General features: G+C 38.8%; 5 protein-coding genes across 7 annotated transcripts; 3 read left to right on the plus strand and 2 right to left on the minus strand.

The window, feature by feature from the left end:
• The first annotated feature begins 28703 nt into the window (after positions 1-28703).
• On the plus strand, positions 28704-44494 carry LOC135615250 (uncharacterized). 2 transcript variants are annotated; one of them, XM_065113495.1, is made up of 3 exons: positions 28704-28826; positions 29201-29382; positions 43978-44494. In XM_065113495.1, exons 2-3 carry the CDS (start codon positions 29201-29203, stop codon positions 44162-44164), a joined length of 369 nt encoding a protein of 122 aa, XP_064969567.1. In that variant the 5' UTR covers positions 28704-28826; the 3' UTR covers positions 44165-44494. The 2 variants fall into 2 exon arrangements, with proteins under 2 accessions (XP_064969567.1, XP_064969569.1); XM_065113497.1 differs by having other exon boundaries at positions 28712-28826; positions 29198-29382.
• A 1231-nt stretch (positions 44495-45725) lies between these two features.
• On the plus strand, positions 45726-50817 carry LOC135615252 (E3 ubiquitin-protein ligase SINAT5). 2 transcript variants are annotated; one of them, XM_065113500.1, is made up of 4 exons: positions 47623-48558; positions 48632-48713; positions 49452-49838; positions 50194-50817. In XM_065113500.1, exons 2-4 carry the CDS (start codon positions 48678-48680, stop codon positions 50548-50550), a joined length of 780 nt encoding a protein of 259 aa, XP_064969572.1. In that variant the 5' UTR covers positions 47623-48558; positions 48632-48677; the 3' UTR covers positions 50551-50817. The 2 variants fall into 2 exon arrangements, with proteins under 2 accessions (XP_064969571.1, XP_064969572.1); XM_065113499.1 differs by lacking the exons at positions 47623-48558; positions 48632-48713 and adding an exon at positions 45726-46086.
• Positions 50818-52641: 1824 nt separating this feature from the next.
• On the plus strand, positions 52642-55681 carry LOC135615251 (phosphatidylinositol 4-kinase gamma 4-like). The gene is made up of 3 exons (XM_065113498.1): positions 52642-53025; positions 53468-54780; positions 54958-55681. Exons 2-3 carry the CDS (start codon positions 53476-53478, stop codon positions 55333-55335), a joined length of 1683 nt encoding a protein of 560 aa, XP_064969570.1. The 5' UTR covers positions 52642-53025; positions 53468-53475; the 3' UTR covers positions 55336-55681.
• A 1121-nt stretch (positions 55682-56802) lies between these two features.
• On the minus strand, positions 56803-64963 carry LOC135615253 (UDP-glucose 4-epimerase 1-like). Its single transcript, XM_065113501.1, has 9 exons — positions 64628-64963; positions 63575-63624; positions 61974-62109; positions 60583-60684; positions 60259-60486; positions 59733-59814; positions 57846-57928; positions 57462-57553; positions 56803-57260 (listed from the first exon to the last, which is right to left on the minus strand). Exons 1-9 carry the CDS (start codon positions 64808-64810, stop codon positions 57167-57169), a joined length of 1050 nt encoding a protein of 349 aa, XP_064969573.1. The 5' UTR covers positions 64811-64963; the 3' UTR covers positions 56803-57166.
• Positions 64964-66690: 1727 nt separating this feature from the next.
• On the minus strand, positions 66691-73446 carry LOC103988809 (uncharacterized). The gene is made up of 7 exons (XM_009407450.3): positions 73245-73446; positions 69841-69907; positions 69690-69751; positions 69524-69613; positions 69326-69447; positions 67644-67698; positions 66691-67097 (listed from the first exon to the last, which is right to left on the minus strand). The coding sequence occupies exons 2-7, from the start codon at positions 69905-69907 to the stop codon at positions 66891-66893; spliced, it is 603 nt and encodes a 200-aa protein (XP_009405725.1). The 5' UTR covers positions 73245-73446; the 3' UTR covers positions 66691-66890.
• Between the last annotated feature and the right edge of the window lie 70733 nt (positions 73447-144179).

Raw genomic sequence — 144179 nt, forward strand, 5'->3', positions numbered from 1 at the left:
TTTTGTGTGCAGGATTAACTACGATAACGACGAAGACATAAAGCGAAACAAAGTGTCGGAGTCAAGCGCAAAGGATTTGTTACGAGTTCGAGAGTTCGATGGAAGTCCGAATGTTCGTCGGGAATGCTGCCGGAACTAGCCGAGAATGAGTAGGGAGCTTGCCGAAGGGTTTTTCGGAAGCTCGCCGGAAGGTTCGTTGGAAGTTCGCGAAGCTCGCCGAGAAAGATCAGAGCTTGCCGAAGAAGCTCATCGGAACTCGCCAAGATCAAATCGTGAAGTCTAGGAGCTTGCCGGGAGTCCGCAGAATAGTTTCCGAGAGTTTATCGGAAGACCACCGGAAGTTCGCCGGAAGCACGCCGGAAGAAGTCTTGACTTACGGACTTTGTAATAGCTTAGAAAATGTCTTTAAATTCGTAGTTAGCATATTAATTAGGGTTAGGATTATGTGTTAATCCTATAACCCAAGTAGGGGCCAATTGGGCCCAAGTTCGAACTGGTTTGGGCCAAGTTTGGAGCCCAACCAATGAGCTGAATTGGCCTAGGCGGTGGCACCGCCTAGACTGGGTAGTGGCACCGCTTGACTGGGCGGTGGCACCGCCAGTCCACTGTCAGTGTCAGACACTGATAGGCGGTGGCACCGCCACTGACAGGCGGTGGCACCGCCAGCCTCGGAAACCCAAGAGAATTCAAATTTTGGAGCCCAAATTTGAATCCTCTTGGGGCCTATAAATACCCCTCAATTCTCAGCAGAGGATACAACCTTTTGAGAAGCTAGAAGTTGAGAAAAGCTTTAGGAAATGTCTTGTTTTCAATAGCTTGAGTGTTCACCTCCTTTCTTTTTATTGAAATCTTTGTAAAAGGGTGAACTACTTGTAAGAGGTTGTAAGAGGGGTGTAAGAAGGAGGTTGATCTTCGCCTAGTAAAGGAAGATCATTAGTGGATGCCGGTGGCCTCGACGGAAGAGGAATCGAAGGAGTGGATGTAGGTCACGATTGACCGAACCACTATAAACTTCCGTCTTCTCTGGTTTACATTTTATTCTTGCCATTTACATACTGCAAATTACTTTACTTAGTCACTACGCTTCCATACGCTTCTAAGTTATTAAGCTTTTCAAGTTCGATTTTTTATCGTACGAAAGATTTTTCCAAAACTGAAGTTTTAATCCGCTGCACTAATTCACGCCCCCCTCTTAGTGCCGCTCCGATCCTAACAATTGGTATCAGAGCCCGGTATTTCTCATTTCGGATTTACACCCGAGAGAAATGGTTCTTCATGGCTTTCAAGAGGGCTTATCAGTTGTTCGTCCACCGTTGTTTAACGGATTGGACTACACTTATTGGAAAACTCGAATGAGAGTTTTCTTGATTTCTATGAATTTAGATTTATGGAATATTGTTGAAAATGGTTTTCAACTTTCCTCTAAACCGATGAATGAATGGTCGGATTTGGAGAAGAAGTATTTTTCTTTAAATGCAAAGGCTATGAATGTCTTATTTTGCGCTTTGGACAAAAATGAGTTCAATCGAATTTCAACGTGCGAAACGACTTTCGATATTTGGCGAACACTTGAAATCACGCACGAGGGAACTAGTAGAGTCAAAGACTCGAAAGTTAACATTTTATTGCATGATTTTGAGCTTTTTCAAATGCAACCAAGCGAGACTATAGACGACATGTATACCCGTTTCACGGATGTCGTCAATGGTTTACAAGCTCTTGGCAAATGTTTCTCGAATTTTGAACTTGTTAGTAAAGTTTTACGATCACTTTCTAAAGCTTGGGAATCAAAATTAACGGCAATATAAGAAACAAAAGATTTAAATATTTTTCCACTTGAAGAACTTATCGGAACATTAATGACATATGAAATGGTGCGCAATGCACATGATGAACAATGAACACTTGAATCACCTTCCAAAGAACAGGAAGGATTTGGAACTCCGGACAAATGAATACCACTTGAGCGATGACTCAAGTGATGAGGACAATGATTAACTTGAACTTCGAACACTAAATCTTAATAAGTTTATTAAACAAAAATATAAAATAAGCAATGAACTTGAACGGAGGAAGAGGCCAAAGGTGAGGAAGGCAACCAAGGATGAATCAAAAACTTCCAAAGGTGAAACGATGAATTAGGCTTTGACGAGCTTCGACTACAAGGTAAGTAACTCAACTCGAATTATTTTGAAATTACATAATACTTTTCATGAGTTATTTTTAATTTAGTTTAGGATTAATTACATGAAAATAAAAAATTAGAAATCATGCTTATCGTTCTAGTAATTTTAAAAATAATCATGAAAATTATATGTTTATGATAAACAAAATGATTTTGATAAAAAAAAATGCCTTATGAAATATGATATCATGCCTAATAAATTTATTTTTTGAAGCTATGCATGATGATGATGAGTTTTGGGAAATTTATAGTTTATTGATGATTTCCATAATGATTTTTTATGATTTATGGATTATCGATTTATACCATGATGAAAGTTGCTTTAGAAAATGATGCATGACTTTTGTATGCAAACTAAGCATGAAAAGATAGATTCACCTAAAAAGAAAAATGCATGACTACAATAAATAACTAATGATTTTGGTTGAAAATACTTTATACTCAATGAAACCATCATTGATGAATATGCTTTATGTTTAAAAGTTTCTTTGGCTTATATGCTCTATCATGATAAATATTTTGAAAATAAACATCATGTTTGATTTGAAGTAATACATAATGATCATGCTTAATGATGTATTTTTTGATTTGACATAAAAGTGGCTTTAAAAAAATGATGTATGTTTTGATTTGACATAAATAAAATAGGCATGAAATAGTGAAGTGTCATGCTTGATAATTGTATACTTAATGATGCATAAAGTTGTAATGAAAATATTAATATTTTAATACTATGAATTGATGACTTTATGCATGACATTGTAAAGTTATATATAATGATGCATAATGATGAAATTGTGTAATAAAAATATTAAACAGTTTGAAACCATGTTTTAGTGTCATGCATATTGATCATGCTTAATAAATCTCGAAATTATGCATGATGAATCTTACGATTTATGAATTATTGATTTTTACCATAATGAAAGTACCTTATTGATCTTTGTTGAAATAAAACTCTTTCGGTTTTAAACATGATACATGTTTTTATTTAGCATAAATGAAACAAAATCATATGTTTTGAAACAATCTAAAAGAGGAAAACATTCTTGAAAATTATTTTGCTCAATCTTATTGATTTTGATGAATCTATTTGTATCATCTTTATGAATCTCTTGGATTTTGATAATGATTTTGATGATTTAAATTTGAATAAATTTTTATCGAAATCACGATCTTGATCTCTTGAAATTTATAACATAAAATCCTTTATGAATCAAGATTGTTTTCTATTTAAAAGGAGATTTGTCGAAATGCTTCATAGTCTTTTAGTATTCATGATCTTGATAATTATGTTTAGAAACTTTATGTAAACCAAGAATGTTCATCATGATTCTCTCTTTGAATATTTAAAGAGGAGAATTTTCTAGATGAATCATGATTTTGATGATTGAATATTTGATGTGCATGAATTGAGATCTTGCTCTCGTTGTATTCTTTTTGCTATTCACCAAAAGGAAGACTAATTCTAATAAACCATGATATGCTATATGAATTTTATTGTATATATGAAGTAATATCTCATCATTAATTTTTGGTTATATTCCTTCATGTGATGATATGAATGTATGAAACACTTATAATATGATTTTTTATACAATTCCATGTATTCGTGAAATATTTATCTCATCACCCAATTAATTCCTCTTGATACTCCTAATGTGATGAAGTGAAATTATGTATGAAATACAAATGGGGAGAAGTTTCGACCATGGTAGGATATAATTTGACAAATTGATACCATCATGATATGAAACATTTATGATTTGCAATGATGTATGCAATACTTGTACCTTTTAATTATGATGTGATGTATTACATATGATGTAAATCATGATTTAAAATGCTACGATTTGTTGCTAAAATGATGCATGCAATACTTATGCTTTTTATGTGATGTATTACATATGATGTGAATCATGATTAATATTGCCTTAATTTGAATTCAATGTTTATCTCAATTATGAAATTTTTAAATAAGAATGATTACTCACCTTTGTCATGATTTAGAAATTGACATAAAGAGTCTTCCCTTCCTTAAAAAGGGTCTTCCCTTCTTTTTGACAATGACTAAGGGGGAGATAGCCAGTTTGCACAATTCAAGAAGAAAGCAAAAATTGCACTTCTCAAAAGAGAAGAAATTGCTATCTTGAACATCACCGAGAATTGCTAGCTTGAAACATCAAGAAAATACAAAAATGTGCTATCGTGCTTATCTCAAGAAAAGCAAATATGTCAACTTGCATATATTTGAAATTGCTAGCTTATAAAACTTGCATTCTTCAAAAACCAAGAGTTGCTTTCTTGAATATCTCTAAATTGCTAGCTTGCAAGTTCTAAAATATTGTAAAATTACTAGATTGCATGATAATAAAAATTTAATATTATGTTTTTCATGCAATGAGTTGAAACCATATAACAAACACTTGATTGTGGTACTTCTCCTTTTTGTTGATGACAAAGGGGGAGAAGTATGTTGATGACATGACATGTGATGCATAAGTTTTATGTATATGTTCATGATGATGTGTTGCAAGTATTCATGATGAATATTGCAATGACTTGAATTCAGTTTGAATTCAAGGTTCTATCAATATGGCATATTGATAGGGGGAGTTTGTTTAAACTCCGGGAGTTAAGGTTAACTCTGTCATCAAGTAGTTGTCATCATAAAAAAGGGGGAGATTGTTGAATCTCGTATTTTGATGATGAAACCACTTAATATGTGTTTATAATTTAAACTGTATTTTGAGTGATGCAGGTCTACTCGATCAGGATTAGACAGTTAACGCAAGAGGAATTGACGTTGCGCCGGAGGAGATCACGTTAGGATATTGGATGGTAGAAGACTTCGGACGTCAGGCATCGGGCCAAGAGCGGAATTGCGCCAAGGATATCGGGGTTGCGGAGGTCAACCGTTGATTGGGCAACAAGCCACAAGAGAGGACGATGCGTTGAAGAATCGGACGAAGCGCTAACCAATAACGTGCCGGGCAACAGAATGTCAATTCGCATTATAATAATTGTCTAGATCGGAGTAGAGTTTTGGCTTATTTGTGCAGGATTAACTACGATAACGACGAAGACATAAAGCGAAACAAAGTGTCGGATTCAAGCGCAAATGATTTGTTGCGAGTTCGAGAGTTCGACGGAAGTCCGAAGGTTCATCGGGAATGCTACCGGAACTAGCCGAGAATGAGTAGGGAGCTTGCCGAAGGGTTTTTCGGAAGCTTGCCGGAAGGTTCGTTGGAAGTTCGCGGAGCTTACCGAGAAAGATCAGAGCTTGCCGAAGAAGCTCATCGGAACTCGCCAAGATCAAATCGTGAAGTCTAGGAGCTTGCCGGGAGTCCGCAGAATGGTTTCCGAGAGTTTATCGGAAGACCACCAGAAGTTTGCCGGAAGCACGCCGGAAGAAGCCTTGACTTACGGACTTTGTAATAGCTTAAAAAATATCTTTAAATTAGTAGTTAGCACGTTAATTAGGGTTAGGATTAGGTGTTAATCCTATAACCCAAGTAGGGGCCAATTGGGCCCAAGTTCGGACTGGTTTGGGCCAAGTTTGGAGCCCAACCAGTGAGCTGAATTGGCTTAGGCGGTGGCACCACCTAGACTGGACGGTGGCACCGCCCAGCACCCGAGAGCTGGGCGGTGGCACCGCTTGACTGGGCGGTGGCACCGCCAGTCCACTGTCAGTGTCAGACACTGATAGGCGGTGGCACCGCCATTGACAGGCGGTGGCACCGCCAGCCTCGGAAACCCAAGAGAATTCAAATTTTGGAGCCTAAATTTGAATTCTCTTAGGGCCTATAAATACCCCTCAATTCTCAGCAGAGGATACAACCTTTTGAGAAGCTAGAAGTTGAGAAAAGCTTTAGGAAAAGTCTTGTTTTCAATAGCTTGAGTGTTCACCTCCTTTCTTTTCATTGAAATCTTTGTAAAAGGGTGAACCACTTGTAAGAGGTTTTAAGAGGAGTGTAAGAAGGAGGTTGATCTTCGCCTAGTAAAGGAAGATCATTAGTGGATGTCGGTGGCCTCGACGAAAGAGGAATCGGAGGAGTGGATGTAGGTCACGATTGACCGAACCACTATAAACTACAATCTTCTCTGGTTTGCATTTTATTCTTACCATTTACATACTGCAAACTACTTTACTTAGTCACTACGCTTCCATACGTTTCTAAGTTATTAAGCTTTTCAAGTTCGATTTTTTATCGTACGAAAGATTTTTCCAAAACCGAAGTTTTAATCCGATGTACTAATTCACCCCCCCTCTTAGTGCCGCTCCGATCCTAACAGGCCCAAATCCAAGCCCAATTATGTGCTGACTACAAAATCCTAAGACATTTGCTAAGCAAAACAAGTCCCTATATCTATTCTTCCGGTGAGCTTCTAGTGAACTCCTGGACTTCACGACGGTCTCCTTGGCGAGTTCCGATGAGCTTCTCTGGCAAGCTTCGAGACTTCTCGGCTGATTCCTCTAGAACTTTCGATGAACGTCCGGACTTCCGACGAACTCTCGAACTCTCAACGAAGTCACGTCTTTGACTCCAGGACTTCATTTTGCTTCATGCCCTGCTATCTAGTTAATCCTGCATATGTAAAAACACACTTAGATCTAGACAATTAATACTAAGCATTAATCAAGTTGTTCGGCATGTCATTGGTCCCTTGACGCTTCGTCTGATTCTTCGGCGCATCGTCCTCTGTTGTGGCCTATTTCCCAATCGGTCAGTTGACTCCGCAACTTCGATATCCTTAGCGCAATATTCGCTCTTCTTGGCCCGATGATCGAATCCATGGCCCGAAGCCTTTTGTCGATACGTTAACCGATCCACCAACCTGACGTCCAATCTTCTGACATGTTCCTCCGGCCCAACATGATTTTTTCTACTTTAATTGTCTCATCTTGATCGAAGCATCCCGCGTCACTCAAAACATAGATTAAAACATAAACACATATAAATTGATTTCATCAACAAAATACAAGATTCAACAATCTCCCCCTTGTTTATGATGACAACCAATCGATGATGAAGTTAACCTTAACTCCTGGAGTTTAAACAAACTCCCCCTATCAATATGTTGTATTAATAGAAACTCTTGGATTCAAAAATCCAAGCAACATATCATGATCAAATCATGCATGACATCAACATACTTCTCCCCCTTTGTCATCAACAAAAAGGAGAAGTTTCACTTTCTACGTGTTTGACATAACAGTTTCAAATCGTTGCATAATTAATCTTCAAGTCCTACCATCATGCAATTTTGCTATCATCATAGATATGCAAGATAGTAAGATAGCAATTTCTACAACATACAAGTTAGTAAATTTTATAACATTTTAGAACATGTAAGCTAGCAGTTTTGAGATATTCAAGAAAGTAACACTTGCTTCTTGAAATATGCAAGTTGCAAGCTAGCAATTTTTTTGCTTCCTTTGCAATATTTGAGCTAGCAATTTTGCTTCCATTGCAAAGTGCAGGTTAGCATGTTTTGCATCTTGAGATAGGCAAGATAGCACTTTTGGTATGCAAATTTATAGTATGCAAGCTATCAAATTTTACACATAAAAAAGTTAGCAAAATTTTACATCTTTGAGATGTGCAAGATGGACTATTTTGCCTCTTTTTGAAATGTGTAACTTGGCAAACATTGCTTCTCTCGAGATTTGCAAGATAACACTTCTTGCTTCCTTTTTTAGATTAGCAAGCTAGCAAGTTTACCTCTTTTCGAATTGTGCAAGCTAGCAATTTGCTTTCTAGCAAGTTTTGCTCCCCCTTTGTCATTGTCAAAAAGAAGGGAAGACCCTTTACATCAATTTTTAAATTATGACAAAGGTAAGATAACAAAGATGAAAAATCAAGTCGTGAATATCAAAATAATTTTTTATCATGAATATTTTATCATTGCATGCATCAAAATAATATCATGAGTGTTTCATGCATTCATATCATCACATGAAGAATATCAAAAAAAACTAAGGTGATGAGATATACTTCATAAATTCAAAGAATTTTACATAATAAAATTGAGGCCATAAACCTTAAGAGATGTCATGAGAGAACACATAAACAATCTTGATTCATGTATAATATCTCTTAATTCATATGAATCATAAAAATTATAATTCCAAAAAATAAAGAGAAACCGTGATTTATTTTAACAAATCTCCTCTTAAATAAAAAACATAAAGAATTCTTAGGAGATCATGAAAAATCTTGATTCATATAAAAGATTTCATGAGAGATCATGATTTCGATAAAACTCATTCAAATTCATCAAATCATTTTTATAGTCCAAGAGATTCACAAAAGCATAATATACATGGATTCATTAATCTTTTATCGAAAAATCAATAAGATAGAGATGTTTCATTAAGTTATTGGTTTCATACAAGTATGCATTTATCTTTTTATTGTAAATAAAAACATGCTTCAACTTTTAGGATCAAAAAATGAATTTCGTCATAAAAACCATCAAGACCAATAAATCACAAAAATCATCATGTATAACTTTAAAATCTCATGCATAAAGTCATCAATCATGGTATCAAAACATTTAATATTTTTATTACAACATTATGCATTACTTCAAATGATTTCATTTAATCAAAATTGAGAAATAACAATGAAAATCAACATGATACATATTATTACTTTTTAAAAAAACAATCATAGGATCATCATTAGATTTAAATCTAACATTTTATTCCATTAACATAAAACATGTAATTTTCATTATCATTTTTAAAATTACTAGCATGATCATAATTTTTACATTTTTATTTTTAAACATACAATTTTTAAGAAAAAATTAATTCTAAACTAAATTAAAAATAACTCATGAAAAAATATCATGTAATTTCGAAATAAATCAAAGGTATTTTGATTACCTCATCGTCAAATACTGTTAAGGCATAGTTTGCCACCTCGCCTTTGTTGATTTTCTCCTCGTCTTCGGAGGAGCTCGCTTCATCCCAATTTGTGTTCTTCTTCTTGCGTTCAAAGTAAGTAGTTGCGTTCTTTTTGTTCTTTAATTTTTTTTCATGAACTTTTTAAATTTATTAGTGAGGAGTTCATGTTCACCATCACTTGATCTTATGCTCGAGTGGTCTTCAAATGTTCTAAGTTCGAAACCCTTCTTGTTCTTTGGAAGGTGGTTCTCGAGTTCTTCACGTGCATTGTATGTCATTTCATAGGTCATCAAAAACTCTATTAGTTCTTCGAGAGGGAAATAATTCAAATCTTTTGATTCTTGTATTGCCATTACTTTCGTATTCTAATTTTTAGATAGAGATCTTAAAATCTTGTTAACGAGTTCAAAATTTGAAAAACTTTTACCAAGTACTTTTAAACTATTGACGATATCCATAAAATGGGTGTACATGTCTCCAATAGTCTCTCTTGGTTCCATACAAAACATCTCAAAATCATGCATCAAAAAATTTACTTTAGAATCTTTTATACTACTTGTGCCTTCATGTGTGATTTCGAGAATATGCCAAATATCGAAGACCGTTTCGCACAAAGAAAACCCGATTAAACTTTGTTTTATCTAAGGTGCAAAATAGAGCATTCATAGCCTTTGCATTTAGAGAAAAAATCTTCTTCTCCAAATCATTCCAATCTTTCATTGGAAGAGAAGACCTTTTAAAACCAAATTCGATTATCTGCCATAAATCGAGATTCAATGAAAGCAAGAAAACTCTCATTCGAGTTTTCCAATAAGTGTAGTCCGTTCTATTGAAAAAGGGAGGACGAATGAGAGAGTAACCCTCTTGAAAGCCGAAATGAGCCATTTCTCTTGGGTGTTAATCAAAATGAGAAATCATGAGGCTCTAATACCAATTGTTAGGATCAAGAGTCGGCACTAAGAGGGGGGGGGTGAATTAGTGTAGTGGTAAAAATCACGTCTTCGAAAACTTCATTACGATAAAACTAGTTTACGTTGAAAACTGTTTCGTAAAGATCTTAACTTCGAAAGCATAGGGAAACGTAGTGAAGGAGGAATTCAGTTTGTAGTAAGGTAAATAACAAGAATAAAACACAAACCAGAGAGCACGCCAATTTTATAGTGGTTTGGTCGTCGTGACCTACATCCACTCCGTCGATTGCTCTTCCGTTGAGGCCATCGACATCCACTAATGATCTTCCTTTGATAAGCAAAGATCAAACTCCTTCTTACACCCTTCTTCTCCTTTTATCGGGTTTATGAGACAACCCTTACAAGCACTCACACTCCTTTTATAGAATTCTAACACTTAGAACTTGAGGAGAATTCTCACAAGAGATTTCTACAGTGTTTCTTTACTTTTAAACTCTCTGTGCTTGTGTGCTTTAATTAGGGATGAGAGGGGTATTTATAGGCTTCAAGTTGATTCAAACTTAGAGCCTAAAACTTTCCCATCTCAGGTTCCCCGGGCACGGGTTGTACCACCGCCTAGTGTTAGTCGACATTGACACTGTCTTGGGCGATACCACTTACTGGGGGGTAGTCCTGGGCGGTACCACCGCCTGGCACTGTAACATCCCTCATTTCTGAATTTTCGTATAAGTTTCTAATTGTAATGTAAGTATCTATTTTAAGTTTGATAAAATTTCAAAGTATGAATCTGAGAACTTATTCATAAGAGTTGGAGGATTTGTTAAAGAAAAATCTGAGGACCTATATGTAAACCCTGAGGACCTAATCGAAAATATAATAAATACAAGGACTAAATTACAAAATGTACAAAATGACAAATCCCACCGTTTAAGCCTCTCTGCCTTCGTTCTTAAGGAAGCAGAGAAGGCAGCTGCGTGGATGATCAGGGAAAGAAAGAAAGAAGAAGAAGAAGAAGAAGAAGAAGAAGAAGAAGAAGAAAAGAAAAAGAAGAAAAAATTGGGGCTTTAAGGGTTCTTGCTCAAATCTTCTCATTTAGGGCTATAATTCTCAAAGGCAAGTGTTCTAACCCCATCTTACAGAATTATTAGCCTTTGATCTCATATTTGTTCTGAATTATTCGAAAGATTTTAGCCTAGAACCGGATATTTTTCTTGTTGGATACAAAAGTCATGGATCTGAAATTTTTCGGTAAACTGACCCCTATACGTTATTCCAGCCATAGTTTTCAGTATCGAACATGGATTTAGGCAGGACTTTGTTTATTTGAAAGTAGACTCTTATACCTTCCTTTTGACACTGATTTTGAAAAATTTGGACTCCGAATACTTACCCAAATGTCTGTTTCAAATGAGCCTATGGATGCTGTAAAACAGGGATCAAGATTTCTAACCTTTCGATACTAAAATGCCTATAACTCCCTGTTGGAAATTCTGATTTGTGCCAAACTAATTTTATTTAAAACTAGACTTGAAAATCTTTCTTTTGATATATAGATTGAAAAATTTGGAATTCAAAAGCCTATCCTTCTATCCGTTGATTCCGCCCTATAGATTCTGCAAAACAGTGATTTAGTCTTTGACTTTTGGTCACTAAATCCATGGTAACTCCTTGTTGGAAACCTTGATTCGTATGAAACTTATTTCATCAGAAAACAGATTGATATATCTTTCAACAGTAGTTTTCTTATGGGTATTGGAGCATAATTGATATTCTGAAGTATTTGTTCTATGTGCCACTTGAATTCTGTCAGAATTCGAGCTTTGGTCGATTTCGCGTATTCTGTTCCATTCCTTTGGATATTGAATTCATCTAACCTTCTTATTTGAATTGAGCTAAATATGATTGCTTGGAATCCCTGTATACCCTTGCTTTCATTTCATTCCAAATCTGAATACATTTGTGAGAGATTTGTTCCTTGTATCGTATTGTCTCGAAAAGGCACATGTACGTTTTGTTGTTCCGCGTGTGCTTCCGATATATGCTACTTATTGTTAAAACTACCCTCTTGTACTCTGGTGTTTGTGGGATTGTCTGGACCTTTGCCAGAAATGGTAAAGGGTATGTGTTTAGAGCCTGCGATGCTCTGCCGGCCCCCTCTGGCTTCACCTAGACGTGGGTGGATGGAGCTCCCAGACGTGGGAGACTTCTGTTTGGTGGTCATTCAGAAATGGATGAATCACGTTCTGTCTGAGGTCCCACTACACCTTCTGTATGTTTGATATGATATCCAGAGCTTTGGTTATATGTTTTGGTACATGCTTTGGATAAGAATGATATGATTGCAACGTCAAAGACGATGTTTGAGCTTCTGTACGGTATTTGTTATTGATATGCTCTGAAAAGTTTCATTCACTGTTGATATGCTTCGAAATGTTCCATATGCCATTGATATGCTCCGGAACATTTCATATGCCATTGATAAGCTCCGATATGTTTCATTTGTTATTGATATGCTCCAAAACGTTTCATTCGTTGCTGTTATGCTCCAATTACTCTATGCCCCATCTGTTATGAACCAATTATGTATGATTGAAATGACAATTGTGATTCTACACCTAATGATATTACGTCTATGAATTCGTATATTCTGCCTTGCATTTTGAAACTTTATCTTTTTGGAAATTGCCCTATTTTGATATGGATATGTTAGTCACTTGCTGAGCTCTATATGCTCACCCCGTTTGTTGATAAATTTTTCAGGATAGCGTATCGTTTGCTTAAATGTTAAGATTGGGCTGAGACAGTGGAAAGTTAGAAGGTTTTGGGCAGATCTTTATTAGCATATATGTATTTGTTGTATAAGCCACTCTGTATCTAATAAAATGTTGACGATGAATCTAAACCTGTGGATTTTATGTAAGTTAAAGGATCCCTCATGTTTAGGATTTTGGAATGTTAAGTTAAATTCATATAATGATATGAACTTATGGTAATCGTTGGTTTGATGACTGCATAGACTTTTCCATTTGTGAATTTATGTTGTGGTTATTATTTTGATGGTTTGAGTTCAGATTGTATGAATTATCGAGTGATGTGTGGTATGTTTATGAACTGCACAGGGTTATAAATTTGTAGACTATAGAGGTGAAATTTTGATCTGAATGTTTTCTTAGTGACCTTAATTGTGTGTTTGGATCTTGGATTAGTTGTGATGAAAATTTTAATATTGTCGATATTTTGAGGTGCGTGACAGGCACCCTTCCAGAGGTGGTACAACCACCCAGACTGGTGGTACAACCACTCATACTAGCGGTACAACCGCCTAGACTGGCAGTACCACCGCCTGACATAGTTTCGAAGATTATGCCACATCGATGAGACTTCTTGGGGTATTGTTTGGGCCTCTTATTAGGCCTAACACAGTCCTTACATGGGCCTAGCTGGCCCTTAATTGGGTTAGTCCAAATCCAAGTCAAATTACGTGCTAACTACGAAATCCTAAGACATTTGCTAAGCAAAACAAGTCCCTATGTCTATTCTTCCGGCGAACTTCCGACGAACTCCTGAACTTCACGACGATCTTCTTGGCGAGTTTTGACAAGCTTCTCTGGCAAGCTTTGAGACTTCTCGGCTGGTTCCTCTAAAACTTCTCACGAACGTCTGGACTTCCGACGAACTCTCGAACTCCCAACGAAGTCACGTCCTTGACTCCGGGACTTCATTTTGCTTCATGCCTTGCTATCGTAGTTAATCTTGTATATGTAAAAACACACTTCGATCTAGACAATTAATACTAAGGATTAATCAAGTTGTCTAGCATGTCATTGGTCCCTCGACGCTTCGTCTAATTGTTCGGTGCATCGTCCTCTCTTGTGGTCTATTGCCCAATCGGCCAATTGACTCTGCAACTCCGATATCCTTGACGCAATATCTGCTCTTCTTGGTCCGATGCCCGAATCCATAGCCCGAAGCCTTCTATCGATACGTCGACCGATCCACTGGCTCGACGTCCAATCTTCTAACATGTTCCTCCAGCCCAACATGATTTTTTCTGCTTTAATTGTCTCATCCTGATTGAAGTATCATGCGTCACTCAAAATGCAGATTAAAACATAAACACATATCAATTGATTTCATCATCAAAATACGAGATTCAACACTGGGATCCGAAAGTAATCATAATACAAGAGGCAAAAGATCTTAATAATTTTTCACTTGAAAAACTTTTTGATTCATTAATGATATACGGAATGATGCACAATACACAAAACGAACTTAAGAACATCCTTCCAAAGAACAGGAAGGATTTCGAACTTAGAACAATCGAAGACCACTTGAGCATAAGCTCCAGTGATGGTGAACTTGAACTCCTCACTATGAAATTTAAAAAGTTCATGAAACAAAAATTAAAGAACAAAAATAAACTTAAAAAGAACGCAACTGGTTGCTATGAATGCAAGAAGAATGAAGCAATCTTGGACGAAACAAGATCATCCGAAGATGAAGGACAATCCAACAAAGGTGAGGTAACAAACTACGCCTTAATGGTTTTCGATGAGGTAAAATACTCAAACAAAACCTCCTTAGTTTATCTCGAAATAACATGATGCTTTGCATGAGTTATTTTTAATTTAGCTTCGAAAATTATTTTTCTTAAAAATTGCATGTTTAATAATGTAGTGAATAATGTTAAAAATAAAAATTTTAGGAATCATGCATATCCTTCTAGTAATGATCATGAAAATTGCATGTTTAATAATATAATGAATAATGCTAAAAATAAAAATTTTAGGAATCATGCTTATCCTTCTGGTAATGATCATGAAAATTATATGTTTTATAAATAAAATATTAGATTTAAATCTAAGGATAATCCTATGTATGTTTTTCAAGAAGAAATAATGTGTATCTTGATGATTTTCGATTTTGATTGAAACCATGCTTGATGTCTTAATAAAAATATTAAGAGGTTTGATATCATGCTTAATATGAATCTATGCATGATGATTTTTGGGTAATTTATGGATTATTGATCTTGATAGTTTTTATAATAAATTTTATTTTTTGATCCTAAACGATTGATGCATGTTCTTATTTGGCATAAAAAGACATGCATACTTGTATAAAACTAACAACTTAAAATGAAACATCTCTATCTTATTGAGTTTTGAATAAGAGATTGAAATATATATTTATATTATTTTGAATCTCTTGAACTATGAAAGTGATTTTGATGATTTGATGATTTAAATTAGAATAATTTTTTTTTATCCAAATCATGATCTTGATTCCTTGATATTTACAAATTAAGATTTATTATGAATCAAGATTTTTTTTAATCATTCTTCTTCGATTCTACTTGGTATTTTCTTAAGAGAAGATTTTCTAAATGAATCATGATTTTTCAAAATTATAATTTTTATGATTTATAATGAATCGAGAGATATTATACATGAATCAAGATCATTTATGTGTTCTCTCATGACATCTTTTTGCTATACGAATATCTTCATCTATATCATGATCTTGAATTCTCAATATTGATACTTGAAATTTTTCTATGAATCAAGATCTTATTTTTGTACTCCTATGTTTCTTTTTGTTATTTACTAAAAATGAGATTTGTCAAAGTGAATCATATCTATTGATTTGCATGAATTGAGATCTTGTTCTCCTACTATTCTTTTTTCTATTCACCAAAAAGAAGACTTATTCTAATAAATCATGATATGCTACTTACATCTTTTAAGGTTTATGACTTGAATTTTATTATGTAAAATTCCTTGTATTCATGAAGTATATCTCATCACCAAGTTCTTCTTCATATTCTTCGATATGAATACATGTAATACTATAATTTTGACATTCATGACTTGATTTTTTGATGATTGAAATAATGATTAGAATATTGATGTAATTATGAATGGTGATTTGGTATTATGCATGCAATACTTCAAACTTATGATATTGATACATGCAATGATGAAATATTCATGATAAAAAAATTATTTTGACATTCATGACTTGATTTTTTATCTTCGTTATTTACCTTTGTCATGATTTGAAAATTATTATAAAAGAAAAAAATTACAAAATTATTTTCTTCCCTTCTTTTTGGATAATGACAAAAGGGGAGAAATTTTGCTAGCTTGCTAGCTAGCTTGCATACTTCAAGAAGAAGCAAAAAGCTAGATTATCCCAAAAGATGTAAAAAATTTTTGCCAACTTTTATGTGTAAAATTTGCTAGCACACAAATTGCAAGGAGAAAAATTTTCTAGGAAGCAAAGTTGCTAGCTTATTCTAAAATGATGCATGCAATACTTATGATTTTATTATGATGATGTATTTGATGTATTGCATATCATGTATCATGTATGGGAATCATGATTAAAATTGCATTGACTTGAATTAAATTTAAGATTTAAGATTTATCTCAATTATGACATATTGAAATAAGAATGACACTTTATTTTTGTCATAATTTAAGAATTGATGAATTACACTATTATTTTGTTATTCCCCTCTTTTTGCCGATGACAAAGGGAGAGAAAGACTTTTCGTGCACATCATGAAAAGAGGCAAACTTGTTAGCTGCATAAGTCAAGAAGATGCAAAAACATGTTAGCTTGCTCATCTTAAAAAAGAAGCAAAGATTGCTAACTTACATATTTCAAGAAGCAAAAGTTGCCTTCTTAAACATCTTAAATATTGCTAGCTTACATGATGTAAAACTCAAAATTTTTGCTAACTTGCAATGATGATAAAACTTAAGATTTATTATGCAATGATTTGAACTTGATATCTAAAAACACTTGCTAGTTGTACTTCTCCTTTTTGTTGATGACAAAGGGGGAGAAGTATGATGTTATGCATAAGTTTATGATAATATATTGCTTAAATTTTTGAATCCAAGAGTCTCTATCAATATGACATATCGATAGGGGGAGTTTGTTTAAACTCCGTCATTAATTGGTTGTCATCATAAAAAAGGGAGAGATTGTTGAATCTCGGATTTTGATGATGAAACCAATTGGTAAGTGTTTATGAATTGATCTGTGTTTTGAGGGATGCAAGATGCTTCGATCAGGATAAGACAATTAAAGCAGGAAGAATCATGTTGGGCCGGTGGAACATGTCAAAAGATTGAAAGTCTAACCGGAGGATCGGATGACATATCGATAGAAGGCTTCGGGCCATGGATTCGGGCATCGGGCTAAGAAGAGCGGAAATTGCACCAAGGATATCGGAGTTGCGGAGGTCAACTTGCCAATTGGACAATACACCGCAAGAGAGGACAATGCGTCGAAGAATCGGACGAAGCGTCGATGGACCAATGACATGCCGGACAACATGATTCATGCTTAGTAATAATTGTCTAGATCAAAGTGTGTTTTTACATGTGCAGGATTAACTACGATGGCAAGGCATAAAGCAAAATGAAGTCTCAAAGTCAAGAACGTGATTTCGTTGGGAGTTCGAGAGTTCGTCGGAAATCCGGATGTTCATCAAAAGTGTTGGGAAATCATGGGGGGTGACATCATATGCGCAGCGGAAGAACAAGAAAACAAAAATCCCCGATTCCCAAAAAGATGTTCGTCGTCGTGCGAAGATTGGTGCGCAAAATCCGCAAAACACAAAACTGCGTATAGAGATTGTGTTACCTAGGGAGATCGTATATCCCTGTTTCCTTGCAGATCCTCAGGAGAGGGTGAAGGAGGTCAAGCGTCCTCCTCTCTAGCGGTGATCCACACAGCAGGGTTGCGACGACGCTCCTCAAAACTCCAGGCCTACTCTGAGGTGGAGAGGGAGAGGAGAATAGGAAGGGCAAGCAAAGACTCTAGCCTATGAGGCTGTGAATCCCTCCTATTTATAGAGATCCCGTGTCAAAACCCTAATGGGTCCTTTCCCTAGTGGGTATTGGATCTGCATCCAATAAGACAAGGGCTCCGTCGGATATCTCATATCCGAACCTCTACTCATCGCAATGCCTACCATATGTGTGTGACCCTCTAGGCCCAATATCGAGCTGGCCGTGAGTCATACCTGTCAGAACTCCTTCTAACTAAGTGAATTATTATCTCTGTAATAATTCACTCGACTCATCGACTACGGAAGTACTAGGCCACTACGCCGTAGTCCCCAGACGATACAGGGGAATCCAATCCATTGGACCTGTCTGTCCTCAGTTACCATGTACCTATAGTCCCTCATCCATCTAATATCCCAGAGACCGTATATCGAGCATGGTGCTGTCAGACCCATACGGTTTCTACTCGAGTCTCGCTCTAATCGGATTCTCCCGGAGAACTCTTTCTCTCTCAACCCGAATGACCCTGGCCAGGGATTTGTCTGAGCAAGAACACATGGGATATTCCTCTCATGACGCCGAGAGTGGATGATCCTCTATTGACACTCAATAGCCCTCGTAAGGTCGACTACCACTCCCAATGATCAGCTGTACTAGATCTGGGAACAGCCAAACCTATAAGTCTGGTATCAAAGAGTAGAGCACTCATACAGGACATCCTTGGTGTCTCAAGTCTAAGGACCAGATACACCACTAGGACTACGGAATCACTGTCTGACAATAAGGCATCATCAACCATCCAGCATTCCGTAAGCGGATCAATCAGTGAACTCATTCTCCAATGAGCACCTGTACTGTATCCCTAGTGTCCCTACACGAGCAGCTATGAGACCAGCTGCATCCATCATATGGACGGGTATACAGCACACCAGTCTATCCGGTTATCACGATGTCCCTCTCGAGTAACCTATGACCGGGATTATTTAGGATATGTGTTTAAAGGTGAATCGATCTCATTATTGTGATCTCATCACGATCCGATTCCCATTGCACAAATCCAAGGACATCACAATATATATATGCATTTATGCAATAGTTATAAAGTGATATACGCCAAAATATAATAAGCAAAAAGATTCTGTATCAAGTCACACGTGCCATCACTCACGTGATTGGCTTGTTGGGCACCTATGACTAGCAATCTCCCACTTGACCTAAAGCCAATCACCTATGTGTCTGATCCCCATCAGACTCCTGTGACGCTCAAAGACAAAATGAGACAACGGCTTTGTCAGTGGATCTGCAATGTTATCTTCGGATGGAACTCTTTCCACTACTACATCTCCTCGGGTTACGATCTCTCTTATAAGCTGGAACCTCCTCAGAACACTTCTGATGAGACCCGGGTTCCCTTATTTGAGTAATCACCCCATAGTTGTCGCAATATAAGGAAGTCGACTTGTCGCTATCTGTATCGACTCCCAAATCTGTGATGAACTTCTTCACCCAGACTCCCTCCTTTGCTGCATCTAATGCGGCAATGTACTCCGCCTCTGTGGTCGAGTCAGCAGTGGTATCTTGCTTGGAACTCTTCCAGCACACTGCTCCTCCATTCAAGGTGTACACATACCCTGAATTCGACTTGTTATCATCGACATCAGACTAAAAACTTGAGTCAGTGTAGCCTTCAACCTTAAGGCTATTACCTCCATATACTAGTAAAAGATCCTAAGTGCTTCTCAAGTACTTAAGGATACACTTTACTGCTTTCCAGTGCTCCAAGCCTGGATCCGCCTGATACCTGCTCATGACACTCAGAGCATGCGCTATATCAGGTCTTGTACATAGTATGGCATACATGATAGACCCTATTGCTGAGGCATAAGGTATCATATTCATGTTTGCCCTTTGGAATTTTCCATGCCAAACCTTTTGACAATGGTTTCTATGTACCTGGACTGGGACAAGCCAAGCATCCTCTTGGATCTATCTCTATAGATTCTAATCCCCAAGATATAGGATGCTTCCCCTAAGTCCTTTATGGAGAAGTGTCTAGATAACCAAGTCTTTACTGTGGATACCATTCCTACGTCATTCCCAATGATGAGGATGTCATCCACATATAACACCAAAAAGGTGATAGCTCTCCCACTTACCTTTCTGTATACACAAGGCTCATCTTCGTTCTTAACGAAGTCATAAGATCTGATTGACTCATCAAATCTTATGTTCCAACTTCGGGAAGCTTGCTTTAGTCCATAAATGGATTTAAGCAACCTACACACTTTATCTGGGCAGTTCTTGGACACGAATCCCTCAGGTTGCATCATATACACCTCCTCCTCGAGGTTCCCATTGAGGAATGCGGTTTTCACATCCATCTGCCAGATCTCATAATCATAGTGTACTGCAATAGCCAATAGAATTCTGATGGATTTTAGCATTGCTACGGGTGAGAAGGTTTCGTCGTAGTCAACACCTTGCCTTTGACGATACCCTTTAGCCACTAGCCTTGCTTTATAGGTCTCTACCTTTCCATCTACTCCGATCTTTTTTCTTAAAGATCCACTTGCAACCGATGGGTACAATACCTTCGGGCGCATCAACTAGGTTCCAAACCTTATTGGAGTACATAGAATCCATCTCAGAATTCATGGCTTCTTGCCACTTCCCGGAGTCTATACTCATAATAGCCTCCTCGTAGGTCTGAGGATCAATATCCTCTACATCCTCTGCTCTAATATGTCCCACATATCTCTCAGGAGGATGGGATACTCTATCAGACCTGCGTAAAGTTGAAACTTGTGTATTAGATACCTGAACAGACTCGGGCTGTAGAGTGGTGCTTGAGCTTGGTTCTCCAACCTCGCTCAACTCTATCATTCTCCCACTGTCTCCGCCAAGAACATGTTCCTTCTCAAGGAACACTGCTCTCTTAGCTACAAAGACCTTTTGGTCCTCGAGATGATAGAAGTAATACCCACAAGTTTCCTTGGGGTATCCCACAAATATGCATCGCTCTGTCCTTGATTCTAACTTATCGGGGTTGTGTCTTTTAACGTGGGCAGGGCAGCCCCAATCTTAACAACCTTAAGATCAGGCTTCTTCCCTTTCCATATCTCATATGGTGTAGACACTACCAACTTAGTTGGAACTCTGTTCAGAAGGTAAGCTGCGGTTTCTTGGGCATATCCCCAGAATGAGATGGGTAGGTCAGCGAAACTCATCATGGACCGTACCATATCTAATAACGTACGATTTCTCCTTTCAGAGACACCATTAAGCTGAGGTGTGTAAGGAGGTGTCCATTGGGATAATATCCCATGGTCCTTGAGGAACTGAGTAAACTCTGTACTTAAGTACTCACCTCCTCGATCTGATCGAAGAGTTTTGATACTCTTTCCAGTCTGGTTCTCCACCTCATTCTTATACTCTCTGAATTTCTCAAAGGCCTCGGACTTATACTTCATTAAGTACACATATCCATACCTTGAGAAATCATCAGTAAATGTAATGAAGTAAGAGTAACCTCCAATGGCATGAGTTGACATGGGTCCACATACATCACTATGTATGAGTTCCAACAACTCAGTGGCTCTCTCTCCAATTCCACTAAATGGAGAGTTGGTCAATTTTCCACGAATGCAAGGCTCACAAGTTGCATAAGACATATAGTCGAATGGATCTAGATATCCATCATTTAACAACTTTTGAATCCTTCTTTCATGGATGTGACCTAGCCTACAATGCCACGGGTATGCACTGTTCACCTCATCTCGTTTCCTCTTAGACACTTACATTCATGATATGTGGAGTAGTGTCTAACATAAATAAACCATTATGCAATGTTCCTTTCGTGATGATCTTATCATCTAATAATATTGAACAACCATTGTTCTCAAAAACAAATTTATATCCACTAACTATTAAACATGAAATGGAGATAATGTTTTTGATAATAGAAGGAACAAAATAACATGCATCTAATGCAATAAAAGCTCCACTAGGCAGATGTAGGGCGACCTCGCCAACAACTAATACAGCAACTTTTGCTCCATTACCCATCTTGAGGTCCATCTCGCCTCTCTCTAGTCTCCTAGGCCTTGCCAGAACCTGCAACGAATTGCATATATGATAAGCACTACCGGTATCCAATACCCATGTGTTATCATAAGAGTCTGACAAATGGAGACTGATCATGAATGTACCTGAAGCTTCATCAAGCTTTTGTTTCGCCCTTTCTGCAAGGTACTCTTTGCAGTTTCTCTTCCAGTGCCCATCTTTACCATAGTGGAAGCACTGGCCTTTGTCCTTTGTTGGGTCTTTCTTAGCAACCTTTGCTTTACCTTGTTTGCCCTTGCCCTTTCCCTTCTTAAGGGACCTTTCTGCTTTCCTTTTCTTTCTGGTCTCACCAGTGTAGAGAACTGGCTTCTCTTTCTTAATAGTACTCTCTGCCTCCCTCAACATATTGAGGAGTTCTGGGAGAGTCACCTCAAGCTTATTCATATTAAAGTTCATTATGAACTGTGAAAAGGAATCTGGTAGGGACTGAAGCACAATGTCCACACACAAGTTATCCTCTAGGACCATTCCTAGACCTGTGAGTTTCTCTATCCACTCAATCATCTTTAGGACATGGTTCTGAACCGGTGTCCCCTTAGTCATCCTAGCGCGGAAAAGGCTCTTGGATATCTCATATCGTTGAGTCCTTCCCTGTTCCTCAAACAATTTACGGACATGTAGGAGAATGGATCTGGCATCCATCTTTTCATGTTGTCTCTGTAACTCTGGAGTCATAGAGCCCAACATATAGCACTGAGCAAGAGTGGAGTCATCAATGTACTTCACGTAGCGAGCGATCTCATCCTCGCTTGCCCCTTCTTCGGGCGTAGGCATCACTGTATCAAGGACGTACACGATTTTCTCCGCTGTGAGAACAATTCTCAAGTTACGGAGCCAATCCGTATAATTTGGACCAGTGAGGCGGTTGACATCAAGTATGCCACGTAAGGGATTTGAAAGCGACATTTTCTGAAAATAAAGATGTAGCAAAAATGAATAACATGCAGATTTTGCAAGAAATAAACTATCAAGATATGGACTTCTATCTTAATATGCTCCCACTATTTTACTAACGAGTCACGCGACACCCTCAGCACGTGAAACGGAAGTCTCCGGCAGACTTCTAGTGGGGATCAGGATCCAATCAGCGTCTTAGTGTAACCTCGAGGGACTCGACCAATCACACTAAGCCTAAAAGGTAGACAACTCTTGCCGATCACAACTCCTTGTGATTCCCGTCCTGTTCGGCCTCCGAATCACCATGGCCTCGAGGGACTCGACCAACCATGATGCTCGGTTAAGTCAACACCTTCGTTACAAGATGAGTCTGATTTGATGATATACCCTCGAGGGACTCGACCAAGCATATCATGCCCTCAGGTCACCGGTGACATCTCTATGTCGTAAGCAAGATAGCGAATCGCGATATAGGTGAGTCTCGAGGGACTCGACCAACTCAACCTACACCGGGATTCGGTTCCTACTCATAACGATGGAAGGCCACGTGGGTCAATCTAATTGCCTCACATTTACCGACTTAATATTATCGAGAGATGTTTCTATGATTTGGTCTCCTAATATGACATGTCACACATATACATATTTAATATATATCTACATCGCATGCAAATATATATACATATCTAGTATGTGTATAAGCAATCACACCAGATGATCATGGACCACAACCTAATATGATTATGCCCGAGCCAGTAGGCCTAATCACTTACATCAAGATCTATGTGTGCAACGGTGCATCTCCATGCCCTGTGATCGTCCATCTCGTCCTCGTCGGTTTCGTCGACATCTTGATGCATCTCCATGCATCACGATCGTCCGTCTCGTGGATCCCGCTATCGCATCCACGCTCCCGGTGCACCTCCTCATATGATTACAACTTAATCATAGGCACGCAGGCCCGACAATAAACGAGAAATATAATGGAGGTTCGCAGACCTCAATAATAATAATCACAAGTACACACATCACACGGTCCATGATCATCCGTCCACACATCATACATCACATGTATAAATAATCATCATCATGTAAGACTACTAGATAATAATAAAAATAATAATCAACTAAACCTTTTAATTAATTAATATTTTTCTGAAATCAGGGACATGTAGGGAATTTCTCAATTCCTAAGGGTATTTTCGTAATTTGGACAAAAGACAGAAACTGGAATTTCTCAAATTCCGAGGGGCAAAATTGTCTTTTTCCCAAAAAACCCTAATGCCCTTTCCCCTTTTCGCTGCTGCCGTCGCCGCCACCCTGCCGGCGGCGGCCTGTGTGGCGGGGCGAGGGCACTGCCCTCGCCTGCAGGCAGCACGCTCGCTGGCGGCGCTGCCGCTGCAGGTGGGCTCCCCCTTCGGGCGTCGCTGCCTCCGCAGGCGGTGCTGTCCCGCCGGGCGGCCGCCCCTGTGGGGGGGGGTTTCGCCCGCGGGAGCAGCGGCGGCAGGCGTCGCGCGTCGCTGCCCTGCGGCGGCAGGCGCCGTTGCCCTGCGGCGCCTCTGCCCGTGGGTTGCCAGCCCCGCCAGCAGCAAGCCTGCTGCAAGCAGACCGCCGGCCGGCTGCTGCAGGCACAGCGCTTGCGCATGCGCCGGCTGCTGCAGGCACAGCGCTTGCGCATGCGCCGGCGCTGTGCTGCCTGGCTGCGGCTGCCGCTGCCGCTGCAGGTGGCTGCAGGCATGCAGATCGAGGGCAGCAACTGTTGCTGCCCTTCCTCGCTTTTGCGTCAACGATTTTGACGTCAATATTCTTCCTAAACACAACACACGCAGTTCAAAACCAATCATTCGCACGAACAACCTGGCTCTGATACCACTGTTGGGAAATCATGGGGGGCGACATCATATGCGCAGCGGAAGAACAAGAAAACAAAAATCCCCGATTCCCAAAAAGATGTTCGTCGTCGTGCGAAGATTGGTGCGCAAAATCCGCAAAACACAAAACTGCGTATAGAGATTGTGTTACCTAGGGAGATCGTATATCCCTGTTTCCTTGCAGATCCTCAGGAGAGGGTGAAGGAGGTCAAGCGTCCTCCTCTCTAGCGGTGATCCACACAGCAGGGTTGCGACGACGCTCCTCAAAACTCCAGGCCTACTCTGAGGTGGAGAGGGAGAGGAGAATAGGAAGGGCAAGCAAAGACTCTAGCCTATGAGGCTGTGAATCCCTCCTATTTATAGAGATCCCGTGTCAAAACCCTAATGGGTCCTTTCCCTAGTGGGTATTGGATCTGCATCCAATAAGACAAGGGCTCCGTCGGATATCTCATATCCGAACCTCTACTCATCGCAATGCCTACCATATGTGTGTGACCCTCTAGGCCCAATATCGAGCTGGCCGTGAGTCATACCTGTCAGAACTCCTTCTAACTAAGTGAATTATTATCTCTGTAATAATTCACTCGACTCATCGACTACGGAAGTACTAGGCCACTACGCCGTAGTCCCCAGACGATACAGGGGAATCCAATCCATTGGACCTGTCTGTCCTCAGTTACCATGTACCTATAGTCCCTCATCCATCTAATATCCCAGAGACCGTATATCGAGCATGGTGCTGTCAGACCCATACGGTTTCTACTCGAGTCTCGCTCTAATCGGATTCTCCCGGAGAACTCTTTCTCTCTCAACCCGAATGACCCTGGCCAGGGATTTGTCTGAGCAAGAACACATGGGATATTCCTCTCATGACGCCGAGAGTGGATGATCCTATATTGACACTCAATAGCCCTCGTAAGGTCGACTACCACTCCCAATGACCAGCTGTACTAGATCTGGGAACAGCCAAACCTATAAGTCTGGTATCAAAGAGTGGAGCACTCATACAGGACATCCTTGGTGTCTCAAGTCTAAGGACCAGATACACCACTAGGACTACGGAATCGCTGTCTGACAATAAGGCATCATCAACCATCCAGCATTCCGTAAGCGGATCAATCAGTGAACTCATTCTCCAATGAGCACCTGTACTGTATCCCTAGTGTCCCTACACGAGCAGCTATGAGACCAGCTGCATCCATCATATGGACGGGTATACAGCACACCAGTCTATCCGGTTATCACGATGTCCCTCTCGAGTAACCTATGACCGGGATTATTTAGGATATGTGTTTAAAGGTGAATCGATCTCATTATTGTGATCTCATCACGATCCGATTCCCATTGCACAAATCCAAGGACATCACAATATATATATGCATTTATGCAATAGTTATAAAGTGATATACGCCAAAATATAATAAGCAAAAAGATTCTGTATCAAGTCACACGTGCCATCACTCACGTGATTGGCTTGCTGGGCACCTATGACTAGCAAAAAGTTCTATTGGAATTGATTGAGAAGTCCTGGAGCTTGCCAAAGAAGCTCGTCAAACTCGCCAAGAAGATCATCGTGAAGTCCAGGAGCTTGTCGGGAGTCCGCTGGAACATTACCGAGAGATCGTCGGAAGTTCATTGGAAGATCGCCGGAAGCTCACCGGAAGAAACTTAGACTTACGAACTTTATTTAGCTTAGTAAATGTATTAAAATTTATAGTTAGCACATAATAGGGATTAGAATTAGGCCAACCCAATTAGAGGACAGTTGGGCCAAGTTTGGGCTGTGTTGGGTCACGAGAAAGGCCCAAATAGTGACCAAACATGTGAAACCATCATGGCATAGTCTCCGAGACTGTGTCAAGCGGTGGTACCACCAGTTTGGGCAATGGTACCGCCTAGACTCAGTCTTCGAGACTGTCTAGGTAGTGGTACCACCTAGTGTCAGGCTGCAGGCGGTGGTACCGCCCGTACCCTAAAATTTCGGGGGTTTGAATTTTGGGCTTTAAATTTGAATCCATTTGGGGCTTATAAATACCCCAGCTATTTCTGCATAGATAAGCAAGAAATATTGAGCAAAACTCTGTGATTCTAAAGTTATAAATTTTAGAAAGCTTAGTTACCTCCTCCCAAAACTTAAAGATAGTTCTAAGGGAGGTGCGAGAGGGATACCTTGTAAAAGAGGATTGTAAAAGGTTGTCTCTTAAACCTATGAAAAGAAGAAGATGAGTGTAAAAAGTGGTTGATCTTCGCCTATTGAAGGAAGACCGATAGTGGATGCCAATGGCCTCGAAAGAAAAGGAATCAATGGAGTGGATGTAGGTCACGATGACCGAACTACTATAAAAATTTGGTTTGTATTTCTCTTGAGCAATTTACTTTAACTGCAAATCACTTTACTAGCTTTACATCCACTACGCTCTTCTGTACACTTTCAAAGTTATTACCTTTACGAAACGGTTTTTCGTTGGAAACATATTTAATTACAACGAAATTTTGAATCGACGTAATTTTTATCACTACACTAATTCACCCCTCTCTTAGTGCCGACTCTTTTCCTAACAACATCAACCGATCCTTCGGCTCGACGTCCAATCTTCTAAAATATTTCACTTTGACCCAACATTGATTCTTCTTGCTTAAATCAAATTATCTCTTCATGATCGAAGCTAGTCCTACTTAACTCAAAATACATATTAGATTACAAACTCATCAATTGGTTTCATCGTCAAAATCCGAGATTGAACGATTATTATTAAACTTAAATTTGGTTAATTAAGTTTTTGAACTTGGTCAATGTTTCAATTAAATCCTGCATTTTTATTTTTTATTAAAAATAATTTAATTCCATGGTATGAGTTAATTGCTAGCATAATATAACACAATATTTTAGCTGCAAAGTCATACATCATATACTCAAAATTAATATTTAGAACATATCAAACTTTACTTGGCTTGTTTTATTGATCAATATGAGTGCATGTAGCGACAATTTTGCTTGATATTCATATCAAATTGGTCAATTGATCAAAAATGAACATTTGAAATCCAATTAAAATATATAAAATTTAAGAACTAATGAATGATACAATTTCTCCAATTATAAATATAATATAATTAAAATCAGTATATATATATATATATATATATTACATGATTAATATAATGAGGTTGACGGAAAAGCCTTATTACTTGCTGTCCCTTTTTTTACTATTACTTTATTATTAAATTTATTTTTAAAAATAATAAATTATTATTTTACTATTTATAGTCCTAATGTTATCAATATCTTTTTTTAATCCCCATGACCTCTTATTTTTTATCCTCATTGCTAATGTCATTTCCATCGTCATTTGTCAATGTTGCTCATCATCAATATCGCTTGCTGTCAATGTTGTCGAGAGGAAAGAAGATGAGAAGAAAAAAAAAATGTTTATGTATATTTATAAAAGTTAATTTAAAATTTAAAAAATTATAAATAGAATTATAAATAACAAAATTGAACCTTAAACAATAATCTTCTTAAAAAATTTAAAAATTACTATTTAAAACCCTTTCTTAATAATCACACTCCATACTATTTATAATCTCTTAAAAATAATAAAAAATAATTTATTATTTATAACCCCTCAAATTTACCTTTATCCTTCTTTCTTAATTTTTTATTTCTTTTCGTGCTCGGCTACACACTAGATAGTCACACAAAAGTGACCATGGCCATGTCCTCATCGTTCGTTGTCATCAATTACTAATCTCAATTTATTCACCTTATCACTAATCTTCGTTGACACCGTTGTAATCGATTTTGTGTAGTTGTTATCGTCGTCGAATATGTAGAAGAGAAAAAGGAAGAGAAGAAAAAGTAGAAGTCTAAGAGGAGAGGGAGGAAGAAAAAATAGAGGAATATTTTGATACATTTATAAAAAAGATAATTTAGATATATTAAAAATTATTAAAATAAGGTTGTAGACGGAAAATTTGCCAAAATGATGAAATGACCGATATCTCCTCCTCCGTCACCTGTAAAATCACGATATTACCCCTTCCATCGAGCAAAGAGGACTCATCGCGACTCGCCGATCCCCATTTCTCCCGTCTCCTTCAGAGTTCGATTCCGAGGTACTTCTCTTCCGCCTTACTGAGTTGTTGATCGAAATTTCTGTGAATCCCAGTTCTCGTTTCCATATCTTCCATGCTTCTAAAGGTTTTTTGGGTCTCCGATCACAGCGATCTAATCTTTCTCTGCTGGGAATCGTATGGATCTTCGTTGATCTTTAATTTCTTTCTTATGTTATTCTGCTTGCCCTTGTATGATTTGGTTTCACCTAATTCCATAAATTAAGGAGTTTTTCCCTCTGTCCTACTCTCTTATTAGGGGTTTTTTGATATTTCGGTGATTGCTTGGACCAGATTTGTGTTGATTGTGACGCTAGATATAGTCTTAGTTCTTAGCGCTACCAATGAGAACGGCGTGCTGATTGTTTGCGCAGCAGATGGCGTCGAAGTTGCACCAGCTTCGGTCGAAGGCTGTTCAAGCCTCGGAGTTCATTGCCAAGCATGGAAGCACTTACTACAAGGAACTGTTGGAGAAGAACAAGCAGTACATTGTTCAACCGCCAACCATCGAGACGTGCCAAGATCTGTCGAAGAAGCTCTTCTATACACGTCTTTCAAGGTCAGTCTTCATGTCGATGTGATTTCATTTTGGTCAGTTGCTTTATAGGGCATATAGACCACTGAAGATTGGGGTTTTGATGGGTGGGATTGGTTGGAAAGCATTTGAAATATTGAGTGATTTGAGGTCAAATATCAACTCAAGTTTAAAATTGAGTAGCTATACTGTGAATATGAGCGATAGCTAAAGGACACCAGTGATTAACAGGTCGCTTTATTTTCCTTCATTATCTGTGATTTGTGAAGAAAATATCTGCACTTTTCGCGCTGAACATGGCATGGCATACATGTAAAGTGTTATTCTGAATGTAATCTGGAGTTCTTTCTATCATTTGGATGTTTGTTGATCACTTTTGAATTAGAATCTTATTTCCTTATTCAGTCCTAGCAAACATTTATTTTTTCTTTTGTATGTTTAGAAATCATATAAAAACACTAACTAGAGGATGCCTGACTTACACTGTGGCATTGGTCACATGATGATTGGTGACATAGCAAATCTCTTTATGCCTCTTGTAAAGTTCTATAGCAATTGCGTTGTTTGGACCAGCAAAAGAGATGTCACTTAGTTTTCTTGTGATGGATTGATGCACCTAATTGTTAATGGTTTTTTCCTTTTTTTTCTAAATCAAGATCTCAGTTAAGTCAGAATGATCCAGTAAATCACTTGAGAGAAATGGATCCTAGAGTTGATTCTTAAATTGATTTCACTTGGACTCGAAATGACTTAGTATACGAGTTGGAATCTGATCAAATTTAGGAGTCCTTACCTGTAATGTTCACTGGCTTTGGGTGCTTCACATGGCATCAAATGTATAACTGAAGGTGCCTAACACAGTATAGACACATTGTGATAAGACCATAAGTTTGCTGTCAAGTAAGATGCACGGACTCACATCTATGGAGAGTTGGTACCAGCTTTTTCTTTAAGCTAATTATGTTTTGTTCAGTTTATTTAATTTTTGTTTAAGCTGATGTCCTAGTGAGTCTCGGAAGAACATCTGATTGAGAAAATGCGTAAAAGATCTATCAGACTATCAAATCAGTCTCAAAGGGGAACTATGAGTCACCCTTACGAGAGAGAGTTTTTTGGAGGCCATATTTATAATTTTATCCTTTATTTTTTTCCTTCGAAGTTTCTCTATTTTTTTTCTGTTGGTTTGTACGTGAACTGTTCTCTAAGGTCATCTAACTCTCTGGTTATTCATCAATTAAAAAAATATTTTTCATGTTATCTTCCTGCTAACATCACAAAACTTGAGATTTCAAATGGATCATTGGTTTACTGAATTTGATTTAACTAGAAATATTATCTTGTGCAGAGCTCAATGACAGGATAAAGTTTATGTAACCAACCCGAAATAGTTGGAAAATTATGGCTTCTTCTTCTTCTTTTTCTTGTTGTTGTTAGGATCGGAGCAGCACTAAGAGGGGGGGGTGAATTAGTGCAGCGGATTAAAACTTCGATTTTAGAAAATCTTTCGTACGATAAAAGCAACGTTTTCGTTTGAAACCGTTTCAATTGCGTTGAAAGCGTACGTAATAAGATGAGGGCAGTGAACTTAGCAAAGTAAAGGTTTGCAGAAAGATAAATGCATAAACATAAACGCAAACCGGAGATTACGCCGATTTTAAAGTGGTTCGGTCAAATGACCTACATCCACTTGCGAGGCCCCTCTTCGATGAGGCTCCCACCTTCCACTAGCAAATCTCTTGAAAGGGAAGGGTAAATACCCCTCTTACAACTCTTTACAAGCGGTTCACTCTCTTACAAATTTTCAGCAAGAAAGAAGGAGGTGAAAACTAGCAAAATGAAAACAAGATTAGCTAGGACTTTTCTAAGACCTTTCTCTCAAACACTTGCTGCTCAAAAAGTTGTCTTCTCAGCTGAGACTTGAGGGGTATTTATAGGCCTCAAGAGGATTCAAATTTGGGCTCCAAAAATTTGAATTCTCTTATGTTCCCGATGCTGGCGGTGCCACCGCCCAGCTAAGCGGTGCCACCGCCTAGCGCTCGGGTGCTGGGCGGTGCAACCGCCCAGCCTAGGCCAATTCAGCTCACTGGTTGGGCTCCAAACTTGGCCCAAACTAGTCCGAACTCGGGCCCAATTGGCCCCTACTTGGGTTATAGGATTAATACCTAATCCTAACCCTAATTAACGTGCTAACTACGAATTTAAAGATATTTTCTAAGCTATTACAAAGTCCGTAAGTCAAGACTTCTTCCGGCGAGCTTCCGGCGAACTTCCGACGATCTTCCGATAAACTCTCGGAAACCATTCTGCGGACTCCCGGCAAACTCCTAGACTTCACGATTTGATCTTGGCGAGTTCCAACGAGCTTCTTCGGTAAGCTTCGATCTTTCTCGGTGAGCTCCGCGAACTTCCAACGAACCTTCCGGCGAGCTTCCGAAAAACCCTTCGGCAAGCTCCCTACTCATTCTTGGCTAGTCCCGGCAGCATTCCCGACGAACCTTCGGACTTCCGTCGAACTCTCGAACTCCCAACGAATCCTTCGCGCTTGACTCCAGCACTTTGTTTCGCTTTATGTCTTCATCGTTATCGTAGTTAATCCTGCACACACAAACCAAAACTCAACTCCGATCTAGACAATTATTATAACGCGAATTGACATTTTGTTGCTCTGCACGTCATTGGTTGGCGCTTTGTCCGATTCTTCGGCGCATCGTCCTCTCATGCGGCTTGTTGCCCAATCGGCGGTTGACCTCCGCAACGCCGATATTCTTGGCGCAATTCTGCTCTTGGCCCGATGCCCGACGTCCGAAGCCTTCTGCCATCCAATATCCTAACGTGATCTCCTTCGGCTCAACGTCAATTCCTCCTGCCTTAATTGTCTAATCCTGATCGAGTAGACTTGCATCACTCAAAATGCAGTTAAACATAAACATAATTATCAATTGGTTTCATCATCAAAATACGAGATTCAATAATCTCCCCCTTTTTGATGATGACAACCAATTGATGACGGAGTTAAACTTGACTCCCGGAGTTTAAACAAACTCTCCCTATCAATATGTCATATTGATAGAACCTTGAATTCAAACTGAATTCAAGTCATTGCAATATTCATCATGAATACTTGCAACACGTCATTATGAACTCATGCATAGACTTATGCATATCATGTCATCAACATACTTCTCCCCCTTTGTCATCAACAAAAAGGAGAAGTACAACTATTCTTTGTGTTTGTAATATAAGTTCAACTCATTGCATGAAAAACATAATATTAAGTTTTATCATCATGCAGTTTTGAAGCTAGAAAATTTAGTAAGTAATGCATCATGCTTAGGACATTCAAGCTATCAAGTTTTAGATATGCAAGTTTTATAGCATACAAGATAGCACTTTTGGTAATGTTCAAGATAGCAAGTTCTACATCATGCAAGCTAGCAATATTGAGATGTTCAAGAAAGCAACTCTTGCTTCTTGAAATATGCAAATTTGTCAAGTTTTGCTAGATGTGCAAGTTAGCATTTTTGCCTCTTAAGATAGGCAAGATAGCACATTTGCTTCTTTTGAGATAGCAACTTTTTGCTTCTCTTTAGACTACAAGCTAGCAATTTTTATGATATGTAAGTTTCACAATATACAAGCTAGCGAAAATTTCGAAAGCAAATGCAAGATAGCTTTCTTGTGTAAGCTCATAATTCTTGCTTCCTATTGCAATGTGCAAGTTGCAAGTTTTGCTTCTTGAGATAGGCAAGATAGCACTTTTGCAATTTTTGTTTCTTAAGATAGGCAAGCTTGTGATGTTCAAAATAACAAGCTCTTTCTTCTAGAAGTGTCATTTTTGCTTTCTTTGCATAGTGTAAGCTAGCAAAATGTTTGAAAAAGTGATCAAGTTTTGCAATATATAAGCTAGCAAAAATGCCAAACTAGCAAGAGATAATGTTTTACATGAGGCAAGCAAACAATTTGGCAAATGTTACATTTGCATCTTCTCTTTTGAGAAGTGCAATTTTTGCTTTCATCTTGAATTTGTGCAAGCTAGTTAGTTTGCCTTTTTTCATAATGTCCACGCTAGAAATTCTTGCTCCCCCTTTGTCATTGTCAAAAAGAAGGGAAGACCCTTATATCAATTTTCATATTATGACAAAGGTAAGTATCATTCTTATTTGTGCATCATTATATATTCAAATTAAAACATACACAATTTCAATAACCTTATTTTTCATGCACGATACCAAAAAATAAATCAATCATCATTAATAAGCATATCATACATGATACTCAAACATTAAAATTTTCAAGCATTTATCAACATGTTGATCATGATACCAAACATTCATCATTTAAAGCATTTCAATCATTGTTTCAATCATCACTATAACTCATCATGCACAAAATGTAAAATCATCTAACATGATACAAACATTTATTTTCAAAATGTTTATCACTATTTTCATGTATGATAATAAAGTATTCATGATGCATATATCATCACAATACAAAGCAATTGCATGCATAATTTCAAATTATAAATATTTCAAATCATGAAGATATTAACTTGTCAAATTTCATCCGATCATTCATGATTATAACTTTTCATTTGTATACATCAAAATAATATCAAGAGTATTTCATGCATAATTTTAATCACCACATAAGGAATATCAAGAAGAAGGTAATTGGGTGATGCGATAAACATTTCATGAATACAAGGAATTGTATAAAAATCATATCATGAAAGATTAGAACATATGAATACCAAAAGGCATGATTTCTTTTTGAAAAACCTACTCATAAATAATCAAAAGAAAATCTTAGGAGATCGATTAATGAAAAAATCTTGATTCATAATAAATCTTAATTTGTAAATATCATGGAATCAAGATCATGATTTTGAATAAAACTCATTCAAATTCAAATCATCCAAATCATCAAAATCTCAACATTTCTTTCGAGAGATTCAAAATGGCATAGATAGTTTTATTGGTCTCTTAGGTAGAAATCAATAAGATAAAGGATTACATTTCATTTTTATAAATTTCTATTCATGTGATTTGCTTCTTATGAGCATGCCTTAGTCTTTATATGCCAAATCAATAAAAGCATTAAAGTTCAAGATGTAAAGGCAAAATCTTATAAGACAACTCATTTATAAAATATTCATCATGTTTATTTTCATGAGATTCATAAGATTGGTAAAATAAATTTATTAATCTCAATAGAATAGAAAATTCATTTCCATTTCATACAATTGATTTCATGTGAGAGTGTTCAAGTCTTTTTGTGAAAACATTGTATCATCATTTAAAGTCAAAACATAAGTTTCGTCATAAAGCCGTCAAGACCAAACACATCAAAAATAAAACATCATGATATCACATCTATCATCAAAAGACTATCAAGAAATTTATACATAGATGTACATGCACTATGTCATCTTAATATGTCATGAAAATGTCATCTTAATTCATCATAAAAATGATTAAACCAAAAACATGTTAATCCAAAATGAGAGTATCAAATCAACATTTACTTCAAAAACTCATGCATGACATAAAATCATCAAAATACATATGCATGGATTAATCCTAAGCATTATCACATATCATATAACTATAATCCATAATGTTGCATACATCATTCAACATTTCAAAACATAACATGCATGAAACCTTAGCAATATACTTTTCATTGATCAAATTTTTAATTTTTTCAAAGATGCTAAAAAAGAAAAACATGATATAATTTTTGAAAAATAATTTTTTTATTTCCTATTCCTACTATCTAAATTAAGAACTCATGAAAAACTTCAAGTAATTTCAAAATAATTCAAGAGAGTTGAGTTACTTACCTTGTAGTCGAAGCCCGTCAAAGCCCAATTCGCCGTTTCACCTTTGGAAGTTCTTGATTCATCCTTGGGTGCCTTCCTTTTCTTTGGCCTCTTCCTCCATTCAAGTTCATTGTTTATTTTAGATTTTTGTTTAATGAACTTATTAAGAGTTGGTGTTCGAAGTTTAAGTTCATCATTGTCCTCATCACTTGAGTCATCGCTCAAATGGTATTCATTTGTCCGAGGTTCCAAATCCTTCCTGTTCTTTGGAAGGTGGTTCAAGTGTTCATTGTGTTCATCATGTGCATTGTGCACCATTTCTATTGTCATTAATGAGCCGATAAGTTCTTCAAGTGGAAAAATATTTAAATCTTTTGTTTCTTGTATTGCCGTTACTTTTGATTCCTAAGCTTTAGAAAGTGATCGTAAAACTTTACTAACAAGTTCAAAATTCGAGAAACATTTGCCAAGAGCTTGTAAACCATTGACGACATCCGTGAAACGGGTGTACATGTCAACAATGGTTTCGCTCGGCTTCATTTGAAAAAGCTCGAAATCATGCACTAAAATATTGATTTTCGAATCTTTAACTCTAGAAGTGCCTTCGTGTGTGATTTCAAGAGTGTGTCATATGTCGAAAGTCGTTTCGTATAAAGAAACCTGATTGAACTCATTTTTGTCCAAAACGCAAAATAAGACATTCATAGCCTTTGCGTTTAAAGAAAACATCTTCTTCTCCAAATCATTCCATTGGTTCATTGGAAGAGAAGACATTTCAAATCCATTTTCAACTATGTGCCATAAATTCAAATCCAAAAAAAGTAAGAAAACTCTCATTCGAGTTTTCCAATAAGTGTAATCCATCCCATTGAAAAAGAGAGGACAAATGAGAGAGTGACCCTCTTGAAAGCCGTAAAGAGCCATTTCTATTTGGGTGTTAAACCAAGGTAGAAAAACGTGGCTCTGATACCAATTGTTAGGATCGGAGTAGCACTAAGAGGGGGGGGGGTGAATTAGTGCAGCGGATTAAAACTTCGGTTTTAGAAAATCTTTCGTACGATAAAAGCAACGTTTTCGTTTGAAACCGTTTCAATTGCGTTGAAAGCGTACGTAATAAGATGAGGGCAGTGAACTTAGCAAAGTAAAGGTTTGCAGAAAGATAAATGCATAAACATAAACGCAAACCGGAGATTACGCCGATTTTAAAGTGGTTCGGTCAAATGACCTACATCCACTTGCGAGGCCCCTCTTCGATGAGGCTCCCACCTTCCACTAGCAAATCTCTTGAAAGGGAAGGGTAAATACCCCTCTTACAACTCTTTACAAGCGGTTCACTCTCTTACAAATTTTCAGCAAGAAAGAAGGAGGTGAACACTAGCAAAATGAAAACAAGATTAGCTAGGACTTTTCTAAGACCTTTCTCTCAAACACTTGCTGCTCAAAAAGTTGTCTTCTCAGCTGAGACTTGAGGGGTATTTATAGGCCTCAAGAGGATTCAAATTTGGGCTCCAAAAATTTGAATTCTCTTATGTTCCCGATGCTGGCGGTGCCACCGCCCAGCCAAGCGGTGCCACCGCCCAGCGCTCGGGTGCTGGGCGGTGCAACCGCCCAGCCCAGGAGGTGTCACCGCCCAGCTCTCGGGTGCTGGGCGGTGCCACCGCCTAGGCCAATTCAGCTCACTGGTTGGGCTCCAAACTTGGCCCAAACCAGTCCGAACTCGGGCCCAATTGGCCCCTACTTGGGTTATAGGATTAATACCTAATCCTAACCCTAATTAACGTGCTAACTACGAATTTAAAGATATTTTCTAAGCTATTACAAAGTCCGTAAGTCAAGACTTCTTCCGGCGAGCTTCCGGCGAACTTCCGACGATCTTCTGATAAACTCTCGGAAACCATTCTGCGGACTCCCGGCAAACTCCTAGACTTCATGATTTGATCTTGGCGAGTTCCAACGAGCTTCTTCGGTAAGCTTCGATCTTTCTCGGTGAGCTCCGCGAACTTCCAACGAACCTTCCGGCGAGCTTCCGAAAAACCCTTCGGCAAGCTCCCTACTCATTCTTGGCTAGTTCCGGCAGCATTCCCGACGAACCTTCGGACTTCCGTCGAACTCTCGAACTCCCAACGAATCCTTCGCGCTTGACTCCAGCACTTTGTTTCGCTTTATGTCTTCATCGTTATCGTAGTTAATCCTGCACACACAAACCAAAACTCAACTCCGATCTAGACAATTATTACAACGCGAATTGACATTCTGTTGCTCTGCACGTCATTGGTTGGCGCTTCGTCCGATTCTTCGGCGCATCGTCCTCTCTTACGGCTTGTTGCCCAATCGGCGGTTGACCTCCGCAACGCCGAAATCCTTCGCGCAATTCTGCTCTTGGCCCGATGCCCGACGTCCGAAGCCTTCTGCCATCCAATATCCTAACGTGATCTCCTTCGGCTCAACGTCAATTCCTCTTGCCTTAATTGTCTAATCCTGATCGAGTAGACTTGCATCACTCAAAATGCAATTAAACATAAACATAATTATCAATTGGTTTCATCATCAAAATACGAGATTCAACAGTTGTTGTATCTACTCTCGATTACATATCAGTGGCTATTTGTTTACTGTTCTCTGTGCAAATAGTTTTAGAGACTGTTTAAAATTGAAACCTAAACCTCAATTTTCTCTTCCTATTGCTTTGAGGCTATATCATAGACTTGGTTGTTCCTTCCTGTCTCATAGTTTAAAATAGTGACTAATATAAAGTTTGTCTTAGCTGCTCCATGATGCTACTGATATGGTGGAATGTCTTGAAGCTTTTTTCCTTTGTATTTTTCCTGTGTTGGTACGACTAATGGGGTATGTGTTGTGCTGCTACTAAACAAAATAAAGTTCCCATATTGTCACGGACTTAGCTGGAATTGCCTAAGTCGTGAGGCACCCTTGTGGCCAAGACGCGAACTTAGCTTGCATTGCCTAAGTCGCGAAGCATTCTTGCGCCAACTTCTCGAACTTAGCTGGGATTGCCCAAGTCTTGACGTGCCCTTGCGATATGCGTCCGCAAAGGTCAGCCAATTTGCAACCTCACTCAGGTCCCGAAGGACCTGTAAAAAAGAAAGTTGATTAGTTCGAAGAACGAGCGACGAACAAGTCCCGACGTTTCGCGAAGAGGGAAGCTTTACAAGCAATTCAGCGAGCACCTTGCGCACATGAGAGAAAACAAAGAAAGGAGGAAAACAAGGACTTTAGAAGGTTGAATGAACAGCTGCAAGTCCACAAACAACTGCTCACCGGGTGCCGGGTGCGAAGACAAGTTCCTGTCAAGAAAATGTGCGAACTTGTGAAGATTGTTCAACGCCCGATAATATACCGAAGCCTCATCCAGCCCTGTGCCACTCGGGGGGTTCCAGGGTGCTAAGATGGCTGACATTTCGTGCGCTACAGCGGGCTGCAGAAAATAGCCCGCGACACGCGAAAATGGAGTCATTTTGGGGTTTTTTGGCCCGGCGCGGTGAGCGGTGGCACTGTGCACTGCAACCTGTTCGAACATGTATTTTTACAAGCAAAAACACACAAAACCAAGGCAAAACAGGTTGTCATATCTTTGTTCAAGCATGCAAAAGCGTCAAACGGCTCGTTGAACGAAGTTGTTGCGAGTGCGCGACAATCGCTTGTGACATTCTCCCCCACTTAAACTGTCGACGCCCTCGTTGACGCTTGTTGGTAGTTATTGATGATTGCTTCTTCATGTCGTAGGGCATCTTCGGGCTCCCAACTGGCTTCAGTTCAGGGAAGTTTTTGTCATTTCACCAAGTACTCGGTCTGCTTAGCTCCATTGGGTAGCTTTATCTTGCGATCCGCCAGAATGATTTCAACTTGCTTCTCGTAGGAGGCTCTGGTGAGGGGGGGGGGGGGGGTGGGGGGGTAGCCGAGTTGCAACACTTCGGGAAGCATCTTGCGGATCTGAGTGGTAGGCTTTCAAGTTGCTGGCGTGAAAAACATTGTGAATTTTGAGCCACGCCGGCAGCTGCAACCTGTAGGAAACGTTGCCCACCCTATTGATAATTGGGAAGGACCCTTCGTACTTGCACACCAATACTTTGCGTACTTTGTTCCTAAAGAATTGGAGTGATGTTGGTTGGAGCTTCACTAACACCAAATCACCGACTTTGAACTCTTGTGGTTGCCTTCTCAAGTCGGCCCACTTCTTCATCTTTTTGGTCGTCTTCTCCAAGTAAGCCCGCATAATATCTGCATTTCGGTACCATTCTTTGACAAAGTGATATGCTGACGAACTACTCCTAGTGTATCCGATAGCCAGGGTGTGAGGAGTCGACGGTTGTTGTCCTGTAATGATCTCGAAAGGGCTCTTGTTGGACGTAGAGCTCCTCCACATCAGTCCCCATCTTCGGCTAGTAGAAGGCCCTCTCCACGAGAGCTAAGGTTCTGTGAATGCCCGGATGTCCAACCCAAAGGGAATCGTGACACTCTCTTAAGAGTTCACGTCTAAAATTATCCACTCGAGGAACATAAACCCTATTCCCTTTTGTGTAAACGAGTCCCTCCTAGACCTAAAATCGTCGTATCTTGCCTTCTTTGATGAGCTGTATTAGGGTTACTACCTAGGGATCACTATACAGTCCATCCCTGATCCTGGAAAGGAAGTTGGAGTGCAACTGATTTGCTTGGCCTCTGCCCTCCAACTACATGGCGTTCACTCGCTCCACCTTCCGGCTCAATACATCGGCCACGACATGTGCTTTTCTGGGCTTGTACTCCATTGCTATATCAAACTCAGCCAGGAAGTCCTGCCATCGTTCTTGCTTTGGGCAAAGTTTCTTTTGAGTTTGGAAATAGCTCAAAGCGATATTGTCTGTCCTCAACACAAATCGCGATCCAAGAAGGTAGTGCCGCCAAACTCGTAGACAGTGGACCACCGCTGTCATCTCCTTCTCGTGCACCGGATACCGCCGCTCGGTCTCGTTGAGCTTGCGGCTCTTGTAGGCCACTAGATAACCCTCCTGCATGAGTACTTCCCCAATAGCGAAGTCTGAAGCATCTGTATGGACTTCGAAAGGCTCCCTATAGTCTGGCAATTTGAGCACCGGTTCTTCCAACACAACTCCAAGATTGCTCCTTCTAGGAATGCAGTTTCACATTTGTCAGACGCCACCTCCAAGACTGCTCCTTCTTTAGTAACTCCGTCAGTGGAGTTGCACGTTTTGAATACTCTGCTATGAAGCATCGATAATAGTTGACAAAATCAAGGAAGGATCTCAACTCTGGTACCTTATTTGGAGTTTGCCATTCTGCAACAACTTACACCTTTGATTGGTCCATCCGAATGGAGCCATCCTCGATTTGATGCCCCAAAAACAAGATCTTCGTTTGAGCAAAGTAGCACTTCTCCCTCTTCACGAACAAAGTGTTCTCCCTGAGAACCTTGAAAATTGTCCGAAGGTGCTCGATATGCTCCTCGAGCATTTGGCTGTAGACGACGATATCGTCCAAGTAGACGACCACAAACTTTATCCAAATCCTTTTTGAATAATTGGTTCATAAGAGTGCAGAACGTGGCCGGAGCGTTGGTTAAACCGAAAGGCATCACCAAGAACTCAAACACTCCATACCTGGTCACACAGATAGTCTTCGCTTCGTCACCTTCAGCAATGCGCACCTGCTAGTATCCCGACCGGGGGTCGAGTTTGGAGACATACTTGGCCTCTTGCCCAATTGGTCGAACAAGTCCGCAATGAGTGGAATTGGATACTTGTTCTTCACCGTCACTTTATTGAGGGCTCGATAATCGGCGCATAGTCGGAGGCTTCCATCTTATTTCTTTTGGAAGAGAATTGAAGCTCTGAATGGTGCTTTAGAACTACGGATGAGACCATCGCTTAGCAGTTCATCTAACTACTTTCTGAGCTCTGCCAACTCTGGAGGGGGCATGCGGTAGGGTGGTCTCGCTGGAGGCTTCACTCCTGGCTCCAGCTCGATGTGATGATCCACGCCTCTGCGTGGCGGTAGAGTCTTCGGCTACTCGGGTGGCATAACATCTGTGAACTCCTTCAAGACGTTCACCACCACAGTAGGTTCATGAATGACCTTCTCGTCGAGTGGCTCTAGCTTCATAGCAGCCACGAATGTTAATTCGCCTTTTCGTACCCCATTCTTCAGTTGTAATATCGATATCTGTTGGGGTTCCCTGGTTCTTCTTTGAGAGACGGGAACCACACAGGGGTCGTCACCTCCCATCATACATAGGGAGTTTAGGAACAACATTGGTTCCAACTTCGCCTTGTGCATGAATTCCATTTCAAGAATCATTTGGAAATCGTCCAGTAGCACCGCCAACCCGAAGATTCGCTTGGCCTCTGAGTTCACCGCCTTCATTCGACTTGGGTTCTTCTCCAAGATCAGCCTAAGTCGCTTTGCTTCTCGATTGGCAATAAAGTTGTGGGTAATGCCCGTGTCCACCATTGCATGGGTCGTTTGACCATTGAGCTTAATGTCTACGTACATCAGCTCGTTACTTCCTGCTTTTTACGGTCTTGTCTTCATGTTCTCCCCAACTTAACCCCGCATAGCGTTCAACAAACGCATTGCCCCCATCCGGGGTCCTTGCGACTCCACATCGTCGCTGCTGGATTCTGAACTACTCGAACTAAGAGCGACAGCCTTGCCCTTGTCCGATTTGGGAGGATGGATAGAAGCTTTTAAGGCATTGAGTGCTTGTTTCTGTGGGCACTCTCTCACTATGTGCGGCCCTCCACACAAGAAGCATCCGCCAGGTTTTGGGGCCTTGTCTTTTGAGCTTAGCCCTTTATGAGAACTCTTCTTCCTTTGTTCGCCCCCGGGCTCCTTCCCTAGAGAATATTTTGGGGAGCGATTTTCTGAAGATTGTTTCCTTTTTCTCGGGTCTTAAGAGGAAACAAAGTCGGTGAGTCTCTCTGCAGCAGCAATTGTCCCGATCACATCGGTGATATTCCTTCGATGCAGTTCTTGTTGCGCCCATGGCTTCAAACTATCGAGGAAGTTGAACAGCTTATCCTTCTCGGACATGTCCTGTATGTCCAGCATTAGTGCAGAAAATTGCTTCACGTAGTCTCAAATGGAAGTTCTTTGGCAGAGTTGTCTTAGTTTCCTCCTTGCAACGAATTTTATGTTCTCGAGTAGAAACTGAGTTCTCAACTCTTGCTTTAAGTCCTCCTATGTGTCCTCCTATGTGCCTACCGTTGATAGACTACATGTCAAAGAAGAAAGTTTAACCCTAGTCTTAATAAATTGATTATAAGATCATGTCCAGTGTTGCTTGAATTTGATTATCATGTTACTTCTTAGTCTAGCAATTTGGTGTTACTTTATAGATATATGTAATCTTTTATAGTATATGATAAGTTGCCACATGACAATAGCTTAGGTGTTCGACAGACTTTGGTTATCGTATTGAAGTTTCTTCACGGTTCCCACTGTGGGCTACTAGCATCATTTATGAGGGAGAGACAAGTATTTGTCTATATTGAATAATAGCTAATTTAGTAATGAAAGATGATTGTAGTAGCTAATTCATTATTTCCAGATTTGAATTGCGGATTGTTGTTCATTCTTGACAAAATAATAACTTCAAAATCTTTTAACAGCCTTATCCTTTTAAGGCGTTAGTGATCTGTATCGTTCACCTGTGAACGACCAAGATGCCTTGTAGATGACAGGCATCATGCCTAAAGGCTATTTATTGTTTCAAATAATAAAGGCTTTAGTTATTTTGATTTAAATATGCACGACTCATATATTCCATCCTTTTCTTTTGTTACATGTGATAACTTTTTCTACTAGTTATAACAGATTTTGTACTTTTAAAAAATATCATTATCTTAAAGATTTATGTTCTCTCTTTTATCTTCATTTCATCTCGTGTAAACAGTGGTCCTATGCTTAATTAGAAACAAACTATCATTTCAGTAGACTGGCATCTTTAGGAAAGGATGCTACCGGTCAATATGCTAGTTTTCAAATTAGAGTTGAATTCAGATAGAGAACCCCTTAAACATCATTGCTGAAACCTTTGCGTTCAATCTTCCTGCCTGAGAGTGCCAACACTCTTGAGAAACATTGTTTCTCTTTCCCCCGTTGTTGTGCCTGAACTTATTGTGTTGTGTACAAATTACACACACCCTGATATCTAATTTGTTGAAAGCTTTGTTGATGTTGGTGACAAGTACTTCACATGCTGGGTGGTTAACTTGTGGAAAAATTATCTTCCACTGTGGTCATGTGGAAAAATTATAGCTGTTTGATGTACTTACATCCTACTGCACTATTTCATTTCTGAGTTTAGCACTATTTATGCTATGCCTTATTGCAGATTCTTATGCAGCTGCCCAATATGAATTCCTTCTCCTACCCTTTTGTTTTATCCTTTCTTTCAGATTTTCTTTCCTCACTCTTTGTTCCTTTTATATATCTCAGTGACGGCAAATGATTTATGTAGCCAAGCCTAAGCAGTTGGGACCCTACTCCTGGACCCTTCCTTGTACCCCAAATAGTTGGGGACTTTGGCTTTATTGTTGTGGTCGTTGTTGTACTCCTTGACCTCTCCCTCCCACCCCCAGAATTGCAAAGTCTTAGTGTTCCCTCTCAACTTCTGAAATGGGGTTTCTCCTTGTTTGTACTAGGCAAATCAGGAGATGTCTTAGCTCGGCATGAGTCCATAACCATATATAATAGGACTCGGATGAGATTTACAATCGTATCATACTTGTCTTAAAACAAGCAATCTGCAGTACTAATGCCTTGTCTCTCTACAGCATTCCTGGTCGTTACGAGTCATTCTGGAAGGAGCTTGATGGCGTGAAGCACATCTGGAGAAACAGGCAGGATCTGAAAGTTGAGGATGTCAGCATCGCTGCCCTGTTTGGGCTCGAGTTATATGCATGGTCCTGTGTTGGCGAGATCGTGGGAAGAGGATTCACTTTCACAGGCTACTATGTCTGAATGAGTCTGACTTCTGGATCCCAATAAGTTTAATTTCTTCTTAGATGCTCAAGCTTCTGACCTCATTTTACATGCACAATTTTGTTCACCCGATACATTTTCTTAAACTGGTGGTCAGCAAAACAAGCATAGTTGCGGCAATAATCTGCTGGCTTGTACCTCTTCTGTCAGTGTTTCATGCATTGGCTATTGTCGCACACTTGCACTATCTCAACCCCCAATTCTACGGAAAGCCCCTCAATGTGAGTAGACATATGTACGTCCGGACTCGATTGCCAATCTGCAGGTATGTTCGATGATCATGTGCAATATATATTTCAAGATTATTAATCCCTTTGATTTAGGATTTTGATATTGATTTATGGTGATGCATAGAATAATCTTGTGTATATGGCGCATTGTGTTTCATAAGGGCCTAACGTTAACATGGACTAAGTTCTTTGCCAACCGTATAACACTTCCGTTAAAAGTGAGATTAGTACTTCTGTATTCAACTTAGATCGATAAACCTTTCCCATATTGCAAAAAATAAGGAAAATTTGTGTATGACCAAATTATTTTCTTGTCATTCTTAGATAATATTATCTAATTATTTTGTCAAATGAACTAAAGATTGGTTTGACTGCACGTTAAATTGATCGTGTGTAAAGGGGGTGGGATCATCCAAAACACATTTTATAAAGCCCACAAGATCACCACACAGTACTCACTGTCATTTCACACAACATAACCAACCGTGCCCTGCCCCCGCTTGCATGCCAAACGTATATTTTACCGAAACAAGTATATCCCTTTACCAAAAGAAGGCAAGAAAAAAGAGACAAACAAGGACGAGTGGTATGCAACTATCTGCCCTCTTTTGTTTCCACTCCCGTCGTTATGTATGCCTCCAAAGTCAACTATTTTCATATTTATTACTTTAGGCCCAAAAATTATACGATAAGTTTTTTAAAATATAATTTAACTTTGAAAACTTTTGATAGAGCATTCCAACTTAAAAAAATCTTTATAAGCTGCATGAAAAAATTATTGTATCTTTACCTTTGTCAAATTTATTATCGTCTCGATTGAATCTATCATCACATTCTTCCTGCATCATCGTTGTAACCCTCATGTGAGAAAGGAGGGATCGTTGAAACTGCCTCCAGTATCGCGTCTACTATTTTCAAAAATAAACATCTAAATGATTTGATTTCTATATGAGTTATAGTGTTTTTAGTACATTTTAAAAAATACTATAACTTTCGTAACAAAGTTAAATTGATTGAAAAATTAGAAAAATACTTATGATTCTCATTTCATAAAGTAAAAATTATTGTGGAGGGTTAAAAAAAGGAACGGGGAGGGGTGGGGGTGGTGCGCGGGAGGGTGGAAAAAATTAGGCAGGTGTGTGACTCTCAAATTAAAAGTATATTCAAAATTAGATGAACCAGCGAATGCTATTAAGGAAATATGAAAAAAAAAAAAACATATGGGAAAAGCCAAAAGGAGGAGGTTTTTTCTTATGGGAAATCGTTATATATATATATATATATATCTTCTCGCTCATCAGTTCCCTGTTACCCTTCTCTCTCTCTCTCTCTGTCTCTCTCTCTCTCTATCTCTCTCTCTCCACCTGTTTTCCCTGCAAAATCTCTCCTTTTTTCCCCTGGGATTCCCCTCCCGATCGAGACGGGGAGGGTCCGGCGGTGGAGAGGGGTTTTGATCTCTTGCTGTTTTGATGAATGGAGTCGGATAGCGTCGATTGTGTCTCATTGACGGATGGGCTTGATGAGGAGGAGGTCACCCAGCACCGCCACCCCTTCCCCAAACCACACGGCAGCGGCGCTCCCCCTCTCCCCGGGATCGCGCCCGCCACCAGCGTCCACGAGCTACTCGAGTGCCCCGTCTGCACCAACTCCATGTATCCCCCGATCCATCAGGTCGGTATTTCGTATTTTGGAATTTTGGGTTGTCTTCAAAGTGATGGTGATCGGGCGATTACGAGATTATGCATTCTTGACACTGGGTTTTCCCATTAGATTTTGGAATTTTATTATCAATAGTTGTGATTTTTCTGATTATTTTGTTAGATGTGATAATAAGGGCAAGTATTTGGGCTATTTCGGCCAATAATTTGTGAAAAGCTTGGTAATTGAATGGTTATCGTGGTGACTTATAGTTATTAAGATCATGCAATAATTGGAAGCTTTATGATAGTTGAAAGACTCAGATGCAGGTTGATTCGGCTTAATTGCGCGTAAGTAGAGAAATTTGACTTTTGTGGGTTCCCCGTGGCAATGTTAACATCTATTTGGTCAATCTTGTTTCACTACGTTTCTAATTTTGAACGTGGGTCGCAATGAGATCTGATACTGTATTACTAATTAAAAATAGGGGGCCATATAGATCTTGTTTCAATTGGTTGCTTGGCATGTGGATTCGAAATTTAATTAAATGATCCAGAGTAGTTGTTGATGTTAGGACATATACGATGGATTATAAAATTTAATTAAATGATCCAGAGTCGTTGTTGATCTTAGGACATACATAAATGATGAAAAAACCTTCTGATGGATCTAAATGAATTTATTGATCTGAAACGTGATATGCTTCTTTATTTGTCCTGTCATTGGTTCTTATGCTTGGTAGTTCTTGGCCTGTACAATTTAAAACTGATTCAGATTTAAATACCATAGCATATACACTGACAAAATTTTGGATCTGATTTTTATTTCACAGCTAGTTATTGCGATGTGTTGAATGCAGTTATATCATCCAGTTGAGGTTTATGTAATCCACGGTAGAAAAAGTACTGGAAAATGGGAATTTTTTTGTGGGTTATAGTTATGTTGTAGCAATGATGAGTCTGCTTTATGCTTTCCTTTCCGTTTCATTGTGTAACAGCTGAGCGAGGACCTGGTTAGATGCCTTTTCATATTTGACTTGGGAATTTTTGGGTTGTTTTTAGGCTCTTAAATGCTTTGCTGAAGGATTTGTGGTTATCTCGTTTCTTTAAATTGTTAGCAAAATATAGACAACTTTTGCGAAACTAGAGCTTATTTGCATAATCATGATCTCATGGAACCATGTATTTAGACATATTAAATCATGGTCGGATAGACTAATTCGGTTTATCGGCAAGGATAAACATGTTTGCTATTAACTGCTTATTTTGAATCTGCTTACGTCCTACTTGGTCTTATCCTGTATGGGGGAACTTCTACCACACAAAGGAAGTATAGGAATGCTGGTAAAGTTATGTTTGTACCCGGTTATATTTCTCAGAAGTTGATTGGCCTCATTGTTAGAAGTCAAACATATGCATTGTTTCTTTGATCTCCCAAGAGAGTTCTAATTTTGGCTGTTTTGATGGTTTAAGAAATTCCAGGTTGTTGCAATGGTTTCAGACAATCTGTAGCAGGGCCAATGTTTTTGATATAAAATCATTAAGAGAAGAAGCCTTTTCTGTCAGTGGGACAGAAATCTAACAGATCAGGATTGCTTCAGCAGTTTCTATGATCCGATCTGTTTTGCCACTTTGACTTGAAAGAGCTTTGATTGATTTGGACTAATCCCGAAACTGGGTTTTGGATTGGGAATTATCGACCCTAATCTATTTTCTGTTGTTTCATGTTGGGATCGGTCAAGAAAAAAAGAATGGTGATTTTAACGTGACAAAATTTGAAAGCTTCAGGTGTATGGTAGTATGATTGGAAATTATTGAAGCCTTTGGATTGCATCATTCGTGTCAGACTGCGGCATTTGTTATCTCAGTTTATTACAGAGTATTTTGTGCAAGCTTTGTTATAGTTAAGGATTGCCATGGTGCTGGCATGTTCCGTGACCACAGGATATCAGAATATGTTGGTGCCATGACCAGTTATGTGCCTGCTACAAATGTGCATACTCAGTTCTAAATGATTGGCATGGGCATGCTGCAGAACATGGCTACATGTCCAGTGGATCCTACCATATTGATCACTCTTGTGCCCATTAAGTTGATGCTTCGTTGTGGTTATTATATCTCTTTATTGTTACTAATGACATGTTTTAAGCATGACTGTATGATTTATCAGTGTTTTTAAAAGGCATTCGGGTGCTCGTCTAGGCGCTCGAGCAAGGCGAGGCCCAAGCGCCTCGCACAAGGTCTAGGTGATGTGCTTCTCTTAAGTGCCGCCCGGGCGCTCGAGCAAATCCAATGAGTCAAACCAGATTTTGGACTCTCGTTCGATTCAGCAGTGACTTAGTTGGCTCAATCAAACCAACTAAGCCCAACAGTAAAAAAATCGAAACCCACTTCCCTCCCTCGACTCGCTCGGTAAACCCTAGGATCCCTCGTTGCATTCTTTGCAGCTGACGGAAAGGTCCAATCTTCCTCTTCCACCACTAAGTCCTTTGCCGCTGACATAAAGGTTCAAATCTTGCTCCTTCACTGCTGCTTTTCTCGTGCGCAGCTCCCTCTACTGCCTAACCGTTTGTGTGCAGCTCCCTCCGTCGTCAAGGGACAGTTCCACAGCTTTCTCCGTTGTTGATGTCACCGTCCACAACTTCCTCTTGCTGTCCGAAGGTTCCTCCCCCTACTGCACACTATTATAACAACTGTTGAAAGTGGATTAACTACTATTAAAAGCGGATTGTTAATCCTTAGAACTGATAATTAAAACTATTGTTACCATATTTTATATTATATATATTTTTATATATTTTATAATTATATATTTTATATATTTTAATATTCTAGAACGCCTAGCTTCGCTTGGGTTGGCGACTAGGCGCTCAGGCATTTTGGGACCTTGGCGCGTAGTGCTTTTAAAAACACTACGACTTACAACCATTTTGATCTGATTACGTTATGCATAGGTATGAAAACAGTTCAGGTTTGACTAAGATGAACTGTTTAATGCTTTTCCAATGCTTGTAGATCTCCTCTTGCAAATTCTGAATTATGAACAATTTAATCAGTCATTGACCAGCAAGTATGATGATCATGTATCTTCAGAAAACATCAGATAATGTGTAAGTTTCCTTTCGACTGTTTTGTAATTCCTGCGAGGCACCATTTTCAGATGAACTGCTTCTTTTCTTCTTGATTCTATTTAATAAATGCTGCCTATTATGTACCTGGATTTACATAGTGCCTGATCAATTTGATAAAGGAAAGATTTGTACAATTGATATATTTATGTGCATTATAAATGTTTCCCTGTTATTAGTGATAAGGAATAAATTGGTATCACCTACTAAATTTCTTGCTGCTGTTAATTTTTTGTTCCTGTATTGAAATCATGTTTTCTAACTTTTGCAGTGCCGTAATGGGCATACACTCTGCTCAACTTGTAAATCAAGAGTGCATAACCGGTGCCCTACTTGTAGACAAGAGCTTGGGGACATCAGGTGTCTAGCACTTGAAAAGGTGGCCGAATCACTTGAGCTGCCTTGCAAATATAGCACACTTGGCTGCCCTGAAATCTTTCCCTACTACAGCAAGCTCAAGCATGAAGCACGATGCAACTTCAGGCCTTATAATTGCCCATATGCTGGATCCGAATGCTCAGTTGTTGGCGAGATTCCTTTCTTGGTCGCACATTTGAGAGACGATCATAAAGTAGACATGCATACCGGATGCACATTCAATCACCGTTATGTAAAGTCGAATCCACGAGAGGTTGAAAATGCAACATGGATGCTGACTGTAAGTATGCTTGAGGCCTTTAAAGTTATGACCAAAACTTTCCAAGTTCTCACGACCACTTTGCAATTGTTAGTATATTTCATTTCATTCATAGTGTGCAAGTGTACTCAAATTGATTAGATTGGGAAGGAGGCTGAATTTTCATAATATTTTGTTGAAATGGAATCCATCAACTGCCAGATTGACCCTTTACAGATTTACAGCCTTTTCTGGGAGTCCACAAATTCAATTCTATTGTAGAGATATATAGAAAGTGGAACGGTTCCTACATAAAAAGAATACAATATTTGTAATCATACTGATTTTGATATGGTTTTGAATTAAATTCCTCACTCCATGTTTTTTGGCCATCCAGGTCTTTTACTGTTTTGGACAGTACTTTTGCTTGCACTTTGAAGCCTTCCAGTTAGGTATCGCTCCTGTTTACATGGCGTTTCTACGGTTCATGGGTGATGAAAATGAGGCAAGGAACTTCAGTTACAGCCTTGAAGTTGGGGGCAATGGCAGGAAGCTAACATGGGAAGGTACTCCACGTAGCATCCGTGACGGCCACCGCAAAGTCCGAGACAGTCATGATGGTCTTGTAATACAGAGGAACATGGCCTTATTCTTCTCTGGTGGTGACAGGAAAGAGCTGAAGCTGCGTGTCACAGGCCGGATATGGAAGGAGCAGCCAAACCCTGACTCTGGAGTGTGCGCCCAGTCTCTATAGGTGAGATCCGAAACTTGTATGTGCCATTATGTCAATGCAATGTGTGGCTTTGTGGTTGCAATGTGGTGCGTAACCATATCGCACTTTGATGCACGTTAATGCGATAATTGTGAATAGAGGAATGGATGTTTATGTGGTTTGAAAACATGCATCCTGGAACTGTAGTGACTAATAACAGTATCTTCTGTCAGTACAGTAGGATACATGATTTTGAATATTTTCCCTTTATTTTATTTTAAAACAAGAATCTTTTCTGTTCCTTTTCCAGATGAGTTTATTATGAGTAGTCTTCATCTTGTCATTTTCCAAAATAAATCGAGTTTGTGTATCAGAAGTTGGGAGAGTAATTTGCATTATGAACTGATCAAAGGGTATAGTGTTTTGGTTCTTCAGAACTTTTTTGAGTTATTGGTTTTTACTATATTTCTGAATCTACTCCAATCGGATGGCTTTGTCACCCCATGCACTCTTGTTTATGACATCAAAGGCCAAGATCAGTCAGTTATTAGCTATGAGGAGGGAGAGTTTTGCTGCCACTCGGTTTCTCTGACTTATTTCAGAGGCTTTTTGTCCTCTTAATATGCTTTCTTTCTTCCTCTTGTTATGTGATATCGAATAAAGAGTCTTTTGGCAACATTGGAAGGAGTTGCACAGGGACGCGCTATTGGAACTCTCCAATACCAACTCTTGTATTATCTCTCAATTTACACAATATATTTTCTGATGGAATTACAAACATTAATGGTACATGGTTTATATGGTAGAAGAGCAATCGCTCTGATGTTTACTAATTGATTATGTTTGTGGCTCTTTTGTAGCTTGGTGGTGTGACAGATGGAGCCAGCCATGAACCTATGTTAGATTTACTCATGCAACACAACTATTTAATTCTTGTGAGTTTTATGTGTGTATGATTCGAGTCCAGGTATCCAGAAATTATGCTAACATACGTTGAACATGGTTTCATCAAGTTGCACGGTGTATCTTTTCGAGGTATTTGTTCTTGCTAGCCATATATTGTGAGGAAAAAAATTATCCCACATTCAAAAGAGAAAAAAATAATGAGAAAAAATAAAACGAAAAATGACCCTCTAACAAACATTAAAGTGTTTAGGTGACTTATAATAAATTATTAATATAATAACACATATAATTTAATTTTTTTATTTAAGTTAAAAAAAAATCGAGATTGATTAGAGGAGGATGTTCATCACTGAGCTTAGAGCTTTCGGTCTCGCCTTCGTCGCTTGCTCTTCTTAGATAAGATAAATCTTAATCTTTTTTAAACTTAAATTATACATGTTATTATATTAATTATTTATTATGAGTCAGTATATCAGATAAATAGACTCTAACATTTATTAACTTAGATTTGATGGCAAGGGTTTATATACTATTTTTTGCCTAAGTGGTCACCAAGACCACAATGACTAAAATGGATTTAACTCTTTTTTAAACTTAAATTACATACATCATTATATTAATAGTTTATTATGAGTCAATATATTTATTATATTAATAGTTTATTGTGAGTCAACATATTTATTATGTTAACTCAGATTTGATAAGAGATTTATTAACTCAGATTTTGATAGGAGGGGTTTATATGCTATATTTTTAAAAATATAAAGATTTTTTTAGACACAAGTAAATCATAAGGGCTTAAATGATTCATGATCAAAACCACGTGAGCTAATATTTAAAATTTATCGATCGGATATATCTATATCAAATCTAAAAATTTGTTAAAATGATTTTTTTTAATATAATTTTAATTAATCTTTATCTAGAATTAATGGAATGTTTTTTAATCCACGTAATACTTTTACTCACATTTATTCTCGACTCAATTAATTAATGGTTATCCTAATCCAAATTAACTCGATGACCTTTTTTAGCTTTTTGCTCATATTTATTCTAATCTAATTTAAGTATTTTATCTCAAACAGTTATTTGGGTATTAATAATTCATCCCAAATACAACAAAAATATCTAATTTGCTGTTCGAATCTGTACCGAATCAGATGGATGGATATCCCATTTCGACCTTAACGGATCAAATCGGATCCGCACAAAAATCCGTATCCGCTTGTTAACGGATCCGACTTAACTAACCTGCTTTCTCGTTTTCCCGAGATGGTGAGTTCTCCGTTAAGCCCGAGCGAACCGCGCGTTAACGGCAACCGTTTCGATTCCGTTGCCATTTCCCTCTCTCCTCCGCTTGCCTTCCTCCTCCGTCATCCCTCTAAACCGTGACGATGGAGGAGGAGCGAAGCGGATGACTCGCAGCCAAGACCGGAACGAGAGAGAGAGAGAGAGAGAGAGAGAGAGAGAGATAAGCGCGAGATCGATCCCCGAACGGAGCTCTAAATTTGGAGCAGCCTCCCCTACCCGATCCTGCGCTCCATCAGCTGTATTCCTCTGCCGATTTAAGGTGGCCTCCGTCCTCCATTGGCCTTCGGTTCTTCCCTTTCTGTAAGAATCCGTCCCCCTTGCATTCGATTCTCCGTTGAGTGATTTTTTGTTATTTCTGGTTTTTCTTTGAAGATCTTTTCAAATTTGGACTCTTTTGATCCCCGGGTGCTAATTCTTGGCTGAAACCCCAATTGTTCGTACAAAGGCGGTTGTTTTTGCTCGTGTTCTTGTGATCCTTGTCCGATCACATTGTTTCCTGGTTGCAATCCATGTTTAGTTCTTCTTCGATGATTAGAAAGGCGGATCCTTTAACGACCTCTGGCAATCACATTGTTTCCATGTTGCAATCGTTTTCCTCTTTTCCCTTGGAAGCTAGTAGGATTCGGACGGGATTGTGCTTTATTGTTTGTTGTTCTGGGTGGATTAAATCGAGAGGAAAACGATTTCCTTTTGGTTGTGCAGCTAAAATCAAGCTCTGACGGTTGTATGGTTTTCCTTACAGTGAAAGGGATGTCATCCGCCGGAGCCACTCTTCGGCCAATCCGGGAAGATGCTGAACTGTCAACATGCCATTCCAATGGAGCCGGAGGTCCACTTTACTCTCCAGAGTTGATAACGATATACCTGGCAGTTCTGGGTGCCCCTGTCATCCCCATGCGGGTGTTGGAGTCCGACTCCATCGCCTCCGTAAAGCTCAAGGTCCAGAGCTGCAAGGGCTTTGCTGCCAAGAAGCAGAAGCTGGTATTCGATGGCCGGGAGATGGCTCGGAATGATTGTCTAATACGTGACTACGGTGTGGCCGATGGCAACGTCCTCCATCTTATCATCAAAACATCAGATCTCCGTGTCATCACCGTGAAGACTGCATCTGGAAAGAAACTCAAGTTCCGCGTCGACCGGGGGCGAACCGTTCGTCATGTCAACAAGCAGGTTGCGGATCTTGAAGATGAACAATGTGTCTTCCAAGGGCGGCCTCGGAAACAGCTTCAAGACCGGAAGGAGATCCATAACATATGCACAAACAACAATGCATTCATCCACCTGCTGGTGCATAGGTCGGCAGAAGCCGGCACCGGAGCTGTGGAGAATGACTTGGAGCCATTTTTCAGGGCACCGGTGGCGGACAGTAGGCCTCCGGGTAGGGATGCGTTGATCGAGCCAGTCATCGTCAATCCCAAGGTGGAATTGCCTCGATTGATGAAGGATCTGCTCGGTGCCACTCTTTCTGGACTGGACAAGGGAAACCCACCTATAATGTCTTCGGAAGGAACAGGGGGAACCTATTTCATGCAAGACATCACGGGCAATGAGTACGTTGCCGTCTTTAAGCCGATCGACGAGGAACCACTGGCCGTGAACAACCCTCGAGGACTTCCACCGTCGACGAATGGGGAAGGGTTGAAAAGGGGGACACGGGTAGGAGAAGGTGCCCTCAGGGAAGTGGCAGCGTACATTCTTGATCATCCCGTCAGTGGCCGCCGCTCATTCTCACATGTGGACTTTGGATTCGCCGGGGTTCCTCCGACCGTCATGGCTCGATGCTTGGACGGAGGCTTTAACCATCCCACCGGATGTGAACACGAAGCGATAGACTTCAAGATGGGATCACTGCAAATGTTTGTGAAGAACTATGGAAGCTGCGAAGACATGGGGACTCGGGAGTTTCCGGCGCAGGAGGTTCATAAGATCTGCGTGTTAGACATTAGATTGGCAAATGCAGATCGGCACGCCGGAAATATCCTAGTCTGCAAGGAGGGGGAAGGAGGACGGCTAGCGTTGGTCCCCATCGACCATGGATACTGCCTGCCAGAGAATGTGAGTTTGCAGACCCACTTACCTTTTATTTATTTATTTATGTATGATCTGAATTCTCTCTGGAATTTTTGTTCTCACAGTTTGTTGTTTGATGATGCAATGCATATATATATATTATATATATATATATTATATTTATATATATTATATTTATGCTTGCTTTTCTGATTGATGCAGTTCGAGGATTGCACATTCGAGTGGCTCTACTGGCCTCAGTCTCGCCAACCTTTTAATTCCGAAACCACAGAGTACATAAAGTCGCTGGACGCTGAGCAGGACATCGCACTGCTAAAGTTCTATGGGTGGGAGATGTCGCCCGACTGCGCTCGCACTCTTCGCATCTCCACCATGCTTCTCAAGAAAGGCGTCGAAAGAGGTCTCACTCCGTATCGTATCGGAAGCATAATGTGTAGAGAAACCATCAACAAAGAGTCCAAGATCGAAGAGATCATAAGCCAAGCCAAGAATGCTGTTCTTCCGGCCACCGACGAGGCCGCATTCTTGGAGTCGATTTCTGACATCATGGATGGCTATCTCGATCGACTCAGCGTATAGACCCACCCACCCATCGGAGGCTTATATTTATGCGCACGCAGCCACGGGCGTGTATGTATGTGTGGGAGAAGGATATCATCATCGTTGATACTTGGAAAAAGGCGGATGGGAGTTTGCGAGTATGTATGTGAGAGCAGTCAGCAGTCAGTGTATAGATATAGATGTGATGCCCCCCACCACCCCACCCCCCCCCCCTGCCTGTGTGTTGATGTGATCATGCTTCACCATGACATAGGAGGCGAGAGGTTCTTGCGACTTTCGACTGCCGATGGTTGCGTCTCTCTGTTTGGTTCATGTCTCATGCAATGTCGTTGTTGGGAGAATGAACATACACTCAAGAATCCTAGTAGATCCATATTTTATACCTCTCTCTCTCTCTCTCTCTCTCTCTCTCTCTCTATCTATCTATATATATATATATATACAGCACTCATGACAACAGCCAAAGATTAATAGTAGGGTGGAAACAGCCATATCTGCTAAAACAAAGACTGAAGAAGTGATCAAATAATAAAACAAAATTGTAGGTTCAGACTAAACTAGTGTTCCAAAACACTTGTGAAGGGTGTCACATACCATTCACAGCTTGGATTTGTATATAGGTTATGTTCTCTAGTTCAGAAAATTTGCAATCAAATTAGAAGGGGTTTCGGAGCTGGATGGATTCAAGGCAAAAAAACGAAGGAGAAACCACAATCCATGCTCTTCAGGATTCAGTTGCATTTGGGAGCTTTTTTTCTAGGTGGTTCCTATCTCATCATTCCATGCACACAAAATTGGAGAATCATTCTTTTTCCTTTACTCCCTCTTTGTAGGCATCGATCATTTAGAATGAAAGGACAACGAGTGTATCAGAAGAACGAATAGATATCTTGCTATTACAAAATAGCAAGATATGCTATTTTGAATATAAAAGGAGGATCAAAGGATATGCTATTACGAATAGTTATACCCTCAACCCTATGGGAAAATACACTCAGAAATACATTACCAGGCTACCCAACTATGTAAATTATAAATCCATTCACAAAAAAAAAAAAAAAAAAAAACAGAATTCACAACATTTGCACTTTGAAGAGAGAGAATTATCTAAGAAAATCCATTATCAAAATATACATGAGCTTGAAACCCTCTTTGTGGAAGCGCACAAGCATAAAGCATAACAATTCACTTCACTAGAATTCAATTCCCCTGCCATGACCCAAAAAATATTATGCAACTTTTATTTACAGACACCACCTTCAAAAAATTGTTCATCCTTGGTTGAGAAGAGCAAAGTCAAACATTAACTACCAAAATGGAAATTCCTAACTGAATCCGTCTAAGTGGCAGATAAAAGACAAACAAATACATTGCTTTGAATCATTTGGGAGACACTGCAAACTTTTACATCAGCAATCATAAAAAGTCAAGAACAGTTTCAAGCAACAGAGTTGTAATCTCAGTAGGTAATAACAACAAAGGCGATGCGAAAGACTTCATGATTACTAGATTCTGCATCCAGGTATACAGCACATATATCATCATCTGTCACCAGTCATTGGACAAATCATTGTTAGACATGTTCTAAACTTTCACCAGCCTCAGATCAACTATCCAGTGGAATTTAGAAAAAAGGGAGCAGTATCTAAGAGGCTGAAAGAAAATTCCTATGGGAAGAAAAAGCAAAGATCCTTTTGACTATAATGCTTTTGTCATAACAGAAGCATATTTATTCATGAAGCATTATATAACAGACAAATCAGCTGCACCTATGCCATATTTACAAGTTCACAATTAGTAATCTCTCTGAATTCATTGAAGGACTGGTGTTATAATTTGCAGAGCTTCTTCAGTTAGGAGGGTCAGGTGATCTGTATCCCCAGGGGTTCTTGGTAGCCCAGTTCCATTGATCACGGCACATCTCTTCGATGCCATACTTTGCTCTGCAGTAGCCATCATTTCAACATCCATACAAGAAATTAAACACTGTCAACCAGAACCCTAATGATAACATATTGAGCTGAGGAATGGATTCTTCGGTCATACTAAGAAACAATGACTAACAACATTAACAAAAAATATCAGAGAATTGGCCTACAAGAATGTCAAGTATTACTGCATGAACTGAAGCATAAAGTACATACTTCCAACTGAGTTCCTTCTCTGCTTTGACGGTGCATGCATAAAGAATTTCAGCATCACCAGGACGCCTTCCAGCCATGACCAGAGGAATTTTCTGAAAATAATCTAATAAGTCGAGACTTATAGAAGAAAGACAGAGCATGCATACTAACACCATGTGGCTTGACTGATCTCCAATCCAGAATCCTTCAGCCAGCAATAGGTAACAACACAACACATTTTACTCAAAAGCAGAAGATTTGGTAGAGAATTGATTCGAGTCATCTAATGAAATTCATGATATGCATCTCAATATCAAGTTATCCTACCCTAATTACACACGATTGCTCAAATAGCCAGTCGTTTTTCTTCATCTTAATAAATCATGTTGCCTGAAACTGTAATACCTTGCCAGAAGCCTTCTCGAATGCTGCCACCATTTCTAATACGGATGTTCCCTTTCCAGTTCCTAGATTATAAACTTCACAGCCTGCAGCTTACAGTACTTTGTCAGATTAAACATATCGAAAGCCTTGCAAGGAATTAAGAATCAATACATGAATGCTTTAAAAAAACTACATGGTGAAATATCCAGATAAACACTGATGGTTAGGCATCAAATGTGATGTTTGAAGATTAAATTGTTAATCCATGTCTTTAACTATATGAGTCACCTCGCTTGAAGGTGCTTACTGTCCTGTATTTGGTCTGTAATACTAAAAGCTCTTCCATTTTAACAAAGCATGTTAAAGCACAATAAAAATTCTATATCATAAATCATGGCTCATTAAAAACAGAAATGCTAATGTAAGCCCAAATAAGAAAGGACTAATGTGAATGTCTCACTCTAGAAAATATTAATGTTGTCGAACATATACGAAACTGTTCCAGCCTATTTCAGCACAAGTAGATAAGAGTAGCATTAGGGCAAATGTTAATGGCGTGCTAAGATTTCTAGGAATATTAAAATCTTCCATTGAACCAAGTTGAAGCATAGTTATCATACCTGACTCTGAAAGGATGATACAAGATTCAGATGACAATGATAATAATAATTATGCTGCATAATTCTGCACAAGCTGAGTTTCAAAAAATATAAGCCACATGATGTTGAGAATGCTTTTATCATCCATTAACCCAGATGACACACAGGTGACCCATAGCAAACCCCACAGAGATAGTATAGCCTTTGGATAGCAACGGAAATCATGATCCATGAGACATTCTCCATTTAGATACATTCGGTACTTGACAACACAATAGCTATATGTTCACAAGCTTGGAATAACAATGTTTGCAATTTCTTACTGGACCTGTATCGGTCCCTGGTCAGACCGATATGTATGATCAGTGCACACGACAAGCAAGAAGAGGAGGCAAAAGGAGGAGAAGAGGAAGAAAAAATAAGAGAAGAAAAGGAAGAAGAGGAAGTGTACCCGAAATTAGCGGCACACGATGGGCAGCGGGCAACATCAGGCCAGTAAAGAGGGCTCACATAAACCAACAGTTTACGAGTTATATAGTTTTTTTTTACTTTTTTTAATATGTCGGACCAGACCATCCAAAATGGAGGTAGTCCGCGTCTTGGTTTGGGCTTGACACTAACTAAACTGCGAAACCGCTAAATACCAATCAGGAGGAGCCAAACCGGGTGAAACAACAACCCTAAACCAAACTGAGAAAAATTTGTGAAAAATGGGTACGTGGGTCAAGGATTTAAATCTAGGTCCAGTGTTGGCTTTGGAAATTAATCAGATCGGTATAATACTGATATATTATGGTATAGCAACCAGTAACATCCTATATCACTTAAAAAAAAATAAAAAATGACCATGTCATACTTTCCATAAAAAAACAACAACCAAAAACAACAAAAGTGATCATTAACAAACTTAGTTTTTATTTACACAACTTCAACTTTAAAGACTCACCAAACAACAATTCAAGCTACCAAAACCTAGCTTTCCATGCATATAAGTATAAACAGGACCTATAACACTGGTTGCTTGGGTAATAGTCAAATATTTAGTGCAGGTGAAAGTTGGTGTTAGGTCGTAAGCATTACTTCCTAAAATGTTGCTGAACATTATATATCCTGAAGAATAAACAATAGTCTGAACTATATATCTTAAGTTTATAAGTTGCAAACACCAAATGTGTAAATAATAGTAAATAGCCTAAACTTCACCATAAGCAAATGTGTAAATAATGGCTGTAATCAAGAAATTTACAAAAAGTATTTGGGCCAGCAATTACATAAAGTACTACAAATTTTAATTGCATCCAATACGTACCTATGTTGGGGTCCTCAAAGAACTTCTGCAGGGCTGCAATATGTCCATCTGCTAGATCAACAACATGGATGTAATCCCTTACCTGCAGCCATTTTGTGATGACCATAAGAAGAAAAACTGTAATAACTAGCACTAAAACAATAAAATTTTTGGCCCTTGAACCAAGCAGTTTCTGCATTAGATAATACTAATGTTGTATATTTAGAATACTTGACAGCAACATATGAATAAGTAAATCTATCAAAATCTGCACTATAAGTAAATCTACAGTTTCTCAAACGCACATTTTCATCCAAAATAGTCATAGAACTAATATATAAAATTTAATGTTATATACATTAACAACAGAATCAATATCATAAATTAAGCTCCATTACTTGCTTCAATTAAGATGATTGTTCTGTCAAGCTGGTTCCAGTAGGATAAAACCAAGTATCACAATATTTGAGTACATGTCCTTAAACAACTTAAACATTAAAGAGACCAAAAATAAATAAAAATGATATATAATTCATGAAAAACATACCCCTGTGCCATCCTTGGTTGAATAGTCATTTCCAAATACTGCAAGTGTAGGTCTCCTACCAACAGCAACTTGCTGGACAAGTGGCATGAGGTTATTGGGAATTCCACAAGGATCTTCACCAATTTGTCCACTGGGATGAGCTCCAACAGGATTGAAATATCTTAGTAGCATGATCTTCCAATCACCATCTGCATGATGGATATCACGACATATTTCTTCAATCATAAGCTGCAAATATTGATATAAAAATCTTCAGATCACACCAATAGGTACATAAAGGTAAAAAGTGAAAAATAAAATGTAGGCAAAGAAGAAAGAAGGAACCTTGGTTCGACCATATGGATTCATTGCACATAAAGGTGATTCCTCTGTACAGGGCAGATCCTTAGGCCAACCATAAACGGTAGCTGATGATGAAAATACCAGCTGAGAAGTTTGAAAAATCAGTCACCCAAATGCTTTAATGGTGAAATATATGTACATTCATATCACTGAAACAGTCACCCCAAAAGCCAATATTTCATCAGAAAGGTCATAAATAGATACTTTAAAAATATAAATTAATTTACATAAAAAGGTTATCACATAACAATAATTACAAAGAAAGTTCAATTTCTTGGTTACATGTATTTTTATATAAAACAAGGAAATCATCAAGAAAGCAAATCCTAACAAATGTCTATTGCATTAATCATTATGGTAAAAGAAAATAAATATAAATTCATCTAATATATATTTATTATCAAATATCAACTTAAAAGGCTATCTCATGAAAACTAGTTTGTGTCTCATCATCCTATGTGGTGTGGTTCCTTCACAACCCTGATATATGTGAATGCCCAAAAGGTCAGGTATGTCATATGTGTAAGAGCCCATGAGAGAAGGTTTATGAAAGGACCGTAGCAAGTATAACCGAACTAAAGTAGCCTTCCTTGAATGCCTCTGGGGCCCATTGAGGTGCCCATTCCATAAACTTCAAAAGAACTATTGGGTAGAACAGAAAGCGGTATACACAAAAAGACACCGGCAGTATGAGAGTTATGAAGTCCGCAAGGAGTAGCCATATAGATATGGCTATTACTAAAGCATAGAAACGCAAGGCCATAGCATGACCTCATTCCTGATAGAATCTGTATTTAGGATAATATTGTACATGAACAATTGATCTTTGTCTCAATGTATACCTCTCACAATTTGACACCATAAAATGTTAAATGGCACATGATACTCTCTATCAAGATCTTGAGAAATTTGCTATTTAAATAACAAGTTTTAGCTCTCCACAGAAACTAGATAAGCATGGCAAAACAGACAAGGCACATTGGCCCAGCCTGTGGTCATGTGGCCAACTATGAGGGAAAAAAGGAGGCAGAGTGTGATCCATAAGATTCCTTTGATCACAAGAAATTATGGAAAACAAAAATGTGCATTCAGTGTATAACAAGCATGCATGCTTTTGCTTCTTCAATGATCCAACTATTGAAACAGCATAGGACCTTCTCCGTTTACTTATTAGTTACATAACTGGCAAGAGTGAAGAAATCGATGTGCTACACCAACTGAGAAAAAACAATTCATGTGAACAACCATTGAGAATGAGATAAGTTGTTTCAAAACACTGAAGAATTTGTAATGTTCTAAATGTTTTGTTTTTCTTTACAATCTTCTAAGAAGAAAAATCTTGGCCAACAAATCAAGTTTATCCAGAGAAATACCTTTTTGCATCCATGTGCAGCCATTACTTCCAAGAGAGTAATTGTACCAATGATGTTATTTTCATAATAAATCAAAGGTTTCTGAACACTTTCACCCACAGCCTTTAGACCAGCAAAATGTATAACAGCATCAAACCTGATGACAAAAATCATAGCTTCATACACGAAGAACATAAACTCAACATAAGATTCTGAAAATTACATGAAGAAATCCACTGACATTCACATTTAAGAAATACAATAATAATAACAAAAGGAAGCCATGTTCAACTATTTGGGGTTGACCACAATGATCTTTCCCTGCCATTGAGTTCTATTTAGAGCAATATCACTAGTTCAACAAAGAGAAGTCACATATCTTTTTTACATTTTTCTAATTAAACTTTCTTATGTCTCCTACCACTCCTCATACTACTACAATGGTAAACGTCATCTAACAAAGGTTTTATAGGTTTCTTTAGGATATGTTGGCACCATTTTAAATGATTCTCTCTGATTTTATCTTATTTTAAAATATACCTCATAATTCATAAAAGTAAGAACTTATTATGTCATTTCTGATGATCCCACACTTTCATCTCATTATCCTCATCCCAACAATGATAGTTTTGTTGTACATATTGCTGTCTTGATATCCAACATTCCAACCACATAAGTATCTGACTACTGCGTTCTAAAATCCTTTTAATCAAAGAGGAATGTTAATCACAAAAATGTAAAACTGGATCAAGAGACAAATACATGAAAAGATTCATGACTATAAAAATATCAAACTCTGGTACCTATCTATTCTGCATGGTACCTAATTATTCCACATAAAGCTTAAGTGTCTCTATCTGTTATGACTTTGGCCAATCGCAACCTACACGGAAGCCCAATCTTCGTTTCTGTTCTTCTAGGTTGAGAGATTTGGGATATCAGTCGACAGAAACAAGGATAATCAGCAAAAAGAAAAAAATGTGTGAAATGTTCTTAGGGTAATAAATGTCCATTAGTCTAAAGATATAGGAATAGTTTTAAACAGTATGTTACCTAATAAATGTCCATATACTGATTCTCATGATAGTACCTGCCTTTATATTTATCAATCAAATGCATAACTTCAAGAAATCAATTAGGTTCAATTTTGGTTCAAGTGTTAATTCTAAGAAAGTTTGACTTCCCACATGATTTCTTGATTTTTGTGCTGGTTAACTAAATTTGCTCAATTGCCAAACAACAGACGTAATTGGTAAGAAATGGCATGAGGAGCTACTTAATAACTAAGATAGCTAGACGTTAGATCAAAACCCGGAACATAACTACAACGAACAGAGAACTTTTACTGATTTTTAAGGATAGACCCAAAATATCCCACTTTCAACTGAAACAGCTCAATTTTCCTTTCTAAACCAAATATTGACTGCCTAAAATGTATTCTACCAATCAAAAGTCACATTTGATGCCAATAAAATAGTATTTAAATAATGCCATAAGTTCTTAAATTTAAAAAATTAACAAGTAAGCAATGTGACATGACCATCAAGAAAACCACACAAGGTGCCAACTTAATGTAAGTGATCAAACGACTTACGTATAAATATCAAGGAAAAAACACTTACTTTGATGTAGCAAAAACTTTTTCCAATGCTTCCTTGTCTCGAATGTCAAACTGCAGAAGCATCCACATAATATAGTAATCAAATCCATGAAAAAAGAACTGCTACTTTTGCATTCACTACGAAGCATAATCAAACTCATGAGGACAACAGAGGTCAGAAACAAAATATATATAGGCAACCACAAGAAAAACACCATCACAAATCAAGCCCGCCTTGATAAAATTGAGACCGGAAATTGTGATAACAAATATAAAATGTTTCATTTTCATGGAACCTTATTATGGATCAGGAAAATATTCAAGAAAGCAACTTCTAGAAACAAATAAAAAATTTAGTCAAATCGTGGAACTAATAAAACAGAAACCTACCATTTCATTATCTTGTTTAGAATAAGAGAATGCGTGCAAGGATTATGACGATTAAATTAATCCTACTATAGCAGCTAAAGCTCATTCCAATAAAAAAGTGGAATTACAACATATAGGATCAAGTCAAATGGTTCAGCAAGAGTACAGCTATTTCCTATCATCGAAAAAACATTATTTTGTGAATAACTAAAGCTGAGGTGAGACATTTTTATTGAGCAACTGAAATAATAATTAAAGAATGGTGGTGAATTTAGCGAAACAACTTGAAAGTAAATACCACACAACTGCCTGATTTGGCGAAAGAACGCTTGCAACAGAAATATGCCAAGAACCCTAATTTTACAAAGTCACTAACTAGGATACGCGGTCACCGACCAAAAATTCCAAATCATCAAAAGTGAAAAATCCACACATCCCTAAGGATACGGTACTCTACGACTTTCTGAGCCTCCGAATCCAAACCGAAACTAGAGCCAAACGGGCCATCTCTAACCAAAAGTTTCGATTTTGCTCGATGCTTTCGGGAGAAAAGATAGACAACCAAATCATCACGATGAAGGTCCATCAAAACTGGGGTCTTTCAATAAAATAAATCCGAGGAATAAATCACCTCCATTAAAAATAAATCCGATACCCAAAACCCAGTCTCCGCCCCGCGTGTCACACAACAAGAGACGACGATTACCCGATGAAAGGCGAGGTTCTTGCCGAATTCGCCGGCGAGTTGGGCGACGCGCTGGACGGCGACCACCGATGAGTTATCGAGGTTATCCACCACCACGACAGAGAACCCTTCCAGGAGGAGCTGCAGCACGGTGTGGCTCCCGATGTATCCGGCACCACCCGTGACCAGCACACGCCTCGCCATGACCGGAGAGCGGGACTGAGGCAGCGGAAAACGAGGCGAAAGGTAGGGTTTTGGGATGAGAGGTAGGCCGAGGAGAGGAGGGGAAAGAAACGTGGGAGAGGAGAGCGAAGAAGAGGGAATCGGGAGCGGACAATTGAATTGGAAGTGACAGTGTCGGGTTTGTATATAGAACGCTATACGTTCGCCGTTTGGTTCCGTTTTGACCGCCAAGATGACACGATGGGAATGGCTTTGGGATCGTCGAGAGAATATTCCCAGACTACGTTTCCTTACTGATTGTTACTACTCGCTGACCTGGTGCAGTGTGTAGCACGTGGACCCCACACCTGTGTCCAATAAAAAACCAGGTAGATTCTCGAGCAAGAGTAGCACGACATATTTTCTCACCCACTTATAAACCCCTGCCGACCTGGCATAAAACACGGGTCCCACTTTTAAATCCAATAAGGGAACGGGTAGTTCGTACGGGTGGCTCGAGATAAACGGATAAGTATCGCCTCCCGGAGGTTGACCGACGCCACAGGTCGTAGATTTTGTTTCATCCCCGCAGGCATATACCTTCATGACGACTGCATATCGGCCGAGGATGCGTGCGCGGGTGGTTCTCGTTGACGACGACTGGATGGGGAGACTTATCGACCGACCTTTGGCCGGGGGCGGTGAGGGAAGGAACAAGAAAACGAGCCGAGCGGAGGACGCGTGTCCGCGGAGGTGCGGAATGGATTGGGACGAGAAGAAAGCAATGGAGGCGTCGTGGCGTCGAAGACAGCAGCAGCAGCAACGGTGGCTTCCGAGAAACCACGCAACACAATGAATCGGCCGTCAAACACGTCGAGACAATTTGCATGGCGATTAAAATCAATGGCATCTAACTATTTAATCATATATTTTTTTTCTTATATAATTTTCTGACATTTCTTGTTTGATTAGAATCCCTACGCTGATGATGAGCTCAGAAACTGTGTTTTTTTTACTTCATCAAATGAATGCCACCAATCTGATTCATTGCTGACGAAGGCAAGCAGGATCTGCACTCAACACTTGTCCTCTTTGACTTGATGCACGAAAGCTGACGTCTTTGGCATCCTTTACGGGCTGGGCTGAGCATTCTTCCACTGATGCTTTTGCAGCTTTATTCTAGAGGACGTCCGATTGCTAACATCCATCGTTTAGTTGTTAACTCGGTACTTTTAACGATCTGCTGCTGCTGCTGCTGCTGCTGCTGCAAGAATATTGAAATGTTTATCCCACAGAAGCTTTATTGGTCTACTAAAGACGATGGCTGATGGGCTTGCATCCGTGCCTCATCAACTAATCCTGAGTCAATAATTTAGTAGTGTCATCATGCTCCCATCAGTGTTCCTCCTGTGAAGTGAGAATGAAGGCAAAAGCAGAGCATAGAAACTCCAAAGCTCGCAGTAAGAACTTAATCTTATCCTCAGAAGGTCAAAGGTTTCCATCTGATACAAAACCTCTGGAGAAACCATCACTTCAGCTGAGTATCTTCAACAGATTCATCAAGGTAAAACAAAGACTAAAATCCATCTTCCTTCATGCAATTACCACAACACAAAACTGTTGGGAGACCTCACCCTGGAAGCTCTTGATTGTGACTAGAGAGTGGTGATCCATAACAAAAAAACCCTTGCTTATTTGAGATGGGCATAACATGGACTTAGGAATGTAGCAATAAGCTAACCATACCTCGACCAATAGATTTTTGCTTGCATGGCGAGAAACCATAAAAGCAATTTGGAGGTCATAATTCCAACCGAGAAAATTTTAAGCATATGTATAAAAATGAAGCAAACTTCACAATGACTTTTTGGGTAAAACATTAGCTTATAGGTCTGATATAAGAATTTAAGGGACAAGAAACGTTAAAAAAGCATGTTAAAGCAGCTAGCAATTGATTAACCACAAGATGTACCTTTACTGGCAAATGAAACAAACCACTTTTGCAGCTTTTGCAAACTGCAAAGAGTGGCCCCCCCCATTTGAAGAACACACTAGTAGCAACCACAGAGAAATTTCTGTATAGAGTTGATGAAATGAGAAACCATAGTCAACAAAATTATCCTCATTTAGCAAAGTTGGCAAACTGCCGGCGAGGGCCCCCACGTGCTACGCCACTTCCCTGTTGCTGCCATGGGACATTGTGCCTTTTGTGCAATCTGACAGCATTTTCATGGTTTACCTTCTGGGACATCAGCCTCATCCTCTGCTCTTTCATATTTGCAAAGAGAGCATCTAAGGTTTGAGGCTTCTGCTTGGCAACTGCCTTATCCTGCACGAAGCATCAAAGAGATATCAGAAGACACATCCATTCGTCCATTTGGAAGTAACAAAGAGAATCCAAGATACAAATGAACCGAACATTAGAAGAATAATTACAACTCAATCTGTCTCAACTAAAAACTTGTATTTGAGTTGAACGAAAGAGGCAAAGACAACTCCAGGAAACCAAAAGCTGAAAAACTGCTATGTTATAAACACAGGAACACCAGGATTGCAGACCCGATACTAGGGAAACCTGATACTAGCAAAAAAAAAACTGGGTACGACATGGCCGGAACAGGTATTACAAGGAAAATAATTCACATAGTGATAAAACTGGTTCTTATATAATATCTCATGCAAACCATCTTAAAGATTGTAACTCTGGATATTGGCATGTATACAAAGAAAAAAATAGTACTCTCAAACATATAGATTTGCACTTCAACAATTTGCGCTTTTAAGCAAGACTGTTTCATAAAGAAAACATGAAATGTTGTACAGATCTACTTTACCACAAGAAAAAAGGAGTTCATTGTGCTATTACAAAGTTTACCTTTACATTGAAGCCATTATCATAACCTTTTCTTTGAATAGTTGTGGCTGTAACCCTGCATAAGAAAGTAAATGTAAAATAGCTGAGAATAAGATTATTAGAAGTTGAAGCACATGATTTTGCAACATATTGAGATCTTCATTGTGGCATTGAATTGCAACCATAATCATAATAATGGTGGCTTACCATCATCTCTTAATGCAAATAGAGAATTATATTAACTAGTCAAAACAAATTGATAGTAGAGAGACAACTGCCAAGACATACTAACTCTGCCTCCACTTTCCTGACCAAGCTCTCTAGCACATTCTTGACTGTTCATTTTATTATTCAGAAAACCCGAGAGATACAGACAGTGGATGCCGAATAAGGATGCAGTATCTATTATCACCAAGCAACAAAGAGTACCACGGACAAAGATCCCAGAGTCACTGACCCCTCTTTCCTCACAAAAGTACCATATACTCCATAAGGATGCTTCCAGATCAAGTTTCAATAGCGTGGTGATGCTCATCCCACCAAACACTACTCTGCTGAATACCAGAATTTCAACGTAAACTAAACCTAACAGGAGTTCAGCTGCACCAGAAAATTTATGAAAAGGTTTTCAGCCTAAACACCATACTTCAACCATTTGTTCACCTTCACTGCATATTTTTAACGGTTCATTCACCTCAACTGCAGACTTTTTGGAGACTTCAACACAAACAGACTTCGGCCTACATATGACTCAAAACACATGTCCAGAAATATCATATCTACCACCATATAAAACCAGCGCATGGAGCATTGCTCAAATTTTATTACATCCCTATATATAACTGATGCTCGATCAACTTTTTCATACTTGAACGAATTCAAATTAATCCTGCAAACCTGAAATGATTGATGATTCATAAATGCAAAAACTCATGCATAGCATATTTGATAAATTCAACCCCATGAACAGGCACTCAGCTGAGGATCCAACTGATTAGATATGAAGGGAACAAATCTTGGAATGGAGCAGAGGCAACAGAGGAATGCCATAGGCATTAAAGACTTCTCCCACTTAGAAGGCAAACTAGCATTTCGTGCTTTCAAAATTGAATCCGTATGGTCCCTTCTCAATGTTGCTACAATGTCAAGCCTCAATTTTAACCAAGAAACAAATACTACATTTGTTTTCTAAAGTTGACTAGAAAAATTGTGCACGCATAGAACTGTGCAGGAAACCCCATATTTTGGAGGAGAATTACTGCTCTTTGAAAACAATGAAGTGACTCAACCACATTTGGTTGCATCTAACCCCCATCTTCGCCACACCATCTATATACAGGTAGGAGAGATGCAAATGAATGCTGAGATTTGTTCCCACCAAGTGGCCAAAAACACACTAGAATGAAGATGAAAAATCATATCTTGGAGATCAACAAGTCAAAAGTCAAAACTCCCCAGAAATATATTATGATAGCAGTTCTATATTGAAATATCATATGTGGCAACCAATCTAACAGCTCAATAGTCCAATATAACTGCAAACGACTGCGGTAGCATGGTTGCACGAATGTGGACATTCTTTGAACAATAAAATAACCACATTTTTACCTGTAAAGGTACACATACAATAAAAGGTCATGAGATTACAGTCCGATAATTAAAAAAGCTATGAGGGGCCCAAGAAAAGCATGATGATTAAATACCTTGGTCCATTCCGATTTATCCTTCTGTTGCTAACAGGCATGACCGCAGCCTTCCGGGCCACCTCTGTTGTTATTGGGAACTTATCACTATGAAAATTTGACCTCCTCTTTGCAAGGACACCCTGTACATGTACACGTACAATAAACTAAGAAATGAAGCACTGCCATACAATATTGTAGATTTTAGAGAATAATTACTTGTCTGATCGATGATCTAGAATCTATGAATCGCTGCATCCTGGTGTTACCATGGGAAGCATTGCCATTCTGGAAACCTTGACTTTTGATCTAAAAACAAAGGATACGATTTCAATTGTTGAAAATATAAAAAAAACAGTTGTCACAGAATACAAAGAATACTCACCGGTGGCCTTTGAGGTCTTTTGCCCTTCATTGGGTTTTTCTTTGACATTTTAATAATATCATCTACAACAAACATTTAAAGCAAAGTTAGGAGCAAACTATCATACAGAAACTTCACATAAAAGAAAAGGTATGCAAAGATACTGATATACCTAAGGTCATATCCATCTTCTTCTCAGTCAGGGCAATTGCTTCAGTTGTTAATGGCTTAGTTGCCATCTGGACATTCAAAGAGGAAAGTAAGCAGCAGTACTTAATGAAAACAAATTAATAAACTAATTTAAATAGATTCCAAATTAATAAACTAGACCATTATGTTAAGTCACTAGACCTTTAAACAGATTCCAAATTAATAAACTAAATCTAATCAACTAAAAAATAACAAAAGAAAAAATATAATTATGTTACATACAAAACCACTGGCTGAATTTTTTTGGTTAGCACCAGTCATGGTAGCTAGGCTCTTGAAATATTAGGGGTATCATCGCACGCAATAGGGGAGGAAAATAAAAGAAAAAAATCTTATGCTTTGCAGCACTAAATTCTAAAGATCTTCAAAGATAGCTGCATTGAAAAAATTCTACACGAGAAAGAGTTGTCAAACTCGCTTTTCTACCAAAGATCATAAAGGGAATCCTACAATTTATAAAAAAAATAATCTTCAGATAAATAAATATACTTAAAGAACTTTATAAAATCTTTTTTTGCTAAGAGTTAATAAATCTCATATATTCTTAAGTTAATAATTACATTTTTATCTAAGTGAATGCATAATCTCATATTTCAATGAATTATAATTTTCTTTTTGTCTTTTTTTTATGGGTTCACAACAGTTCCGATAAGGGATCATTTGGTCGGCCAGCCAATGGTGCGGATCATTGGTTCACAACAGTTCACAACACTATAATTGACAGTTATTCTTTCAGTTTGTATTTAATTACGAATCATTGGTTTAACTATTTGGTATTGGAAGTCTGCCCAAATCTCCCCTTAACTCAACCTATATTGAGTGAAGATATCAACAAACTTGGGATATATATATGTGTGTGTGTGTGTGTGTGTGATGTTTCTTATTTCATTAATTTATCTTTTGTCTTGAACCTGTATGAAATATGATCATATTGGTTTCACTGATTCTCCAAATATGTACTTGTGTCAGCAGGTGCAGCAAGATAATGGCCAAGGAACAGATGCAAAATCCAACTATGTAACCTCTTTTAAATGAAATCATTTGCTCTCCTACTTTCTCATCATTTTTATCGGATCATTGCCACAAATCAACCTGGGCATCAAGATGTAGCAGTGTAGACCAACATGGTCATCCTCAAGATCTGCATCTTCTTCAGCTTAGCCAGTGTGGTGGCCTTGATCATCTTAATGTTTTACACCAATTATTTCATCAAAATCATCCAGCATTTTCATATCAGACAAGTCCAATGTTGAGTCGCTACGATCTTCTTCACCGTCTCCATCGTTGTCTTAGTACTAATGGCATACTTGTTCCTATAAAAGATCTACTTCATGCTTGTCATAATCCCTTCTCTTTGCTTTGGAATCACCATCTTGCTCATGGTGCAACTTCTGAAGCTTACGAGTTGAAGCAACTGAACTTGGTATCTCTTGTGACCATCACTTCCTAAAGCACTAATCAGATGTCTGTCATTTATTTGAAAATTTTCTCCAGCTTAGGCCTCCGAGCAGTTGATGGTTCTCATGTTCTTCAATAACATGGTACTCATCTTCGTCATGTCACTCATATTATGCGGACTCCTCTTGCTCCTATTGTCAACAATAATAATTGCATCAAAGTCACTTGCTCTCTCATATGTCTTATTTGCTCTGCCCAATATGACTATTCTTAGTGCGCTCAACTGCATCCCATGCATGGTCAAGCTGAATCCATCGACGTCCATATGTCCACCAACTCAGCAACTTCAGCAGCTCCAGGTATGCACAATTGATGCACCAAGAACAGTCGTATTGAGCAGCACAGAGCAATGCAGAGAACATGCGGGAGAGCAAGTGACTCGAGTCTCGAGTGCAACTACTACGCTTGAACTATGCATGAGCAAGATGAATGAAGTAGAGGTGAAAAGGCAGGCAATGTTGACTAGGAGGCTACGTAGTCATGGTAAAGATGGTCCATAACAAAAAAGAGCAGGAAAACCATCATTCACTGAGGCATGAGCAATGGCTTAAGTTGGAGTTCTTCAAGTAAGCGATGTCTATGCAGCTGATGCATCCTAAAGTAAGCGCAGTCACAAGAGATACCAAGTCTAGTAGTTTTGACTCATAACCTTCAGAAGCTACACCACCATGGATTTCACCTACTACTGTGTGCAACATGAACAGGTACATCTAAGAGGACGATGGAGATGAATGACATCATAACTACACAATGTTGGACTTGTTCAATATGACTTCTTCGTCTTGGTGCAGAACATCAAGACGATCGAGCACAACATACTACCTAAAGAAGATGATGATGGCCATGTCGACCCGTGCAATGATCTCGATGCCCAAGTAGGATTCGTAGCAATGATCTGATTATATAAGCAAACGGAGAACAAACGCCTTTGTTTAAAGGAGGCTACTTAGCTAGATTTTCATACTCCTTAATAAATGCCAAAAAATTATCTACCAGATAATGATTAGTTTCTAAATCAAAAGAAGATGGTGTTGCTTTCCAACCCTCAACAGGGGCTTTAGATGGCATCCTTATTGCTCGGAATACATTCTCGACTTCAATCAATGTGACCTCTAACCATTCACAATGTGCACATGTTGCCGAACATAAAGACTCATGTCCTTCGCTTATCTACGTGGTTTATGCCAGTATTTATGTTGTCATTCTCAATAATTTTTGGAACTCTAGCCTCGGCTAATCTATCTGATGGTCCTTGGAGTATCATCGGTGATTTCGATTGCATCTCAAGAATAAAGAAACTAAAGTCAATCAGCTTTAGAGAAACCTCAAAACAAGCAACCCATCACACCATATAGGGATCCATCATCCATCCTTACATATTCCCCCTTAAAGAGCATATCTATTTCCGAAACTATAAAATATTTCCAGAACTCCCATGACCTCTATGCAGCAAAAGTTCCATCCTCCAACAAAGCTCTGGTCTAACACCAAAAATGGCGACCCAACCAAGAAGAATATTTGAATTTTCATGCCCTAATTTACATTACTTACACGAACATCACATAAACGAGGAATAGAGAGGGAAAAAGATCCTGGACCAGCCTTTTTCGCAAGATCCATAAAGAAAGATCCACTAAGAACGAAACAATCAAGATCCAACGTGCAATCTGGGGGAAACCTCGAAGAGTGCCAAGCAATCTACTCGTTTCTACAAAGAACCTAGGGTTCCAAGTCTTGACAGCCTGGGATCCAAGAAGGCGACTCGGGAACGTAGGTTTTCGAGCCCAATTCCTCGACTAGACGAACATACACCATAAAAGGTCAAAAACAAAATCGTCCGAAATAAAAGAAAACAAGGGTTAGGAGAGCGGAAAGCGAACCGGCGAAGGAAAGGACAAGAAAACTCACCAGATCCGCAGGGAGAAAAGAACAAGGAGCCGAGGGAAGAAAATTTCTTGCAGCTTATTGGCGAATCGAAGGATTCGGAGGGCTCCCGAGGTCAAAAGGAAGGGGGATCAAAGCTCCAAAATTTCACAGCTCTCCAAGAACTTTTAGGGTTTGCTTGCTTCGACGAAGCGAGGGCCCTACAAACCGCACCTTTCTCTCTCCCTCGGCCCTCTCATTTATTGACCTCTTAATGTGTCTATTGCAAATATACCCCCTAAACAATGCTTATCAACATTTATAGCCTTTCGCATTTAATGGTTCGACGCATGTAAATAAATATATATATATATATATATATATATATATATATATATATATATATATATATATATATATATATAAGGGAAAAAAGAGAAGTCGACTTCTTCTGTCTTTTGTTTTGGCAAACGAAGAGAAGGAAAGTCTTAATAATTAGTTTTATGATTTTTTTAATCTTATTTGTTTCGAGCTATTTAATAAAAATGAATATAGTAAATAGTTTTGGAGATGTACAAACTTCGGTTGTAATTGAGAAGACACAAAACTTGATATCACGGTTGAGATTATTCATTGGTATTTATCGATCCGATCAATCATATTAATAGAATCATATAGTTTAATACCCTCGTTACTATTACTGGAAGTGAGATTTAGATGCCAAATTTATATCTATCATTTTTAGGACCAACATTAATATGAAAAGCTAGCGTTGATACTTGAAATGACTTTTAAATATATGCACATAATATGTATTACATAATATAGACGAAAGCTTGAGTCATGAAATTAATTTTCTTGTCAACAAATTATCATTACTATATAAATAAACTTTCGCATTCAGTAAAAGAAATTCTAGTATTATATTATGAATAATCTAATAAAAACTTCTTAAGACTACCCAGTATTTCTAAAAATATATCAGGTTTCACCACTGACCTAATATTATTCCAATCAGTAGATCAGTATTTTAGGTTTTCGATAAATAAAAATCTTATATACTATCGAACTAAATATTTTAGGGATAAATTTATTGGATGAGGATCTTATTATCAAATTAAATTAATGCATTATATGTAAATTCTTAATCTATCATCTCTTCCTCTTCGCACTTCTTTCAGAACAAACAAAATAAAAAAGAGAAGGAAAAACATATTTATAAGGTCTCGGGGTCATGTTCTTGCGAGTGGTAGTGAGATGGACCAAAACACGTTGATGTTACTACGATGAATGACACGTTGTTACAGTGAGATGGACCAAAACATGTTGATGTTACTATTATAAATAATATTGGTGAATCTTTACATCGTGATCGAAATGTTAGCATGGTTCGATCCGATTTTGGATGCACAAGGTTGTCCATACGGAAACTCAGGTGGAAGAAGTGGGCATTGGGTCAGGTTGAGCTGTGGGCCTCATCACCTGCTGCTTTGTTGCTGGGCTCTTGCACTAAGGTCGAAGTCGGAAGGGAGATTTCTCGACTCGATCCCTCCGATGCTTAAGTTAGAGTGGGATAGAATAAGAGAGAGTTGGGTGTTCGAAGTCCCTTTTCATTGGTCAAAGGGTTGGCTTTTATACCTACGACCGGGCAGTCAGTTATACGTGATCCTTTAATGACTGTCGACTCCTCGAGAGGATGGCTTATACTCTGCAGACGAGCATCGACCGATTTGTATGAGTCAGCACAGTGCGGCGCCGTTCAAAGTTTTGCGGAACAACTCTAGGGTGTCCAACGTCACGTGGTCACCTCGTCTAGGTCTGAGGTGTCACTCTGCGTCAGCCCAAAGGTCCTTTGTCTATTATCACGTGGATGGTGCCAAAATTAGTCGTCTAGGAACTATAGAGTAGTAGCCTAGTAGATCCGCCATTGATTAGTCGAGTGAATTATTATAGAGATAATAATTCGCTAAGCCAAAAGGAGTTCTGACAAATATGACTCACATTTGCTAAAATTCATCCAAATACTATTGGCTATTTCAACACACTATGATTATGAGATTTGACAGATGAAAATGAAAATCACGTTCCTCAATGGTAATCTCGAGGATGAGATGTATATGATAAAGCCTGAGGGATTCGTGTCCAAGGATAGCCCAGATAAGGTATGTAGTTTGCTTAGGTCTATTTATGGACTAAAGCAAGCTTCCCAAAGTTGAAACATAAAATTTGATGAGGCAATAAGATCTTATGACTTCATTAAGAACGAAGATGAGCCTTATGTGTATATGAATGTAGGTGAGAGAGCTATCACCTTCTTGGTATTATATGTATATGACATCTTGATCATTGAGAATAATGTAGGAATGCTATCTACAATAAAGGCTTGGTTATCTATACACTTCTACACGAAGGACTTAGGAGAAACATCCTATATCTTGGTCATTTAGATCTGTAGAGATATATCCAAGAGGATTCTTGGTTTATCTCAGTCCAAGTACATAGACACCATTGTCAAAAGATTTGACATTAAAAATTTCAAGAGATGTCTCGTACCGATTAGACATGAGATATTGTTTTTTATAAAGTGATGTCCATATACTTGATAATTTATAAAGTGATCAAATGTAAGTTTACAAAGGGCCTCTATAAATACGAGGGAACCAAAGACACATAGGCTAGGGGTTCTTTTTGGCTGTCTCATCCTATTCTCCTCTCTCCCTCTCCTCCTCACACTACAGCCCCTATTTAGGGTGTGTGGACAGCAAGATGAGGCAGTCCCTTCTTGATTACATGGTGCACACGAGGAAGAGATTTGGGTAGTGATTTGAGGAGCATCTTCGCAGCCCTTGTCATGTGGATCACCGCTAGAGAGAAGGATAGTTGACCTCCTTCATCCTCTTCCACAGATCTATAGATTTTTAGGGATATACGATCTCCCTAGGTAATTCTCTTATGTGCAGTTTTTTGGTTTCGCGGGTTTTTGTATACCAACTTTTGCATAATGATGAAACCTTTTTTTTTGTGGGAATTCTGGGGTTTTATTTTTTTGTTCGTTTGCTACACATATGATGTCACTCTAGATTTCCCAACACTTCAGTTGTAGAGTTTTGCTATGGCCCTTTTGTACACTAAGGCTCGAAGGTGCACGTCGGTCTTCGTTCCTTGATAAGTTCAAGGTTGGCTCGAAGTCCATTTTCCGACGTACCTTCTTCAAAATTTTACTTGAGGGGTTGGGAAGGCCACCTTGGGTGGGAGTATCGCCTCAGTCTCGAATGTCAGACTGAAGGGTGACTCTCCCATGGCGGTCTTTGGTGTAGTGTAGGACGCCTACAAGATGCCCAGGAGTTTGTCATCCCACGTCCCATGCACATCGATGACCCTTCTTTTTAACCCTTCTAGTATTGCTCGGATGATACTTCGGCGTGGCCGTTGGTTTGGGGGTGCACTACCGAGCTAAATCTTAGCTAACTTTTGTAACTTTGGCAGAACTCTTTGAATTTTGCATTGTTGAATTGAGCTCCATTATCAGTGATAAGGGCCCTTGGGATGTCAAACCGGGTGATGTTGTTTTTCCAAATGAAGCTTTCAACTTGTCTTTCGGTGATAGATGCTAAGGGCTCCGCTTCAACCTATTTGGTGAAATAATCTACCTCGACGATAAGAAACCTTCGTAGTCCCGAAGCGAGAGAGAAAGGGCCGAGGAGGTCCATCCCCCCATTGCATAAAAGGCCATGCACAATCTGTCGAAGTCAGGGGCACTATAGGCTGGTGATGCACCCGAGCATGCTTCTGACATTGCAAACATCGTTGCACATAGGCGATGGAGTCCCATCGCATGGTAGGCCAGTAGTAGCCTTGTCAGAGGATTTTGAAGGCTAAAGTTCAGCCACCGATATGCTCCCAGCAGATCCCCTCATGGACCTAAGCCAAAATTGTTTGAGCTTCTTCGGGATCTAGGCATTGAAGTAGGGGTTGGCTGAAGGATCTTCGGTAGAGTTGGCTATTAATTTTGTAGTACCACGTCTACATGCGTTTGAGTCGTCAGGAGGTGGTGCGATTGGTTGGCAGTGTCCCATCCCTCTTGTAGTAGAGAATCTCTTCAATCTAGCTCGAAGTGACTTCGGTTGCGGCGACATCCTCGGTCGTGATGGTCCGGAAGGGGAGCTTTTCGACCTCCAATGGGAATTCTTCCATTCCTCATCCTGAGGCAAGGTTTACTAGCGCATCTGCTTATGCATTCTAAGCCCTAGGCACTCTTGTTATTGTGAAGTGTTGGAAGCGGTCAGTGAGCCATCATGCCTCGACTAGGTATTTTGTCATAGTTGTGTCCTGAGCTTCATAGTTTCTGCTGACGTGGCTAACCACTAGCTGTAAGTCAGTGAAAACTTTGATATTTGTCACTTGTAGTTCCAAGGCTAGCCGGAGCCCGAATAGGAGGGCTTCGTACTCAGCCTTATTGTTGGTAGCTTTAAATCCAAAGCACAGCGCATGTTCGAACAGTTGGTTGTCCGACCCTTTTAAGATAAGCCTAGATCCACCTCGTTCTATGTTAGTCAACCCACCCATGTATAGAGTCCATCTTTGTTCGACATCTTTGCGTGCATTGTCTTGGGGGGCGGGTCAGCTCCGAGACAAAATCAACGATTGATTGAACTTTGATGGCAGTCCTCGGGGTGTATTGAATGTCAATTCTCCGAGCTCTACCGACCATTTGAGCATTCGTCTTGATACATTGAACTTGGACAAGACATGGCGTAGCGGTTGATCAGTTACCACCTTTATCATGTGGGCTTGAAAGGAGGGGTGTAGCTTTCGAGCCTCCTACACCAGAGCCAATGCTAATTTCTCAATCGGATGGTATCACTCCTCGAGTTTGTTCAAGACATGGCTGGCATAATAAATTGGTCATTGTGTCCCTGCATTATCTCAAACTAGGATGGAACTAACTGCATGCTTGGACACCACGAGGTAGAGGCTGAGGGGTTCGCACGGGATGGTGGAGGTGAGCTGGGGTAGCTTGGCAAGATGTTCCTTGAGCTTCTAAAAGGCTTCTTCGCATTCTAAAGTCCACCAAAAGTCCTTGGGACGTCTTAGAGCTCGGAAGAAAGGTAGACATTTATCCCTTGATCGGAACAAAAATCGAGTGAGGGCGGCTAGCCTTCCTGTAAGACGTTGCACCTCTTTGGCCGAGCGGAGAGGTAGCATATTTGTTAGGATCGAGTCAGCACTAAGAGGAAGTCAATTAGTGCAGCAGATAAAATTACGTCAGTTCGAAATGTTGAATTTCAGATTTTGATGATGAAGTCAATTGTAAATTGTTTGATCTAATCTATATGTTGAGAAAAATGTGCAGGATTAACTACAATAGCAGTAAGACATAAAGCAGGGTTTGTGTCGGAGTTAAGATCGAGATCTCATTGGGAGTTCGAGAGTTCGACGGAAGTCCGGACGTTCATCGGAAGTTCTACTAAAATCAACCGAGAAGTCCAGGAACTTGCCAAAAAAGCTCATTGAAACTCGCCAAGAAGATCATCGTAAAGTCTAGGAGCTTGCCGGGAGTCCACCGGAATATTGCCAAAAGTTCGTCGGATGTTCGCCAAAAGTACGCCGGAAGCTCGCCGGAAGAGCAATTGATGCATCGGAACAAGCAGCACTATAATCATGTCTTAGTTATCATAGGTAGAGCGTAAATTAAGTTAGGATTGGGAGGTGATCCTACTAACTTAATTACGGGCTAATTGGGCCGAATTGAGCACCCAATTTAGCCCCTGAATTCCTGGCCGATAGTGGCACTGCTTGGAAAGCAGTGCCCCCCAGGATTTCTAGGCGATGGTACCACCGACAGATATTGCTGCCAATGGTGGTACTACCCCTGTCAGGTGGTGGTGCTGCCCAAACTGGGCGCTGGTGCCGCCCAGTGTTAGGTGTTAGGCGGTGGTACCGCCAGGACCCCGGAAATCCGGGATTAGACACTTTTTGACTCCATTTTTAAAGCCATTGAGGCCTATAAAAACCCCACCCTTTTCTGTATAAAAAAGCATGAAAGCATTGAGATAATCTTGAGTTGTTAGAGTGTAAAAGTGTTGTAAACAAGTGCTAGAGTTCTCCTCCTCCCTTTCTAAGTTTTGAGGTCATTCAAGAGAGGTGTGAGACTTGTAAGGGTTCTCTCCTAAACCCATGAAAAGGAGAAAGTGCTATAAGAGGTGGTTGGTCTTTGCCTATTGAAGAAAGGCCTTTAGTGAACGTCGGTGACCTTGACGGAGAAGGAATTCAAAAGTGGATGTAGGTTACAAAGACCGAACCACTCTAAATTCTGGTTTGCTTTTCAATTTGTGCAAGTTTCATTATTGCAAGCTACATTACCTTCTTACTGCCTTCTCTACACTCACATACGCTTTTAAGTTAAACTCCTTACGAAATGATTTTTGTTAGAATTGGTTTTAATCGAAACGTAGACTTTTGAAATCATGAAAGTTTTTCGCTGTACTAATTCACCCCCCTCTTAGTGCCGCTCTTGATCCTAACAATTGGTATCAGAGCAAGGTTCACTCTCGTTTGGTTTAAAACCCAAGAGAGATGGCATTTGCTGCAACTAAGAGGGTCATTCAATTACACGTCCACCTATGTTCAATGGGATGGATTACACATATTGGAAGACTAGAATTAGGATCTTCCTAATTTTAATGGATTTTGAGCTTTAGAACATTGTCGAAAATAGTTTTCAAAAGTCTTCTCTTCCGATGAACGATTGCAACGAGTTGGAGAAGAAGACTTTTACTTTAAATACCAAGGCTATGAATGCCTTGTTTTGTGCATTAGATAAAAACAAGTTTAATCGAGTGTCGATTTGTAAAATGACTTTTGATATTTGGCATACACTCGAAGTGACTCATGAAGGCACTAGTAGAGTGAAGGAGTCGAAAATTAATCTTTTAGTGCACACTTATGAGTTATTTTTGATGAAACCGAGTGAGACCATTGGAGATATGTACATCTGATTTACGGATTTTGTCAATGGTCTAAAAGGACTTGGTAAAGGTTTCTCGGATTTTTGAACTCATTAATAAAGTTTTAAGATCCCTTCCAAAGAGTTGGGACCCTAAAGTTACAGCCATTTAAGAGGTCAAAAATTTAAATAATTTTTCTCTCGAAGAACTAATTAGGTCACTAATGACATATGAGATGACTTGTAAAGCTCATGAAGAGCTTGAAGACACCCTTCCAAAGAACAGGAAGGATATGACACTAAGAACCCAAGAAGACTACTTAAAAGAAAACTCAAGTGATGAGGACCTTGATGAAGACTTGGTACTTTTAGTAAGGAAATTTAAAAAAATTTAAGAAGGAATAAATTTAAAAATGACATTAAAAATAAATTTGAACCCAAGAAAGATCAAGTAATATGCTATGAATGCAAGAAGCCAGGACACTATAAGAGCGAATGTCCCCAAGCTAAGAAGAGGACATCAAAGAAGAAGGCTCTCAAAGCAACATGGGATGACTCAAGTGCATCCGAAGAAGAGGAGCCAACCAACACCGAGCAAGTTGCTCACTATGCACTAATGACCATTAGAGATGAGGTAATAAGTTCAATTGATGCAAATTTATCATTTGATAAACTATTAAATGCTTTTCGATGAATGTAAATCAATTAGTAAAAAATATAAATTGTTAAAAAAGGAACATGATTCTCTTGTTAGTGATTATAATAGATTAAAAGTTGAGCATAATGATAGTTTCGCTCCATGTATGAAATATTATGAAGCAAAAACACTTAGAAAGGAAAACTCGCTATTCAAAGAAACCTTAGAAAATTTTAAGGTTGGTAGCAAGTCTTTGAACATGATTCTTGCCAATAAGGGCCACGTTCATAAAAGAAATAGAATCGGATTTATGAGTAGTTTTCACCAAAATCCAACCACCTTTAATGCTTGTATTATAGAAAAACCATATAAAAACACATCTATGATTGCTCTAAACCAAAATAATGTATACACTGTTGACATTAATGATCTTTGTAATGAAATATATTTTTTGGTTTTAAATGACGATGCTTGGCTTTGGCATAGGAGATTAGGTCATGCTAGCATAAAACTAATCTCTCAAATTTCATCTAAAGAACTTGTAAGAGGAATTCCTCATATAAGTTCGTCAAAGATAATGTGTGTGATGCATGTCAACAAGGGAAACAAATAAAAGGTAGCTTCAAACTTAAGAACCAAATAAGCACCTCTAGACCTTTGCAATTGATCCATATGGACTTGTTTGGACCAATTTCTACATCAAGCCCAGGAGATAGCAAATACACATTTGTCATCGTGGATGATTATAGTAGATACACATGGACTTCTTTTTTGACACACAAAAGTGAATGCTTTAGGTATTTCTCTAAGTTTTGTAAACTTATTCAAAATGAAAAGGTTTTATGATTTCGTCAATTCGAAGTGATCATGGTGATGAATTTCAAAACCATAATTTCTAAGAATTTTATGAATATAATGGATACAATAATAACTTCTCTACTCCAAGAAATCCTCAACAAAATGGAGTAGTAGAAAGAAAGAATAGAAATTTACAAGAAATGGCAAGAACCATGTTAAATGAACATAGTCTACCCAAATATTTTTGGGCTGAAGCCATAAACACGGCATGCTATGTCATGAATAGAGTTCTAGTAAGACCCTTACTCACCAAAACTCCTTATGAGTTGTGGAACAACAAAAAACCCAATGTTTCATATTTTAAAGTTTTTGAGTATAAGTGTTTTATCTTGAATAAAAAAGATGCCTTAGGAAAATTTGATGCTAAATCCGATGAAGGAATTTTTCTTGACTATTCTTCTATTTCTAAAGTATTTCGTATCTTTAATAAAAGAACTTTGATTATAGAAGAATCTATTCATGTTATTTTTAATGAAGTTTCTAAAGTTAAGAAAAATGATTTTGATGATGATGTTAATTTTGATGCCTTGAATTTAAATGAAACCCTTTCTCCATCTAGCAACTTGGATGCATCTACTTCCGAAACATCCTTACCCAAGGATTGGAAGTATGTAGATACTCATCCTAAGGAGCTAATCATAGGAGACACATCTAAAGGGGTTCAAACTCGTTCCTCTCTTAAGAATTTTTATGCAAACACCACTTTTCTCTCCCAAATTGAACCTAAATGCATTAACAAGGCCTTAAAAGATGATTCATGGGTCATCGTAATGCAAGATGAGTTAAATTAATTTGAAAGAAATGAGGTATGGAAGCTTGTTCCTAGGCCAAATGACCATTTAGTTATTAGTACTAAATGAGTCTTTAGAAATAAGCAAGATGAATAAGGTATTGTGGTTAGAAACAAGAATAGATTAGTAGCCAAAGGTTTCAACCAAGAAGAATGTATTGATTATGAAGAAACCTTCACTCTTGTGGCTTGATTAGAAGCCATAAGGATGTTCCTTGCCTATGCTAGTAGTAATAATTTTAAATTATTTCAAATGGATATTAAAAGTACTTTTCTTAATGGCTGTATTTCCGAAAATGCTTATGTTGAACAACCGCTCGGATTTGAGAATGATAATTTCCCTAATCATGTGTTTAAATTGACTAAAGCTCTTTATGGATTGAAACAAGTTCCAAGGGCTTGGTATGCGAGACTTAGCTCATTTCTAATTCATAATAATTTCTCTAAAGGCAAGGACGATACTACATTGTTTATCAAAAATTTTAAAAATAATTTTCTTATTATTGAAATTTATGTTGATGATATTATTTTCAGTTCCACGAATGAATCTCTTAGTGAATCATTTGCTAAAAGTATGAGTCTTGAATTTGAAATGAGTTTGATTGGGGAATTAACTTTCTTTTTAGGCTTACAAATCAAATAACTAAGTAGTGATATTTTTCTTAGTCAAACAAAATATGCTTTAGATTTGCTAAAAAGGTTTAATATGGATAGCTCAAAGGCTATCAATACTCCCATGAGTACCTCCACTAAGTTAGATATTGATAAAAGTGGAGAAAGCTTTGATAAAAAAGCTTATAGGGGTATGATAGGAAGTTTACTATATCCCACCGCAACTAGATTGGATATCATGTTTAGTGTAGGTCTTTGTGCTAGGTTTCAATCTAATCCTAAGATATCTCATCTTAAAGTAGTTAAGAGAATTCTTAGATATCTTAAAGGTACCACAAATCTAGGATTATGGTATCCAAAATCTGAGAACTTTGAACTAATTGCATATGCTGATGCAGATTTTATTGGATGTAGATTAGATAGAAAAAGCATATCCGAAACATGTCAATTTTTAGGACATGCACTTGTTTCTTGGTCTTCTAAGAAACAAAACTCGGTTGCACTATCTACAACCGAAGTTGAGTACATTGCAACTAGTGAATGTTGTGCACAAGTTGTGGGAATGAAAAACACTTTAGAGGATTATAAGATTCATTTTAAAAATATTCCCATAAAATGTGATAACACAAGTGCAATATGTTTAACAAAAAATCTCATTCAATACTCTAGAACTAAACATATTGATATTAGGCATCACTTTATTTGAGATGATGTTAATCATGATGTAATCTTAGAGTTTATTGATATGAAACATTAATTAGCCGATATCTTTACAAAACCTTTAAGTGAAGAACAATATGATTTTATTAGAAGAGAGTTAAGAATGTTAATTTGCCCAAATGCATGAATTTGATGTATATTTTTTCCGGACTATCTTTTTGTATCTCATAAATGGAGCTTTCATGAACTTATTTCGTTTTTATCATCCTTGGTATCAAGTTTACTTGATACCCTTGCTCCATCACTTAATGATTTTTGATACACTCAATCACTCCATAGATTTCATTGACAAATGCATCTCTCACAGATTTATCTCTTGTGAATTTTTAATGAGAAATGGATTTGATGTGATGCTCCTCTCATTATGAAGGTTTATTTATGAAATTTCTTTTATCCTTCATATGATGATTCTTTCATACGAACTCTTTCTTAATGAAGGAAGAATTTTTATTTTTTTGAGATGAACACTTGCAAGAGTGAGGAGTTGATTTCACATGAATATCTTGATCCTTATGAAAATTGAAGCATGATTTAATGAAACTCTGTTATCATTTTTGACTTGATTCAAATTATTTCACAAAGTTGGTTCTTTATAGATTTCTTCCTTACTTTCCTTCTACATGCAAAGTTTTGATGATAAAAAAGGGGAGAAGTTAATGGAAGCTATCTTTTTAAATGTTGAATGTGAGAACTTTTGAATAATATGAATAGTATCGTCAAATACAAATTGAAATGTGGCATGAATTTTTACCATACTTGCATTGTTGAATCATTCTCATTTTTGTTGATGACAAAGGGAGAGAAATAATACCAAAATATGATAAATTGATGACAAATGCATGTAATGTATTTCATTATATATACTTGAAATGTTTGCTTGATAAATTTCCTTAATTATGATAAGATATCTAGAGCTTAACTTGCTATTTTACAATTAATATCTTGCCATAGAATGATGAATTGCTATCTTTGTCATCTTTCATATTTGAAATATCATACTTGAAAATGGATGTCATGCCTTGACATCATTTGAGGATATTAGATCATGATAAGAATCATGATGTACATGTTAATAAGTTTAATGAACTTATCTTACTGGTTTGTTTCTTGAATTCAAAGGCCTTGAATTCAAGAATGTCTTTTCTCTAGTATGACATATAGATAGGGGGAGTTGAGGTTAACTCTATCATCAATTAATTATCATCATCAAAAAGAGAGAAATTATTGAATATCGGATTTTGATGACGAAGTCAATTATAAATTGTTTGATCTAATCTATATGTTGAGAAAAGTATTCAGGATTAACTACGATAGTAGTAAGACATAAAGCAGGGTTTGTGTCGGAGTCAAGATCGAGATCTCATTGGGAGTTTGAGAGTTTGACGGAAGTCCGAACGTTCGTCGGAAGTTCTACCGGAATCAACTGAGAAGTCCAGGAGCTTACCAAAGAAGCTTGTTGGAACTCGCCAAGAAGATCGTCGTAAAGTCCAGGAGCTTGCCGGGAGTCCACCGGAACATTATTGATGTTGGGTTGATAGCCCATATGTTCAGCCCAAGGTGAGCTTTATTAGCCCACAGCCCACCCCCCTTGACCTAACCCTAGATCAAAAGTTAGGGGGTGTGGGGGCTACGTTTTTAAGGCAGAAAAAGGGCAGCAATAAGGCAGGATCTTTGAAGCAACATCTTGATTCAAAGAGGAGAAGAAAAAGGCAGAAAAATAAAGAGAAAGAAAGGGAAGAAAACAAGGACAACGCAAGGAGACTATTCTTAATCATCTAGTAGTGTTCTTATCTCAAGTTAGATCAAATCTAAAGTAGACTCTTGCTGTGATTACTTGGGGAGGTTTTAGATATTATGCACAGTGACGTGATCCTTGTATCCCAGTTATGCAAGAGATTGAGATTTGTATATTCATTATTCTTATAGTGGATTATCTCTAGTTTGTCCCGTGGTTTTTACCCTTCACTTTGGAGAGGTTTTCCACGTAAATCTTAGTGTTCTATTTTATTGTGATTTCATTTAATTCTGTTGCGTTTTATGGCCTCCTAGTATTTGTTGACATATAAAAGTTTATTTCTCTTTATATCTCATTAACTGGTATCAGAGTAGGGTTATGGTGATTTAATTTTTGTATTTGAACATGGAGGCCAGTAGTGTTTCTTATATGATTAGTTTTAATGGAAATAATTGGATGATATGAAAACAAAAAATGGAAGATATCTTGTATTGCAAAGATTTGTATGGGTCTTTGCAGGTGGATAGTGCAAAACCCACAACTATGACAAATGATAGTGCTAGAGGTTAAATCGAAAAACAATTAGATTTATTCGATAATGGCTTGATGATAGTGTCTTTCACTATGTTTCTACTGAAATTTCTGCATATTTTCTTTGGAAAAAGTTGGAAAGTCTCTATGAAAAAAAAAAAACAGTTGGTAACAAAGCTTTTCTGATTAGAAAACTTATGAACCTAAAATATAGAGAGGGTGCTTCTATTGCTGAGCATTTGAATGAAATGCAGAGTATCACTAACTAGTTATCCTCTATGAAAATGTCTCTTGATGATAAGTTGCAAGCATTGTTACTTCTCAGTTCATTGCTAGAAAGTTGGGAGACACTAGTGGTTTCTCTCAGTAATTTTGCGCTAGATAGTGTTGTCACCATGAGTCAAGTAACAAGTAGTTTGTTGAATGAGGAGTTGAGAAGAAATAATTCAGTAACATCTCAGAATGATTCATAGGCACTTATCTCAGAGAACAGAGAAAGATCAAAGTATAGAAGCAGTTCACGCATGGGTAGAAGCAAGTCAAGATCAAGAAAAGATATTGTTTGCTATAACTATGGTGAGAAAGGATATTACAAGAATCAATGTAAGCAACCTAAGAAGAGTAAGAAAAAGAGAAAAGAAGTGGAGTCTACAGAGTCAAAAGATAATATCACAGCTATAGTGCAGAATGGTGATTATTTGATTTTATCTCCTAATAATATTTTTTCTTATATGTTAGGATCTTGAGTGGGTGATTGACACAAGTGCTTCTTATCATGCTACACCATGGAGAGAGTTTTTTGCTACCTATAGGTTTAAAAATTTTGGTGTTGTCAAGACGGGCAACTATGGCACGGTAGACATCATTGGCATGGGTGATATCCACATAAAGACTAACCTTGACTACAAGTTTGTGCTTAAGGATGTGAGGCATGTGGTTGACGTGAGGCTGAATTTAATTTCAATTGGAACGCTAAATGATGAAGACTATGATAGTAGATTTCACAAAGGGTAATGGAAGCTCAGTAAGGGTTCTCTTATTGTGGCTAGTGGAAAGAAATGTTATACCTTATACAAGTTACAGGCCAAAGCTTATGGTGAGTAGTTAAATGCTATAAAGAAAGATTTCAGCATGGAGTTGTGGTATAAGCGACTAGGACACATGAGCAAGACGAGGCTACAAGCTCTTTCTAAGAGAGAGGTATTGTCAGACCTTAGAGGTACACATTTGAACCCTTGTATTGATTGTTTGGCTGGTAAACAACACAGGGTTTCATTTGCTATTCCTGCTATGTTTAGAAAAATGCATGCCTTAGATTGTGTTTATACAAATGTATGTGGTCCTTTGAGGATAAAAACTCTTGGTGGATTTGTTAACATTCCTGGTATAAGTGGTGTACTTTATTTTGTCACTTTTATAGATGAATTTTTCAAAAAAGTTTGGGCCTATGCCTTGAAGATTAAAGATTAGGTTATTAATATCTTCAAAGAGTTTCATGCCAGGGTTGAAAGGGAGACAGAAAGACAATTGAAATGCATAAGATCTGATAATGGTGACAAAATAGGCAGAAAGACAACACTATCTAAAGTTTCATGCTACATAGTGTTATCACCATGAGTCAAGTAACAAGTAGTTTGTTGAATGAGGAGTTGAGAAGAAATAATTCAGTAACATCTCAGAATGATTCACATGCACTTATCTCAGAGAATAGAGAAAGATCAAAGTATAGAAGCAGTTCACGCATGAGTAGAAACAAGTCAAGATCAAGAAAAGATATTGTTTGCTATAACTATGGTGAGAAAGGACATTACAATAATCAATGTAAGCAACCTAAGAAGAGTAAGAAAAAGAGAAAAGAAGTGGAGTCTCAAGAGTCAAAAGATAATATCACAGCTATAGTGCAGAATGGTGATTATTTGATTTTATCTCCTAATAATATTTTTTCTTATATGTTAGGATCTTGAGTGGGTGATTGACACAAGTGTTTCTTATCATGCTACACCATGGAGAGAGTTTTTTTGCTACCTATAGGTTTAAAAATTTTGGTGTTGTCAAGACGGGCAACTATGGCACGGTAGACATCATTGGCATGGGTGATATCCACATAAAGACTAACCTTGGCTACAAATTTGTGCTTAAGGATGTGAGGCATGTGGTTGACTTGAGGCTGAATTTAATTTCAATTGGAAGGCTAAATGATGAAGACTATGATAGTAGATTTCACAAAGGGTAATGGAAGCTCAATAAGGGTTCTCTTATTGTGGCTAGTGTAAAGAAATGTTATACCTTATACAAGTTACAAGCCAAAGCTTATGGTGAGTAGTTAAATGCTATAGAGAAAGATTTCAGCATGGAGTTGTGGTATAGGCGACTAGGACACATGAGCAAGAAGGGGCTACAAGCTCTTTCTAAGAGAGAGGTATTGTCAGACCTTAGAGGTACACATTTGAACCCTTGTATTGATTGTTTGGCTGGTAAACAATACAGGGTTTCATTTGCTATTCCTGCTATGTCTAGAAAAATGCATGCCTTCTTAGATTGTGTTTATACAAATGTATGTGGTCTTTTGAGGATAAAAACTCTTGGTGGATCTGTTAACGTTCCTGGTATAAGTGGTGTACTTTATTTTGTCACTTTTATAGATGAATTTTTTAAAAAAGTTTGGGCCTATGCTTTGAAGATTAAAGATCAGGTTATTAATATCTTCAAAGAGTTTCATACCAGGGTTGAAAGGGAGACATAAAGACAATTGAAATGCATAAGATCTGATAATGGTGGTGATTACACAGGATTATTTAATGATTATTGTAGGTCACATGAGATCCAACATGAGATGACAGTTCCTAGTACACCTCAGCATAATACAATTACAGAGAGGATGAACCGCACCATTATGGAAAAGATCAAATGTATGCTTTCACAGGCCAAGTTACTCAAAAAGTTTTGGGATGAGGCTTTGAGAACTGCAGTTGATGCGATAAACTTGTCACCATATATAGCCCTAGATGGTAATGTTGCAAAGAATGTATAGTCAGGGAAAGATATTTCCTATAAGCATTTGAGAGTATTTGATTGGCGTGCATTTGCACATATTCTAGATAATGAGAGGTCCAAGCTGGATGGTAAGACTAAAGAATGTATTTTTCTTGGCTACTCACATGATCAGTTTGGTTATAGGCTTTGGGATCCAGAAAAACAGAAGATGTTTAGAAGCAGAGATGTTGTCTTATTTAAGGATCAAACCTTTGAGGATTTGAAGAAGAAGACACCAGCCAAGACTTCTACAGAAGGATTAGCAGATTGTGACTCAATTACTCCTCCAGTATATAAGGGTGATAGGGGAGATGTGCAAGAAGATGGTGTAGAGCCTGATATTGATCTACCTATAGGACATGTTGAGCAAGAAGAAGTTGGAGAGCAACTTTCCATAGAACCTCAGTTGAGAAGATCTTCTAGACAATGTCAACATTCCAAAAGATACTCTACATATGAGTATGTGATGCTTACTGATGCAGGTGAACCAGAGAGTTGCCAGGAAGTAGTTGAAAGTGAGCAGAAAGAAAAGTAGTTAGTTGCTATGCAGGAAGAGATGAATACTTTTCAGAAGAACCACACTTATGATTCAGTACTACTACCAAATAGAATGAAGGCCTTGAAGAACAAGTGAGTTTTTAAGTTGAAGACTTAAGAATATTGTTCTCAACCAAAGTATAAAGCTAGATTGGTTGTGAAAGGCTTTGGTCAAAAGAAATGTATTGACTTTGAAGAGATTTTTTCTCATGTTGTTAAAATGTCTTCTATTCGTGTTGCTCTTGGTATTGCTGCTAGTCAGGACTTGGAGGTTGAGTAGTTAGATGTGAAGACAGCTTTCCTTCATGGTGATTTGGAGGAGAAAATTTATATGGAGCAACCAAAAGGCTTCAAAGTCAAAGGTAAAGAGAACTTTGTTTGTAAGTTGAAGAAGAGCTTGTATGAGCTAAAGTAAGCTCCAAGACAGTGATATAGAAAGTTTGATTCATTTATGACAAAAAATGGATATAAAAGAATAACTTCAGATCATTGTGTATACATCAAATGGTTTGGTGAGAATTTTATTATTCTCTTACTTTATGTTGATGACATGCTTATTCTTGGGAAAGATATGTCTAAAATTGATAGGTTGAAGAAGGAATTAAGTGAGTCTTTTGCAATGAAGGACATGGGGCCAGCAAAGCAAATACTAGGCATGTAAATTTCTCATGACAGAAAAACCAAGACAATTTGATTGTCACAGGAGAAATATATCGAGAAGGTATTGGAAAGGTTCAGTATGAGCAATGTAAAACCAGTTAGTTCTCCTCTTGCAGATCACTTCAAGTTATACTAAGAATAGATTCCATCAAGTGATGAGGAGAAGGAGAAGATGCAAGAGGTTCCTTATGCTTTAGTAGTTGGAAGTTTAATGTATGCGATGATATGTACGAGGTTAGACATCGCATATGCAGTTGTTGTTACTAGTAGATTTCCTGTAAATCCAGATAAAGAGCATTGGGCAACAGTGAAGTGGATTTTTAGATATCTTAAAGGGAGCTCTAAGGTTTGTTTAAGCTTTGGAGGTGGACCACCTGTGTTGACAGATTACATAGATGTAGATATGGCAAGAGATATAGATTTGGGCATCGGGCCAAGAAGAGCGGGTATTGCGCCAAGGATATCGAAGTTGCAGAGTCAACCGGCCGATTGGGCAATAGGCCGCAAGATAGGATGATGCGCCGAAGAATCGGATGAAGCGTCGAGGGACCAATGACATGCCGGACAACTTGATTAATTGTTTAGGAGTAATTGTCTAGATCGAACTTTTGTTTTACATGTGTAGGATTAACTACAATAGCTTGAAGACATAAAGTAAGTCTACCGGAGTCAAGTTCGATGGGTGGTCGAGAGTCTGAAGATTCATCGGAGATGCTGTTGGAACCAACCGAGAAGAAATCGGGGACTTGTCGGAGTTTTCGAAAGTCCGCCGAAGAGATCGTCGAAGGTTCGCGAAGATCACCGAGGAGGCTCGGCTACTCGCTGAACTCGCCACAAGATCGAGAGCCTACTGGGAGTCCGCCAGAAGAAATCCTAGGGTGTATCGGAAGTCCGCTGGAAGATCGCCGGAAAGCTCACCAGAAGGAGACTCGACGTTTGCCGGTTGAAAACTTGCTTACGACTATGTTTTCAGTTGCATAGTTTGCATGTAATTAGGATTAGGATTAAGGGATAATCTTATATCCTGGTTAGGGGCCAACTGGGCCTGATATTACCTAGTTTGGGCCATATTTGAAGCCCATCTAGTGAACCATAGGGTCGAGCGGTGGAACCGTAGGGTCGAGCGGTGGAACCGTCGGACCGGGCGGTGGCACCACCCAGAACCCGAGGATCGGGCGGTGGCATCGCCCAGCACCCAAGAGGTTCGACAATGGCATCGCCGGACTGGGCGGTGGCACCGCCAGTACACTATCAGTGTCAGACACTAACAGGCGGTGGCACCGCCAGCACCGGGAAACCCAAAAGCAATTCAAATTTGGAGCCCAAATTTGAATCCTCTTGGGGTCTATAAATACCCTTCAATTCTCAGCAGAGAAGATAACCTTTAAGAAGTTAGAGATTGAGATAAAGCCTTAGCAAAGTCTTTAGCAAGTCTTGTTTTCAATAGCTTAAGTGTTCACCTCCCTCTTTCTCTTTAAAAATCTGTAAGAGTATAAACCACTTGTAAAAGATTGTAAGAGGGGTATTTGTCCTTCCCCTTCAAAGTGATTTGTTAATGGAAGTTGGGAGCCTCATCGAAGAAGGCTTTGCAAGTGGATGTAGGTCATTTGACCGAACCATTTTAAATTGGTATGTTCCTTGAATGTGTGAGTGTTTACCTTTCTGAAACCATTATTTACATAGCACCAAGTTTTTGGTTTTCATCTCTTTACTTACTCAAGCTATTTTACCATGTCATTCTTTGTCGAATCGAAATCTCTACGCATTTATGAAATTATTTTCAAACTTATAAGTTTTAATCCGCTGCACTAATCGAAATCTCTCCGATCTTAACAATTGGTATCAGAGCCTCGTTATTTCTCAGTTGGTTTAACACACAAGAGAAATGGCTCTTTACGGCTTTCAAGAGGGGCACTCTCTCATTCATCCTCCATTTTTCAATGGGACAAACTACACTTATTGGAAAACTTGAATGAGAGTTTTCTTACTTTCTTTGGATTTGAATTTATGGGACATAGTCGAAAATGGATTTGAAATGTCTTCTCTTCCAGTGAACCATTGGAATGATTTGGAGAAGATGTTTTCTCTAAATGCAAAGGCTATGAATGCCTTATATTATGCACTTGACAAAAATGAATTTAATCACGTTTTCTCTCGAAGAACTTATTGGGTTTCTAATGACCTACAAAATGAACAATGTGGCAAAAAGAGAACTCGAGAATAACCTTTCAAAGAACAAGATGTTGAATCTCGGATTTTGATGATAAAATCAATTGATGGGTTAATTGATCTAATATATGTTATTGAGTTAAGTTTGCAGGATTAACTATGATAACCAGAAAACACAAAGCAAGAATACCGGAGTCAAGTTAGATGGACGTTTAAGAGTCCGAAGAATCGTCGGAGATGCTGCTGGAACCAACCGAGAAGAAATTGGGAACCTGTCGAAATTTTTGGAAGTTTGCCGAAGAGATCGTCGGAGGTTCACGGAGATCACCGAGAAGGTTCGGCTACTCGTTAAAGTCATCACAAGTTCGGGAGCTTGCTGGGAGTCCGTCGGAAGAAGTTCGTCGGAAAGCTCGCCGGAACAAGACTCGACGTTCGCGGTTGAAAACTTGCTTAGGATGTTTTTGTGTTATGTAGTTCACTTGTAATTAGGATTAGGATTAAGAGATAATCCTATATCCTAGTTAGGGGCCAATTGGGCCCAAAATTAGACTTGGTTTGAGCTAAATTTGAAGCCCAACCAGTGAACCGAAGGGTCTGGCAGTGGCACCGCCAGACTGGGCGATTGCACCGCCCAGCACCCGAGAGCTGGGCGGTGGCATCGCCCGTCCATTGTCAGTGTCTAACATTGACAGGCGATGGCACCGCCACTGACAGGCGGTGGCACCGCTAGCATCGGGAACCCAAAGAGAATTCAAATTTTGGAGCCCAAATTTGAATCCTCTTGAGGCCTATAAATACCCCTCAAATCTCAACTGAGATCACAACTTTTTGAGAAGCAATTGATTGAGAGAAAGGTCTTAGAAAAGCCTTAGCTAGTCTTGTTTTCAATTTGCTAGTGTTCACCTCCTTCTTTCTTGCTGAAAATCTGTAAGAGAGTGAATCGCTTGTAAAAAGTTGTAAGAGGGGTATTTACCTTTCCCCTTCAAGAGATTTGCTAGTGGAAGGTGGGAGCCTCATCAAAAAGGGGCCTCACAAGTGGATATAGGTCATTTGACCGAACCACTTTAAAATCGGCATGATCTTTGGTTTGCATTTCATTATTGCTATTTACATTATTGTAAACCTTCTTACTTGCTTTATTTCCTCATTACCTTTGCTGCACAACTTTGTGAATACGCTTTCAACTTAAGCACTTCCGAGTTCAATTTTTATCATACGAAAGATTTGTCGAAACGAAAGTTTTAATCCGCTGCACTAATTCACCCCCCCCCCCTCTTAGTGCCGCTCCGATCCTAACAATTGGTATCAGAGCTAGGCTCACTCTCATATTTGGTTTAATACCCAAGAGAGATGGCTTACTCCGGCATGCATGATGGTCATTCTATCACACGTCCACCCTTGTTTAATGGGTCGGATTATACTTATTGGAAGACTCGTATAAGGATCTTCCTCATTTCCATGGATTTCGAGCTTTGGACTATTGTTGAAAACGGATTTCAAAAATCTTCTCTTCCGATGAGCGAATGGAATGAATCGGAGAAGAAGGTTTTTGCTTTAAACGCAAAGGCTATGAATGCCTTGTTTTGTGCACTAGACAAAAATGAATTTAATCGTGTTTCAATTTATGATTCGGCTTTTGATATTTGGAGAACTCTTGAGGTCACTCATGAAGGCACTAGCCGAGTGAAAGAGTCCAAAATCAACATCCTTGTGCACTCTTACGAACTTTTCCAAATGAAACCAAGTGAGTCCATCGGAGACATGTACACCCGGTTCACGGATGTCATCAATGGACTCAAAGCTCTTGGTAAAGATTTTACTAACTTTGAACTAGTAACTAAAATCTTAAGATCCCTCCCTAAAAGTTGGGATCCAAAAGTTACGGCAATTCAAGAGGCCAAAGACCTTAAAACATTCCCTCTTGAAGAACTTATTGGGTCTCTAATGATGAGCTCGAGAACCCCCTTCCAAAGAATAGGAAGGATATGACACTCATATCACAAGAAGACCACTTGAAAGGAACATCAAGTGATGAGGATAGTGACAATGACATTGCATTTTTGACTCAAAAATTTAAAAAATATTTAAGAAAGAACAAATTTAAAAATAATACAAAAAATAAGTTCGAACACAAGAAGGACCAAGTTGTTGAATCTCGTATTTTGATGATGAAACTACTTGATATATGTTTATGATTTAATCTGCGTTTTGAGTGACGCAGGATGCTTTGATCAGGATGAGACAATTAAAGCAGGAAAATCATGTTGTGCCGGAGGAACATATCAGAAGATTGGACGTCGGGCCGGTGGATCGGTCGACGTATCGACAGAAGGCTTCGGGCCGTGGACTCGGGCATCGGGCCAAGAAGAGCGGGTATTGTGCCAAGGATATCGGAGTTACGGAGTCAACTGGCCGATTGGGCAATAGGCTGCAGGAAAGGACGATGCGCCGAAAAATCGGATGAAGCGTCGAGGGACCAATGACATGCCGGACAACTTGGTTAATTGCTTAGGATTAATTGTCTCGATCGAAGTTTTTGTTTTGAGTGTGCAGGATTAACTACGATGAAAGTTAGACAAGCAGCAGGAGTTGCGCCGGAGTCAAGTTCATGATCACGTTGGGAGTTCGAGAGTTCGACGGAAGTTCGGACGGTCGTCGGAGGTTCTGCGAGAACAGATCCGAGAAGTCCAGAAGCTTGCCAAGCGAAGCTCGTCGGAACTCGCCAAGTGGATCGTCGCAAAGTCCAGGAGTTTGCCGGAAGTCCGTAGGAGCATCACCGAGGATTCATCGGATGATCGACGGAAGTTCGCCGGAAACTTGCCGGAAGAAGCGATTGACGCACCGAAGCAAAGCTGCAGAAATTGTCTTAGATTTAATCATAGTTAGCACGTTGATTAAGTTGGAAAATGGGAGGTGATCCCATTGGCTTAATCTTGAGGCAATTGGGCCCCTGAAAGATTGAAATTGGGCCGAATGGAGCTAACCATTCGGACCCTGATTGCACCAGGAGGTGCAACCGCCCAGGCCAGGAGGTGGCACCGCCTGGGCTAAGCCTCCCAGCGAGACTGGGCGGTGCAACCTCCCCAGCCAGGAGGTAGCACCGCCTGAGCTCAGTCTTCGAGCAAGACTGGGCGGTGCAACCTCCCTGACAGAGAGGTGGCACCGCCTGAGCTCGGTCTTCGAGCTCTAGCAGAGAGGTGCAACCGCCTCAGTCAAGAGGTGGCACCGCCTGGGCTCAGTCTTCGAGCTCTGCCAGGCGGTGCAACCTCTCCAGTCAAGAGGTGCAACCGCCTGATCCCGGAATTCCGGGATTTGATCGTTTTGAGCTCCAAATTTGAATTGGGTTGGGGCCTATAAATACCCCACCCATTCAGCACTGAAAGCACAGAACACACACTCGAAATCTTGCTATCTTTCTATGTTTCTTAGAGCTCAAAACTGCTAGTTCTCCTCTTTCTATTCTTCAAGTTTGAGTTGTAAAGAGAGGAGAGAAAACTTCTGTAAGGGTTGTCTCCTAAGCCCGTCAAAAGGAGTGAATCTGTAAGAGGGTAGTTGGCCTTCGCCTATTGAAGGAAGGCTTCTAGTTGACGTCAGTGACCTCGTCGGTCGAGGAAGCCAAAAGTGGAGTAGGTCAAGACTGACCGAACCACTCTAAATCTCTGGTTTGCTTTCATTTTGAGCACTTTATCATTACTGCAAACCTCCTACATAGCTACTGCTCTCTGCGCTTTTACGAACAAGTTTCTAAGTTCTGTTCTTTTCAAATCTGCATTCAGACGTAAATCGGTGTTTTCGTACGATCTCTACATCGCGGTTTACACTTACGTTTTGATTCTATTTATAACTGTAAACTGTCTTCTGCGCTTTTACGAACGAGTTTCTTTGCAGTTTACGTTTATGTCTTGATTCTGTTTATAACTGCAAACTGATTTCTGCGAATGAGTTTCTTTGCAGTTTACGTTTACGTCTTGATTCTGTTTATAACTGCAAACTGATTTCTGCGAACAAGTTTCTTTGCAGTTTACGTTTACGTCTTGATTCTGTTTAGACGTAAAACTGTGTTTTAGATGTAAACTACTTTTAAACGTAAAACTACGTTTAGACGTAAAACTGCGTTTAGATGCAAACTGCGTTTAGACGTAAAACTACGTTTAGACGCAAACTGCGTTTAGACGTAAAACTACGTTTAGACGTAAATCTAAGTTTAGACGTAAAACTGCATTTAGACGCAAACTGCACTGCGCTCAGACGCAATATGATCTTAGACGCAAACTGCGCTTAGACGCAAACTGCGCTTAGACGCAATCTGAGTTTAGACGTAAACTGCGCTTAGACGCAAACTGCGCTTAAACGCAATCTGAGCTTAGACGCAAACTGCGCTTAGATGCAAACTGCGCTTAGACGCAATCTGCATTTAGACGTAAACTGCAAACTGCATAAATTGCGCTTAGACGCAAACTGTGTTTAGACATAAACTGCACTTAATCATAAGTAATCTTAGAATTGGCTTTTGCATCAAAATAGTTTTTATCGAACGAACGCAGCTTTCGTTTTTAATCGCTGAAAGATTTCTGCTGCACTAATTCACCCCCCCCTCTTAGTGCTCTCGATCCTAACAATTGGTATCAGAGCGGGGTATTTCTCATTTCGGATTTACACCCGAGAGAAATGGCTCTTCAAGAGGGCTTTTCGGTCTTTCGTCCACCGTTCTTTAACGGATTGGACTACACTTATTGGAAAACTCGAATGAGAGTTTTCTTGATTTCTCTAAATCTGGATTTATAGAATATCATTGAAAACGGTTTTCAACTTCCCTCTAAACCGATGAACGAATGGTCGGATTTAGAGAAGAAGTATTTTTCTTTAAACGCAAAGGCTATGAATGCCTTATTTTGCGCTTTGGACAAAAATGAGTTCAATCGGGTTTCTTTGTGCGAAACGGCTTTCGATATTTGGCGCACTCTTGAAATCACGCACGAGGGAACTAGTAGAGTCAAAGACTCGAAAGTTAATATTTTACTACATAATTTCGAGCTTTTTCATATGAAACCAAGCGAAACCGTTGTTGACATGTACACCCGTTTTACGAATGTCGTCAATGGTTTAAAATCACTTGGTAAAAGCTTTTCGGATTTTGAACTCGTTAACAAAGTTTTGCGCTCACTTTCTAAAACTTGGGATTCAAAAGTAACTGCTCTTCAAGAATCAAAAAACTTGAACCAATTTCCACTTGAAGAACTAATTGGTTCATTGATGACATATGAAATGGTGCACAATGCACATGATGAACATGTTGAACACAATCACCTTCCAAAGAACAGGAAGGATTTGGAACTCTAGACAAATGAATGCCACTTGAGCGATGACTCAAGTGATGAGGACAATGATGAACAAAACAACCTTCCAAAGAACAGGAAGGATTTGGGACATAAAACATTTGAAGACCACTCGAGCATAAGCTCAAGTGATGGTGAACTTAAACTACAAATGAAACGAAAATTAAAAAGTAAAAAGAATCGAACTACTTGCTTTAAACGCAAGGAGAAGAACAAAAATTGGGATGAATCAAGCTCCTCCAAAGAAGAGAAAAGCAAGGCGGCAAACTACGCCTTAACAGCCTACAATGATGAGGTAATCGAAATCCCCCTAATTCATTTTGAAATTACTTGATGCTTTCATGATGTATTTTTCTCTTTTAGTTTAGAATTAATTTTCTTAAAAATTACATGTTAAAAAAAAAAATATTATGATCATACTAAGTAATTTCGAAAATGATAATATTGCATATTTTATGATAAACAAATAAAATGATCTTGATTGAAAATATGAAATCATGTGTATTACGTTGATTTCCATTTCTCGATTTTGATTAAAGATCATGTTTGATTTGAAGATGAAATTAAATATTTTGATTAACAATTTTATGCATGAGATTTTAAGCCAACGATAAGCATGTGTTATTCTCATGAGTATATTTGAAAAACTATAGCAAAAATGTGCTCGAATGCATGAACGTGTTAAGATTATTTTTCAGACATTCTTGATTCAATGTTCAAAACACTTAATTGCCATGATGATTTTACACTATAACATGTTGGAAATTATATGTTTTGGATACATAAATTTTTATGATCATGAGCATGTTTTATCTTCATAATTAAACTTGAAAATCTATAGCAAAATCTTATCCGAATGCATGAAAGTACTAATTTCATTTTCGGATTCACTTAACAATTGGTATCCTAACAATCGGATTTTCTCATACACTTATGAAAAATATTTTTCTAAAATGGATTTGATGAAATGATTCCTGCTTATAAATTCCATCTTGAAATATGAATGATAGTGTCTTTGCTTGCAAAGATTTGTTTCACATACATATCTCCTATGATTCATGTGCAGAAAAAGAATTTATAAATCATAATACAATGAGATTTCTTATGCAAAAATAAAGTGCTTTTGTGATTCTTTGCTAAAGAGAATAATTATTAAAATCATGATCTTGATAATTATAACATGAAGCTCTTTATAAATCAAGATCGTTCATTATGCTCCCTACATTTATCAAAAAGGAGTTCTTCAAATGAAATGCAACTTGTCTTTTGATTTCATGATATTTTATGAATTTCGAAATTAATTTTAATGACTTGATTATGAGTTTCAAGTTGACGATTTGATTTGAATAAGTTATGTCTAAATCATAATCATGATCTTGCAAAATTGAAATCACAAATAATATCTTTTGGTATTCATGAATTGATACTCACAATATGAAAGTATTGGTATTCATGACTTGATTTTGATTGAAACATTACATGCTTAAATTAATCATTCTTCTATGTTTCAAAAATTCTTTAAATGCCTTATGTGATGACTGAAAATTAATTTGCTTTATGATGAATCACAAATCATGACTTGATCTATGATATTGAAATATTTTAATCATGATTCTTGGTTATATAATTCCTTTGCCCTATTAAAAGGATTTGTTGAATGGATCATGTCCTTCTTAAACTTTCTTGATATCATGACAAGATTTTGTAATATGGCCTGTATAATAATTAAAAATTTTTGGCCATTGATTTCTCCCTTCTTTTCGACAAAAACAAAGGGGAGAAAGCTTTTGCTAGTTAGAACATGCAAAGAAAAGCAAGTGCAATCTTGCACATGAAGCAAGTGTTGAATTGCCATGATTGAACCTAAGAATCTTGCTATGCTTTTGTGCTTATATGTTGTGATGAAAATATAGCTTCATGTTATAAAAACTTGCATATATTTTAAAATAGCTAGAGCTACTTCTCCTTTAGTTGATGATAAAGGGGGAGAAATATATGAATTGATACTATAAGTGCCATATTTGAATTTTCATCATGTTAAGATATCAAGAACTTGCATCGTAATTCTACTTGATGATATCTTGCCATGCTACGATTTGTTGCTAAAATGATGTATGCAATACTTATGCTTTCTACATAATGTATTGCATATGATATGAACCTTGATTAAAATTGCCTTGATTTGAATTCAAGGTTTATCTCAATTATGGAATTTTGAAATAAAAATGATTACTCACCTTTGTCATGATTTAGAAATTGACAGAAAGGGTTTTCCCTTCTTTTTGACAATGACTAAGGAGGAGATAACTTGCATGCACAATTCAAGAAGAAAGCAAATTTTCACTTCTCAAAAGAGAAGAAATTGCTATCTTGAACATCTTAAGAAACAAAAAGAACAAAGGTGCTATCTTGCCTATCTCAAGAAGCAAAATATGCTAACTTGCGCATCTAGCAAAGTGGACAAAATTTTCATATTTCAAGAAGCAAGAGTTGCCTTCTTGAACGTCTCTAATTTGCTAGCTTGCATGATATAGAACTTGCTATCTTGAACATCTCTAATTTTCATACCAAGTGCTATCTTGTATACTGTAAAACTTGCATATCTAAAACTTGATAGCTTGAATGTTCTAAGCATGATGTAACATTTGCTAAATTTTCCAGCTTCAAAACTGCATGATGATAAAACTTGATATTATGTTTTTCATGCAATGAGTTAAACCAATATCACAAAAACTTGATTGTGGTACTTCTCCTTTTTGTTGACGACAAAGGGGGAGAAGTATGTTAATGAAAGTATGTTGATGACATGACATGTGATGCATAAGTTTATGCATATGTTCATGTTGACGTGTTGCAAATATTCATGATGAATATTGCAATGACTTGAATTCAGTTTGAATTCAAGGTTCTATCAATATGGCATATTGATAGGGAGAGTTTGTTTAAACTCCAGGAGTTAAGGTTAACTCCGTCATCAAGTAGTTGTCATCATCAAAAAGGGGGAGATTGTTGAATCTCGTATTTTGATGATGAAACTACTTGATATATGTTTATGATTTAATCTGCGTTTTGAGTGACACAGGATGCTTTGATCAGGATGAGACAATTAAAGCAGGAAAATCATGTTGTGCTGGAGGAACATGTCAGAAGATTGGACGTCGGGCCGGTGGATCGGTCGACGTATCGACAGAAGGCTTCGGGCCGTGGACTCGGGCATCGGGCCAAGAAGAGCGGGTATTGTGCCAAGGATATCGGAGTTGCGGAGTCAACTGGCCGATTGGGCAATAGGCTGCAGGAAAGGACGATGCGCCGAAAAATCGAACGAAGCGTCGAGGGACCAATGACATGCCGGACAACTTGGTTAATTGCTTAGGATTAATTGTCTCGATCGAAGTTTTTGTTTTGAGTGTGCAGGATTAACTACGATGAAAGTTAGACAAGCAGCAGGAGTTGCGCCGGAGTCAAGTTCATGATCACGTTGGGAGTTCGAGAGTTCGACGGAAGTTCGGACGGTCGTCGGAGGTTCTGCGAGAACAGATCCGAGAAGTCCAGAAGCTTGCCAAGCGAAGCTCGTCGGAACTCGCCAAGTGGATCGTCGCAAAGTCCAGGAGTTTGTCGGAAGTCCGCAGGAGCATCACCGAGGATTCATCGGATGATCGACGGAAGTTCGCCGGAAACTTGCCGGAAGAAGCGATTGACGCACCGAAGCAAAGCTGCAGAAATTGTCTTAGATTTAATCGTAGTTAGCACGTTGATTAAGTTGGAAAATGGGAGGTGATCCCATTGGCTTAATCTTGGGGCAATTGGGCCCCTGAAAGATTGAAATTGGGCCGAATGGAGCTAACCATTCGAACCCTGATTGCACCAGGAGGTGCAACCGCCCAGGCCAGGAGGTGGCACCGCCTGGGCTAAGCCTCCCAGCGAGACTGGGCGGTGCAACCTCCCCAGCCAGGAGGTAGCACCGCCTGAGCTCAGTCTTCGAGCATGACTGGGCGGTGCAACCTCCCTGACAGAGAGGTGGCACCGCCTGAGCTCGGTCTTCGAGCTCTGGCAGAGAGGTGCAACCGCCTCAGTCAAGAGGTGGCACCGCCTGGGCTTAGTCTTCGAGCTCTGCCAGGCGGTGCAACCTCTCCAGTCAAGAGGTGCAACCGCCTGATCCCGGAATTCTGGGATTTGATCGTTTTGAGCTCCAAATTTGAATTGGGTTGGGGCCTATAAATACCCCACCCATTCAGCACTGAAAGCACAGAACACACACTCGAAATCTTGCTATCTTTCTGTGTTTCTTAGAGCTCAAAACTGCTAGTTCTCCTCTTTCTATTCTTCAAGTTTGAGTTGTAAAGAGAGGAGAGAAAACTTCTGTAAGGGTTGTCTCCTAAGCCCGTCAAAAGGAGTGAATCTGTAAGTGGGTAGTTGGCCTTCGCCTATTGAAGGAAGGCTTCTAGTTGACGTCGGTGACCTCGTCGGTGGAGGAAGCCAAAATTGGAGTAGGTCAAGACTGACCGAACCACTCTAAATCTCTGGTTTGCTTTCATTTTGAGCACTTTATCATTACTGCAAACCTCCTACATAGCTACTGCTCTCTGCGCTTTTACGAACAAGTTTCTAAGTTCTGTTCTTTTCAAATCTACATTCAGACGTAAATCAGTGTTTTCGTACGATCTCTACATTGCGGTTTACACTTACGTTTTGATTCTATTTATAACTGTAAACTGTCTTCTGCGCTTTTACGAACGAGTTTCTTTGCAGTTTACGTTTATGTCTTGATTCTGTTTATAACTGCAAACTGATTTCTACGAACGAGTTTCTTTGCAGTTTACGTTTACGTCTTGATTCTGTTTATAACTGCAAACTGATTTCTGCGAACAAGTTTCTTTGTAGTTTACGTTTACGTCTTGATTCTGTTTTGACGTAAAACTGTGTTTTAGATGTAAACTACTTTTAAACGTAAAACTACGTTTAGACGTAAAACTGCGTTTAGACGCAAACTGCGTTTAGACGTAAAACTACGTTTAGACGTAAAACTGCGTTTAGACGCAAACTGCGTTTAGACGTAAAACTACGTTTAGACGTAAATCTGAGTTTAGACGTAAAACTGCGTTTAGACGCAAACTGCACTGCACTCAGACGCTATCTGATCTTAGACGCAAACTGCGCTTAGACGCAAACTGCGCTTAGACGCAATCTGAGTTTAGACATAAACTGCGCTTAGACGCAAACTGCGCTTAAACGCAATCTGAGCTTAGACGCAAACTACGCTTAGATGCAAACTGTGCTTAGACGCAATCTGCATTTAGACGCAAACTGCAAACTGCATAAATTGCGCTTAGACGCAAACTGTGTTTAGACATAAACTGCACTTAATCATAAGTAATCTTAGAATTGGCTTTTGCATCAAAATAGTTTTTATCGAACGAACGCAGCTTTCGTTTTTAATCGCTGAAAGATTTCCGCTGCACTAATTCACCCCCCCCTCTTAGTGCTCTCGATCCTAACACAAGTGATTTTCTATGAATGCAAAAAACTAGGACACTACAAGAACGATTGTTCTCAAGCCAAAAAGAGAACATCAAAGAAGAAGGCGCTCAAGGCAATGTGGGATGATTCAAGCGCGTCCGAAGAAGAGGAGTCCAACACCGAGCAAGTTGCTCACTACGCCCTAATGGCCATCGGAGAAGAGGTAACAGATTTAATTGATACAGATTTACCTTATCATGAATTATTAAATGCTTTCCATGAGTTATTTGATGAATATAAGACAATTAGTAGAAAATATAAATTGTTAAAAAAGGAGCATGATAGTCTCACTTGTGATATCGATAAATTAAAAACTGAATATCATGATAGTTTAGCTCCATGTATAAAATACCATGATCTAGAATCTCTCCAAAAGGAGAACTTGCTACTTAAGGACACATTGAAGAAATTCGAAGTTGGTAGCAAATCTTTGAACATGATTATTACAAATAAGAGTCACGTTCCTAGAAGAAGTGGAATCGGATTTGTGAGAAGTCCTCACCAAAATCCAACCACTTTCATTAAAGGCCCCGTCTTACATGTTCGGCACCAAAGCAATTCTAACTTTTGTTGCAAATATAGACATAAAACTTATAAATGTCCATTCAAGAAAATTAGTCCGAACAAACTAATTTGGGTTCCTAAAGGAACCATGATCAATTCTATGCAATATGATGAACAAGTTAAATCAGTTTTTATGGCACCCAAAAGAAAATGGGTACCTAAAAATAATCCCTTCTTGTAGAAACATACACCATCACAAGCTAGAAGCAAGAGATGGTATCTAGATAGTGGATGCTCAAGACATATGACTGGAGATCCATCTCATTTCTCTATGCTCACTAGCAAAGAAGAAGGGTACGTCACCTTCGGAGACAACAACTAAGGCAAAATCATTGGCAAGGGAACCATAGGTAACAAATTAAAATTTTCCATTGATGATGTCTTACTAGTTGATGGATTGAAACATAATCTCTTGAGTGTTAGTCAATTATGCGATAAAGGTTATATCGTTAGATTTGAATCAAATGTGTGTATTATTGAAAAACCAAACCATAACATAACTATGATTGCATTAAAACAAAATAATGTCTACACCATCAACCTTGATGAACTAAGTAATGAAATGTGCTTCTCCGCTTTAAATGATGATGCTTGGCTTTGGCATAGGAGACTAGGCCATGTAAGCATGAAACTAATATCTAAGATCTCATCTAGAGAATTAGTGCAAGGAATTCCAAATATAAAGTTTATTAAGGACAAAGTATGCGATGCATGTCAATTAGGTAAACAAATAAAAACTAGTTTCAAACCAAAACCTCAAATTAGCACCACTAGACCATTACAATTGATTCATTTGGACTTATTTGGACCAATTGACACGACAAGTCTAGGGGGAAGCAAATATGCGTTTGTAATTATGGATGACTATACTAGATACACTTGGACCTATTTCTTAGCTCACAAAAGTGATTGTTTCAAGTGTTTCTCTAAATTTTGTAAACTCACTCAAAACGAAAAGGGTTTCATGATTTCATCAATTCGAAGTGATCACGGTGGCGAATTTCAAAACCGTGACTTTCAAAATTTTTGTGAAGTTAATGGATACAATCACAACTTCTCCACTCCGAGGAATCCCCAACAAAATGTAGTTGAAAGAAAAAATAGAAATCTACAAGAAATGGCAAGAACTATGTTAAATGAACATAGTTTACCTAAGTATTTTTGGGCCGAAGCCGTAAATACGGCTTGCTACATCATGAATAGAGTCCTAATAAGACCATCCTTATCAAAAACTCCCTATGAATTATGGAATAACAAAAAACCAAATATTTCCTATTTTAAAGTTTTCGGTTGTAAATGCTTTATTTTGAATGAAAGGGATGCCTTAGGAAAATTTGATGCTAAATCCGATGAAGACATCTTTCTTGGTTACTCTTCCGTTTCTAAGGCTTTTCGGGTTTTTAACAAAAGAACCTTAGTAATAGAAGAGTCTATTCATGTAGTTTTTAATGAAATTTCTAATTTAAAGAAAAATGATTTTGATGATGATCTTGGTTTTGATAATTTGAATTTAAATGAACCCCCTCCTCAAAATAGCAACTTGGATGCACCTTCTTCCGAAATTTTCGTACCAAAGGAATGGAAGTATATAGATGCTCATCCAAAGGAGCTAATTATAGGAGATACATCAAAAGAGGTTCAAACTCGTTCCTCTTTCAAGAATTTTTGTGCTAACGCCGCATTCCTTTCTCAAATCGAACCTAAATGCATTGACGAGGCCATAAAAGATGATTTTTGGGTTATTGCAATGCAAGAGGAATTGAATCAATTTGAGAGGAATAAGGTATGGAAGCTTGTTCCTAGACCTAGTGACAATTTAATCATTGGTACTAAATGGGTCTTTAGAAACAAACAAGACGAAAATGGTATCGTGGTTAGAAACAAGGCTAGATTAGTGGCCAAAGGTTTCAACCAAGAAGAAGGTATCGATTATGAAGAAATCTTCGCTCCCGTGGCTTGATTAGAAGCCATAAGGATGCTCCTTGCCTATGCTAGTAGTAATAATTTTAAACTATTTCAAATGGATATCAAAAGTGCCTTCTTGAATGGTTTTATTTCTGAAGAAGTATATGTCGAACAACCTCCCGGATTTGAAAATTCTCTTCTTCCTAATCATGTATTCAAATTGACAAAGGCTCTCTATGGCTTGAAACAAGCTCCTAGAGCTTGGTATGAAAGGCTTAGTTCCTTTCTTATTTTAAATAATTTTACCAAAGGCAAGGTTGATACTACATTGTTTATTAAACATTTTAAAAATAATTTTCTTATTGTGCAAATTTATGTTGACGGTATTATTTTTGGCTCTTCTGATGAATCACTATGTGAATCATTTGCCAAATGTATGAGTTATGAATTTGAAATGAGTTTAATGGGTGAATTAACTTTCTTTTTAGGATTACAAATTAAACAACTTAGTGATGGTATATTTCTTAACCAATCTAAATATACATTAGAATTATTAAAATGATTTAACATGGATAATTCAAAAGCAAGAAACACCCCTATGAGTACTGCAACTAAGATATGGATGAAAATAGTGAAAATTTCGATAAAAAAACATATAGGGGAATGATAAGTAGTCTACTCTACTTCACCACGACTAGACCGGATATTATGTTTAGTGTAAGACTTTGCGTTAGGTTTCAATCAAATCCTAAATTATCTCATCTTAAAAGAGTTAAAAGAATATTTAGGTATCTTAAAGGAACTCCAAATTTAGGATTGTGGTATCCAAAATCTGAAAAATTCGATTTAATAGCTTATGCAGATGCCGATTTTGGCGGATGCAGGATAGACAGAAAAAATACATCCGAAACATGCCAATTTTTAGGACATGCACTTGTTTCTTGGACTTCCAAGAAACAAAATTCAGTTGCACTATCTACGGCGGAAGCCGAATACATTGCTGCAAGTGCATGTTGTGCACAAGTTGTTTGGATGAAAAATACATTAGAAGACTATGAAATCCACTTTAAAAATATTCCCATAAAATGTGATAATACTAGTGCCATATGTCTTACTAAAAATCCAATTCAGCACTCTAGAACTAAGCACATCGACGTTAGGCATCATTTCATACGCGATCATGTCCTTAACAATGATGTTGTTCTAGAATTCATTGACACAAAGCATCAATTAGCAGATATATTTACAAAAGCTTTGAATGAAGATCAATTTGAATTCATTAGAAGGGAATTAGGTATGTTAAATTGTCCCTAAAAATAAACTTGTTTGAATGGATTTTCCGTAAAGTTTTTCATCCTCTCTCCGTTCCTCAGTGAATCTGATCCTTCTCTTTCGATTCTAAATGATATGTTAAATTATCTTATCCTATCTTGAGTCAAACACCGCTCCCATCTAATCAAGATTAATGATTTTATGATATTTTGTGAATCTCGAAATTGATTTTGATGGCTTGATTATGAGTTTCAAGTTGACGAATTGAATTTGAATGAATTTGTATTTGAATTATGATCTTGACTTATTGGAGTTACTACTTGAAATTTTTTTATCACTATCTCTTCCTTGTACATCTACAATTTTTGTTATTTATAGAAAGAAGAGATTTGATAAAATGGATGAATGCTGAATTTTTCTTTAAGATGAACTCTGCGTAAATATTTTAGCATACTTAATTTGAATGATAAAATTTTTATGATCAATGCTGAATTCCTGATGTTATAATCATAAATTATGTGCTTCAAGTCTCATTCCCTTTTTGTTGATGACAAAGGGAGAGAAAAGTGATGACTTGTACCATTTTAATAGCATGACTTATATGAATTGCAAAAGCTTGTGTGATATGAATGTCTTATATGCCTTGCAAAATCTTTGAGAATATCGCAAGATTGATTGATCATATTGAAAGCATGTCTAACATGTATATCATGAAATTCATGTTGAAAATCTTTATCTTCTGTCGTAGTAAAAATTGTCTCTTATCATTCGACTTGAAAATGATTTTCATCGAAGTTTCGCATTTACTTATGCTTAATGAGAATAACGATAAGTTCTATAGTTAGAACTTATCGGTTTATGCTTGGATTCAATGGGATGAAATTCAAATATTTTTATCTTCTCATAATATGGCATATAGATAGGGGGAGTTATGTTTAACTCCGTCATCAATTGATTGTCATCATCAAAAAGGGGGAGATTATTGAATCTCAGATTTTGATGATAAAATCAATTGATGGGTTAATTGATCTAATCCATGTTATTGAGTTAAGTGTGCAGGATTAACTACGATAACCAGAAAACACAAAGCAAGAATACCAGAGTCAAGTTCGATGGACGTTTAAGAGTCCGAAGAATCATCGGAGATGCTGCCGGAACCAACCGAGAAGAAATCGGGAACCTATCGGAATTTTTGGAAGTTCGCCGAAGAGATCGTCGGAGGTTCACGGAGATCACCGAGAAGGCTCGGCTACTCGTTAAAGTCATCACAAGTTCGGGAGCTTGCTGGGAGTCCGTCGGAAGAAGTTCGTCGGAAAGCTCGCTGGAACAAGACTCGACGTTCGCGGTTGAAAACTTGCTTAGGATGTTTTTGTGTTATGTAGTTCACTTGTAATTAGGATTAGGATTAAGAGATAATCCTATATCCTGGTTAGGGGCCAATTGGGCCCAAAATTAGACTTGGTTTGGGCTAAATTTGAAGCCCAACCAGTGAACCGAAGGGTCTGGCGGTGGCACCGCCAGACAGGGCGGTTGCACCGCCCAGCACCCGAGAGCCAGGTAGTGGCATCGCTTGGCTGGGCGGTGGCACCGCCCGTCCACTGTCAGTGTCTGACACTGACAGGCGGTGGCACCGCCAGCATCGGGAACCCAAAGAGAATTCAAATTTTGGAGCCCAAATTTGAATCCTCTTGAGGCCTATAAATACCCCTCAAAATCTCAGCTGAGATCATAACTTTTTGAGAAGCAATTGATTGAGAGAAAGGTCTTAGAAAAGCCTTAGCTAGTCTTGTCTTCAATTTGCTAGTGTTCACCTCCTTCTTTCTTGCTGAAAATCTGTAACAGAGTGAACCGCTTGTAAAAAGTTGTAAGAGGGATATTTATCCTTCCCCTTCAAAAGATTTGCTAGTGGAAGGTGGGAGCCTCATCGAAGAGGGGCCTCGCAAGTGGATGTAGGTCATTTGACCGAACCACTTTAAAATCAGCGTGATCTCTGGTTTGCATTTCATTATTGCTATTTACATTACTACAAACCTTCTTACTTGCTTTATTTCCTCATTACCTTTGCTGCACAACTTTGCGAATACGCTTTCAAGTTAAGAACTTCCGAGTTCGATTTTTATCGTACGAAAGATTTGTCGAAACGAAAGTTTTAATCCGATGCACTAATTCACTCCCCCCTCTTAGTGCCGCTCTGATCCTAATACAAGAAGGATTTGAGACATAGAATATTTGAAGACCACTCGAGCATAAGCTTAAGTGATGGTGAACTTAAACTACAAATGAAACAAAAATTAAAGAACAAAAAGAACAAAACTACTTGCTTTGAATGCAAGAAGAAGAATAAAAATTGGGATGAATTAAGCTCCTCCGAAGACGAGAAGAAAATCAAGAAAGGCGAAGTGGCTAACTATGCCTCAACGACATTCAATGATGAGGTAATCGAAACCCCCTTAATTTATTTTGAAATTACTTGATGTTTTCCATGATGTATTTTATTTTTTTTAATAATCATTTTTCTTGAAAATTACATGTTTTATGTTAATGGAATAAAATGTTAGATTTAAATATAATGATCATATGTATATTTTTCTTAAGAAGAAAAAATGTGTATCTTGATGATTTCCGATTTTGATTGAAACCTGTTAGGATCAGAGCGGCACTAAGAGGTGGGGGTGAATTAGTGCAGCGGATTAAAACTTCGATTTTAACAAAATCTTTCGTACGTTAAGAATAAAACTTGAAAAGTTTAACTTGAAGGCGTATTCTTAAAGTTGCGCAGCAAGAGTAATAAGGAACTAAAGCAGTAAGAAGATTTGTAGTAATGTAAATGACAATAATAAAATGCAAACCAGAGATTACGCCGATTTTTAGAGTGGTTCGGTCAAATGACCTACTCCACTTGCGAGGCCCCTCTTCGATGAGGCTCCCACCTTCTACTAGCAAGTATCTTGAAATGGAAGGGTAAACACCCCTCTTACAACCTTTTACAAGCAGCTCAACCTCTTACAAATTTTCAATAAAAAAAAGAAGGAGGAGAACTCTCTAACAAATTGAAAACAAGACTTGCTAAGACTTTCTAAGACTTTTCTCTCAATCAAAATGCTTCACAAAAGTTGTAACCTCAGCTGAGATTTGAGGGGTATTTATAGGCCTCAAGAGGATTCAAATTTTGGGCTCCAAAATTTGAATTCTCTTAGGGTTCCCGGTGCTGGAGGTTCCACCGCCCAGCCAGGCGGTGCCACCGCCCAGCACTCGGGTGCTGGATGGTGCAACCGCCCAGTCAAGGAGGTGTCACCGCCCAGCACTCGGGTGCTAGGCGGTTTCACCGCCCAACCAGGCGGTGCCACCGCCTGGCTCTCCAATTCATTTGTTTGGCTTAATTTTAGCCCAAACCAAATCTGACTCTAGGCCCAGTTGGCCCCTAACCAGGATATAGGATTATCTCTTAATCCTAATCCTAATTACAGGTGAACTACATAACACAAAAAAAACATCCTAAGCAAGTTTTTTAACCGCGAACGTTGAGTCTTGTTCCGGCGAGCTTTCCGACGAACTTCTTCTGACGGACTCCCTGCAAGCTCCCAATCTTTGTGATGACTTTAACGAGTAGCCGAGCCTTCTTGGCGATCTCCGCGAGCCTCCAACGATTTCTTCGGCGAACTTCCGACACGTTCCTGATTTCTTCTCGGATGGTTCCGGCAGCATCTCCGATGATTCTTCGGTCTCTTAAACGTCCATCGAGCTCGACTCCGGTATCCTTGCTTTATGTTTTCTGGTTATCGTAGTTAATCCTACACACTTAACTCAATAATATGGATTAGATCAATTAACCCACCAATTGATTATATCATCAAAATCCGAGATTCAACAATCTCCCCCTTTTTGATGATGACAATCAATTGATGACGGAGTTAAACATAACTCCCCCTATCTATATGCCATATTATGAGAAGATAAAAAACACTTGAATTCCATCCCATTGGATTCAAGCATAACCCGATAAGTTCTAATCATAGAACTTATCGTTATCCTCATTAAACAATAGTAAGTACGAAACTTCGATGAAAATCATAAGTTAAATGATACGGGACGAATTTTGCTACGACAGAAGATAAAGATTTTCAATATAAATTTCATGATATCAATCTTGTGATATTTTCAAGGATTTGCAAGTCATATAAGACATTCATATCACACAGAAGATAAAGATTTTCAATATAAATTTCATGATATCAATCTTGTGATATTTTCAAGGATTTGCAAGTCATATAAGACATTCATATCACACAAGTTTTTGTAATTCATATTAGTCATGCTATCATTCTGGTGTAAGTCATTACTTCTCCCCCTTTGTCATCAACAAAAAGAGACAAGCCGGCTAATTGATGATCATAGAAAAAGGTTTAGCATTTATCAAAGTTCATCATTCAAATTTGCCAGAAATAGTTTATCCAAAAGACATCATCATCTATGCAGATTAAGACAGTAGTTATCTAAAAGGAAAGATCAGTTATCGTTCAATCGATGACAAACTTGAACTTGTTTTTAAAAGCAAATAGAACAGAATAAAAAGATACATCAATTTAATCCTTAGGAGGTAATCCACAGTGCTGATACATGATATCTATTTTTTCATTCATCTGTCGTAGTGTCTTCAAAATTTCAACTTGTTGATTCTGAATTTGTTCTTGCTGCGATTTGATCTGAGATAGCTCCGTCATAATGATATCTTCAGAGGAGGAAACAGGAGCTGAAGGTGCTTCGCCAAAGGGACTAGGAGGAGGAGATTCATTTCCCATAAGAATTGGTGTTTCGGGTTGTTCTATTAGTGGAGGAATTGGATCCGTCCTTCTAGGCTGCCTAACCCATATGCCATTGCTAAAAGTGCACCTAAGTTTTTTCAGCAGGTTTTTATTTATTATGTTATATCGATCATTTTGAATAGATTCTTCATCGGGTGGAATGCAAATGTCATATGCATGAAGAATTCTAGTGATTAACCTCCCATATGGCAATATAGTATCTTTAGTCATAATATCCTGCATGTGTTGGCGAATCAAGTACCCAAAACAATTATGCTGACCGGTCATAATCCAATACATGGTTCCTTTCTCTAGTTGACTTATTTCGTCAAGATGAAATTGTTTGGGGAATATGATGCTTGTGATAATGTGATGAAGAATTTTAGAGTTGAAAGGCAGTAAGTGTTCACAGCTCTTGGGTAGGAAGTCAATGTTTGGATTTGCAAAAATTGTTTTCACAGCTTCGGCATAGGTTGCTCCTATTTTTTTGACGTCCCATTTACCTTTAAAATAGCATCCCCTATCTTTTTCAGTTATGCCAATTAGCTCACAAATGGTGCTGTCAAATATTCTAATGGGTGTTCCTAGAATGTAAGTGCTTAGGCTATCATTGTCTTCATATAGGTTGGCATAGAACAATCTCACTAACCGTGGATAGATTGGTTCATCTATTTGTAGTAGAGGTAGAGCTTCTAGGTGTGCAAACCACCTAATGGGTTCTAAGTCCTCTAGTTCATCCAAATCAACGTATTTTCCCTTATGGACACATCGTGTTTCAAATTTTGGAAAGCTAAGGGCTACCTCTTTTGATCTAAAAAGGTCATGGTTATATGAATCTCCTTCAATCCTTATTCCTTTTGATCTCTTAGGAGCCATTTTCTAGACAACATGATGATGAAATTGTGAAAAATAAGCAAGAGAAAGAGAAAAGAAAAGAGGGATTTCAAGTGTTACCTTGTGGAGATTATGTTGAGAGATGGAAAGCTTGGACCACCAAGAATCCTTCTCCAATGTTTCTAAGAGTTAGAATGAGAGTTAGAGGGAATGGGAGAGGTCTTTCTTCGGGTTGGGGGCGGTGTCAACGCCGGCCCTAACCCCTCAGGTTAAAAGGGTGACTCGGTCGGTGTCACCGCCAAACTGGTCGGTGTCACCGCCTGGCGCCCGAGCGCCAGTCGGTGCAACCGCCGGATCTGGCGGTGCCACCGCTGGCATCACGCGGAGGAAAGAAAAAAAATTTTCTTCCTTCCTTTTGTTTAGCTTCTTCCCTCAAGATCATAATTTATACTTTAATGGATCATTTTGAATTGAAGAAGAAGGAAGAATTCAAATTCATAAACGAAGGGAAAAGAACGAGTCCTTTTTGTGAAGTTCATTTTAGGGACAGTTTAGCATGCCTAATTCCCTTCGGATGAATTCAAATTGGTCTTCATTCAAAGCTTTTGTAAATATATCTGCTAATTGATGCTTTGTGTCAATGAATTCTAGAACAACATCATTGTTAAGAACATGATTGCGTATGAAATGATGCCTAACGTCGATGTGCTTAGTTCTACAGTGCTGAATTGGATTTTTAGTAAGGCATATGGCACTAGTATTATCGCATTTTATGAGAATATTTTCAAGGTGAATTCCATAGTCTTCTAATGTATTTTTCATCCAAATTACTTGTGCACAACATGCACTTGCAGCAATGTATTCGGCTTCCGCCGTAGATAGTGCAACTGAATTTTATTTCTTGGAAGTCCAAGAAACAAGTGCATGTCCTAAAAATTGGCATGTTCCGGATGTACTTTTTCTATCTATCCTGCATCCGCCAAAATCGGCATCTGCATAAGCTATTAGATCGAATTTTTCAGATTTTGGATACCACAATCCTAAATTTGGAGTTCCTTTAAGATACCTAAATATTCTTTTAACACTCTTAAGATGAGATAATTTAGGATTAGATTGAAACCTAGCGCAAAGTCCTACACTAAACATAATATCCGGTCTAGTCGCAGTGAGGTAGAGTAGACTACCTATCATTCCCCTATATGTTTTTTGATCGAAACTTTCACCATTTTCATCCATATCTAACTTAGTCGCAGTACTCATAGGGGTGTTTATTGCTTTTGAATTATCCATGTTAAATCGTTTTAACAATTCTAATATATATTTAGATTGGTTAAGAAATATACCATCACTAAGTTGTTTGATTTGTAATCCCAAAAAGAAAGTTAATTCACCCATTAAACTCATTTCAAATTCAAGACTCATACATTTGGCAAATGATTCACATAGTGATTCATCCGAAGAGCCAAACCCAATATCGTCAACATAAATTTGCACAATAAGAAAATTATTTTCAAAATGTTTAATAAACAATGTAGTATCAACCTTGCCTTTGGTAAAATTATTTAAAATAAGAAAGGAACTAAGCCTTTCATACCAAGCTCTAGGAGCTTGTTTTAAGCCATAGAGAGCTTTAGTCAATTTGAATACATGATTAGGAAGAAGAGAATTTTCAAATCCGGGAGGTTGTTCGACAAATACTTCTTCGGAAATAAAACCATTCAAGAAAGCACTTTTAACATCCATTTGAAATAGTTTAAAATTATTACTACTAGCATAGGCAAGGAGCATCCTTATGGCTTCTAATCGAGCCACGGGAGCGAAGGTTTCTTCGTAATCGATACCTTCTTCTTGGTTGAAACCTTTGGCCACTAATCTAGCCTTGTTTCTAACCACGATACCATTTTCGTCTTGCTTGTTTCTAAAGACCCACTTAGTACCTATGACTAAGTGGTCACTTGGTCTAGGAACAAGCTTCCATACCTCATTCCTCTCAAATTGGTTCAATTCTTCTTGCATTGCAATGATCCAAAAATCATCTTTTAAGGCTTCGTCAATGCATTTAGGTTCAATTTGAGAAAGGAAAGCGGCGTTAGCACAGAAATTTTTGAAAGAAGAACGAGTTTGAACCCCTTTTGATGTATCTCCTATAATTTGCTCTTTTGGATGAGCATCTACATACTTCCATTCTTTTGGTAAAGAAATTTCGGAAGAAGATGCATTCAAATGGCTATTTTGAGGAGAGGGTTCATTTAAATTCAAATTATCAAAACCAAGATCATTATCAAAATCATTTTTCTTTAAATCGGAAATTTCATTAAAAACTACATGAATAGACTCTTCAATTACTAAAGTTCTTTTATTAAAAACCCGAAAAGCTTTAGAAACGGAAGAGTAACCAAGAAAGATGCCTTCATCGGATTTAGCATCAAATTTTCCTAAAGCATCCCTTTCATTTAAAATAAAGCATTTACAACCAAAAACTTTAAAATAGGAGATGTTTGGTTTTTTGTTATTCCATAATTCATAGGGAGTTTTGGATAAGGATGGTCTTATTAGGACTCTATTCATGATGTAGCAAGCCATATTTACGGCTTCGGCCCAAAAGTACTTAGGTAAACTATGTTCATTCAACATAGTTCTTGCCATTTCTTGTAGGTTTCTATTTTTCCTTTCAACTACTTCATTTTGTTGAGGATTTCTTGGAGTTGAGAAGTTGTGATTGTATCCATTACTTTCGCAAAAATTTTGAAAGTCACGGTTTTGGAATTCACCACCGTGATCACTCCGAATTGATGAAATCATGAAGCCTTTTTCGTTTTGAGTGAGTTTACAAAATTTAGAGAAACACTTGAAGCAATCACTTTTGTGAGCTAAGAAATAGGTCCAAGTGTATCTAGAGTAGTCATCCACAATCACAAAAGCATATTTGCTTCCACCTAGACTTGTTGTATCAATTGGTCCAAATAAGTCCAAATGGATCAATTGTAATGGTCTAGTAGTGCTAATTTGATTTTTTGGTTTGAAGCTTGTTTTTATTTATTTGCCTAGTTGACATGCATCGCATACTTTATCCTTAATAAACTTTATATTTGGAATTCCTCGTACTAATTCTTGAGATGAGATCTTAGATATTGTTTTCATGCTTGCATGGCCTAATCTCCTATGCCAAAGCCAAGCATCATCATTTACGGCGAAGAAGCACATTTCATTACTTAGTTCATCAAGATTGATGGTATAGACATTATTTTGTTTTAAAGCAATCATAGTCATGTTATGATTTGGTTTTTCAATAATGCACATATTTGATTCAAATCTAACAATGTAACCTTTATCACATAGTTGACTAATACTCAAGAGATTATGTTTCAATCCATCAACTAGTAAGATATCATCAATGGAAAAATTAAATTTGTTACCAATAGTTCCCTTGCCAATGATTTTACCCTTGTTGTTGTCTCCGAAGGTAACGTACCCTTCTTCTTTGCTAGTGAGCATAGAGAAATGAGATGGATCTCCAGTCATATGTCTTGAGCATCCACTATCGAGATACCATCTCTTGCTCCTAGCTTGTGGGTTTGTCTACAAAAGAGGATGATTTTTAGGTACCCATTTGATTTTGGGTGCCTCAAAAATTGACCCACTAACTTTGTTATTTATGATTGAATTCTTTATAGTTCCTTTAAGAACCCATATTAATTTTTGTGAACTAATTTTCTTAAATGGGCATTTGTAGGCAATATGTCCGGATTTGCAACAAAAGTTGCATTTCATATAAGAGGAAATATGTAATGTAGGTCCTTTTATGAAAGTGGTAGGATTTTGATATAATCCTTTTACAAATCCAATTCCATTTCTATTTGCGATGTGACCCTTGTGTGCAAGGATCATATCTAATCCTTTGCTACCAACCTTGAACTTATTTAAGGTTTCCTTAAGAAGCAAATTTTCATTTTTTATTGCTTCTAAGTGCTCACACTTAGAGCATGGAGGAGTTTGAAGACTATCAAACTTATCTTGTAGCAAAGCATGCTCTTTCTTTAAGATACTTAACTTCTTGCTAACAGTTCTACATTCATCAAATAATTCATTAAAAGTGATAGATAGTTCTTCAAAAGATAAATCTTCATTAAATAAATCACATACCTCTTCTCCTAATGCCATTAGCGCGTAATGAGCAACTTGCTCGGTGTTGGACTCCTCTTCTTCGGATGCGCTTGAATCATCCCACGTTGCCTTGAACGCCTTCTTCTTTGATGTTCTCTTTTTGGCTTGAGGACAATCGTTCTTATAGTGTCCCGGTTTTTTGCATTCATAGCAAATCACTTGGTCCTTCTTTTGTTCAAATTTATTTTTTGTATTATTTTTAAATCTGTTCTTTCTTAAATATTTTTTAAATTTTTGAGTCAAAAGTGCAATGTCATTGTCACTGTCCTCATCACTTGATGTTCCTTTCAAGTGGTCTTCTTGTGATTTGAGTGCCATATCCTTCCTGTTCTTTGGAAGGGGGTTCTCGAGCTCGTCATGAGCTTGACATGTCATTTCGTAGGTCATTAGAGACCCAATGAGTTCTTCAAGAGGGAATGCTTTAAGGTCTTTGGCCTCTTGAATGGTCGTAACTTTTGGATCCCAACTTTTAGGGAGGGATCTTAAGATTTTAGTTACTAGTTCAAAGTTAGTAAAATCTTTACCAAGAGCTTTGAGTCCATTGATGACATCCGTAAACCGGGTGTACATGTCTCCGATGGACTCACTTGGTTTCATTCGGAAAAGTTCGTAAGAGTGCACAAGGATGTTGATTTTGGACTCTTTCACTCGGCTAGTGCCTTCATGAGTGACCTCAAGAGTTCTCCAAATATCAAAAGCCGAATCACACATTGAAACACGATTAAATTCGTTTTTGTCTAGTGCACAAAACAAGGCATTCATAGCCTTTGCATTTAAAGCAAAAACCTTCTTCTCCGATTCATCCCATTCGCTCATCGGAAGAGAAGATTTTTGAAATCCATTCTCGACAATAGACCAAAGCTCAAAGTCCATAGAAATGAGGAAGATTCTCATGCAAGTCTTCCAATATGTGTAATCCGACCCATTAAACAAAGGTGGTCGTGCAATAGAATGACCCTCTTGCATGCCGGAGTAAGCCATCTCTCTTGGGTATTAAACCAAATATGAGAGATAACCTTGCTCTGATACCACTTGTTAGGATCCGAGCGGCACTAAGAGGGGGGGGGTGAATTAGTGCAGCGGATTAAAACTTCGATTTTAACAAAATCTTTCGTATGTTAAGAATGAAACTTGAAAAGTTTAACTTGAAGGCGTATTCTTAAAGTTGCGCAGCAAGAGTAATAAGGAACTAAAGCAGTAAGAAGATTTGCAGTAATGTAAATGACAATAATAAAATGCAAACCAAAGATTACGCCGATTTTTAGAGTGGTTCGGTCAAATGACCTACTCCACTTGCGAGGCCCCTCTTCGATGAGGCTCCCACCTTCCACTAGCAAGTCTCTTGAAATGGAAGGGTAAACACCCCTCTTACAACCTTTTACAAGCAGCTCAACCTCTTACAAATTTTCAATAAAAAAAAGGAGGAGAACTCTCTAGCAAATTGAAAACAAGACTTGCTAAGACTTTCTAAGACTTTTCTCTCAATCAAAATGCTTCACAAAAGTTGTAACCTCAGCTGAGATTTGAGGGGTATTTATAGGCCTCAAGAGGATTCAAATTTTGGGCTCCAAAATTTGAATTCTCTTAGGGTTCCCGGTGCTGGAGGTTCCACCGCCCAGCCAGGCGGTGCCACCGCCCAGCGCTCGGGTGCTGGACGGTGCAACCGCCCAGCCAAGGAGGAGTCACCACCCAGCACTCGGGTGCTGGGCGGTTTCACCGCCCAGCCAGGCGGTGCCACCGCCTGGCTCTCCAATTCATTTGTTTGGCTTAATTTTAGCCCAAACCAAATCTGACTCTGGGCCCAGTTGGCCCCTAACCAGGATATAGGATTATCTCTTAATCCTAATCCTAATTACAGGTGAACTACATAACACAAAAAAACATCCTAAGCAAGTTTTTTAACCGCGAACGTCGAGTCTTGTTCCGGCGAGCTTTCCGACGAACTTCTTCCGACGGACTCCCTACAAGCTCCCAATCTTTGTGATGACTTTAACGAGTAGCCGAGCCTTCTTGGCGATCTCCGCGAGCCTCCGACGATTTCTTCGGCGAACTTCCGACACGTTCCCGATTTCTTCTCGGATGGTTCCGACAGCATCTCCGATGATTCTTCGGTCTCTTAAACATCCATCGAGCTCGACTCCGGTATCCTTGCTTTATGTTTTCTGGTTATCATAGTTAATCCTGCACACTTAACTCAATAATATGGATTAGATCAATTAACCCACCAATTGATTATATCATCAAAATCCGAGATTCAACAAAACCATGCTTGATGTTTTAATGAAAATATTAAGAAGTTTAATATCATGCTTAATGATTATGCATGGCTTTTGTATGGAAAACTAAGAATGAAAAAATAGATTCACCAAAAAAGAAAAATGCATGACTACAACAAATAAAAAAATGATTTTGGTTGAAAATACCTTATGCTCAATGAAATCATAATTAATGAATATCTTTTATGTTTAATGATTTCTTTGCCTTGTATGCCCTATCATGATGAATATTTTGAAAATAAATAAAATCATGTTTGATTTGAAGTAATGCATAATGATCATACTTAATGAGTTTTCTTTCGAAATGATGCATATTGATTTTTGTGATTTATGGATTATCAATTTTCATGATAATAAAAGTGGCTTTTTCGGTTAAAAAAATGATGATGCATGTTTTGATTTGACATAAATGAAATATGCATACTTATATGAAATAGTGTAAGTGTCATGCTTGACGATTGTATACTTAATGATGCATAAAGTTGTAATAAAAATATTAAAATTTTGATACCATGATTTGACGATTTTATGCATGAGATTTTAAAGTTATACATGATGATTTTTGTGGTTTATTGATCTTGATGTTTTTCATGATGAAATTTATTTTTCGATCTTAAACATTGATGCATGGTTTTAATATAAGAACAAATATTTGAGCATGCTAATATAAAATTAATCACATAAATTGAAACAATTAAAAAGAGAAAAGTATTTTTCTTAAAATTTTTTTTTCTCTATCTTATTGACTTTAATGAATCTATTTGATCATCTTAAAAGTGATTTTGATGATTTTTTTGATTTGAATGAGTTTCATCTAACCACGATTTTTATCTTGATTTCTGAAAATTATAACTTGAAAATGTATTTTATAAATCAAGATTGTCTATTATGATTCTTTCTTTTCACTATTTGAGTTATTCAAAAAGAATCAAAATATGTCTCTTGATATTCAAAATTTATGTTCACTATTTATGCATCTCATCACCAAAATTCTTTTTGATATTCTTCATGTGATGATATGAATGCATAAAACACTCATGATATGATTTTTATACAATTCTATGTATTTATGAAATATTTATCTCATCACTTAATTAATTCTTCTTGATGTTCCTAATGAGAAGTTAATGATCATGCATGATAGAATATAATAAACTTTGACATTTAGATACCATCAATTGAAAAGCTATGATCATGTTGCCAAAATGATGTATCATGAATGCTTGATATCATATATAATATGCTCATAATGATGATTGAGTAATTTGTATCATGCAAGAAAAATGAAAGATATAGTTTTGAAATTGTGTATGTTCGAATTTGAAAATATGATGATGCATAATGATGAAATTGTGTAATGAAAATATTAAATATTTTAAAACCATGTTTTAGTGTCATGCATAATGATCATGCTTAATAAATTTCGAAATTATGGATGGTGAATCTTGTGATTTACGGATTATTGATTTTTACCATAATGAAAGTGTCTTATTGATCTTTGTTGTAATAAATCTTACACTTTCGGTTTTAAACATGATACATGTTTTTATTTGGCATAAATGAAACAAAATCATATGTTTTGAAACAACCAAAAAGAGGAAAACATTCTTTTTGAAAATTATTTTGCTTTATCTTATTGATTTTGATGAATCCATTTGTATCATCTTTGTGAATATCTTGGATTTTGATAATGATTTTGATGATTTAAATTTGAATAAATTTTTATCGAAATTATGATCTTGATCTCTTGAAATTTATAACATGAAATCCTTTATGAATCAAGATTTCTTACTCTTTATTCTCTTATATTTTGAGAAAATTTTCAATATAAATCATAAGAGTTCTTATATATGAATTGAAATATTTTTCTTCTATGTTTCCTTTTGTGATTTACTAAAGAGAATATCTTTTTTTTTAATTCTTGACTTAAAATTTTATTTGAAAATCTCTTATTATTTGATCTCCTAAGATCTCTCTTTGAATATTTAAAGAGGAGCATTTTCTAGATGAATCATGATTTTGATGATTGAATATTTGATATGCATGAATTGAGATCTTGCTTTCCTACTATTTTTTCTATTCACCAAAAAGAAGACTAGTTCTAATAAACCATGATATGCTATATAAATTTTATTGCATTCATGAAGAATGTCTCGTCACTAATTTTTATTTATATTCCTTCATGTGATGATATGAATGTATGAAACACTTATGATATGATTTTTTATACAATTCCATGTATTCATGAAATATTTATCTCAACACCCAATTAATTCCTCTTGATACTCCTAATGTGATGAAATTAAATTATGCATGAAATACAAATGGGGAGAAGTTTTGATCATGCATGGTAGGATGTGTTAGGATCAAGAGCACTAAGAGGGGGGGGGGGGGGTGAATTAGTGCAGCGGAAATCTTTCTGCGATTAAAATCGAAAGCTGCGTTCGTTTGATAAAAACGATTTCGATGTAAAAGCCGATTCTAAGATTACTTTAACTTAAGATTAAGCGAGATGACGTTAAAGTAAATCTACGAAGGCAGTTTGCAGTTTATGATGAAAATCAGAATGCAAGCGCAAACTGAAATGCGACGTTAGTACGATAAAACCGGTTTACGTTTAAATGCCAATTTTGAAGATACTGAACTTTGAGATATGTTTTATAAATGCGCAGAAGGCAGTTTGCAGTTATGATTGAAATCAAAACGTAAATGTAAACTGAAATGTAATGATCGTACGAAAAAGTCGATTTACATCTAAACGCAGATTCGAAAAGCTTTGAACTTAGAAACTCATTCGTAAAAGCACAGAAGGCAGTAGCTATTTAGGAGGTTTGCAGTAAAGATAAAATGCTCAAAGTAAATGCAAACCGAAATTTAGAGTGGTTCGGTCAATCTTGACCTACTCCACTTTTGGCTTCCTTCACCTACGAGGTCACCGACGTCAACTAGAGGCCTTCCTTCAATAGGCGAAGGCCAACCACCCTCTTACAGTTTCACTCCTTTTGACGGGCTTAGGAGACAACTCTTACAGAATTTTCTCTCCTCTCTTTACAACTCAGAACTTGGAAGAACAGAGGGAGAAGAACTTTTGGTCTTTACAACAATTTTGAGCTTTAAGAATCATAGAAAAGGATCAAGATTTCGGTGTATGTTTGTGCCCTTTCAGTGCTGAATGGGTGGGGTATTTATAGGCCCCAACCCAGTTCAAATTTGGAGCTCAAAACTGACAATTCCCGGAATTCCGGAATCAGGCGGTTGCACCTCCTAACTGGGGTAGTTGCACCGCCTGGCAGAGCTCGAAGACTGAGCCTCTAGGTGGTGCCACCTCTGTCAGGGGCGGTTGCACCTCCTGCTAGAGCTCGAAGACTGAGCTCAGGCGGTTGCACCTCCTGACTGGGGCGGTTGCACCGCCTACCAGAGCTCGAAGACCGAGCTCAGGCGGTGCTACCTCCTGTCAGGGGAGGTTGCACCGCCCAGTCTCGCTCGGAGACTGAGCCCAGGCGGTGCTATCTCCTGGCTGGGGCGGTTGCACCGCCCAGTCTCCCTGGGAGACTTAGCCCAAGCGGTGCTACCTCCTGGCTTGGGCGGTTGCACCTCCCACAGTAATCAGGGTCCGAATGGGTAGATCCATTCGGCCCAATTTGGATTTTTCAAGGGCCCAATTGCCCCAAGATTAAGCTAATGGGATCACCTCCCATTTCCAACTTAATCATTGTGCTAACTACGATAAATCCTAAGACAATTTCTGCAGCTTGCTCCGGTGCGTCAATCGCTTCTTCCGGCGAGTTTCCAGCGAACTTCTGTCGATCATCCGATGAACCCTCGGTGATGCTCCTGCGGACTTCCGGCAAACTCCTGGACTTGCGATGATCCACTTGGCGAGTTCCGACGAGCTTCTTTGGAAAGCTAATGGATTTCTCGGATTTGTTCCCGCAGAACCTCCGACGACCGTCCGAACTTCCGTTGAACTCTCGAACTCCCAACGTGATCGTTATCTTGATTCCGGCGCAACTCCTGCTGCATGTCTTACTTCCATCGTAGTTAATCCTACAAATGTAAAATAAAACTTCGATCGAGACAATTAATCCTAAGCAATTAACCAAGTTGTCCGACATGTCATTGGTCCCTCGACGCTTCGTCCGATTCTTCGGCACATCGTCCTTTCCTGCAGCCTATTGCCCAATCGGCCAGTTGACTCTGCAACTCCGATATCCTTGGCACAATACCCGCTCTTCTTGGCCCGATGCCCGAGTCCACGGCCCGAAGCCTTCTGTCAATAAGTCGACCGATTCACCGGCCCGACGTCCAATCTTCTAACATGTTCCTCCGGCACAACATGATTTTCCTGCTTTAATTATCTCATACTGATCGAAGCATCCTGCGTCACTCAAAATGCAGATCAAATCATAAACATATATCAAGTAGTTTCATCATCAAAATACGAGATTCAACAATCTCCCCCTTTTTGATGATGACAACTACTTGATGACAGAGTTAACCTTAACTCCCGGAGTTTAAACAAACTCCCCCTATCAATATGCCATATTGATAGAATCTTGAATTCAAACTGAATTCAAGTCATTGCAATATTCATCATGAATACTTGCAACACGTCATCATGAACTTATGCATAAACTTATGCATAACATGTCATGTCATCAACATATTTCTCCCCCTTTGTCATCAACAAAAAGGAGAAGTACCACAATCAAGTGTTTGTGATTTTGGTTCAACTTATTGCATGAAAAACATAATATCAAGTTTTATCATCATGCAGTTTTGAAGCCAGAAAATTTAGCAATGTGTTATATCATGCTTAGAACATTCAAGCTATCAAGTTTTAGATATGCAGGTTTTACAGCATACAAGATAGCACTTCTAGAACATGCAAGCTAGCAATTTAGAGATGTTCAAGAAGGCAACTCTTGCTTCTTGAAATATGCAAGTTGCAAGCTAGCAAATTTTTGCTTCCTTTGCAATGTTTGAGCTTGCAATTTTGCTTCCATTGCAAGGTGTAAGTTTAGCATGTTTAATTTTCTTGAGATAGCAACTATTTGCTTCTCTTTATACTAAAAGCTAGCAAATTTTATGATATGCAAGTTTTACTACATACAAGCTAGCAAAAATTTCGAAAGCAAATGCAAGATAGCTTTCTTGTGTAAGCTTATGATTCTTGCTTCCTATTGCAATGTGCAAGTTGCAAGTTTTGCTTCTTAAGATAGGCAAGATAGCACTTTTGCAATTTTTGTTTGGCAAGCTTGTGATGTTCAAGATAACAAGCTCTTTCTTCTCTTTTGAGAAGTGTCATTTTTGCTTTCTTTGCAAAGTGCAAGCTAGCAAAATGCCAAACTAGCAAGAGATAATGTTTTACATGAGGCAAGCCAACAATTTGGCAAGTGTTACATTTGCATCTTCTCTTTAGATGTGCAAGAAGGTAAATAAGTTTTTACATTTTCTTGACATTTCAAGCTAGCAATTATCGGTGATGTTCAAGATAGCAATTTCTTCTCTTTTGAGAAGTGTAATTTTTTACCTTTTTCTTGAATTGTGCTAGCAATCTATCTCCCCCTTTGTCATTGTCAAAAAGAAGGGAAAAACCCTTTACATCAATTTCTAAATCATGACAAAGGTAAGTAATCATTCTTATTTGTGCACCATTATAGTTTCAATGTACAAATTCATTAACATTACATTACATTTCATTTTTTTTATGCACGATACCGAAAAATCAATCATCATCATGAGCATATCAAACATGATATTCAAGCATTCATGATATATCATTTTGGCAACATGATCATAGATATTCAAACGATGGTATCTAAATGTCAGAATTCATTACATCCTATTATGCATGATCATTAACTCCTCATTTGTATTTCATGCATTATTTCATTTCATCTCATAAGGAATATCAAGAAGAGTTATTGGATGATAAGATAAATATTTTATGAATACACGGAATTGTATAAAAATCATATCATAAGTGTTTCATGTATTCATATTATCACATGAAGCATATTATCATTTTTAAGATTCATAACATGAATAACGTTATTACTATTTCATCAAAATCAATTTCGAGATTCACATAATATCATGAAATCATTAATCTCGATAAGATGGGAAAAACATTTTCTTTTTAAGTGATTCTTTTAACACATCATAAAAAACTCATTCATAATTCAAGTGATTTACAAGATATCATAAATGAATTTATCACTTGTATTTTATCAAAATCGAGAACTCTAGAGATAGAAAATGATTGAAGCATTTAACATGATTGAAGCAGATTCATATTTAAAGTGTATCTTATGTCGTAAATACGAATCAAGCATTTGTTAAATCTGAAATCATCCTCAAAATTACATTCAATAAATTCATATATGACAAGCATAGATTTATTGAAAAATCAATAAGATAGAGGATTACATTTCAAGTGTTCATCAATTGTAGCATTTCATTACATGGTAAGATATCAAAGCGTAAAATTACGATATAAGTTCTTGATATCTTAACGCATGATGCAAACATGGCATAATGCAAATTTGGCAATCATAGCATCAATTCATATAAGCATTGCAAATATGGCGATCATATCAATTCATATATCTCTTGATGATGCAAGCATGGGATAATCATAGCATAGTGTTTATAGCATCAATTCATATATTTCTCCCCTTTTTTAAGTGTTTCATCTTAAGTGATCGATTTCATGTTAGCATGCCTTTTCATTTATGTCAAATGAAAATATGCATCAATTTTTAAAGCCACTGTTATTATCATGAAAATCGATAATCCATCAAGAATCATCATACATAATTTCAAAAATATATACTCATAACTTCAAATTAAACATGATTTAATATACTCAAAATCGAGAAATAACAATGGACATCAACATGACACACATTATTACTTCTTAACCATGATTTCATATTTTTAATCAAAATCATTTTGTTTGTTTATCATAAAATATGTAATATTATCATTTTCGAAATTACTAGCATGATCATAATATATATTTTTTTAAAACATTAATTCTAAACTAAAAAAAAAAATGAAAGCATCAAGTAATTTCAAAATAAATTAGGGGGATTTCAATTACCTCATCATTGAAAGTGGTTAAGGCATAGTTTGCCACATCGCCTTTGTTGATTTTCTCCTCGTCTTCGGAGGAGCTCGATTCATCCCACTTTGTGTTCTTCTTCTTTGACCTCTTCCTTCGTTCAAGTTTATTGTTTATTTTAGATTTTTGTTTAATAAACTTATTAAGATTTAGTGTTCGAAGTTCAAGTTCATCATTGTCCTCATCACTTGAGTCATCGCTCAAGTGATATTCATTTGTCCGGAGTTCCAAATCCTTCCTGTTCTTTGGAAGGTGATTTTGTTCATCTTGTGCATTGTGCACCATTTCATATGTCATCAACGAACCAATTAGTTCTTCAAGTGGTAAGTTGTTTAGGTTTTTTGCTTCTTGTATTGCAGTTACTTTTGGATCCCACTTCTTAGAAAGAGAACGCAAAATCTTGTTTACGAGTTCAAAATCCGAAAAATATTTTCCAAGAGCTCTTAAATTATTGATGACATCCGTGAAACGGGTGTACATGTCGCCTATAGTCTCGCCTGGTTGCATTCGAAAAAGCTCAAAATCATGCAATAAAATGTTAACTTTCGAGTCTTTGACTCTAATAGTTCCCTCATGCGTGATTTCAAGTGTTCGCCAAATGTCAAAAGCCGTTTCGCACGTAGAAATCCGATTGAACTCATTTTTATCCAAAGCGTAAAATAAGGCATTCATAGCCTTTGCGTTTAAAGAAAAATACTTCTCCAAATCCGACCATTCGTTCATCGGTTTAAAGGGAAGATGAAAATCGTTTTCAACGATATTCCATAAATCCAAATTCATAGAAGTCAAGAAAACTCTCATTCGAGTTTTCCAATAAGTGTAGTCCAATCCGTTAAACAACGGTGGACGAAAAATCGATAAGCCCTCTTGAAAGCCATGAAGAGCCATTTCTCTCGGGTGTAAATCCGAAATGAGAAATACCCCGCTCTGATACCAATTGTTAGGATCAAGAGCACTAAGAGGGGGGGGGGGGTGAATTAGTGCAGCGGAAATCTTTCTGCGATTAAAATCGAAAGCTGCGTTCGTTTGATAAAAACGATTTCGATGTAAAAGCCGATTCTAAGATTACTTTAACTTAAGATTAAGCGAGATGATGTTAAAGTAAATCTACGAAGGCAGTTTGCAGTTTATGATGAAAATCAGAATGCAAGCGCAAACTGAAATGCGACGTTCGTACGATAAAACCGGTTTACGTTTAAATGCCAATTTTGAAGATACTGAACTTTGAGATATGTTTTATAAATGCGCAGAAGGCAGTTTGCAGTTATGATTGAAATCAAAACGTAAACGTAAACTGAAATGTAATGATTGTACGAAAAAGTCGATTTACGTCTAAACGCAGATTCGGAAAGCTCTGAACTTAGAAACTCGTTCGTAAAAGCGCAGAAGGCAGTAGCTATTTAGGAGGTTTGTAGTAAAGATAAAATGCTCAAAGTAAATGCAAACCGAAATTTAGAGTGGTTCGGTCAATCTTGACCTACTCCACTTTTGGCTTCCTCCACCGACGAGGTCACCGATGTCTGTTGGGAAATCATTGGGAGCGACATCATATGCGCAGCGGAAGAACAAGAAAACAAAAATCCCCGATTCCCAAAAAGATGTTCATCGTCGTGCGAAGATTGGTGCACAAAAATCCGCAAAACACAAAACTGCGTATAGAGATTGTGTTACCTAGGGAGATCGTATATACCTGTTTTCTTGCAGATCCTTAGGAGAGGGTGAAGGAGGTCAAGCGTCCTCCTCTCTAGCGGTGATCCACACAGCAGGGTTGCGACGACGCTCCTCAAAACTCCAAGCCTACTCTGAGGTGGAGAGGGAGAGGAGAATAGGAAAGGCAAGCAAAGACTCTAGCCTATGAGGCTGTGAATCCCTCCTATTTATAGAGATCCCGTGTCAAACCCTAATGGGTCCTTCCCTAGTGGGTATTGGATCTGCATCCAATAAGACAAGGGCTCCGTCGGATATCTCATATCCGAATCTCTACTCATCGCAATGCCTACCATATGTGTGTGACCCTCTAGGCCCAATATCGAGCTGGCCGTGAGTCATACCTGTCAGAACTCCTTCTAACTCAGTGAATTATTATCTCTGTAATAATTCACTCGACTCATCGACTACGAACGTACTAGGCCACTACGCCGTAGTCCCTAGACGATACAGGGGAATCCAATCCATTGGACCTGTCTGTCCTCAGTTACCATGTACCTATAGTCCCTCATCCATCTAATATCCCAAAGACCGTATATCGAGCATGGTGCTGTCAGACCCATACTGTTTCTACTCGAGTCTCGCTCTAATCGGATTCTCCCGGAGAACTCTTTCTCTCTCAACCCGAATGACCCTGGCCAGGGATTTGTCTGAGCAAGAACACATAGGATATTCCTCTCATGACGCCGAGAGTGGATGATCCTCTATTAACACTCAATAGCCCTCGTAAGGTCGACAACCACTCCCAATGACCAGCTGTACTAGATCTAGGGACAGCCAAACCTATAAGTCTGGTATCAAAGAGTGGAGCACTCATATAGGACATCCTTGGTGTCTCAAGTCTAAGGACCAGATACACCACTAGGACTACGGAATCGCTGTCTGACAATAAGGCATCATCAACCATCCAGCATTCCATAAGCGGATCAATCAGTGAACTCATTCTCCAATGAGCACCTGTACTGTATCCCTAGTGTCCCTACATGAGCAGCTATGAGACCAGCTGCATCCATCATATGGCCGGGTATATAGCACACCAGTCTATCCGGTTATCACGATGTCCCTCTCGAGTAACCTATGACCGGGATTATTTAGGATATGTGTTTATAGGTGAATCGATCTCATTATCGTGATCTCATCACGATCCGATTCCCATTGCACAAATCCAAGGACATCACAATATATATATATATATATATATATGTATGTATTTATGCAATAGTTATAAAGTGATATACGCCAAAATATAATAAGCAAAAAGATTCTGTATCAAGTCACACGTGCCATCACTCACGTGATTGGCTTGCTGGGCACCTATGACTAACAATCTCCCACTTGACCTAAAGCCAATCACCTATGTGTCTGATCCCCATCAGACTCCTGTGACGCTCAAAGACAATCTGAGACAACGGCTTTGTCAGTGGATCTGCAATGTTATCTTCGGATGGAACTCTTTCCACTACTACATCTCCTCGGGTTACGATCTCTCTTATAAGCTGGAACCTCCTCAGAACACTTCTGATGAGACCCGGGTTCCCTTATTTGAGTAATCACCCCATATTTGTCGCAATATAAGGAAGTCGACTTGTCGCTATCTGTATCGACTCCCAAATCTGTGATGAACTTCTTCACCCAGACTCCCTCCTTTGCTGCATCTAATGAAGCAATGTACTCCGCCTCTGTGGTCGAGTCAGTAGTGGTATTTTATTTGGAACTCTTCTAGCACACTGCTCCTCCATTCAAGGTGTACACATACCCTGAATTCGACTTGCTATCATCGACATCAGACTGAAAACTTGAGTCAGTGAAGCCTTCAACCTTAAGGCTATTACCTCCATATGCTAGTAAAAGATCCTTAGTCCTTCTCAAGTACTTAAGGATACACTTTACTACTTTCCAGTGCTCCAAGCCTGGATCCGCCTGATACATACTCGTGACACTCAGAGCATGCGCTATATCAGGCCTAGTACATAGCATGGCATACATGATATACCATATTGTTGAGGCATAAGGTATCATATCCATGTTCGCCCTTTCTTAGAATTTTCAATGCTAAACATTTTGACAATGGTTTCTATGTACTTGGACTGGGACAAGCCAAGCATCCTCTTGGATCTATCTCTATAGATTCAAATCCCCAAGATATAGGATGCTTCCCCTAAGTCCTTTATGGAGAAGTGTCTAGATAACCAAGTCTTTACTGTGGATAGCATTCCTACGTCATTCCCAATGATGAGGATGTCATCCACATATAACACCAAAAAGGTGATAGCGCTCCCACTTACCTTCCTGTACACATAAGGCTCATCTTCGTTCTTAACGAAGTCATAAGATCTGATTGACTCATCAAATCTTATGTTCCAACTTCGGGGAGCTTGCTTTAGTCCATAAATAGATCTAAGCAACCTACACACTTTATCTGGGCAGTTCTTGGACACGAATCCCTCAGGTTGCATCATATACACCTCTTCCTCGATGTTTCCATTGAGGAATGCGGTTTTCACATCCATCTGCCAGATCTCATAATCATAGTGTGCTGCAATAGCCAATAGAATTCTGATGGATTTTAGCATTGCTACGGGTGAGAAGGTTTCGTCGTAGTCAACACCTTGTCTTTGACGATACCCTTTAGCCACTAGCCTTGCTTTATAGGTCTCTACCTTTCCATCTACTCCGATCTTTTTCTTAAAGATCCATTTGTAACCGATGGGTACAATACCTTCGGGCGCATCAACTAGGTTCCAAACCTTATTGGAGTACATAGAATCCATCTCAGAATTCATGGCTTCTTGCCACTTCCCGGAGTCTATACTCATAATAGCCTCCTCGTAGGTCTGAGGATCAATATCCTCAACATCCTCTCCTCTAATATGTCCCACATATCTCTCAGGAGGATGAGATACTCTATCAGACCTGCGTAAAGTTGAAAATTGTGTATTAGGTACCTGAACAGACTCGGGCTGTAGAGTGGTGCTTGAGCTTGGTTCTCCAACCTCGCTCAATTCTATCATTCTCCCACTATCTCCGCCAAGAATGTGTTCCTTCTCAAGGAACACTACTCTCTTAGCTACAAAGACCTTTTGGTCCTCGAGATGATAGAAATAATACCCACAAGTTTCCTTGGGGTGTCCCACAAATTTGCATCGCTCTGTCCTTGATTCTAACTTATCGGGGTTGTGTTTTTTAACGTGGGTAGGGCAATCCCAAATCTTAACAACCTTAAGATCAAGCTTCTTCCCTTTCCATATCTCATATGGTGTAGACACTACCGACTTAGTTAGAACTCTGTTCAGAAGGTAAGCTGCGGTCTTTAGGGCATATCCCTAGAATAAGATGGGTAGGTCAGCGAAACTCATCATGGACCGTACCATATCTAATGGCGTACGATTCCTCCTTCCAAAGACACTATTGAGCTGAGGTGTATAAGGAGGTGTCCATTGAGATAATATCCCATGGTCCTTGAGGAACTGAGTAAACTCTGTACTTAAGTACTCACCTCCTCGATCTGATCGAAGAGTTTTGAAACTCTTTCCAGTTTGGTTCTCCACCTCATTCCTATACTATCTGAATTTCTCAAAGGCCTCGGACTTGTACTTCATTAAGTACACATATCCATACCTTGAACCGGTGTCCCCTCAGTCATCCTAGCGCGGAAAAGGCTCTTGGATATCTCATATCGTTGAGTCCTTCCCTATTCCTCAAACAATTTGCGGACATGTAGGCGAATGGATCTGGCATCCATCTTTTCATGTTGTCTCTGTAACTCTGGAGTCATAGAGCCCAACATATAGCACTGAGCAAGAGTGGAGTCATCAATGTACTTCACGTAGCGAGCGATCTCATCCTCGCTTGCCCCTTCTTCGGGCGTAGGCATCACTGTATCAAGGACGTACACGATTTTCTCCGCTGTGAGAACAATTCTCAAGTTATGGAGCCAATCCGTATAATTTGGACCAGTGAGGCGGTTGACATCAAGTATGTCACATAAGGGATTTGAAAGCGACATTTTCTGAAAATAAAGATGTAGCAGAAATGAATAACATGCAGATTTTGCAAGAAATAAACTATCAAGATATGGACTTCTATCTTAATATGCTCCCATTATTTTACTATCGAGTCACGCGACACCCTCAGCACGTAAAACGGAAGTCTCTGGCAGACTTCTAGTGGGGATCAGGATCTAATCAGCGTCTTAGTGTAACCTCGAGGGACTTGACCAATCACACTAAGCCTAAAAGGTAGGCAACTCTTACCAATCACAACTCCTTGTGATTCCCGTCCTATTCGGCCTCCGAATCACCATGGCCTCGAGGGACTCGACCAACCATGATGCTCGGTTAAGTCAACACCTTCGTTACAAGATGAGTCTGATTTGATGATATACCCTCGAGGGACTCGACCAAGCATACCATGCCCTCAGGTCACCGGTGACATCTCTATGTCGTAAGCAAGATAGCGAATCGCGATATAGGTGAGTCTCGAGGGACTCGACCAACTCAACCTACACCGGGAATCGGTTCCTACTCATAACGATGGAAGGCCACGTGGGTCAATCTAATTGCCTCACGTTTACCGACTTAATATTATCGAGAGATGTTTCTATAATTTGGTCTCCTAATATGACATGTCACACATATACATATTTAATATATATCTACATCGCATGCAAATATATATGCATATCTAGTATGTGTATAAGCAATCACATCAGATGATCATGGACCATAACCTAATATGATTAGGCCCGAGCCAGTAGGCCTAATCACTCACATCAAGATCTATGTGTGCAACGGTGCATCTCCATGCCCTGTGATCGTCCATCTCGTCCTCGTCGGTTCCTTCGACATCTTGATGCATCTCCATGCATCACGATCGTCCGTCTCGTGGGTCCCGCTATCGCATCCACGCTCCCGCTGCGCCTCCTCAAGTGATTACAACTTAATCATAGGCACGCAGGCCCGACAATAAACGAGAAATATAATGGAGGTTCGCAGACCTCAATAATAATAATCACAAGTACATACATCACACGGTCCATGATCATCCGTCCACACATCATACATCACATGTATAAATAATCATCATCATATAGGACTACTAGATAATAATAAAAATAATAATCAACTAAACCTTTTAATTAATTAATATTTTTCTGAAATCAGGGACATATAGGGAATTTCTCAATTCCTAAGGGTATTTTCGTAATTTGGATAAAAAGATAGAAACTGAAATTTCTCAAATTCCGAGGGGCAAAATTGTCTTTTTCCCAGAAAACCCTAATGCCCTTTCCCCTTTTCGCTGCTGCCGCCGCCGCCACCCTGCCGGCAGCGGCCTGTGCGGCGGGGCGAGGGCACTGCCCTCACCTGCAGGCGGCACGCTCGCTAGCGGCGATGCCGCTGCGAGTGGGCGCCCCCTTCGGGCGCCGTTGCCTCCGCAGGCGGTGCTGTCCCGCCGGGCGGCCGCCCCTGTGGGGGGAGTTCCGCCCGCGGGAGCAACGGCGGCAGGCGTCGCTGCCCTGCGGCGGCAGACGCCGCTGCCCTTCGGCGGCACGCGCCGCTGCCCTGCGGCGCCTCTGCCCGTGGGCTGCCTGCCCCGCCGACAGCAAGCCTGCTGCAAGCAGACCGCCGGCCGGCTACTGCAGGCACAACGCTTGCGCATGCGCCGGCGCTGTGCTGCCTGGCTGCGGCTGCGGCTGCCCGCCTTCGGTTGCGTTGTACGCACGCAGATCGAGGGCAGCAACTGTTGCTACCCTTTCTCGCTTTTGCGTCAACGATTTTGACGTCAAAATTCTTCCTAAACACAACACACGCAATTCAAAACCAATCATTCGCACGAACAACCCGGCTCTGATACCACTGTTGGGAAATCATTGGGAGCGACATCATATGCGCAGCGGAAGAACAAGAAAACAAAAATCCCCGATTCCCAAAAAGATGTTCGTCGTCGTGCGAAGATTCGTGCACAAAAATCCACAAAACACAAAACTGCGTATAGAGATTGTGTTACCTAGGGAGATCGTATATACCTGTTTTCTTGCAGATCCTTAGGAGAGGGTGAAGGAGGTCAAGCGTCCTCCTCTCTAGCGATGATCCACACAGCAGGGTTGCGACGACGCTCCTCAAAACTCCAGGCCTACTCTGAGGTGGAGAGGGAGAGGAGAATAGGAAAGGCAAGCAAAGACTCTAGCCTATGAGGCTGTGAATCCCTCCTATTTATAGAGATCCCGTGTCAAACCCTAATGGGTCCTTCCCTAGTGGGTATTGGATCTGCATCCAATAAGACAAGGGCTCCGTCGGATATCTCATATCCGAACCTCTACTCATCGCAATGCCTACCATATGTGTGTGACCCTCTAGGCCGAATATCGAGCTGGCCGTGAGTCATACCTGTCAGAACTCCTTCTAACTCAGTGAATTATTATCTCTGTAATAATTCACTCAACTCATCGACTACGAACGTACTATGCCACTACGCCGTAGTCCCCAGACGATACAGGGGAATCCAATCCATTGGACCTGTCTGTCCTCAGTTACCATGTACCTATAGTCCCTCATCCATCTAATATCCCAGAGACCGTATATCGAGCATGGTGCTGTCAGACCCATACGGTTTCTACTCGAGTCTCGCTCTAATCGGATTCTCCCGGAGAACTCTTTCTCTCTCAACCCGAATGACCCTGGCCAGGGATTTGTCTGAGCAAGAACACATAGGATATTCCTCTCATGACGCCGAGAGTGGATGATCCTCTATTGACACTTAATAGCCCTCGTAAGGTCTACTACCACTCCCAATGATCAATTGTACTAGATCTGGGGACAGCCAAACCTATAAGTCTGGTATCAAAGAGTGGAGCACTCATACAGGACATCCTTGGTGTCTCAAGTCTAAGGACCAGATACACCACTAGGACTACGGAATCGCTGTCTGACAATAAGGCATCATCAACCATCCAGCATTCCGTAAGCGGATCAATCAGTGAACTCATTCTCCAATGAGCAACTGTACTGTATCCCTAGTGTCCCTACATGAGCAGCTATGAGACTAGCTGCATCCATCATATGGACGGGTATATAGCACACCAGTCTATCCGGTTATCACGATGTCCCTCTCGAGTAACCTATGACCGGGATTATTTAGGATATGTGTTTATAGGTGAATCGATCTCATTATCGTGATCTCATCACGATCCGATTCCCATTGCACAAATCCAAGGACATCACAATATATATATATATATATATATATATATATATATATATATATATATATATATATATATATATATATGCATTTATGCAATAGTTATAAAGTGATATACCCCAAAATATAATAAGCAAAAAGATTCTGTATCAAGTCACACGTGCCATCACTCACGTGATTGGCTTGCTGGGCACCTATGACTAACAATGTCAACTAGAGGCCTTCCTTCAATAGGCGAAGGCCAACCACCCTCTTACAGTTTCACTCCTTTTGACGGGCTTAGGAGACAACCCTTACAGAATTTTCTCTCCTCTCTTTACAACTCATAACTTGGAAGAACAGAGGGAGAAGAACTTTTGGCCTTTACAATAATTTTGAGCTCTAAGAATCATAGAAAAGGATCAAGATTTCAGTGTATGTCTGTGCCCTTTCAGTGCTGAATGGGTGGCGTATTTATAGGCCCCAACCCAGTTCAAATTTGGAGCTCAAAATTGTTAATTCCCGGAATTCCGGGATTAGGCGGTTGCACCTCCTGGCAGAGCTCGAAGACTGAGCCTTTGGGCGGTGCCACCTCTGTCAGGGGCGGTTGCACCTCCTGCCAGAGCTCGAAGACTGAGCTCAAGCGGTTGCACCTCCTGACTGGGGCGGTTGCACTGCCTGCCAGAGCTCGAAGACCGAGCTCAGGCGGTGCTACCTCTTGTCAGGGGAGGTTGCACAGCCCAGTCTCGCTCGGAGACTAAGCCCAAGCGGTGCTACCTCCTGGCTGGGGTGGTTGCACCGCCCAGTCTCCCTGGGAGACTTAGCCCAAGCGGTGCTACCTCTTGGCTTGGGCGGTTGCACCTCCCACAACAATCAGGGTCCGAATGGGTAGATATATTCGGCCCAATTTGGGTTTTTCAGGGGCCCAATTGCCCCAAGATTAAGCTAATGGGATCACCTCCCATTTCCAACTTAATCATTGTTCTAACTACGATAAATCCTAAGACAATTTCTGCAGCTTGCTCCGGTGCGTCAATCGCTTCTTCCGGCGAGTTTCCGACGAACTTCCGTCGATCATCCGATGAACCCTCGATGATGCTCTTGCGGACTTCCGGCAAACTCCTGGACTTACGACGATCCACTTGGCGAGTTCCGACAAGCTTCTTTGGCAAGCTAATGGACTTCTCGGATTTGTTCCCGCAGAACCTCCAACGATCGTCCGAACTTCCGTCGAACTCTCGAACTCCCAACGTGATCGTTATCTTGATTCCGGTGCAACTCCTGCTGCATGTCTTACTTCCATCGTAGTTAATCCTGCACAGGTAAAACAAAACTTCGATTGAGATAATTAATCCTAAGCAATTAACCAAGTTGTCCGGCATGTCATTGGTCCCTCGACGCTTCGTCCGATTCTTCGGCGCATCGTCCTTTCCTGCAGCCTATTGCTCAATCGGCCAATTGACTCCGTAACTCCAATATCCTTGGCACAATACCCGCTCTTCTTGGCCCGATGCCTGAGTCCACGGCCCGAAGCCTTCTGTCGATACGTCGATCGATTCACCGGCCCGACGTCCAATCTTCTGACATGTTCCTCCGGCACAACATGATTTTCCTGCTTTAATTGTCTCATCCTGATCGAAGCATCCTGCGTCACTCAAAATACAGATCAAATCATAAACATATATCAAGTAGTTTCATCATCAAAATACGAGATTCAACAGGATGCAATTTGATAAATTAATACCATCATGATTTGAAACATTTATGATTTGAAATTATGCATGCAATTGCTTTTTATTGTGATGATATATGCATATAATGTGTATCATGAATGCTCTAAATGATGAATGCTTGGTATCATGATCAAAATATTGATAAATGCTATGATTTATTACCAAAATGATGTATCATGTATGATATGCCCATAGTTATTAATTTATTTGTATAATGCATGAAGTAAGGATACAAATGTAAAGTATAGAAGTTATGCATATTTTAATTTGAAAACATAATGATGCACAAATAAGATTGATACTTACCTTTATCATGATTTAGAAATTGATGTAAAGGGTCTTCCCTTCTTTTTGACAATGACAAAGGGGGGGCTAGCTAGCTTGCACAAGACAAGAGAAGCAAAAATTACAAATGTACATATCGCAGGGCAAAACTTATTAGTTTGCTCAACTCAAAAGCAAGAAATGCTATCTTGTAATCTCAAGCAAAAGTGCTATCTTGCAAATCTCAAAGAAGCAATATGTGTCAAGTTACATATTTTGAAAAGAGACAAAATAGTCCATCTTGCATATCTTTTTGCTAACTTTTTATGTGTAAAAGTTGATAACTTGCATACTATAAATTTGCATACCAAATGTGTAATCTTGCCTATCTCAAGAAGCAAAACATGCTAACTTGCACATCTAGCAAACTTGCGTATTTTAAGAAGCAAGGGATGCTTTCTTGAACATCTCAAAACTGCTAGCTTGCATGTTCTAAAAGTGTTATAAAATTTACTAGCTTGTATGTTGAGGTAATTGCTATCATACTACCTTGCATATCGATGATAATAGCAAAATTGCATGATGATAAAACTAGGAGATTATATTAATTATGCAATGTGTTGAACTTAGATATTTCAAAAACTTGCAACTTGTACATTGCAATAGGAAGCAAGAATCATGAGCTTACACAAGAAAGCTATCTTGCATTTGCTTTCAAAATTTTTTGCTAGCTTGCATGTAGCAAAACTTGCATATCATAAAAATTGCTAGCTTGTAGTCTAAAGAGAAGCAAACATTGCTATCTCAAGAAAAGCAAACATGCTAAACTTGCACATCTTTAATTGCTCGATTGCATGATGATAAAATTTAACACTATATTTTTTCATGCAATGTATTGAACTTTATATCTCAAACACATAGAAAGTGACACTTCTCCTTTTTGTTGATGACAAAAGGGGAGAAGTATGATCATGTTATGCATGATGACGTGGTGTAAATATTTATGATGAATATTTGTAATGACTTGAATTCGGCTTGAATTCAAGGTTCTATCAATATAGCATATTGATAGGGGGAGTTTGTTTAAACTTTAGGAATTAAGGTTAACTCCGTCATCAAGTGGTTGTCATCATAAAAAAGGGGGAGATTGTTGAATCTCGTATTTTGATGATGAAACCACTTGCTATGTGTTTATGATTTAATCTGTGTTTTGAGTGACGCAGGATGCTTCGATCAGGATGAGACTATGTGTTTATGATTTAATCTGTGTTTTGAGTGACTCAGGAAAATCATGTTGTGCCGGAGGAACATGTCAGAAGATTGGACGTTGGGCCGGTGGATCGGTCGATATATCGACAGAAGGCTTCGGGCCATGGATTCGGGTATCGAGCCAAGAAGAGCGAGTATTGCGCCAAGGATATTGGAGTTACGAAGTCAATTGGCCGATTAGGCAATAGGCCACAAGAGAGGATGATGCGCCGAAGAATCGGATGAAGCGTCGAGGGACCAATGACATGCCGGACAACTTAATTAATTGCTTAGGAGTAATTGTCTTGATCGAACTTTTATTTTACATGTGCAGGATTAACTATGATAGCTTGAAGACATAAAGCAAGTCTACCGGAGTCAAGTTCAATAGGTGTTCGAGAGTCTAAAGATTCGTCGGAGATGCTGCAGGAACCAACCGAGAAGAAATCGGGGACTTGTCGGAGTTTTCGGAAGTCCGCCGAAGAGAACGTCGGAGATTCGCGGAGATCACTGAGAAGGCTCAGCTACTCGCTGAACTCGCCACAAGATCGGGAGCCTGCTGGGAGTCCGCCAGAAGAAATTCGAGGGTGTATCGAAAGTCCACTGGAAGATTGTCGGAAAGCTTGCCGGAAGGAGACTCGACGTTTGCTGGTTGAAAACTTACATAGGACTATGTTTCAGTTGCGTAGTTTGCATGTAATTAGGGTTAAGATTAAGGGATAATCCTATATCCTGGTTAGAGGCCAACTAGGCCTGATATTACCTAGTTTGGGCCAAATTTGAAGCCCATCTAGTGACCCAAAGGGTTGGGCGATGGAACTGCCAGACCGGGCGGTGGCACCGCCCAGAACCCGAGGATCGGGTGGTGGTACTGTCAGACTAGGCGGTGGTACTGCCCAGCACCCGAGAGGTCTGGCGGTGGCACCGCCAGTACACTATCAGTGTCAGACACTGACAGGCAGTGGCACCACTAGCACCGGGAAACCCAAAAGCATTTCAAATTTGGAGCCCAAATTTGAATCCTCTTGGGGTCTATAAATATCCTTCAATTCTCAATAGAGAAGATAACCTTTGAGAAGTTAGAGATTGAGATAAAGCCTTAGCAAAGTCTTTAGCAAGTCTTGTTTTCAATAACTTAAGTGTTCACCTCCCTCTTTCTCTTTGAAAATCTGTAAGAGTGTGAACCACTTGTAAAAGGTTGTAAGAGGGGTATTTGTCCTTCCCCTTCAAAGTGATTTGCTAGTGGAAGTTGGGAGCCTCATCGAAGAAGGCTTTGCAAGTGGATGTAGGTCATTTGACCGAACTACTTTAAATTGGTGTGTTCCTTGAATATGTGAGTATTTACCTTTCTGAAACCATTATTTACATAGCAGCAAGCTTTTGGTTTTCATCTCCTTACTTTACTCAAGCTACTTTTACCACGTCATTCTTTGTCGAATCGAAATCTCTACGCATTTATGAAATTATTTTCAAACTTACAAGTTTTAATCTGTTGCACTAATTCACCCCCCCTCTTAGTGCTGCTTCGATCCTAACAATGTTATGGATGAAAAAATTCTTATAAGAATTGAGGTTAAAATAGAAAAATTATGTAGTGCATTGTGACAGCTAGAGTGCCATCCATTTGTGTAAGAACCCAATGTTTCATTCCAAGTCAAAGCATATAGATGTCAGATATCACTAGATTCGAAATGTATTTGACGAGAAGCAGTTGCAGCTTCAGAAAATTCACACAGATGATAACAGAGCAGACATGTTGACAAAGAACTTACCAAAAGAAAGACAGGAGATATGCCGACAACTGGTCGGCATGGCTTCACATTGAGGAGTCTTGGGACAGCCTCCCTTATGGGCTGAAGGGAGAGGTTATTGGGTTGATAGCCTATATTTCAGCCCAAGGTGGGCTTTATCAGCCCATCCCCTTTGACCTAACCATACATCAAAAGTTAGGGGGTGCGGGAGCTACGTTTTTAAGGCAAAAAAAGGGCAGCAATGAGGCAGGATCTTTGAAGCAGCATCTTGATTCAAAGAGGAGAAGTAAAAGGCAGAAAAATAAAGAGAAAGAAAGAGAAGAAAATAAGGACAACGCAAAGAGACTATTCTCAATCATCTAGCAGTGTTCTCATCTCAAGTTAGATCAAATCTACAGTAGACTCTTGCTATGATTACTTGGGGAGGTTTTAGATATTGTACATAGTGACATGATCCTTGTATCCCAGTTATGCCAGAGATTAAGATTTGTATATTTATTATTCTTATAGTGGATTATCTCTAGTTTGTCCCATGGTTTTTACCCTTCACTTTGGAGGAGTTTTCCACGTAAATCTTGATGTTCTATTTGATTGTGATTTCATTTAATTCTGTTGCATGTTATGACCTGCTAGTATTTGTTCATATACAAAAGTTTATTTCTCTTTATATCCCATAAGCCGAAAGTTCGTCGGATGTTCGCCGGAAGCTCGCCGGAAGAGCAATTGACGCACTGGAACAAGTAGCACTATAATCATGTCTTAGTTATCATAGTTAGAGAGTAAATTAAGTTAGGATTAGAAGGTGATCTCACTAACTTAATTAGGGGCCAATTGGGCCCATAATAGGACTGAATTAGGCCTAATTGAGCACCCAATTCAGCCCTTGAATTCCTTGTCAGCGGTGGCACTACCAAGGCTGGTGATGGCACCGCTTGGAAAGTAGTGCCCCCAGGGATTTCTGGGCGGTGGTACCGCCAGTAGTTATTGCTGCCAGTGGTGGTACCATCGGTAGTTATTGCTGCCAACGGTGGTACCGCTAGAGCTCGATCTCTAAGCTCTGTCAGACAGTGGTACCACCCAGATTGGGTGGTGGTACCGCCCAGTCATGGTGGTGGTACCGCCAGCACCTCGAAAATCCAGGATTAGAAACTTTTTGGCTCCATTTTTGAAGCCATTGAGGCCTATAAAAACCCTACCCTTTTTTGCATAAAAGGGCACGAAAGCATTGAGATAATCTTGAGTTGTTGGGGGTGTAAAATGTTAGGGTCAGGAGCACTAAGAGGGTGGCGAGGGGGGGGGGGGAGGGAGGGGGCGGGGGGGCGGTGAATTAGTGCAGCGGAAAACTTTCGATGATTAAAACTGCATTCGTACGATAAAAGCGATTTCGATAGAAAAGCCGATTCATAAATCACTTTAACTTGTGATCAAGCGAGATGTAGTTAAAGCGAATCTATGAAGGTAGTTTGCAGTTATGATGAAAATCAGAATGTAAGCGCAAACTGAAATATGATGTTCGTATGATAAAATTGATTTACATCTAAACGCCGATTCAGAAAATACTGAACTTTGAAACACGATTGTAAATGCGCAGAAGGTAGTAAGCTATTGAGGAGGTTTGCAGTAAAGATAATATGCTCAAAGTAAATGCAAACTAGAGAGCACCATAATTTTAGAGTGGTTTGGTCAATCTTGACCTACATCCACTTCTGGCTTCCTCCACCGACGAGGTCACCGACGCCCACTAGAGGCCTTCTTTCAATAGGCGAAGGCCAACCACCCTTTTACAGTTTCACTCCTTTTGACGGGCTTAGGAGACAACCCTTACAGAATTTTCTCTCCTCTCTTGACAGATCAAAACTTGGAAGAAAAGAGGAAGGAGAACTTTTAACTCATACAACACTTTTGAGCTCTAAAAATAATAGAGTAAGATCAGGATTTCGGTGGTTTTTGGGTTTTCTTTCATTACAGAAAGGGTGGGGTATTTATAGGCCCCAACCCAGTTTGAATTCTGAGCTCAAAATTGTCAATTCTCGGAATTCCGGGGTCTGGTGGTTGCACTACCTGGCAGAGCTCGAAGACTGAGCCTCTGGGCTGTGCCACCTCTTGTCAGGGGTGGTTGCACCTCCTGCCAGAGCTCGGAGACCGAGCTCAGGCGGTTGAACCACCCAGCCAGAGCTCGGAGACTGAGCCCTGGGCGGTGCCACCGTCAACCCAAGCGGTGCCACCTCTGGCCAAGTAATCTAGGTCCGAATGGGCTGATCCATTCGGCCCAATTTGGGTTTGTCAATGGCCCAATTGCCCCAAGATTAAGTTAATGGGATCACCTCCCATTTCTAACTTAATCATCGTGCTAACTACGAATTTCTTAAGACATTTACTATAACTTGCTCCGGTGCGTCAATCGCTTTTTCCGGCGAGCTTCCGATGAACCCTCGGTGATGCTCCTGCGGACTTTTGGCAAACTCCTGGACTTGTGATGATCCACTTGGCAAGTTCCGATGAGCTTCTTTGGCAAGCTCCTGGACTTCTCAGATTTGTTCCCGCAGAACCTCCGACGACCGTCCGAACTTCCGTCGAATTCTCGAACCCCCAATGTGATCATAGTCTTAACTCCGGTGCAACTCCTACTGCATGTCTTACTTTTATCATAGTTAATCCTGCACATGTAAAATAAAACTTCGATCGAGACAATTAATCCTAAGTAATTAACCAAGTTGTCCGGCATGTCATTGGTCCCTCGACGCTTCGTCGGATTCTTCGGCGCATCGTCCTCTCCTGCGACCTATTGCCCAATCGGCCAGTTGACTCTGCAACTCCGATATCCTTGGCATAATACCCGCTCTTCTTGGCCCGATGCCCGAGTCCACGACTCGAAGCCTTCTGTCGATACGTCGACCGATCCATCGGCCCGACGTCCAATCTTCTGACATGTTCCTCTGGCATAATATGATTTTTCATGCTTTAATTGTCTCATCTTGATCGGAGCATCCTGCGTCACTCAAAACGTAGATTAAAACATAAACACATATCAAGTGGTTTCATCATCAAAATACGAGATTCAACAATCTCCCCCTTTTTGATGATGACAACTACTTGATGACGGAGTTATCCTTAACTCCCGGAGTTTAAACAAACTCCCCCTATCAATATGCCATATTGATAAAACTTTGAATTCAAACTAAATTCAAGTCATTGCAATATTCATCATGAATACTTGCAACACGTCATCATGAACTGATGCATAAACTTATACATAACATCATACTTCTCCCCCTTTGTCATCAACAAAAAGGAGAAGTCCAACTATTCTTGTGTTTGGAATATAAGTTTAACTCATTGTATGAAAAACAGAATATCAAGTTTTATCATCATGCAGTTTTGAAGCTAGAAAATTTAGCAAGTGTTACATCATGCTTAGAACATTCAAGCTATCAAGTTTTAGATATGCAAGTTGTCATATTTGCTTTTCTTTGCGATAGGTAAGATATCACTTTTGCTTCTAGAAATATGCAAGTTAGCAATCTTTGCTTCTCTTTTGAGATGAGCAATTTCTTGCTTCCTTTGCAAAGTTTGAGCTAGCAATTTTGCTTTCGTTGCAAAGTGCAAGTTAGCATATTTTGCATCTTGAGATAGGCAAGATAGCACATTTTTGCATTTTCTTGAGATTTCAAGCTAGCAATTCTTGGTGATGTTCAAGATAGCAATTTCTTCTCTTTTGAGAAGTGCAACTTTTGCTTTCTTCTTGAATTGTGCAAGCTAGCTATCTCCCCCTTTGTCATTGTCAAAAAGAAGGGAAGCCCCTTTATGTCAATTTCTAAATCATGACAAAGGTGAGTAATCATTCTTATTTCAAAATTTCATAATTGAGATAAACCTTGAATTCAAATTAAGGTAATTTTAATCATCATTTACATCATATGCAATACATCACATACATCATAATAAAAAGCATAAGTATTGTATGCATTATTTTAGCAACAAATCATAGCATTTCATCACATAGCAAGATATCAGCAAGTAAAATTACGATGCAAGTTATTGATATCTTAACATGATTCAAACATTTCAAGT

Source organism: Musa acuminata, chromosome BXJ2-6 (assembly GCF_036884655.1).
Source record: "Musa acuminata AAA Group cultivar baxijiao chromosome BXJ2-6, Cavendish_Baxijiao_AAA, whole genome shotgun sequence".
In the NCBI taxonomy this organism is placed as follows: domain Eukaryota; kingdom Viridiplantae; phylum Streptophyta; class Magnoliopsida; order Zingiberales; family Musaceae; genus Musa; species Musa acuminata.

Excerpts from the sequence above, each read along its gene's own strand:
- LOC135615250 (XM_065113495.1), top strand. The coding sequence starts at position 29,201 with ATGGCGTCGAAGTTGCACCAGCTTCGGTCGAAGGCTGTTCAAGCCTCG. Across the intron at positions 29,383-43,977 it reads TTCTATACACGTCTTTCAAG|CATTCCTGGTCGTTACGAGT; the intron begins GTCAGTCTTCAT and ends GTCTCTCTACAG.
- LOC135615252 (XM_065113499.1), top strand. The coding sequence starts at position 45,889 with ATGGAGTCGGATAGCGTCGATTGTGTCTCATTGACGGATGGGCTTGAT. Across the intron at positions 46,087-49,451 it reads TGTATCCCCCGATCCATCAG|TGCCGTAATGGGCATACACT; the intron begins GTCGGTATTTCG and ends TAACTTTTGCAG. Across the intron at positions 49,839-50,193 it reads ATGCAACATGGATGCTGACT|GTCTTTTACTGTTTTGGACA; the intron begins GTAAGTATGCTT and ends TTGGCCATCCAG.
- LOC135615251 (XM_065113498.1), top strand. The coding sequence starts at position 53,476 with ATGTCATCCGCCGGAGCCACTCTTCGGCCAATCCGGGAAGATGCTGAA. Across the intron at positions 54,781-54,957 it reads GATACTGCCTGCCAGAGAAT|TTCGAGGATTGCACATTCGA; the intron begins GTGAGTTTGCAG and ends TGATTGATGCAG.
- LOC135615253 (XM_065113501.1), bottom strand. The coding sequence starts at position 64,810 with ATGGCGAGGCGTGTGCTGGTCACGGGTGGTGCCGGATACATCGGGAGC. Across the intron at positions 60,685-61,973 it reads CTGCACATGGATGCAAAAAG|CTGGTATTTTCATCATCAGC; the intron begins GTATTTCTCTGG and ends CAAACTTCTCAG. Across the intron at positions 60,487-60,582 it reads ATCCATATGGTCGAACCAAG|CTTATGATTGAAGAAATATG; the intron begins GTTCCTTCTTTC and ends CAATATTTGCAG.
- LOC103988809 (XM_009407450.3), bottom strand. The coding sequence starts at position 69,907 with ATGGCAACTAAGCCATTAACAACTGAAGCAATTGCCCTGACTGAGAAG. Across the intron at positions 69,448-69,523 it reads CTAGATCATCGATCAGACAA|GGTGTCCTTGCAAAGAGGAG; the intron begins GTAATTATTCTC and ends GTACATGTACAG. Across the intron at positions 67,699-69,325 it reads ATAAATCGGAATGGACCAAG|GGTTACAGCCACAACTATTC; the intron begins GTATTTAATCAT and ends TTTCTTATGCAG.